The 144,179-nt window shown below is 37.3% G+C and overlaps 1 protein-coding gene across 2 annotated transcripts; it reads left to right on the forward strand.

Moving 5' to 3' along the window:
* The first annotated feature begins 5,130 nt into the window (after positions 1-5,130).
* FRK (fyn related Src family tyrosine kinase) lies at positions 5,131-95,390 on the forward strand. 2 transcript variants are annotated; one of them, XM_012753228.2, is made up of 8 exons: positions 5,131-6,054; positions 38,268-38,389; positions 77,352-77,515; positions 78,365-78,533; positions 83,520-83,678; positions 91,438-91,619; positions 92,693-92,858; positions 93,249-95,390. In XM_012753228.2, the coding sequence occupies exons 1-8, from the start codon at positions 5,681-5,683 to the stop codon at positions 93,431-93,433; spliced, it is 1,521 nt and encodes a 506-aa protein (XP_012608682.1). In that variant the 5' UTR covers positions 5,131-5,680; the 3' UTR covers positions 93,434-95,390. The 2 variants fall into 2 exon arrangements, with proteins under 2 accessions (XP_012608682.1, XP_012608681.1); XM_012753227.2 differs by having other exon boundaries at positions 92,690-92,858; positions 93,249-95,389.
* Positions 95,391-144,179: the final 48,789 nt, after the last annotated feature.

The following is a 144,179-nucleotide window of genomic DNA, read 5'->3' on the forward strand; positions in this document are numbered from 1 at the left end:
ATTTAGGAATTTTTGTCTTTTTATTCTCCAATTATCTTTCTTTTTTTCCTTTCCTTTCCTTTCATTTTTTTCTTTTTCTATTCTTTTCTTTTTAATGCTTGAGAGACTTGAACTTGACTATAGGCTTTTGAGGGAGTCACTTACAGAGAAAGGTGAGCTGACAGTTCATTGATGGAATCAGATCCCACAAGGGGATAATATTAAAGCATAGGCATGGGATTTAACCATTTTTTCTGTCTTTTTTTCACTTAAGTCTAGGCTTAGCTACATATAACAAAAAATCAAAATAATTATACCTTACATAGAAGATAATTTGTCTCCCATATTACAAAGAAGTATTCCTGGGCCTTAGGGGAATAAGTTACTTTTATCTTTTTATGCTTTCCATTTTTAGATCAATTTATGGTTTAAGGATGTCTGCTTGAGATTCAGCCACCTCAACTGAGTTCCAAACAGGATGAAAGAAAAGAAGGAAGGGAAAAATAGTAGATCTCCCAGTTAAGTCAGCCTCCTTTAGGGTACTTTCCTGAAACCCCACCCACTGACTTCTGCTTATTTTTCATTAGCCACTCCAAGCTTTAAGGAGGGCTGGGAAATATAGTATTTTGCTTTTTTCTTCTATTAAAGTAAATTTCTATTAGAAAGGAAGAAGAAAAAAATGAACATTAGGTAGAAAGTAGAAGTTTTTCTCCCAGGAGGAAAGCAAATATATTTGCAAATGTAGATTCACTTTTTGATGCAAGAGAAGGAAATTGAATTAGTTAATGTCAAATAGATTTGGAATTTTTGTGAATTTATATGACAAAGTCATCAGAAAAAGGGGATAAGCTCAGAGACCCTGAGAAGAATGATAGATGATTTGGGATAGTGTTATGGGAAATTGAAGAGACTGACCAGACTGGCACATAAAAGAGTGTGGAGTGGTGCTGAGGGCCTAGCAGGAGTTGGAGATCATTAAAACTGAATAGCTGTGGGATTTTCTGTAGCAGTATTCAGCACACCAGATACAGGAGCATGGTTCATTCATTCACTGTTGTGTGTATTGGGGATGGGGATTGTGGGACATAGAAAGATTTAAGGAAGAGAGAAATTATTTTTTTGCAGGCAACAGTCTGCTGGGAGGAGAAGGAATATTAAGCAAAAGAATGGTAAAGGAGACAGGATGAGATATGGGAACAGATGAGGCATATTGGGAGATCCAATAAACCAATTTGGCTGAGTGGGAGAGCTAATGTAAGGCTATAATGGAGAGGGGTGTTGAAAGGGTACATCTGATAAAGATTGGATAAAGTTCAAATTCCTTAGCTTTGAATTCTAAGCCATGCCTTTCAGGCAATGAAAATCTGTTGAAGGTTATTGTGCAGGAGATTTTGATTAAGAAGATTAATGTAGTGGCAATGCTCTGAGGATGAGAGGGAAAGTAACTGTAGGCAGGAAAACTGGTTTAGGAGGCTGGCAAAGGAATCCAACATTCAGGGGACAAGATAGAAAGTCACTCTCTCTGTGCTCCTGGCTCTTTTCACACTATGGAACTTTCACTCCCAGTTGTGAATATTTGCATACATTTTATTCACCCAATGGTTTCTTTCTCCTTCCCTCCTCCCTCTCTCTCTTTTCTTCTTCCCTGCAACTCTTTCTGTTTTAATTAATTCAAAAAATACTGAGTATTTACGACTAACATATCAGACATTATAAGGGGCACTGAAGATTCAGAGAAGGGAATCTCTTCTCCTAGGAAAACAAACAAATAAAGGAACCAAGAGGAGCTTGACAAGCAACCAAGGAGAAGTATGTGCCAGGTTTTAGGGGTGCACAGAGTAGGGGTCTCTAATCTATTAGGGCAAAGAAGATGATGCTTGAACCTAACCTAGAAGAATGACCATGAAGTCATGAGGGGAGCAGGTCGAGGAGGATGCAGACATGTGGCGGGGAATAGGGCCTCAGCAGCTGCTGGTGGTTGATGAGTTATGTCACAGGAAGCTTGGGCAGGAGCGAGGGACCATAAGGCTAGAGGCATTAGCATGGCTTTGTGTGTCTTGCTAAGGAGCTAAGGTTTATTCTAAACATGTGGGAGGTTCTTGAAGGATTTTACATAGAAGAATCATATCAGATTCTTTTTTTTTTAAGAGTCAGTGACACTGAGCATTTGTATCTCAGTCTCTGGAGTCAGCTTGAGACTAGGGTGTCACTCATGGTTCAGCCACATGGTGGTGGCTGTGTGACCTTGGGCAAGTAACCTAACCTAAGCCTCAGTTTCTTCTCTAAAATAATCAAGACATTTTTATTTTGTGAGAATTAAATGCTGTATCATTTGTAACATTCTTGTGTTATTTTTGTTAGATATTAACAGTTCATAATTGTACATATTTATTGGGTCAAAGTAATACCATGATATATGCACATAATGTGGATGTGATTGACATTATTGCTCATTAACATAACCATAACCTTAAATATTTATTTTTCCTCTCCCATGGAAACATTGTACCCCTTGACCAGCATCTCCCCATTTCCCCCACCCCTCAGCCTCTGGTAACCATCATTCTGCTGTCTGCTTCTATGTGTTTGATTTTTTTTTTTAGCTTTCACATATAAGTGAGAACATGCAGTATTTGTCTGTGTGCCTGGTTTATTTTACTTAGCATAATATAATATCCTCCAGGTTCATTCATATGGTCATAAATTACAAGATTTTCTTCTTTTTTGAGGCTGAATAGGATCCCCTTATGTTTATATGCCACATTTTCTTTATTCATTCATTGGCTGATGAACACTAAGGTTGATTCCATAAGGTGGTTATTGTGAATGGTGCTACAATGAACACACAAGTGCAGATATCTCTCATACGTCCTGATTTCAAATCCTTTGCATCTATACCCAGGAGTGGGATTGCCAGATCTCATTTCTAACATTCTTAGCACAGTGCCTGACATGTAGAAAATCTCCCAAAAGAGATAATTACTTTTACTAGTATTCATATAGCTTCAGTCACTGTTACTATTGTAAAAATTGCTCTATAAACTATTATAAACACCACTCATCTTGGTGTGCAAAATAAGCCAAAGATGGGAATAAAACAGAGGAAGGGAGACTGGGTAGAAGTCTTCTGGAATAATCTAGAAAATAATTTTCTATTTTTTGTCAAGTGCCCACCTGTCACTAAGAAGAGAGAAAAAAAAAATTGTGGAATAAATTAAAAGGAAGACTGAGCAGAATTTAGTGATTGATTAGCTAAAGGAAATCAGATAGTGAGTAAAGGATGCATGCATGGGTTCAAGCCTGAGTGCCTGGAGAATTCTGGTACAACCGGCACAAGAAAACCCTTTCTTCTCCCACCCCCTGGCTCTGCTGTCTCAGGCCATTGCTCACCTGACATGTTGGGATGGTTGGCCGCTTTCTGAATTTCATTCACTTGCTCAGTGACTGTGCTGTGCAGGTCTGCTGCTTTGTCTTTTTCCAGAATGCCTTGTCATAACCATAGCAAAGGCATATGTGAATGTGTAGCTTTCAATTTTTTTGGAGTCTCAAACCCCACTTACAGATTGAGTATGAATACGTCTCTCTGGTTGCTTCCAAATCTTTTTTCTTTTCCGGATCATGCAGCTGTCTCAGGAAAGACTTTAGCATCTGTGGCTCTGTTAATGGGCACTGATAGAATCCTACACTTTTATGGTACATATTGTGTTTGGAACAAAATATTCTTTTTGGTCTCTTGATGTTACATATTTTCTCTTTTGTGTATAACATGGAGTTATATATACGTTCTTGTGTTAGATTCCATATCATTATAAAATAAACAACAACAACAAGAACCTGGCTCAGCAATCGGCTTTTCCGTTCTTGCTGAATTGTTACGTTTACTCTGACTTTAAAGAAAATGGAAGAAACCGGGAGCGTGACACAAGATCATTTAACCAAATGATCTGTCCACTTGCTAGGGCCTGATTTTAGTGCAAGGTAATCCCAGGTGGGGCTGAAGCCATGGTTCTCTGGCTTTCTTTTTTTTCCTTTTTCTTGAATTTGATTGTTCCGATTACTAAAAATGCCTTGCATTTAGAAAAAGAACAGTTTTGAAATTGTACTGGGGTTAGATTAGCCAGGTTCAAGACTCTGACAAAATCATTTGAAAGATTGTTTTTAAGAGAGAAACTTTTAAATAAATATCTTATACAAAAACAAGTGACACATCATAAAAAATTTTGCAATGCTCTTCATTATTAGTAGCATAAATTGCCCAAACTCATTGCTCAGCTACTCCTGTGATCCAGGGCACATACTTGTGAGACAGCTGCCCTGAACTGGGGGAAGCCGAGCAAAACCCACTGCCTGCCTGGGGATGGCTGTGCTGGTCTCGGTCTCGGTAGTTCCTGGGCCCCTGCCAACAGGGTTAGTAAGAACTAGTATAGACCTGAGGTGAAAGTTTAACAGAAAGAGCCTCCATAGCAGCACAGGAAGAGCCCTTCTTCTACTCTTTGTTTCTCTACTGGCCACCTAGTTTGTGTGTGTGTGTGTGTGTGTGTGTGTGTGTGTGTGTGTGTGTGTGTGAGAGAGAGAGATTGAGAGAGAGAGAGAGAAAGAGAGAGAGAGAGTCTTGTGTTTTTCAGAAATACCACTTGAAGGATGGAATATTAAATGTCTGCGGGAAAAAGCAGTGTTTCAGGTTCTCAGTGTTTTAGTCAGCTGCTTTCTTACTTGTCCAGATTGTGAATATACTTTGAGGCTATTAAATTCTATTCCTGGTAATGAAAAAAGGGAGGGACTTGTTTGTTCTTTCCCAGTTGCTCTCGTGTCAGCAATAAATACCTTTGTCCTAAACACTTTAATTTGCCTTTTTTATTTATGCCAGTGGTGACAAAACAATTCTACTCATATTTATGAAGGAAAATAAGTCTCTGCCCTGAACTTTTGTGTTGAGAACATAGCAAGAAAAAAAGCTACCTGGGCTAGCCTTACATTTCATAGAATGAAATGTAAGAAACCTGGATTTTGGCGGCTGCTTTAACAGTTTGGCTCCCTGATAAGGGGCTGGTCTACCTTGGGTGTGGGAGAAGGGAGTGGTAAAGAGGACAGGAATCCTATTTAGATCATAGACAAAAAGAAACCAGGAAGTAAGGAGAAATTATTACAGTCTGCACGTAGCTCAGGATGTTAAAGGCAATAGCCTCGGCTGGTTGGTTATTCATTAGCAAAAAGGAAAGAGCCATCGGGACTGTTCTAACGACAGGAACAGACTTGAAGCAGGGAGACAGGTGCTGGCAAAGGCAAGGTGTGGAGATTGTACCTGGAGTTAGTATCTTTTTCTTCTTAACTTTTTCTTGGGACAAAAGGCAAGATGGCATCTTTTTGTTCTCCAATGTCTATCTAAATAAAATCCTCTTAGTTTTATATTTGTTGTGGGATTCTTCAGCAGACAAGAAGAAAAGACATCTTCCCATTGAGCAGCTGCCAAGCTCCCATTTGATTTTGCTCTGGGGCAGCAGCTGGGGACACAGAAAGCAAACCAGCGAGTCTCTCCAGGTAGGGCTTGCTTGACTTTTCTGAAACAGGACTTTGCACACTCTGGAAAGTATGGCGAGTTGGTGCTGATTTCTGCGTTGAGTGGTGGAGGAAGAAAAAGTGGATTTGCAGAGACTCAGGGGAGAGGGAGAAGCCTCCTGCCTCTTCTCCCCAACAAGACACCATGGGCAACGTCTGGGCAAGGATCCGGGCTTACTTGGAGCCCTGTCTCCCCTGCTTGTCCCAGGGGGCAGACAAGCCAGTGGTGATTGCCAATCCAGGGGCCCGTTGCTCCCCTGTCACTCCTCCTCGGTCCCAGAGGCAGGAGCCTGAGAGAAGCTCCAGCCACTACTTTGTGGCTCTATATGATTACCAGGCTCGGACAGCAGAGGACCTAAGCTTCCGTGCTGGCGACAAACTGCAAGTCCTAGACACTTCCCACAAGGGCTGGTGGTTTGCCAGGCACTTGGAAAAGAGGGAAGATGGCTACAACCAGCAACTACAGGGCTATATTCCTTCTAACTATGTGGCTGAGGACAGGAGCCTACAGGCAGAGCCGTGAGTAGTACAAACCCACACTTCATTTCTCAACTCTCTGGGGGCTGGGTAATGAGTTTTCCTTCCTACCTCACCACAACGCCCTAATTTCCAAAAATCTGCCCAGGAAGTATGAGGAAGTATTGGCAAGAATCCACTAATTGAAACATACCTCCCCCGCTATGTGAGAGTGAAACTGGCAGGTGATCGTTGCCAAAATGACTTCAGTGACAGTATTATAATGCTGGTTGCCCTTTTTGCCCTAGCCTGGGATATGCTTAAGTACACAAGATATAGGCTCAGATGATCTGGATTTGAATCTGGCTCTGTCATAACTTAGCTGTGTGACCTTTAGCAAATTATTTGACTTCTCTGCCTCAGTTTCTCATCTGTAAAACAGGAATAATAATGACACCTATCTCATAGGACTGTTATGCGTGACATAAATGAGACTCTGCAGAAAATGTGCACTGTAGAGAATATGACACATAGTAGGGTTAATAAATATGATGTTTTATTTAGTTGGCAGCTCTTCTTTTACTTCTGTCTAAATGAATCATACTTTGTATATTCTCACTGTAGTAGTCTGAGCTCACAATATTCTTTCCCTATATCAGTTGTGCTGCATGCTGAGCATTTTTCAGTCTTTAATAGTGCAATAATCATTTTCACCTGTGGGTTGGTCTTCAGATGGGCTGTTCTCTCTGCCTGCAACCCTCTCCTTTCTCTTCTCTTCTTGACCAGCTCTAACTCATCCTTCAGGTCTCACCTTATTTGTTCCTTCCTCCAAGACTTTTCTGACATTCTCCAGAAGTCCTCAAACTTTTTAAACAGGGGGCCGGTTCACTGTCCCTCAGACCATTGGAGGGCCGTACTATATAGTTTAAAAAAAACTATGAACAAATTCCTATGCACATTGCACATATCTTATTTTGAAGTAAAAAAAACAAACGGGCAAAAACACCTGCACGTGGCCTGCGCGGGCCGTAGTTTGTGGACGCCTGTTCTAGACTACATTCAGTGTTTCTGCTTAGAGCCATTAGCATCCTTTGTCACTATTGCTAATTTATTTTCTGCAAGAGTATAAACTGTGGATCAGGAGTGTGGCAAGAGGAGCCATTGCTACTCTGGAGCTTAGGGCGATGCCTATGTATAATAAGCACTGGTTGGGTAAAGGAATGATTGCTTATCTACAGATCTGGGGTCTTTTAAAGAGCAGCTGACAGCTCCCTCTTTTCAACTGTTCTTCTCTGAGTTGCTTTTTTACGTATCAGGAAAATCTACATTAAAGGCATAAGCCATTTTGTATTTTTTTCTCAATGAATTGTCATGCCTTAATTTTTGGTTTGACTCACAGTCATTAAAACATAATTTCCAGGCTTCCAGAAATTAGTTCCTCTAATCCACATCTTGGGAGAAAATACTTAGGGGCATAGACTGATTCAAATATTCTTTGTAATGTAGAATGAATATCAAGCTAGGAACAGATTGTAAATCTTCTTGAAATGACATAAAAAAATCACATATACACATATTAAATTATGCCATGGCTATATTCAAAGTAGAGAAATTACTAGATAGAGCTTTTAAATGGACAGCAAACCAAAACCTAATTTACAAAATTAATGTTGTGGGGCCAGACTTGTAATTTCAGCTTTTATGTTCAATGTACATAATTTCTAATTATATGTATATGAAATATTTTTTAGCATATGTGTGCTGAAAGTTTGACTCTTTACTGAATATTAATAGCCTTTCACTGTTACATTCTAAAATATTATCAAATATAATTATATCTTCTTTTTACTAGTTTTCTTGCTAATTAACTATTAATTTCTTTGCAGCGTTCTCTGCAATCTCTAATGTGAATTCTTAGCACTTCTTAGCACTGAAAGGATTAGGCCAGTTTCTTGAGAGAAGGTAGTTATGCAGATTAATAGCAACTTTAATGGTATTTCAGGGCTCCTTATAGCTATTTTCCCAAAGCCTGCAACTTTAGTATTAGTTTATGTGGCTGTTTCCTTGAAGATTAATGTAACAGAAGAATTTTGCTAAAATGCACAGATGCAAATGTAGATTATGTGATCTCTATTACCCACCTTATTGCTTATTTGGCTAAATTCAGATACTATAATAGACTATCCCTTGTGTAATATCTGTCTGTCACAATGTAATTTTTTTTCTACAAAGATTTTTAGTTAAATGTTTTTCTATTTAAAAATTGAATGTCAATTTATATGTCAGATTCTTTAATGTTTTTATTTATGACTTCTTTTTTTACCTGCCATATTTTATAGTGCCTTTAAATTAAGACTAAATTATAAATTAGAGATTTTAAAAAATGATTTCTGTGCTTTTTTAAGGGTAAAATGAAAATGTAATTCAAGAAATGCAATTAATAGGAACCTTTGAACTTTATGCTAGGTATCTAGTTTGAAAGGCCTTTAGAATAATATATCAACAATAAGTATTTTCATTAACAAAATTGTTGCATACCACATTGGCATCATGGTTTGGATGAATCAGAAAAATCCCACAAGTTTCCTCTGAAAGGCCAGTATTGTTGATATATTTAAGGCTACGGTGATGCTAGCCTAATCCCACATATGCATTTTTGCCATTTCTGAATATTAATTAATAATGACATTCCAAGACACCATCCCGTGAGCCCCAGAATTGTGCTGCCTGCAAAGTCACTACCAGAGAATCATTTCTGGAGAGCGCCAGTTGCACTTTTGTGAAGCAGTCTTCACACTTTCTCCAATGTCTTTTCACCATTTCTTGTCATTGAGGAAAATAGTTTCTATGGGAGTCAGATATCCATTCAACAAACTTTTGTATATATTTACTCTATTAAAGGTACTTTTAAAATTTTTTATTTATTTTTTTTTATCTCTGGAGAGATTCCTTCCTTCTGCTTTTCCCATAGTACCATAGAGGCTGAGAGAACAAGAATAGAAAAAGGCCGGCGACTGATTGGTACCACTTCCCAGCCTGGCTTCACTCCTCCAGACCCAGCCCGCCACTCTCGCGAGATCCCTTTCTTCCGCCCTTCCCGTGTACATCCCAGGCTGTTAAAGTGCGCATGCCTTAGCCATAGCAGCCATTTTTTAAATGGAGGCACTATTTGCATATAGTAAACATATCTTGAGGGTATAGATGGATGAATTTTTACATGTGTGGCCCACGTCACCTGGGTACTTTTTTTATATAGTGGGAGATACAAAAATTAATAAGGTAGTGATCTTCTCCAGAGAATTTAATAATCTCAGGAGACAAGAGTAATAATCAGAAATGTTATGATGATGCCCTTCAGCACAAGTGCACCAGGAACGTATCTGTAGTGGTTTATTACTCATTGCAGGGAAGGAGACCACGGATATGGGTACAGAATCTCAGTAATAGGGTGTTAGAAAGGCCTCATTATTAGATTTTTGGGGTGTGTTTTGGGGGAAAGTTTAAGAAAGGAGAGCATTGCTCTGGATGGGATGTTTTCTGGATGTGGAGTATTTTATGTTTAATTGAGTATTTTAATAAATCTTACAGAGAAAGAGGGAAGAATAAAGCTATATATAATTGGTCAAGAAACATCAGTCACTCAGGTGAGCCAAGATGGGTGAATGTTTGATCATTTTTGAGGTTGGACAACATTCCTGCTTTTGTGGGCATTTAGACATGATTATGGAGTGATCATGTTTTTGTCTTGATCCATCGTGGTCACAGAGTGGCTTTGTCTGATGTTGATGTTCGGTGAGATTGTTTATGTTCAACAGAGGACACCAAGGCTTAGCCATAAACGCCAGGCCAGGTCCTGGATGTCAGCACTGATTTTCACTTTCTCAGTTGGCATAGACAGATGCTGATAAATGCCGTAAGATAGGGCTGGGGAAACTTTTCATGTTAAAAGGCCCCATTAATGTAGCTGTAATCAAATAAGGCTGCATTCAAGAAACTTCAATTAGATGTACTTAAAAATGTACATTATTTTATAAAACTCTAACTACTATGTACTTAATAATTTCAAAAAATGAAAACTATTTGTTAATTTTAAAGTTAACCTTTTAACGAATTCGTTGTGTCTGCTTTTTGTTGGAAAACATTTGAATATTTGGTTGCAGCATGGAGGTCTGGAGTCTTAGTTGATCTTCTAGATGGATATCAGTCCTTTGTAACTGTAAGGGCATCTTGATTTACATTAGGTACGGGAATGTTGATTCATGGCAATAAGTGGTTGAAAAGCAAGAAAGCATTTTCAGGCATGTTGCTGAAGGTGTGGGTATTCTACTGCATTTTTCCATATTTCCAGTGGATCTTCCTTAGCAGCAACCAATGACTTTAAGATGTCATGTACTGAGAGCTCAATCAATTCCATCTGTAGTTCTTTAGGTGCTTTGGTGATATCAACTAGGTGAGGCTGAAATGCTAATTTGAGTGTGATGTCATGATTGTCAAAGTCAGTGAATGTTTCATTATATTTTCTAATTAATAGGTCTATAACAGCTGTGTATTCTTCAAATGATTAGCATATATCATCCTGCTCATCAATGACCTTTGTTAACTGGGGAAAATGTTCATCTGAAATTTCCTTTTGAAGAAGAACTCTTTTTGAAAAAAGATAGCTTTTCAAAATGCTTGGGTTTTTCACCACATGTCATATACAGACTTAGTTTTACTTTGCAAAGAAATATTCAGGTCATTTTGATTTGATATGATATCACACAGAAATGCTGCATTCCTATAGAAATCTTCTTTCAATAATTCACATTTCTGATTCTGTTCTTCATAAAATTTAACTATCTGTTCTTGCAGAGATAAAATTTTGGCTTAAACAGAAACACAATGCACTGTTGTCAAAATTTGATAACATACTAGTGTATTCGACCACCATAAACTCTCATCAACCAGCTTCGTGTGATAGTGGTTCCAGTCAGGCAGGGCAAGTTAGAACTAAATTGTGAGTGAAGCAGCCATCAATTTAGCCCTTTCAGCTTATTAATGTTCTAATTGTGCTGGTCAATCTGGGAGGATTATTTCATTGAAACTTATTTTATTCTTTGGTATTTTAAATGCATTCACTTTAAAAATAAAAATATAAAAGAGAAACAAAAATGTATTAATAAAAATGAAAGGATCTGTTGTATAAAATTTGGATTCAGTCAAAAGACTGCATTTAAGGACCTAGAGAGCCACATGTGGCCTTAAGGCCACAGGTTGCCCACTATACTATAAGAGTAGAACAAACTGTCTGTCATGTAGTGTGCACTCAAAACATAATAATTGTTTAATGCATGAATGAATACATAAAATCATAGACAAATTGATGCAGAGGTAGAAGAGATCAGTCCTGATTTGGGAGAAATCATACCTTCCTTTCAGGGTTTAGATCATATGACTCTCTTTTTAGAAGCTTTTTCTAACATCCTTAGAAAGAATTCATAATTTGTTCTTCCTGTGATTTTGTATTTATTGTTAGTAGAGCAGGAGTCAGTAATAACTGACATTTATTGAGAGCTTACTGGTGTGTTATCTGCCACACAACTAACTTCATTTGCATTGTTTTATGTTTTAAGACAAGTCTATGAGGTGGATGCTGTTATTATACTCATTTGCAGATGAAGAGCCTAAAGATGAAAGACTTTAAGTAAACTGCTCAGGGCTACACACCTAAGAAATGATAGAACTGAGATTTGTCTGCCTGAAGCCTGCTTTCAGGGCCTGTACTCTTATCATATAATGGCTAGCTATGAAACTTCTGTCTTTTCTGTGAGATTGCATAGTCTTTGAGTGCCTGGAAAACCATGTAAGACTTTTTCTGCTCAAGAGAATTTATAATCTCAGACAGTGAGACTATATATTTCCTCCCAAGAGTAAAAATTTCTTAGACCAGAAACACTCTCCTTTTCAGTTTTATTGAATGCTTACTGAGTTGAATTTCTAAAGGACCAAAGAGATGGGTCAATTCAGTACAAATTGTTGAATAATATGAAAAGAAGAAAGCAAAAGTATATTTGGGGAATAGCAAATTGTGTAGTTTATTTGAAACATTCATGAAAAGGAGCAATGGGAAATAAATCTGGAAAGATAAGTTGGAACAAGTTTTTGGAAAAGACCATTTATGCCAGGTTAAATAAAGGGTTTGGGCTTTATCTAATGGGAGATAGATAAAAAGCAGAGTTTTGAAAAGACCATGATGATGTGGGAAAGGATTAGAGTAGAGGTCTGTACATGACCAAGCCCAGCTAAAATCAGTGGAGTCCATCCCATGCTGATCTTTAGATGTGAGAGCTAACTAAATAGTTGTTATGAAGCAAAACCTAGCTAATACATAGAGGAAGAACCACTGAAGGAAATAATGAAGAAGAATTCATGAAATTAGGAGAAAAACAAAGAGCAACTTTTTCAAAGCAAGAAGACAGAATGTCAAGAAGGAGGTTTTGGGTCAAAGTCTACAGAAAGGTGACGATAATGAGGACGAAGGGAAGACCATTAGGTTTTCTGGAGGATTATTGGTGACACTAAAAAGCAGTTTCATGAAGTAATGATGGGTGATGGCATGCAGTAGAGAGAGAGAGAATCATAAAGAGGAATTGGCTGCTCTGGCTGGGACTGTGCTCTGGGAGGTTTAGGCTGGATTGAACCATAGAAAAGGATTGTATGGTTAAGGATTTGGATTCACACATGGGACTTAGTCCATCCTGAGAATCAGAGCTGAGGGAAAACAAAAGCAAGAAGCAGTGGAACCCAGATGTCTCCATTTCCAAGCAGAGTCTGCAGGGTTCTAAAGGACTTTGTCTGTCTGGTTGGGATTTATAAAAGGTTTCACCCTTTCAATGGCATCTAAGTTGGTATGTATTCAGTATCCTCTGGTGCGTTGGATATTTGGCATTTGGAATAAGTTGAGGGTTCATCTTTGGCTCCATCAATTTGGTCTTCTCAAAATTATAAAAAAATTCATCAGAGTTTTTTTCTTGGGTGTTATACTCCCACATTTTGGGGTCATGTTGTGGGAAGATAAGTTTAGTCCTAGGTCTCAAAGTAGAGGCAGCAAATACATGTGACTTTTAAAGAAGTGTGGACCAGGCATGACGGTTCACGCTTATAATCCTAGCACTCGAGGTAGGAGGATTGCTTGAGCTCAGGAGTTTGAGACTAACCTGAGCAAGAGTGAGACCTATCTCTATTAAAAATAGAAAAAAAAAATTAGCTGGGCATTGTGGCACACACCTGTAGTCCCAGCTACTCAAGAGGCTGAGGCAGGAGGATCGATTGAGCCCAGGAGGTTGAGGTTGCTGTGAGCTAAGCTGAAGCCACGGCACTTGCCCAGGCAACAGAGCGAGACTCAGTTTCAAAAAAATAAATACATAAAAAATAAAGAAGTGTGTCTGTAAAGGAAATTTCATAGTATTTATATAAGATAGTAGATTAAGAAGGTATCAGGGTCAGACCTTTTTGGAAATACTGAATCAGGTTAACAGTCCTTTAAAAATACTTTGATACTTAATTATACACCTTGTATCTACATTTTAAATATGTTATTTCTATGGTATACTAGTAGTACTATTTTATAAACTAAAAAGAATGCACTCAGATCCACCTGTTCAAAGAATCTTCTGTATACATAAGCAGTACATGGTCCTCTTTGTACTTTCCTAGGAGACAGATGGGGAGTGGGTTAGGTAAGCCCTGGTTTTCTTCTCTTTTATGCAATGGTTGTAGAGTATTCCTCTTTTTAGCCTCAGGCTATTATGATACAGGGATTACAGTGATGTTTCAGATAAAAACAATATAAAAATAACTTAATAACTTATATTTGTGTTATGCAATAGTTTATGATAAAACAAGCAGATACTGGTTTTCATGCTGAGTCACTTTGAACTCTGTACTATTTCTTATCAAAAGTCTAACTTAGGAAATCAGTAATTTAGGGAAATGAAAAGTCATGCTATCTATTCAGTAGGTCCTAATTAAGTGATAGAAAGCAAAATACTTACATGACAATTAGTGAGAGATGGAGGAATACCAACAGATTATTTTTCCCTTTTGAAAATATTGATGCTTAACAAAATTTCTACTATCTTTTAAAGCATGGATGTTCATTTTCCAAAATTTTAGTTATGCAAAATTTTCTAGTTTATCAGTTTTTAAAACCTTTTATCTTTTAAAAATATCTTTGATAAATACAAAAGAATATGTGTAACTGTCAGGTAAGTTTTAAAGCATAATGATCATGAACATCCATTTAACCAGGTAGCCCAAGACTTAGCCTATTACTAATTATGGGCTTATGAATTCCTCCCTTGTCTCCATCTCCAGAGTAAAACCTTTTTTCCCAGAAAATGTTGATAGCCACTAAATTTCTAATAGCAAAACACTAGACTCAATCCAAATTTCCATTAATGTGAGAGGGATCATTTATGGTTTATTTATTCTATGAAATATTATATAATAGTAAAAATAATGAGTTGAGTGATATGCAACAACATAGATAAAATTTGGAAGCATGATGTTGCATGGAAAAAAAGTTTCAAGAGACAACATATAATATGATTCCATTTTTATAAAGTCCACAAATAAAGAAAACCAAATAATATATTGTTTGGTCATATATGTTAGTAAAATATAAAAAAAGGTAAGATATACTTTAATAAACTTAAAATAATAAATGGATTGCTATTTGATTTACTCATCTGAGTATTGTAGTTTCTATACTTCTGTAGACCATTTAAAATATTATTAGAAGACACTTATGCCATAAAAAATAAAGTATAGCAAGTATGCTGGCCATGAGGTCAAATATAGATCTTGTGATTGAGTGTATTCATGACTCTACCTCCCTCAAAAATTATTTTTGATAAATTATCTTTTAATATTGTTCTCCTAACACAAATAAGAAAGACAAAAATAGATGGATTTTGCAATTTCTGTTGTCATTCTCTACTAGGACTTTTAAGACCTTCTCCACCTCCATTCCAGTGACAAAAGTCCTTAATCTGTAGATCCTGAACTCCCTAGAGGTTCCAAAGATAGGCTTATGACAGTTCACGAATCCTCTGAAAATGTATATGAAATTTGTATGATGTTTTTAGGATAAGAGGTTATAGTTTTTATAATGCTCTAAAAGGAATCATGTTAAAAAAGTATAAGAACTTTCTAAAATTAGTTCTAAAATTAATATGGGCAAAAGTTTAAGGTTTATTTCTCTTGAGAAAAATTGATTTGTTTCCTTATAACAGATACTAAGAATTTGTTACACATCACAGTTTTCTTTATTCTTAGCTACTAGGAAGCTTAGAGTTCAGTTAAATGCTTATTCATAATAACTCTATTTGACTTTAAGTCTGTCTTATTTTCTTCCTTCTTTCTTTTTTAAAATCCTTTAAAAATACTATTCTATAGAACATATGTTGACTTTTGTAGGGGTCTTATTTTAACCTACTTTAATACATAAATAATGATCAGATAATTAAAATAATTATCATTATTTTATAAACTTAAATATAAAGAAAAAAGGATTTATGTCTTAATCTATATACTGATTAAAGAATATATTATTTTAATTGTCTTTCTGAGCTTGGTTGGGAAACAAATTCTAAGTAAATCACAACAGTTTGTTTGATAGAATCACAATTAATGAATGTTGGACAGAAACCTACTGTCACCACCCTCTCACCTGGCTCCCACTTTGCTTTCATGGCTCACATTCTTTTTCAGTTTCAACTGGGCACATCTTTGTCTCCTGGGGAAGATGATGCAAGCTCCCTGACCTTTCTGCTCATTCGTGTGTTTGTGCACATGTGTAGGATGCATTCCTGTCATCTCCTGATCTGTAGAACAAGGCAGGAAAATGCCCTCACTAGGGCCTTCAACCCTGAGTGGGATGCAGGTACATTAAAGGAGAAACACAAAATGGGGATAAAATAATAGAGACAAAAGGAAAAAGGGGAAAAAATAGCTTAAAATGTGGGTTAAAAAGGTGGATGGGTTTTTAATAAATATCTGAAAAGGAGATATAAGGAATAAACAGATGACCCCATAAGCAAAACTAAAAAGGATAAGCTAATGTTTAAGGAAACCAAATGAAGTGAGAGTGTGTGAGAAACTAGAAAGAATAAGAAAGGGGATTGATGAGCAGACCGACAATAGCATGAATTAGTTGAGGAAAGACTAGGTAAGGATACTGCGCTAAGTATGGAAATAAGTCAGACAAATGTCACAGAGAAAGTTCATGATTCTATTCTTACGTTATTTTAACTACATCTAAACACATATCCCCAGAGCTTTTGCATTGGTGCTATGTAAGTATTTATACTAACGAGACTATCACCAGATGCAACTTTTCAACTCATTCTTTCCTGTTGGGTTGATAGGGAAGAACATAAAATGCTAATCATTGACACTGAAAGTGAATTAAGCCCATTTCTTCCCTCATTCTATCTTCATTATATCATCTAAATTATCTATTACATTTTGGTGTTGCCTATCTTTCACAATGTATAAATAAACAACCTGCAAAAATACACATACCTATTGTATATAGACAGTGGAACCAAGTAAGAGACTTAAGGGACCTAAAATGAATTGGGTTAAAGCAAGTTAATAGTGATATAAAAAATATTCTACATTTGCTAATAGAAAATTGGCTGGATAGGCAAGGTGGTGAAACAAAAGGCTTCTGTGGGAATTAGAGTAAGTTAATAGCTTTACTTGGCTCCGAGTGATTCAGAAAGTCTCACAAAGAAAGCACTAATACATTTGGGTATGCCTGACAGTCTCCATTAGGGCAAACCTGAAATATACGTTATGTGTTGATTTAATAGTCAAAGAAATAGTATGTTAATAATATTAATAATAAAATCAACTTTTATTCTGCTGGCATGTTCACATGTAGAATATGAAATTGCTTTTTGAGGAGTTAAAGGAACAAATAGTTGAACATAGATTGGAGACTTTTATAAGCTTCTGCACAGTTACAATGTTGACTTCTAGGACAGAGCTCACTTAATTCGCCTAACCTCACTGCACATTTTCAGTTAAGTGGACAATATTTATGTTGTAAAGTTATTTTTTTCACTTATTCAATGAAAAAAACACTATTTCTTCTTTTCAAAGAAATATTATCAACTTGTTTGACTTTGAAAGTAACTTCACAGAGGCTTTCCTCAAACACAAAAGAAGACCATCTCCCAGGAATCTTTGCTCAATAGCTCTGGGAAGAGAAAATATTTCAAAAAGTATTTTGTATTAACATTTCTGACTGCATTGTTGCATATTGACAGATCATTAAGCACACTGAGTGATTTAATGTTTTGTACAGGGGGTATCATGGGAAAAATGACCCTAACTTATTTTTTAAATCTGTATTTTTAGTTATCCATTTGACATATTTTAGCTGCTTTGAGTTGCTATAATTTTGTAGCACTCTAAGGAAATCAGAGTATAAATAATGAATGTTTTAGTTTGATCCAGCAGAAAGTAAGTATATTTGCTGAGGGCAACCCAAGTAATCGGCTCACTGCATTCCTTGAGTTTACCTTATCTAATGGATCTCAGCCCTTTATCTAATGGATCTCAGCCACTGATAAAAGAGGGGAGCAAACTATCTTTATTACTGAAGGATTCGTCATGGAAAGAGGCTTTGTCTAAGCAAAGAAGAAAACTTTGTTGTTTCCTCTTAAGTTGCTGATCTATTTTCAGGAACAAAGTATTTGCTTAAACTTAGATATAAAAGAGCAGACAGCTCTCCCAATACCTTTTCTTTTTCTTTCCAGACACTTATCCTGGAATGGAAAACTGAAATTAAGTAATTTTCATTGGAGCCTAGAGGTAATGGTGATTCTATGAGAAAGAAAGTCAGAAGAAGAAGAAAGAAAATAGAATTAGGACAAGATGGAGGAGAATAAGGATAAGGATAAGGGAGAAGAAGGAAATAATTTCTATTATAAAGGAAAGTAGCAAGTGTCAAACAATCTCTGTGAATGCTATTCTCTACTGTAAATAGAAACCATAGAAACAGACATTCACCTGCTCACTATTTATTTGTGGGTAGTTGTTGCAACACAAAAACTCTGTACTTGTTAGCGTTGCCACCAATCACCAATGTTGGAAAAAAAAATCAGTACAGTGGGAATTAAGGAAAACATTTAATAATGACTCTACTAAGAGGCCAATGAGTTGAAAATTTGATTTTAAGGACTAGCTACAATAATTATAAGACAATTTTCCTTACTTCTTCATTTTTTGATTCAGGCATTTGTTAACATTTAATGCAAATTTACTAGTTGTCATGCACTAGTATTTTGCTAGTCAATTATATTAGCAGATTATAAGTTTGAAACAGAATTTTCAATCAATGTTATTAGGTAAAGTGTTTCTGAAAGTATGTTTTTGATGGATGAGAAAGAGTGAGTAATGGTTGTAGTTATATTGGAAAAGAATAAGAATGTTAGCAAGTTTATCATGTGCATGGTACTTAAGTATTCTGCAGGTTCAACTGAAATTGGATATATGGGTATTGATTTCTTATAAAAATTCTTGACCTCTCTTAAGTTCACCACTATAATTTAAATTCTGGTTAGTAAAGAATTAAATTATTTTTAAGAACTAATTTCTTCTTGGAAGGCCAAGCAAGAGGAAACAAATAAAATCAATATTCTTAACTCTCAAAAATAAGTCTTGACTCCACTCCTCTAATTATTGTACACGAATCTCCTCTGCTATACGGCAAAACTCTTTGAAAAAGTTGCCTGTACTCAGGGTCCTATTTCTTTCTTCTCTCTTCCTCTCAATTTTTTTATTATGGGAAATTTCAAATATTTATAAAAATATAAAAAACAAGTACCCCCAGTTACCCTCACCCAACTCCAAGATATATCAATACATGTCAATGTTGTCTCATCCTTACTTTCTTTTCCCAAGCCCTACCCCCACCAACCACTACATTATTTTGAAGCAAATCCTAGACATCATATAATTCTATCTGTAAATTCTTTTATATGCATCTCTAAAACACATGAAATACTCTTAATAAACAACCACAATTACCACATGATAATCACTCCTAAAAAATAAAATAACCCTAACATCACCAAGTATCTGGTCAGTGTGAAACTTCCCGTGATTATTATGGTTTGTTTTTTATGACTTGTTTATTTGAATCCAAATTTTTGCTAATTTATTTTGTGGTTGGTTTGTTAATCCAAATAAAATTTATTCATTATAATTGGTTGATTTGTCTTTTAAAATCTCTTTTAAAATGGATGCTCCTTCTATGTTAGTTTCCTTGCAATTTATTTCCTTTGCCTATAGAGTTTCTCATAATCTGTATTTTGCTGATTTAATTCTCTCTTGAACTCACTGGAATTAGACTTGTAAAGGAAAATGAAAATCTTTGGACCACCCTCCCCCCACATCCTCAATTCCTTATGCAAAATGTAAGGTCAAGCTCAAGGCTTGACCCCTTTTGTAAAACTCCTTTCCCTTAACTAGATCTCCTAGGAAAGGTAAAGGCCCTCAGGTATCTAGGAAGGACTGCCCCCACAGTTCATTTATAAGGAAATTCTTTGCTGGCCTCCCATAAGCAAGGACATACGAGTTGTAGCTTTAGGTCTGTAGTCTAAGTCTAGCTCCTAAACCTAAAGTAGGTTCAATTCCACATTGTTAATGTTGATTCCAAGCTTACCTTCCCAGGTACAGAACAGAGACTAAAGGAGATCAATCATTCCTCCACCTACCCAGAGCCATCTTCATAATAGATTCTTCCTTTAATCCATTTTCTCAAATGTTTCTTCAAATACTCATTTTATGTAAAATGTAGATTTCCAGTGCCTCACAAGAATGTAACCATGTGCCTCTCTATCCACCCCCCTCCTCCTTTTTCTTTCTGTATGCCCTCTCCCCTTAAATACTGAGTTCCTAAATCCCTGTTTGGAAAAAACAGTCATAGAAGTGTTTACAGCATGTGTTTTTCCTGGGTACCTCTTCAAACTTTGGCTTAATAAACCTCCATTGATTGAGATCTTTGCCTCAGTCACTTATTTTAGATTGTCAGACTTTTGCTCCTAATATTCCAGGAAGCTGCTCTTATCAAAGGTCACCAAGAAAACACCACATTTCCAAATTGCAAACCTATTGGTCAGTTCTTGTCATCATCAACATTATTTTTTTTTTTTTTTTTTTTTGAGACAGAGTCTCGCTTTCTTGCCCAGGCTAGAGTGAGTGCTGTGGCATCAGCCTCGCTCACAGCAACCTCAGACTCCTGGGCTCAAGCGATCCTCCTGCCTCAGCCTCCCGAGTAGCTGGGACTACAGGCACGAGCCACCATGCCCGGCTGATTTTTATATTATATATATTAGTTGGCCAATTAATTTCTTTCTATTTTTATGGTAGAGACGGGGTCTCGCTCAGGCTGGTTTTGAACTCCTGACCTTGAGCAATCCGCCCGCCTCGGCCTCCCAGAGTGCTAGGATTACAGGCGTGAGCCACCCCGCCCGGCCAACATTATTTTTTTATTGATATATAATAATTGTACATATTTATGAGGTACATGTGATATTTTGATACAATGTATACAATACATAATGATCAAATCAGGGTAATTAAGATACCTGATATCTCAAACATTTATCATTTATGTGTGTTGGTAACATTCCAAATCCCCACTTCTAGCTATTTCGAAATACACAATAAATCAGTGTTAACTACAGTTACCAGACTGTACTACTGAACGTTAGACTTTATTCCTTGTAACTCTTATGTTTGTACCCATTAACCAACATTTCTTCATCCCTTGCCCTTCCCAGCCTCAAGTAACTGTTATCCATACTATCTAACACACTTAACTACTCCATCATCATTAATATACTTTCTTTAATCGATCTCCAGGACAGTCACTTCCTTGGTTTCCTCCTAGGCCACTGGCTGAGACATTTTTTATTGTTCCTTCTCTTCTTTCTGACTACTATGTCAGAGTGCCCCAGAGCTCTAACTTGGTCCTCTTTTCTATCTGCTCTCACTCTCTTGGTCATCTTGTTCAATTTGAGACTTCTATACATAATGATCTACTTGACATCATCATATTCAAATGGAAGTTTCCAAATTCCAGACATTTCTAATAACTCCAAAACTGAGCTCCTATATTCCTCCCTGACCCTGTCCTACAAAGGCTTCCCCAGCTCTGTCAATAGCAAGCATCCCTCCATATGCACAGGCCAAATATCTTGGAATCATTTTGACTCCCATTTTCCTTTTATACTTCACTTCCAGTCAATCAGCACATTGTTTTGCCTCTTCCTTCAGCGTATATCTACAAGTCAACCATTTCTCAGAGCCTGTGCTCCCGTCTGGTCCAACCTGCCTTGATCTTTCAATGTGGCTTAGTGTGACAGTCTCCTAACAGGCCTCCCTGATGCAGCTCTTGCCCTAAATGCAGTCTGTGTTCAATACAGCAGGCAGAGTGGCCCCGTTAAAATGTCAAAAAATTAAAATTACTTCTCTGTTCACAATTCCCCAGCATCTTCTATCTCACTTAGAATTAACTACTGAGTCTCCTTGTAGTGACCTACAAGGCTCTAGTAATCTCCCATTTCTACCATTACCTCTCTGATTTCATTCCTCATTTCTCTCTCCTTAGCTTCCTTTTTTAGGGGAGAAAAGTAGAGGCCTACTTGAAAATTCATTTTATAAAATTTTGTTTAGAGCCCAGAATTTTGTTTAGAGCCTTTGAATTTTATTGCTCAATAAATTTGTAAGAAATAGGGGAAAAAACTGGCTCAAATAGAATTTAAAAGCTGAAGAACTTTGTAGACAGTCTCATAGATGTAATACCTTGCTTTATCCTGAACCACTGATTTACAGGGTTAGGCCAAATTATCTCTAAAGAATTTATTTTGATATTCAAGGAAAAATATCTTTTTTGGTCCATGTATGTATGTACATTCATCCTAAGAATATTGGTTAACATAGCCAGTTTTAAAGTCTATTGATATTGTGGGAATGACCATTATTCTCACTTATACTTTTGAATTGAAATGTGGCCTTTTAATTAGCTTGTGCTGATATTTCATCTCTGTCTGGCATTTCAAACTGAATCTTATTAATAAGTGACTGACTATGTTCCATTGTGCAGTCTTGAGAATACAGTCTTTCTTGCTCAAGGATGCTGAGTACAAGATAGGAAAATCTGAGCATTGAAGAAAATAGTCTCTAGTTTTTCTAACAACAACAACTAAAGGCTGTGTTGTTAATAAATAGGTATCTAGATTTCAGTCCTAGGCATTTCAAATCCTTGATTGCATTTGTTTTTCTCTTATCTTTAGAGAATTTTTTTCAATGAATTTAATGAAATAGATACATGCCTAAAAAGAGCTCTACACGTAAAAAATAATGTGAATCAATTCTGTGGTATCACCACATAAAATTACCCTCAGAATCTCAAAGATATTTCACCCTCCCCCAAGAAACTAAACACAGCCATGAAATATAAATGAATATGTGTTTGCCGTAATGCTACTTGACATTTTAATTGTAATTAACAGAACTTCTAATATTAACCAACATTAATTAATATTGTAAAGTGTTTAAACATGGAGTATAATAAGAATGCCCTGTGGATTATGTACATTCATCAATACACCTCATGTTTACTAAAGATTTCTCTTTGAATGCTGATTATTAAACAAGTTAATTAAGCCTACCATATAAATCTTGATTTTTCTGCTATATTCATTCTGTAGTTATTACTTCTTCCTTAGACTATTGTGATGTTGGAGGCAGGCTTGATGGTCTGAGTTGGCAGGACTGAGAGATGTGCCACTTCATGGCGAGAGGTTGATTCGATGTGTGTTTCTGGGAGAAGCGAAGTTGCCTTCTGTTTTGTATTTTGGTTATGTTATATTTATGTATGTGTTATATATTTTTGGCACTTAATCATATGATAATATTTTTGAATATTACTATTAATAAAAACATTTGCCTAGTGACATATATAAATAACAAATATATTATGCAAATACAAAAATATCTTAGTTTTAGTATGCATATATCTTCTACATGAAAGTAATCAGTGTACATATTCTGCCTTTTTACTTCTATGCATTTTAAGTTTCTACCCAATCTTTATATTATTTTTCTAATTTCCATAATACTCCTATCAGTAAATGTATCATAACTTATTTAACTCTTCTTTTAATAGTTAGCATTTAGGTTTGTTCCACTTTTTTTGTTACAGTGTTCTAAGTAGCATAGCAACAAATTTATTTCCACATAAAGTTTTTTTATGTTTTGTATGATTTTTTAGGGTAGATTTCCAGAATCTGATTTACTAAGTCAAAAAGATGAAGAGCTTAAGGCTTTTAATGCCTATTGTCAAACTTCTTTCAGAGGATTCCACTGATAAGGTATAGGGTGGCTTTATTTTCAAAAACGCTTGTCAATATTCATTATCATAATTTTTTCTAATAATGGGAAATAGTAATTGTTTTTAAAATTGTTTTCTATACTAACAAATTTGAATTTTCTCCATATGTTCATCTATTAATTATATTTTTCTCAAATAAATTTTCAGTCTTTTGACCATTTAAAAATTGGATGTTATTATTTTTTCTTAACATGTGCAGATTCTGTCAAAAGAAAATATTAATTCAGTGTATTCGTCTGCTAGGGCTGTTGTAATGAAGTACTACAAACGGGGTGACTTGATAGAAATTTATTGACCTGCAGCTCTCAAAGCTAGAAGTCTGAGGTTAGTGTGTTGGCAGGTTGATTCCATCTGGGATCTATAAGACAGAATCTGTTCCAGGGCTCTTTCTAGCTTCTGGTGGTTTTGCTAGAAGTCTTAGGTGTCCCTTGGCTTGTAGATGCATCATCTGATCTCTGCCTTTATGTTTGTGTGGCATTCCTCCCCGTGTGCATGTCTATGTATCCAAATTGCCCCTTTTTGTGAATACACCAGTCATGTCGGATTAGGGGCCCAACCTACTCCAGGATGATCTCATTCTAACTGATGAGCTCTCCCATGGCTTTACTCCAAATTAGGTTTTATTCTGAGATACAAGCCATTAGGACTTCAGCATATGAAGCTGGATGGGGGGGGCATGCTTCAACTCATAACATTCAGTAATCCACTTATGAATATATTTAGACAGAGATCATTTATGTAGTTATTCCTGCAATGTTAAATCTTATGCTAATCAATGGAAGGAGAGGTGAAGTCCAGGTGCTGTCCTCAGGGAGCAGAGGTTGGGATGTGGGACCTGCTACTCTGTTTTGCTCACTCTATTCCTGCCACACCCAGCTTGTCCATAGTCCTTAAAACAGTCAATACGTTCCTTCCTCAGAGACTTTGCACCTTCTCTCTCCTTGGCACAAATGCTCTTCACTAGATCCTGTGGGCTTGCTCCTACCCCTCTTTCAATCTCTACTTCAATGTCACCTCCTCTGTGAGTCCTTCCCTGACTGTCCCATTTAAAATGGTAACACCACTCATCTCACACTGCTCAGTTCTCTTTCCTGAATTAATTTTCTTAAAATTTCTTCTCAACAACTCATACAGTCTATATCTTCTTTATTTTGCTTATTGTCTGCCCTCCACTAGAATACAAGCTACTTGAGGATATGGATTTTTGTCTGTTTTGTTCATTGCTGTATCCACAGGGCCTAAAACTGTGCTCATAGATATGTAATAAATGAATGCAAAGACAATTTTGATCCAGTGGAAGTGCTGTGAGATACTACAGTGTTAAGGTTAGGTTCAATATTCTGTTATTTATTTTATAAATATTTATTGAGCACCTATTTAGGTACTGCATGTATAGTAGTGACTCATACCGCATTCATTTTTATTTTTAATGTTTATTATTTATTTATTTGCAACAGAGCCTTGCTCTGTTGCCCAGGCTGGAGTGCAGTGACACAATTATAGCTCAAGTAGTTAAGCCACCTGGTGTGTAACTGCAGACTTTGTCTCCATCAAGGTACCTAACTGTTGTTCTGTTTTTGGTTCACCACCAAGTGTGTTTGTCTTAGCCTGTTTTGCATTTCTGTAAAGGAATATCTGAGGCTGGGTAATTTGTAAAGAAAAGAGGTTTATTTAGCTCGCAGTTCTGCAGGCTGTACAAGAAGCATGGCACCAGCATCTGCTTCTGCTAAGGGATTCAGGGAGCTTCCAGTCAAGGCAGAAGACAAAGAAAGAGCAGACGTGTCACATGGTGAGAGAAGGAGCAAAAGAGAGATGGACGAAGTGCCACACTCTTTAAATAACCACCTCTCACTTGAACTAACAGAGCAAGAACCCACTCATTACCACGGGGAGGGCATGAAGACATTCATGAGGGATCTTCTGGACCAAAACACCTCCAAGCACTCAGCCCCACCTCCAACTTTTGGGAGCAAATTTCAACATGAGATTTGAAGGGGACAAACACCCAATTTGGTTTTACTTTTGAAATGTTTGATCAAACTGTTTTGTTGTTGATAAGAGTTTCTTTAACCTTTGTTATTCATTATGTAATATCACCCACAATTTTAGGATTGTTTCATTTATTTAAGTATTTAATTGAATGTCATTTTGCTTTCTATTTTCAAATTTTGATCCTTATGCAACCAGCCTCCCTCTAAAAAGCAATAGGTAGTTAGTGTTTAATGTCATAAAAGTGTATTCTGCAGGAACATTTTAGAACTGAAGTTTGGCTTTCAATAAGTCATAAATAACTGTTTGTTATTTCTGATACATTCTGTAGAGTGAGTTATATTATTATCTGAAGACAAATCCATATATAAAAATCCATAAAATAGAAGAAATTTCTATTTTCTTCATAATTTTAGAGAATTCACATGTAACTGCTTTGTACTACTGCCAACACACAGGACCGGCTTATTATCTGCATAACAAATCATGCAATTTCTCTCCTAGTTCCCTCCTCCACAAAAATGGGGATTTTGAAGCACCTGTTCTGACTACCCTAAGATATGCCATGAGAACGAGTGCCCCATACCTTAGGTGATGGCACTGTGTATTACAAAGTGGAATCCAGTGCTATCATTTTTGTGATTGTTATTATTGTCATCTTCCTCATAGGTTTGTGATCATCTGATTGGCTATGCGGTTACTCATAATTAGTAAAATCTGGCTTGTGCTTTTGCTCTCTGCACAAAACCAAACCTCTGGATGGGTCTCTCTGTATTCTTGTCCTACTTTTTGAAAGTATTTGGTTGACTTTAACTTTTAACTGTAAGACTCATATTCCCAAATAATTATTTGTTCATTCATTCATGTATTCATTCTACAGTATGAAGTTTATTTAATACCAGGTGTTGTGCTAGGCTCTGGGAATTGCAACAATAAGCTAAAAGAGTTTCTGCTCTCTTGAGCTTACAAGTATGGTGGGGAGGTAGAAATTAATCAAATAATACCAAAAACAAAGTAAACCAAGGAAAGGGTCATGAACTTAGTCTCTCTTATTCTGGAAAGGAAGGGTTTCCTACCACACACCCTCTGTGTTGCAAACCAATGAATGGGTAGGGGAGTAAGTGGGAAGAAGTATAATGCATCTACTATCACTTGCCTTTTCAGAAGTCTGCTTTTCAGGCCTACGTGGGGGCCCAATCCTAAGGCTTTTCGGTGTACTTTTCCTGTGCTCTTATTCCAACAACAGGTCTTTCTAAGTCTATAAAATTTTAAAATCCTTTCCTGGGTCACAACTGACAGGTCAGAGTTTATTATATTCTGTGTATTTCATTGAAGTTTTTTTTTTTTTTTCTTCTTCAATTAACACCAGGTAAAGAGCATGGTATTTTCGTAACTGGAAAAAAGTCTTTGTTGTGCTAAAATTGTGGAATGAAACCTTATTTAATTGCAATTTGCTAATTAGTAAGGTAGCCAGCCATTGAAGCAGGGCATATATGTATGTAAATAGTTACTATTTACAAATAATATTTACATTGTATGTCATTAGAGCATATCCTTTTAACGAAGACACTTTGTAAGAGAGTAAACATTTTAGCATAGTTCAAGAAATTCATACTTTTAATAAACCGCATTATTTGAAACATAAATATAACAGGAAGGAACTCTACCCTTCATCCTTCTCCAGGACATGGACTTGTTCCGGACAGGGAGAGGATGCATAATTCTGTTGCTACCCTCTGCTATGAATAATGGTGTGAGAGGTGCTCTGCCTAAGGATTTGATTGTGCTAAAGAATATTCTCTTTTCAAAGCTCTGGCTGTTTGTGCTGCTGAGAATCAAGACCTGGAGCAGATGGGCCTTTATTGAGCAGAACAACTTAATGAGTGTTGGAGCATATACAGAGGGAGACCAGAATCTAGTTTGGAGTGAGGGATGGGTGGAAAACCAAGCTACTTTGCATACAAAAACAAGGAGGGGTTTTGTTATAAAAGCCTGGTAAGGAGGAGAGAGGTGAGGAGAGGGGCCTTAGCAACCTGGCAATAGGCCCTGGACATAGAGAAAATGTTTTGGGAAATTCCCCTTCAGGATAAAGGGCATTAAATTTCTATGATCAGGGATTTGAATTTGTATGTGTTTGAATTTGTACTTAAAGCTTTGTTCATCACAAACTTTGCACAACATTAACTTTGTAATGTTCTGGATGAGCTGAAAATAAGGGAGTGGGGTCCGGTGTGAGGCAGTATGGGGCAGATTGGACCAGACAGAACAAAGGGTGACTCAGGACTCAGGAGGAGAGGAGGAAGTTCCTCCCTTCCAAAACAGGCTTGTGCTTTTCAAAATGCACTACCTGGGTTACCTGCCTCAGAATTTCCTGCTGCCCTTGGGAAGCCACAGCAACTGCAGCGCTATCTCAGAGTATTTGCCTTGTACCACTCTTCCTGGGACTTTTTTGGGAAGCTGGAGTTAGGAACTGAGGCCCTAGAGGAAGTTGATTCTTAGGTAGCACTGGTGTGTTGGGAGGTGGGGAGGTAGGGCTACTTTTCTCTCCATAACAGTTCCAAGGAGTGAGGTTGTAATAAATCGGTACAACTGTGTTTTCCTCTAACATTAAGCAAAAACAAACAGGAAACTAATTTTCAGATTTCAGAAAAATCCAACACTGCTGGCAGAGTCTTCATTTTGTTTCCTGACAAATAGCTTGTTGACACTGAAAATAAAAGGTGTGTTTTCTGGCACTGTTCCTGGCTTTCCTTTTGAGGAGAACAAGCTGCCCTGTGGATGGGTTTGGCTTCTACTATTTCAAAGTCCAGTGCGTGGCATTTACATGGGTTATAAACAACCTTCAGTTATTAATGTTGCTGCTATTATTGGTAATTATTAATCATAGCAATGCTTAGTGAGTATCTGGGTGCGCCAGGCCAAATTATTTAAAAAAAGGAAAAAGGGAAAGAAAAAAGAATGTATGTGCCTGTTCTGACCTTTAGCAGACTCTATGTCTCATAGCTTTGCTGTCTTGGGGCAGTTGGTTCAATTTAACCCCCAAAGAGCAGTAAAACTAGTATACATCTGTACATCTATAATGTAGCTGCAACTAAATACACATACATACATCCACTCATTCATATGTACGTGTCTCTGTGCTGTATATAGATTAAGATTAGACAGTAGAGTTTTTAATTATTTTTTATTTATACATAATAAATGTACATATTTTCAGGGTACATGTAATAATTTGATACATTCATATAATGTATAAAGATCAAATCAGGACAATTGAGATATCCATCACCTTAAATATTTATCTTTTCTTTATGCTAGGAACTTTTGAATTATTCTCTTCTAGCTCTTTTGAAATGTTCAACAGATTAATGTTAACTATAGTCATCCTACTAGACAGAAGAGATTTTACTCTGCTTTGTATGTTTGCCAAACATTTTGATTTTTATATGAACTTAAGATATATCTATGAAACAATCGTACCTTAAACATTTCATTATAATTAAAAATATTATTTCTATTTTATGTACAATTATTTTCATAAAACATTACTCTTCCTGTTAAGTAGATTCTTCCTTTTTCTTTGGCTAAAGAGTCATAGCCCCCACGTGTCCTTAGAGGACACTTGTACCTTCTGGTGTTTTGTATTTCCATACATATCAGTGATAGAAACACATGAAGCTGATGGGCACTGATTATTTCTTAATTAGAAACAAATGCTAATAGAACTTGGCCAAGTTGCTGCTGAGAAATCTAGATATCCTAGAGCAGAGTACGATTCTCACTCATCTCCTTCTCTTGAAGATTATACCCAATTTTTCTTCATAGCTCTTTTTATTCTGCTGATTACTTTGACTTTAGGAACACAGAAGAAAACCCTCTGGAATTCCACCTGCCTCACACTGCTCCTTACTGTGAATAATTAAAAAAAATGCACGCTTTCTCCTCTTTACTTTCCTTCATTTTTTCTCCTTTCGCTTATCACATTTGAACATACAGTAGAATTTACTCATTTATTTTGTTCATTATTTGTCTTTCTCCATTAGCATGTGAGCACCACAAAGGGACGACTTTTTGTTTGTTTCATTTACTTTGCTGCTTTTTTTCCATGAACTGAATGGTGCCTGGAACATAGTAGGTGCTCAGTAAGTAACTGTTGAATGAGAAATGAATGAGGAATAATTGCATGGTGGTAAGTTGTGGTTTTGGCTTTGTCACCAGCTCTTGGTGTGAATCTAGAAAGAATACTTAGCCTTACTGAAAGAGATGTTTCTATCAGAGGCATCTTCTAAAGTTCTGATCAATTCCCCTTTTTGTTTCTCCCCATAGAATAATTCTTCCTTGCTTCTACCCTCCACACCTCCACCTCTTAAGTTTTTTCATTAAATCATTTTTTAAGGAACAAGTCACATTTTTCTCTTATTCTGCTGGTGAGCTCAAGACTTAAAATTCCCTACTATGTTAAATATTAAATGGAATAGCTTAACATGTTCCTGATGTACTTTTCAAATTTTGCCAAAGATCTACTTCTTCCACGGAGTTAGTTTCCACGTGGAATTACCTATAAACATCAAAGAACTATATTTCCTGCTTCTTCCTGAACACCATTGCCCATTAAACCAATCTGCTCACAAGCACCTTGTTGGTTTCTTCAACTGTGCACATGCCTTTGTCCTTCATTTCTTTGGATTTCTCATCTCTTTCAAATCCTTTTCAAAGTCTATTTTCTTTAAGAAGCCTTCTATCTTTCATATAGCTAACAGTTAATTTCTCTGACTACATACCGTTGACAATTAAATGCTCTTTTTTTGATCATTTTCTTTTTGATTTATTACTTAAAGTGGTCTTTTATGTCTTCCTTGATATTCTAAGATTCTCAAAGGAAAAGTAATATACCCTTATTTTGCTTTTTCATCTTTTCTTCATATAGTTAGTGTAAAAAAAAACTTTAGACAAATCAAATTTAACAGAGTTTAATTGAGTAAAAAATGATTCTCAAATTGGGCAGCCCTCTGGACCAGAATAGGTACAGAGAGGCTCTGGTACTGCCACATGGTCAGAGAGAATTTATGGACAGAAAAAGGAAAATAATGCATGGAAAACAGAGGAGAGGTACAGAAACAGCCAGATTGATTAGGGCTTGGTGTTTGCCTTATTTAAACACGGCTTGAATCACAGCTGCCTGTGATTGCCCAAAACTTGGTGATTGGTACAAGAGTAGATTGCAATCTGTTTACACCTCCAGTTAGGTTACAGTTCACTATGTATGAAGAAACCTTTAGCCCAAACTTAAAACATGTAAGGAGGCAGCTTGAAGCTAAACAATGTAACATTAGTATGAAATGAATGTGACTAATATATTTCAGCATGTAAAGAACATAGAAGGCTATATAATTGTTATCTTGTAGGTAATAAGAAGATTAAGATACCTCAAGATGTTTACAATATTTTATTTGGGATAAAAGAATTAATAAAGCTAAGTGATGACATAGTACATCACTTAGTGTTAAAATAATGAGTACCATGGCTGAAACTTAGACATAAGCCCCTGGTTTTGCTGGTATCTATTCTCATGGTGGGTACATGTGCTGGCTCAACAATAAATATTTTGAATATTACCTCTAGTATAGGAAAAAAGCAGACAGATGTGGCACCTTTATTATTTTTGTAAAAAAAAAAACACCTGGATCCAGGAAATGCAAAATGGGCTGTAAAGTCCAAAATGTGACATTTGGGCCCTTCTTGAGTGGGTATACACAGTGACAACTAGCTGACTCAACTCAACATTTGGTTTTGTTTTTTCCATGAGGGTATATCTCAAGGAACAATATATTTTGTACATCTTTAAAAAATACTTGGTGCTTCAAATAAAGTAGGATGATATAATATCATTCATGACTCTGGGAATTAAAATTCTTTATAATTAAGTGAATTAAAACATTTCTTTTGTTTTTCCTTCTTTGGATGAGAAAGGAAATGGTTCATGAGAGGAGATAACTAATTTTTCTGGCAGGGGTGGGGTGGTGTAGGAAACTAACTGAGGCTGTCGCTTTATAGCGCTCTGTATAATCCTTAAGAAGTATACAACTGCTCAAAAGCTTGTCCATATAAAAAATAGAAATGAACATTTGTGGTGTTTTGTGAAGTAATGTATTTTCTCGGATATCATAAGGATGTGACAAAGATAGAAACTAATGATTAATTCTTTAAACTCTAACCCATATTCTTTTAGTTTCACGAGAAAATATTATCACAAATATTGTATAAAAGCAAAGCAGATGGGTTAAAATTTGCATTTGTATTTCAGGCTTGATGATTGGAAATGTCATGATATGTGTATATATTTTGTTTTTATTTTAAAAGAGAAATCAACAATAGCTTCCATTTTATTAATATTTTATACAAATTGGGGATGGTCATGAAACAGAAAATGTCTTGTGATTGAATGTTTATCTGAAATTAGTGGTATTCTTTGTAAACTTTTTATGAGGAACTGCATACTTTTTATGAGGAACTGCATACTTTTGGTTACTAGACTCAGGGAAGTGGGTTCAAATTATAACCAGATTCTTTCCCAGTCACCTCCCCCAGTGAAGAGAGTAGAAATTAGTCTACTTTACTTCCTCTCTAAAGAAGTTCCTTCAAAATTCCCCTTTTATGATGACTAAAGGTGAATAATACAAACAAAAAAGCTTTATCAAATGACTAAGGCATTTGATAATGCCTGAACCAGAACTCCTGGTTTTTATGTGACTCAAGTCCAAACCTCTGATACTGAATGTGACATTGTCACTTTTTCACACATTCTTTATATGTGTGCAGCCCAGACGTACTTTTGAAGGACAGAAAAGTCAGTTTCATTTTTGATCTTTACATTCATATGCAAGTATTGTCTTTGGGAGAAAAAAGAGATGTCAGATTGGAATTTGCTCAGGTCAATTAACCTTAGAAATTGTGCTGCGACTGGCTCATGGCAGATAAGGCTTTTCCCTTAAGCACTGTACACGTAAACAAATAAAAGATTACGTGAAAACATAGCCATTATCTAAAGTTCAATGTTCAATATAAACCTAAAGACTATATAATACACTCACATGAAGGTACAATGTATTGATTGTTTCATCAACAAGTGTTTAACAGCTTCACAGGTCAAATGGGTGGGTACTTTGTGCCAGAAATATGTGGAGTTATCTTAGACTCAGTCCTGGTGTAGGGGAGGTCTACAGTCTCAAGGGAACACAAGGAATAATCTAAAAAAAATAAAAATAAAATAAGCGTGCTAACTTTTATATGCTCCATGCCAAACCAGAGGGCCTAGTCACTGAGTACTGCAGCAACTCTGAGCAGGCAAGTGGAAGTAATGCCACCGTGAATAGTGGTAGGAGGGTGTGTTTTGTTGGAGCAGAGAGTTGATTCAGGGCAGATAAAGTTTAAGAAATGACTAGTGTGCAGATGGTGGAGGGCCTGAATTTCCAGGTTAATAGGGATCTTGTTCCATAAGCAAATCCCCCTTTATTTATGTATACATATTGATGAGAGGATGATCTAGTGGTCACGTGTGAGCAAGGAGGAGAGACTGAGATAATGCCCGTAAAACTTGTAGGAACAGTGCCTGGCTCCTTGGATGTGATCTATAAATATAAGCTATTCTTGTTAAACAGAACAGGCAGTAAAATATTGCCATAATCTAAGTGGTAATGTTGAGTTGGACAAAGGTTATTATAGGGAAAATGTAAAGGAAAGAGTGAATAACAAAATACTTATGAGCATTATTTTTTTTTTCTTTGTCCTTATCATGCCACATGAGTGAGAAAGAGTGGCAGGGCTAGATTACTGGGAGCCAAAGGGGATGCTGAGCCTAAGAGATTTTGTAGAAGGGTAGGGAACTGATCAGCTGGACAGGAAGGACTCTCATAGAGGCTTCCTGGCAACGGTGCTGAAACACAGATTGATGCAGGAGAGTCATATAGAACCACAATAGCTCAAGGGGGGCATGAGTCCAAGCCTTTTGTTTAGATAAGATAAATGACTAAATGTGATTATGACTGTGCCTGCAAACTGTAGGTGTTTTGCAAATGTTAGTGCCATTGATGAGTACCTCCCAAGCCACATTGGTGAGGACGATAGGTGGTTTGATCCATTATAACATGGATGTTATAACGTGTAACTTTGATGTCAATATTAAAGACACACATCCTTGACCCTGAGCTTCCACAGGGGTCATTGAAGTTACTTTCCCCATGGCTGGTTATGCCAAGTTGATCTGCCTACATTCCTTTCTATATTTCTAGAAGGATACAGTCTTTTTCTGGGACTGGTTTTAAGAGCCTGTTTTTTCAGGTTCTGTCTAAAGTACTTGAAGGCCAGTTGCCTTGGTTTTTAGGGAGATAGTAGAAAAAGAAAGTACATGTTAACTTTTGTAAACCTTAGCCAGCAGTTGCCGGGCATGAGATTTCTCTTTAAAAAGCATAAGAGGAAATTATCTCCATCTGATTGGAATTATGAGTGACCTAGGTACCTGTGCAAGTGACCTAATGACTTGTGCATGTCACTGAGGCAGAATAAGACTCTTCGATGAAATGACAAAATGTTAATGGAGGTACCACATCTATTTACATGCTGATTTCCCTAAACTTTGATTGATATCTATATTATTTAAATGTTCACATTTAGTAACATTGCACACATTCTGTTTTTTTCCAAAAGCCTCATTTTGTCTTTTTTGTAAAATAAAGAACCTCTAGTTAATCATACAACAGCTTTCCTTAGCCTTTTTGAATTAGTAGAATGGTCTACTACCACCTGGTGGCAGCATGCTGTAGTCAAGTATGGCAGGCAGGACAGAAGAGTCACTTGGGATGAAACTGTCATTACAAATAGAGAAGTAAGGGCATGTTCACACGTTCACTTACGTTTCATTATGATGTCAAATCCAACATGGCTAAAAACAAATTTATACTTTCTCACTTCAAGTAGTTCTCTTAAAATAGGTGCTATTTATTGAGCATGAATGTACCCAGATATCAATCACTTTACATGCATTATTTTTCCTAATCTCAAAACAAGGCTACAAAGTAATTATTATTATTTCCCTTACAAATGAGGAAATCAAGGCACAGAAAAGTTAAATAACTTTCCCAATAAGATGCTGCAGCTCTTAATTGTTATACTCTGCCTTGTGAAGTGTTGCAGGGCATATCCATCATCCTTTAGTCTTTCAAATTTGAAAGCCTGGTGTCACACTGGATCTTCCATCTGTTTCACTGCTCATCTATAACCACTTGTTTCATATTCCTTTGGGGTTTTTCCTGTATCTATTAATACTGCCAAAGTTTCTAGTCCAGAACTTTACAACATGTAGATTTTTGTAGCATATTTCTGATTGACCTCTTTTAACTTTTCATATTTCAATAAATTTTAAAGTGATCTGCAATATCTTATTGTAAACATCCAAATTATACAGAAGAATGCAGAATAAAAAGTGAAAGTCCTCTGTCATCACTTTCATCACCTCTCACTAATATATAGAGAAGATTAAGCACATATAATTTTTGGTTTGTGGTTTTTAAAGTATAAATAGGCCTATAAAGTTCCTATTACTTTGCAATTTATATTTTTTATCCAGTAATGTCTTAAAAATCTCTTTATGTCAGTGCTACAGAATTTACTCATAGCAGAAAATTGATAAATATTTGAAAATAAATTTTAGATTTCAATCACATACTCTTTTTATCTAAAGCAGGCATTATATTTTTTGTTCTTTTTTCATCTAATTGAAGCATTTCATTCTCCCAGGATATAGATTATCATGGGTCTCCTCTCTTTCTTCATTATTATTAATCAAGATTTTTTTCATGACATGGTATGATATGGCAATAAAGATTATTTCCATTAAGTATCAATAAAATGTGTGTGTGTGCTATCATTTTATCAGATAATTTTCCACCTGTAAGTGCCAAACTCTGTTTCGTAACTGCCTTGTATGAATTTTTAATTTGTTTAATATTTCTGTATGTCAGTAGTTCTCAAACTTTAGGAGAATTTATTACATTGAGGCATTTGTTGGGGAATTTATTAAATTTCAGATTGCTGGGCCCTGCCCCCACAGTTTCTGATTCAGTAGGTATGGAGTGAGATGTGAGAATTTCTGTGTCTAACAAGTTTTCATGTGATGCTGATGCTCTGAGCTAGGGACCACACTTTGGGGGTCACTGATTTAAATGACTCCCCTGTGATGGTTTATACCTCCTTGGATATCTTGCTTCCTTCTCAGCACTCACTGTGAACTGCACACAAGAACTGTAGCTTAAAGAGAGGGTGAAATTGGCTGTGAAGGACAACCAGGTGTGGCGTGCACGTGTCTTTCCAGAACGCCACAGGGCCGCAGGGGCTCCAATGGCAGAGCTGATGAGAACGACAGTCCTGCCAATGGTTCAGACCTCACATTAAGGACCACTTTTCACATGTGCAAAGGGTGGAACAAGCTGTTGTTGGCCCATTAGTCTCTGCAGCAGCACATGCTCAAGAGATTGCAATCTACCGCAATTGCGTCGTCTTTGAGTATGAAGGATGGCATTCTAATGCCACTGCATACAGAGAACAATTTTTTACTTATATTCGTCATTTCCTGATCAGAGCTCAGCCAATAAAATTCCAGGTATTAAGTGAGCTGATGCATCTAGTCAAATATTTATATCCATTTCATTGTTACTATGGATTCGATACTGGTATGATTTGCTTTGTAAAGTGATTGTACCAATCTGTTATATAAAAGTCCAAAATTGTTAAGACAGAAAAGGATTTTTTAAAAAATTTACTGTAGGGTTCCTCTCCAAATGTAGGAAAATTACTCTATCTTTAATCATTTGATTTACAAAAACTGATTTATACATATGTTGGGCACAGGAAACACATCACTTTAGGACTTGATTATGCAATGAGATATTGGAGATATAATCATAATTCTGAATTTTTCAGATAAATTACAATTCTTGTAAAGGTTTACATATTTGTATTTTTATTAAATATTTTAATGTTGATGCATAATCAATGCACTTTTTTTTTTTTTTTTGAGACAGAGTCTTACTCTGTTGTCTGGGCTAGAGTGCCTGGGCTAGAGTGCCCGTGGAGTCAGCCTAGCTCACAGCAACCTCAAACTCCTTGGCTCAAGCAATCCTGCCTCAGCCTCCCAAGTAGCTGGGACTACAGGCATGTGCCACCATGCCTGGCTAATTTTTTTCTATATATTTTTAGTTGGCCAATTAATTTCTTTCCATTTTTAGTAGAGACAGGGTCTCGCGCTTGCTCAGACTAGTTTTGAACTCCTGACTGTGAGCAATCCTCCCGCTTTGGCCTCCCAGAATGCTAGGATTACAGGCATAAGCCACCATACCTGGCCTCACTATAGTTTTTATATGCAATATTCTTAATATTCCTAATTGCCAGCGCACAGAGAGGCTGTGTTTCTTTTCTTATTTTTATTATTTGGGTTTTCCTTTTCTCTGAACTGTCCGGTTATAGTCTATGCCACTTTTCTACTGTGTTGTCTTTTTCTTACTGATCATGTTTCTTAATATAATGTGAATACTCTGTTTTTGGTTATATATCTTGCAAATATTTTCTCCAGGTTTGTGGCTTGTATTTTAGTTTTATTTCATGTTCCAGATGACCTTTCATAGACATGAAGCTGAGTAAATAATAACTCTCTCTTGTCTTAAACCACTAAGATATTTGGAATTGTTCATTACTCCAAGATGATCTGTCATATCCTGATAGATATAATATGGTATAATTTATAATTTGATAATTGGAAGAATGATAACCAAACATCCTGCATTTGTTAGAAGATAATATTTATATGTTAATGTCTCTCTTTCTTTTTAATTCCTTCCCCTCGACCTCCTTCTAATTGCATCATTCTTGGTGCACTCATATTTTCCAATACTCATGACTTGTCATTCAATTTTGAGTTAACTTTTAATAGCCTGCATTTCATCTCCCAGCCTGTATTTTTTCCCTCAAACCTGCTTTTCCTCTCATGTCTATTAAAGGTCACGTAGGACTTTGCTGTTTGTCTCACTCAGGGAGTTTCTATCTCCATGTTTCCATGATTGCTGTGCCATGATTAGAGAATATGGTAAAAAACAGGCTCATTCCTAGAGCTTCTATTTAAAGCTTCTACTCAGGCATGAACCCATCGGCAAATAAGGCGCATGGTCATGCCTGAACACACAGATTAGATAGCATAATTCCACCATTTCCCAGAAGGCTGGAAACATTGGGTAGACTACACTGATGACTGCTACAGTGACTCAATATCATCTTTAACATTATCAAAGATGATACCTGAAAAGATAAATGTTTTACCTAAATAATTATGATCATCTTTATGGTTGCATTCACGAACTTGTGTATTTGGTGTCTGATTTCTGGAATGACAAGGTTAAGAGAGAAAAGACGAGGGGTAGAAGTGGTACTAAGAAAATATTAAAACTGAGCTGGGATGCAGCAGGCTTATGTGGCAGGCCTACACTAGTGCTTTGGCTTTATAGAGGGAAGGCACAAGACCTCTCAAACGGAATGCAGGTGTGAGAAGGGACTTAGCAGTTGGCATTGGTCAAATTCCTGCTTTGTAATTTTCTTTTATGAATTCTGATGTGGATTACAGACATCCTGAAAAGTCATCTCAAATGTCAGAAGCTACCATTATACTTGTGATAGTTTCACTAAAGAATATCAAACATTTCTGATGTCATAATACTATCTTGCTAAGCTTCTTGCTCCTAAAAAATGAATGTTGATTGGTTAATTAAAGTTTACATATCTCTCTTTTTAGGTGGTTCTTTGGAGCTATCAAAAGAGCAGATGCAGAAAACCAACTATCATATTCAGAAAATCAGACGGGTGCCTTTCTAATCAGAGAAAGTGAAAGCCAGAAAGGGGATTTCTCTCTTTCAGGTAAGGACATTGTTTCGTGTGATTCGAGTATGGATTTGAGAGTATGCAATCATGAACTCGTGAACATGAACATGATAATTTTGAATTTGCCTTATTTCTTATCTTCACAATATTAAATCTATTGAACTACTCAAGAGTAATGCAAAACCAGTAGAAAAAATGTTATCTATGGCTAGAAGTCTCTATAAACAGTTTCAAATAAATGCCCTCTGAATGTGAAATGGAAAACATATGGATCTGCCTACATTTTCTCACTTTTGAATTATCTAGGGTCCTTTTAGAGAAATAAGCAACAAGCAAAAACTATACTATTATCAAAATTGGTCTTGTCACAATATAATTTTTTTTCTTATTGCATTTCACGTGTCTTTGCCTAGTAAATAGAAAGTGAATTGAAATGCTTAATGCAAATGCATTTAATTAACCCCATAACATGTACAATTTTGTCAAATGTAATTTTTCACCTAAGGGTTAAGTACATGTTTACACTGCCCAAGCAGCACAGGGGACCTGAGAAATATCTTTTAAGAGGCATAGATACCTATATGTATGTCTTTGCTTTAAAAAAATCTGTGTTTTTAGGTGTATATTACCATGCTGCAGAATGTCTTTTCTTAAAGACTCTACACTAGTTCATCTCTAAATGTGAGACTTTCTCTCTTATTGCCAAGTTCTGATGTCTGTATTGTCTAGGCTTGTCATTTGTATTATCATCCCCTTTAAGTAAGTATTGTTTCCCTAACTAGATATAAACCTTACGGGGGAAGAGACTTTGTTCTCTTAATTCATGTTGCCCTGAAATAAATGCTTATTAAACATGATGCCCCTGTACCTCATGGTGTCTGTCTGGCTCACTGGGCTGGAAGTCAGGGCAGCCTTCAAGGTGCCATGTTGAAGGAGGCTGTGAGCCCACGTGTACTGGGAACTTTGACCTGACCTGAACTCTGGCCAGGCTGTGTGCACGTGGTACTTATTACCCTTCCACACATCTGGTGAGCCCAAATACCAGGGCAGATGGGTTGGAGTTGGAGAGAATCAAGGGCAGTGGTGTTGAGGGGCTGTACTTCAGTTCCTGCCTATTCTGGCACTGAGTCAATGTCATATTCCAGAATTGTGTGGATTCAACTTCAATGCTCTGCTACCTGGATCATGCATAAGAGGTTAGAAAATGTGTCTAAGTATGATGTGTCACTGACCTTTTACGTGTTGCTTATACCCAAAGTGATAATCAAAATATTTAGTGACTGATATGCGATAAGTATTAGCCACTCAGAACAGATGCCTCACTGCTCTGGGACTTCACACCACTGAATAGCTGTATATACTTCTAACACTCAGGTGACAGAAGTGAACATTTTATATAATAACTTTTTTTCTGATTATGAAGAAATATAAAAATTTTTATATGAACAGAACAGCTTAAAGAATAATCATCTATCCTCGGGGACAGTGCCTATTAAAAAAAAGAATAATCATCTGAAATATCACTTTCTGAAGATACATTTTAAATATTAGAATATCTTTCCTGTCAGACTTTTTAAAAATTCTTGACCTATAAGTGTGTTAATTTATACACATATAATATACACTCACATCCCCACACACAGAAAACAAAATTGAGATCATCTTGTAAATAATGAACTATATGTGCGTACACACATACACATATTTGGGTATATGTGCATATGTGTGTGTGATATGGATCCAGGCTCCATTTTTCTTATTTCTGTCTTGCAGTATCATGTGAAGATTCTTGTGTGTCCTCTAATATTCTTCTCCACTATTATTTTTAGAAGTCATGTAACTGCATACTATGAGTATATCATCATTTATTTGACCTATTTCATTATTTTGCACATTTTCATTATTTCACTATCATAAAACAGGAGACAGTAGACATCCTTGTAGATAAATATTTGAATATTTGAAGATTTCCATGAGAATATTATATTCAGAGTGAAAAATTGAATCTTTTTGAAATCTCTATGCTTAAAAAGAAGAGCTTTAAGAGAATTCCTTGTTTAAATTCATCCATGTTTGTTTATTTGCCTTTGCCAATATTTATATATCAAATGAAGTGGCAGTTATTTAGCCAAAAGCTGGATTAAATGTTTTGATTAGCATTAAAAATATAGAAGTGTGATATTTCCATGAAGAAAATAAACTAGAAGTAGAATTACTCAAGTCATATCTTTGAATAATGCTCAGGCTACAGTGACTGCTTGGAATACTCTCTAAATAGGATATTATGGAACAAAACAGCTTTGCAGGCTTAGAACAAAATTACAAGGATATTGGCTGATATGTACTGTGAATACTCTAGAGCTTGCTGTGGATTTAGGGAGCTTTGTAGGCCTTGCATAGAGACCAGCACACCATTACAGATTCTTTTTCAATGGAGTCAAACAATTTAGAGTCTTTCAAACAAATTATCTGATTGCAGTGTATTCACATGGGGACAAAGTCAATGCTTACCATTATATTACACTGAAAGGAAAATTTTCTTATTAGCCAGAGGTAAGGCTGGCTATACAGGAGAAAAATGGAAAGAAAAAGGTCTTTGGTATATCCATAAACAGACAAACAAACAAACAACCCAATTGCTGACTGTTGATTATCACTAAGCATCCTCAGATATACCTCTCATGGATTTATTTCGTAGTGCAATTGTCTCCTTAATCAGTCAAGATTGATGGTCTTCTATTTTGCTGACTGCTGTGCTGCTAAAGGAAGGCAAATAATATCCCCATTCCATCTCTGTCTTTCCCATATGAGTTTTCCTTAGAAGTATTGTCTTTATTCCTTGGGCAGCAATGGCTTGCAGCTGTCAGAGAAGAGCTTCGTGAGGGAGCATGATTTATTGACGCTGGGGTGGGCTCCAAGGAATGGCAGCCCAAGCTTAGGGTGGGTGCTAATTGGGTTGCTGTGATCCTTGCATGGCTGTCTGCTTTTGTGAGGTCTGAGTAGCTATGAAAAGAGAGTTAGGGCCATGACACCTCTCATAATGGCAAGACACTAATTAGCTGTGAATTACAGCAGCGCTTTTGTATATTACATATTATATGTGGTAGCCAGAGAATCTGTCTTCATTAGATGCATGACAGGTAGTTTTAGTGTCCCTACTGTTATTTGTCACTGATAGTGAATTGTTTTTCTGATGAAAAATATCAAATTCTGACTGCATGTCAACCGATTTGACTATTTCTTGACTTCAATCAATTACTTTAAAGGAAATTATTGTTGCTATTGCCATTAATATTCATTTGATGTTTGGTGCCCCATAAACATTTGTATTATTGTTTAAAGTATACTTTAAGGAAAATGCACTTTGGGGGCTAAAATTGATCTGCAGACGAGTTTTTCAGAACAGTCTATATCGAACATTGTGATGCTATTTCAGGCAACTCTGCATATATAAAATACCTGCAGAGCAGTAGAGCTTCTGCATTAATTTTCAGTGAAATCCTTTCAAGAGCAAATAATAACAAATTGAAGATAGTTGCAAAATGACTACACTGAGGACATAAGGCAAAAGAGCTCATCAATAATACTCAGGGTGATGCATCTAGGAGCTGACATTATTTATTTATACATTTGTATATTTCTTCAACAAACATCTAGAGTACCTACTGTGTGCCAGGCCCTCTGCTGGTCGAAGGGTAGCCAGGACCAGCAAGGCACAGTCCCTGAACTCAGGCTAGGGAAGAATCGTAATGCAGTTGTTTTGTTATGAGACAAGAGAGGGCAGGGGCCGAGTCTCTGAGGGGGAGTCAGGGAAGGTTTCACTGACAGGGGAGCATTTGGGTTCTGTATCAATTTGTGTTACAAGGTGGCCGAGGGGAATGATTATGTCTGGCAAATACAAGTGTGCAAAGTTGTGAGTACATCCGGCGCTTTGTGGAGTGGTGGGAAGGATGGAGGACAGTGCAGCTGTGTGTGTGTGTGTGTGTGTGTGTGTGTGTGTGTGTGTGTGTGTGTGTGTGTGTAGGGAGTGATTGGAAAGGGGAAGAATGGTGGAGATGACAGTGAAAAGAAAAAATTTGAGCCAGACTGTGCAGGGCCTTTTATATCACGCTGAGGAATTCAGACCTTGTTCTACAGAGGAAAGTACTGCGCAGAAAGTGATGGGTCTGACTGTATGTTACATAGTTACCTTTGTTGTGGAGAATGGATGAGAGAGTAATAGACAGTAGTCTGGGGGAGAAGTGAGAGAGGCAAACAGCATCGCTGGCTGCTGTCTGAAACCACAGGTTCCAGATGAGCAGAGTCCAGCCTTCTGCAGAGAGGTGTGGCCACACTTAAACTCAGCTGGTGGCGCTGTCTTCACCCCAGCACAGGTGTCCCCAGGAGCTGGAGGGCTCCTCTGTTGCTCTCCTTTTCTTATGGGGCACATGTGGGAGAGGCCCTAGGACCAGGGATAAAAAGACTGCTTTGGTGCTAAGCAGTCTGAATTCAGGTAGCAACTCTTTGCAGGGTTTTCCAGACAGCCCAGCGCCTGAGAGATTCAGGCCTATAGGAAGTTGCAGCTTCTTGTGCTCAGAAAAGAAAATCACAGGGCCTATGGGAAGCTGAGTTCAGGCTCAGCCTCTGATCTAGGAGTGATGGGTGAGTGCAGTGGGCCCTTTGCCATGCAATGCAGAAAGAGCCCCCAGCAGTCTTTCCTACATAGCCCTCTTATCTCCACAGACATTGGCCTGAACCAGGACAGAGCTACAGGAAATGGAGAGAAGGGAATAGAAGTGAGAAATATCTAGAAGACAGAACTGACAGGAATTGGTGGCTAATCAGGAATGGGGTAAAATAAAGGGAAATGAGAATCTAGGATGGATGTCAGATCTCTGACCTGAGTAACTGGGGGATAGTAGTGGCTTTAGCCAAATGAGGTAGATAGGAGGAGATGATTACAGCGAGAAGGGGAGGGAACCAAGGGAAATAACCTCAGAGGTGTCGGAGGCCTCGTGGGTGGACATACAAGTAGCCTTTTTTTTTTTTTCTTGTCTTTTACTTGTTTCTACTGATTTTGAGCAGAGTACCTTCTATGATAAAATTTCATTCCAGTGAACATTTAGGTTCATGGAATATGAAGGTCTTTTATAATAATAGTTTGTAATTGCTGTAAAGTTCCTTCTTGAGAATATAAGATAGGCCTCTCTAGTGACATAATTTAATTTCAAAATAAATACACTGGAATTTTTCAGAACCAAGTAAATGTTTTGCCCTTCAAAGAAATTGATTTTCATTGCTCAAAGTATTGCACAAATGGTAGAACTGTCTTTACAGAAAGAATATTATGTGTTCATTAAGGGCAGCTTTGATACTTGGGAGTGAGCAGAGTTATCTGAAGCAACTTTATAAATAATATGGATGATTTAACCTGAGTGATACCATGAACTTATAACTTTGTAAATATTTCTGCATCCCTTATAAGTCAATTCTGAAGGCAATTCAAAAGGAAATGAGAACAACAGCAGCTTCCTTAGGAAAAGCGTGTCTCCTCTCATGTTGACCTTGTATGTATCCTTCCTGTTGAACTGACATATTCAAAGATTCATTTATATTTATGAGTGACTCTTTCACTGTAGGTAAAAATGTGCTTCTCAAACTACATTTTAAACTCCTGGAGCAGAAGAAAATGTTTCATTGTTTTTGTTTCATGCTTCTCTGTCTCCATAATTTCCTGCATAGTTTTGTAAAAACAGTAGATGCTCGAACACTCTTGACTCTGTCGTCTACCGGGAGCAGATAAGCAAGGCCATTGTCCCTGTCTTAAACCTCTGGTCTGGGCTGTGTAAGATCACAAATAATCCTCCTATCTGCTGTGTTTCAGACTTACTTTAGAAAGACAATTTCACACCTTGACAGGTCAGGGTTTTTTTTTAAAGGTAATAAGACTTTTGTAGAGGAGACAAAATTGGAAAAATATATCACTTGTTAGTGTGACCCTCTATGTCTCTCTCTGCCAGGCACAGAGTTCAGACCCAAACTCATTCTACACATATCATTCAGCCTCTATCATTGCTTCCAAACTTTTGAGATATGCTGACTCATTCTAATCTAATTCTGTCCCACAGGCAAAAGACTCTAAGTTTCATTATCCATCCCTTGAGCTATCTATTCATTCTTCATTTAAAATTCATGTGGACATTGTGGCCACTAGAACTTGTCAGTAATGCTATTACTATTAACCGTGAATGAAAATACAATTGTATATCCCAAGTAGGGGCAAGTATAATGACAGGAAAAAAATTGCTTCTTGAATTTATTATGCAATGAAACTTCCATGGATTCTGGGAGCATTTTGATATTGGTTAAAGATGTTGTGCTTCTTAAAAAGTGCACATTCTGCAGAAAGAAAATGTTATGTTAATAACTCCAGCATCTCATATAAAATGTATTAAATTTTAAACATGTTGGTGCCATCTTAGAAAATGCCTTTTAATTAAAGTCATAATTTAGTTGTGTTCAGCTTAATTGCAAATATCATTGCCTATAATAGCAAGTGACTTTTTTTCTGAGTTATGGTATATGCTGCCTTTTCTTAATATTACTGCTGGTAAGTTATATTTTAAATGTTTTCAATACTCTATAAAGTTAAATTAACATTTTATTATGTGGTACATATATCTGTGTTTATATTTGTATGCACACATATACACATAGGCAAAGATACATAGAAGAACCTTTTTTCTAGGGTACTGGCTCATGAAGAAATATTATATCTTGTTGAAAATCCATGCCTAGCATTTCTGGAAGTATCTTTATGAGGCTTGTATTTTGTTTTCTCCTTCTTTTACTTATCTGTGAACCCCTCATAATGACTTACCTAAGTCTTCTTTTCTTATTTCGCTAACCTTGTTTTGTTTATTTAAAAATGCTTTCTGTATTGGTGTTTTGAATCATTTGAAGGAAAGTGGAAAAAGGAATGATGCATACTATTGCTGTTGGAATGCAACTTTATAATAATCAATTTCAGATATTAAATCAATAAGTAAGAAGTTGATATGTCATGTGGAGTCAGTGAAATTGCTATCTTTTTGTAATTCATTACATATTCCACTCCCTTGTTTTTTTTCATTTTTTTAGCTACCAAATTAAATTGATCCTTTATTTGCATTTTGTCTCACTTGGTACTTCCAGATTAAGATAGTGGTGGAGTTAGCACCCTGTTTTCTATTCAACTATTCAAAAACATACCTAAGAGATGTGGAATCCTAGTAGCCCTATAAACTAAGTCTATCAATCAATGATTTCTTAGAATCTGGGCATTCTCTCAGCTTCAGTGGGAATGTAGATTGAGATGTTGTAAGTGGCTGGAGCAGAGTTTGACCTTGGCATCAGATCAGTGCTAGTCAAAAGTGGGAGGGTGCTGTGACCCATGCTCAGTGTGTGCCCGTGTCCTAGAGAGGGAGGACGTGCAGTTACCAGGAAACCAGGCAGCCCCTGCCCTCGCATGTGGAGCTGACTCGGTGATCTGGGTGATCTAGGTATCCATGCTCAGCCCACCTTCTCTGTATCCAAGTGGGACGACAGCTTCCAGTACAGCAAATGTGACAGGGTGGAAGATGACAGACAGGGAGTTGCACACTGGCACGCGAAGTTGACCTTACAGAAAGGAGGAAATAAGAGCGCTGCTGTCTTGTGATGGTATTTTCACACATTCTTCTGATTAAACAAATACTAACCACTCAACATTACTGCCTTAGCCAATTGAGGCTGTTATAACAAAATATCATAGACTGGGTGGTTTAAAAGAACAAACATTTATTTCTATTGGTCTGGAGGCTGGAGAGTCCAAGATCAAGGTGCCAGCAGATTTGGTGTCTGGTGAGGCCCTTTTCCTGTTTGCGGATGGCTGCCTTCTATATTCTCACATGCCAGAGAGAAAGAGGGCTCTGGTCTCTTTCTTATAAAACACTAATTCCATTATGGGGCTCCACCCTTGTGACCTCATTTATACTAATTACTTCCTGAAGGCGCCACCTCCAAATACTATCACATTGGCGATTAGGGCTTCAATATATGGGTTTTGGGAAGAGAGCGCGAATACTCAGGCCAGAGCAATCGCAAAGTGTTGAATTATGTTTCCTGTTGTCAGTTAGCAAGCCAGGAAAGTAGGAGAAGATCTACCCTTCCTTTGGCACAGCCACAGGGGTTGGATATTTGCTAGACATCGGCAGTGTTTAAAGACGTGATGTGTTAGAAGCCCTGTTGTGTGTAAGCTAACAGAGGGAAACGTACACGCATCCCAAATGAATAGAGAGGAAGACAGGTGTGCATTTTTTCCTAAAGACTACATTTCTTTTCATTCAAGGATGACTATAATGAAGAAACAGTCATGAGAATGTGGATACTCAATAACAAAATTTCATGACTTATGTTCTAGAGCATGAATTCTTTGATAAGCCAAAAGTATTTCATAGAAAAGAGAGTTCAGCAGTTGGGTGCATTTGAAGAGCACCCCGTATTACATTCCCACTGTCTTGACTCGACAAAATATACTAAAGTCTCTGGGAGTTCTTATGGCAAAGAAATAAAACTTTTTCAACCCAGCATATCCCAAACTACTTTGTCATAGAACCATTTCTTTCTTTTTTTTTTTTTTAATAAAACATGGTTTGGGAAAAATAATAGTATAAGAGATGATAGACAATAACTTGAAGATGTAGAGAAAATTCATAATTTGAGACATACTCACTAAAAGGAAGAGAAGAAAAATTTTGAAGGAATTTGATTTGAAATCATAAAATACAAGAAAGCATAAATTCTATGTAATGAGACATAAAAAAGCAGCATGAAAACACGGTAGATGAAAGAGATTTAGTTATATACAGAGCATACTTGAGATGCTTTCTGGAGAGAATAAAAATAGATGAAAGTTTGTGAGGACAGATGATGCATAAAGAGCAAACATTTCTTCGAAATTTATTAGAATGGTTAAGTCCAACAATTAAATATGTAGCAGAAGAAAAAAATTCCTGAGCTTTTTAAAAAAAATCTGTGTTTGCAGATTGAAAGGACCCACAGTATTCCAAGCAAAATAAATGAAAAGATCTATACCTAGGGTATCTTTTCAACATACTTTAATATCAAGGATAAAAGAAAAAATTGTGTGAATATCCCGGGGAAAAACAATCATAAACGTATGAAAATTGAGTTGGCCTCAGATTTCTTCTTCACACCATTAAATGCCAAAACTCAATATAAACATAGTGTTTCTTCTTTTTTTCCTAACTTATTGATAAAGTTGACAGGTATACTTTTTTGCCTAACATTGTTGATAAAGTTGATGATTACATACTTTCACCTAAGTTCACCAAATGTTGATCCTTTGTGACATTTATTTTCTCTCTCTCCATCATTCATGTTTCTATATACATCTATGTATAAGTGGCAGATATCATGTCACTTTGACGCTGAAATTTTTGGTTTTAGTGTATATGTCCTATGAATAAGTATGCATGTCCTATAATAACACTCTCTTATGTTATCATATCATTTTAAGCCTAGGATAAAATAATATTTCACACTGATATAATAATATTATCCATTATAGAGTGTATACTCAAATCTTTCCAAATATTCTTTCTTGCTCTTTACTTGTTTGCTTTTTTATACAGGATTATGCATTGCATTTAGTTATTCTATCTTATGCTTCTCTTTTATTTAGAAGAGTTGAAAGCCTTCAATAGCTCTTCTCTATCAACCAATAAATTCCTGTTTACACATTTCAGCCTTTCACAGCCTTGCTGAAAGCCATTTCTTGCCTAATCTTTTGTGTTACTTTAAGTCAAACCATACTTCCTGCAAGATGAACTCAAGCTATTGCATAATTAAGCAAGCCTTGCACTTCCTGTCTTCTTAACCTTTGTTTTTACTTTCTTTGAGCAAGGTACTTACAACTTAGCACAGTGTCCTATGGGTTGAAGTTTTTTTGATAAATGTTTGCTTATGAAGGTTGTATGATTTTAATAGGATTTACTTACTCTTTTCTTGCCTCACTTTTTTTTTTAGCGTATTATGGGGGTACAAGTGTTAAGGTTACATATATTGCCCATGCCCCTCCTCCCCCCTTGAGTAAGAGCTTTAAGCGTGTCTCACTTTGTCTTTATATACAAAATAAAATTTCAAAAATATTAGGAGGAACATTTTGAACTATTTTTAACCATTCTTTTATTCATTGATTCGTCCATTCACTTATTCTTCATAGAACTTTCATTTATGTTTACAATTATGTGGCATAATTGTGTAAACAACTAAATAGCTCACACGATGACATGCATAATAATTGGGTTATATGCAAAGTGCTTTAAGAACCCAGAAAAGAGAACAATTAATTTTCTGGAAGGGATTAATAAAGGAGGGTATTACAGGGGAGGTGAGACATCAATCAACACTATACCTGTGGTGACTAAAAACACATGGAAAATAGTGGCACAAAATTTATTTTTCTGTTCATATAATGTCCATTCTTAAGAATCCTTCTTACTTTGAAAAATCACATGATGGTCCTTTGATTAAGAATGGGAAACTATTTTCTGTGATACACTTTTTTTTTTTTGAGACAGACTCTCACTTTGTTGCCTAGGCTAGAGTGAATGCCATGACATCAGCCTAGCTCACAGCAACCTCAAACTCCTGGGCTCAAGCGATCCTCCTGCCTCAGCCTCCCAAGTAGCTGGGACTACAGGCATGCGCCACCATGCCTGGCCAATTTTTTCTATATATATTAGTTGGCCAATTAATTTCTTTCTATTTATAGTAGAGACAGGGTCTCACTCTTGCTCAGGCTGGTTTCGAACTCCTGATCTCAAGCAATCTGCCTGCCTCCGCCTCCCAGAGAGCTAGGATTATAGGCGTGAGCCACGTGCCCGGCCTGTGATGCACTTTTAAACCCTTTAATAAATAAAATGGAGATCTGTAAATTATTTATCCATTACACCAACATGCTTGAATAACTAACAAAGGTACTGGATTGCATATATAAGTATAATCTTGATATATTCAATATGGGTTATATTTTTGAATAGCTAGATGGTACCAGGACTGAGATTGATGGGTCTCTCTGGTTCTTGGGCCCAGATAACACATAGACTTAAACATTGCAAACTGCATAAAAGGGAAAGGATTAAAAGAGTTGAGCAGTGGAAGACAGAGGGAGGGAAAGAGAAGGAAGATCATTTGAGAAGGCCTAATGCTGAGTTTTGGATTGAACACAATTTTAAGACTTCTTGGATCTGGAAATGAAACACATGACTCACAAGGCTTCCAGTTCCTTCTTCTTTCCACTTGGCCTGAGCAGTTCAATCTAGTTTATACTCAGGTATATAACAACTAAATAAATGTTTGCATCTTAAGGCTGCCTGATTCAAATAAGGTATGTAAGAAATTTTTCTCTTCCTCCAAGGGGCCAAAACGTATTACTGAAAAAATACTGTGAGATTAAGCCCAACTGGTGTATTTCATATAAGGTTGGTACAAACAGGAACATTGTCTGCAATGTTGAATGCTGTATGTGTAGCCTTTGTTTTGAAACCAGAACACCATGCCAGCTTCTACTTTTTGCTCCCTGCTCTTTACAACAGAGGGCCATCGCTGAGCTTTCAATCAAACATGTGCTCCCTCGTGTGGCATATCAGGAAATAACATGCCATTATGCAAACAAAATACAGGAGGTTTTTGCTTTGTTTTCAGTTTTCATGACCCATTAATTTATAAAAAGGGAAAGAATGTCTGATTTTAGTTGAAAACAAGTTTACAGTTTTAGTATATTTCTAGCAATTTGTGCTGTAAATTAAAATGCACCCAAATGGTAGCAGTTTTACTTCATTAATGTCAAAAACATTGACCAAGGTTTAAATTTTCTTAATAATTTAGGCATCTAGTTTCTACATGGTGCGAGTTATACAAAATGTGTTCATTATATAAAGAGTGAATGAGATAAATACAATCCAATTTAATAAGTTAGTATTCCTAATTTTAAACTATACATTTAAAGTGATATATGCACATTAGCTACTTTATAACTATCAGCATCCTGTCAATCACAAAGTCATTTCTAATGCATTTTAGAAACGTGCTTTGCATTAAGTTATAAGAAACATTGGCATAGGAATTGCAATTTGAGAAAGTATTCTGTTGTCTTAAAAGCCTACACATAGCAGGAAATTTATTTTCCTATTTGTTTCAGTAGGGCAGCAACTTTCTTTCAATCTTCTCTCTCTGCAGAGCTAACTCCTTACCACCTGCAGATGTTTGTAAAAAGGTTTTGTGAACAGCAAAATATAGAGGAGGAAAAAGCATAAAAGAAGGAAAAAGAGCAAAAAATTATAGTCCTATTTTTATGTAATTATGGTAAACAACATTTTCTATATATCTATTATATGTATAATCCTGAAAAAAGATGATCCAAGCCTTAGAGAACTTGTGATTCATTCATTCCTCAAATATTTACTTAATGTCTACTGAGTGCCAGTAACTATTCGGAGGGTTGAGCTACGATGGCAAACAAGGCAGTCCTTGCTTCATGAGGCTTATGTTCTAGTTGGTAGTAGAGGATAGATGCCAACTAAACAGAAATGACACACTCAATGGGAAAAGTATCTATTTATTTACTATGTTAGTCTTGTTTTTACACGAATAAGCAAATGGTCAAAATCAAGGAAAACACTTTTTATGTATGTAATAACAATGACTTGGAGAAGAAATGAGGATTGCTTTCTTACTTGGGAATTTGTAAGAAGTCTGAAAGCAGAATTTTATACTAAGATTATTGTGGCTGGAAAGATAAAGTCATCAGAGCTTCAATTGGATTCTTCCGGTAACAGCATTGCAGTTTATGATAATAACCTCTGCAGTCAGGGTGCTTGGGTTTGGGCTTGTCCTCTTACTAGCAATGTGGCTTTGGGCAAGTCACTTAGCCTCTTCATGCCTTAATTTCCTTTTCAGTAAAATGGAGATTAAAATCCTACCTACCTCTTGGCGGTGATGTTTGGCTTAAATGAGTTAATACATGAAAGATGCTTAGATCATAGTCTGGCATAAAGATGCTTAGATCACAGTCTGGCATAAAGTGAGCAACATCCATATTTGCTATTGTTGTTAGCTCTCAAACCTCAGCAGTAGTGAGCTTTTACAGACCTTGCCCCATGATTCTAGCTGGGTATCCCTGGCATAACAAAGGGATTAGGAAGTTATGATAATTGCTTGTGGGATAGAAGGAAGACAATATTGGGTTCGTTCTTTTCTCTATGAAATTTTTGGTATGTATTTGTCCTGTATTAATCGATTTTGCTCATAAATCTCGGTGGTTTACTCAAGCTACATGAGGGCTGCTGGTTGGCTGTGACTTGGCTGGGCTCTGTCGGGGTAGCAGGCCTAGGCTCATCTCCATGTGTCCTTCATTCTGGGCTCAGGCCAGAGGAGCTGTTACTGTCTAGGGCATGGCTTTCTCATGGTGGAGAGCAGAAGATTAAGGGGGACAGAAAAACCATTCAAACCATTTAAAGCTTCTTCTAGGACATGCCATTTGTCATATTTGCCCCACTCCTGTTTGCTAAGTCAAGCGGCCACATCCTAAGTCAGTGGTGTTGGGAGGGATGTTCTACCTACTGGGAAGTCACGGCAAAGGCCGGAAGAGAATGAATAATTGACCTCGTGTCTCATATAAGCAGTCCCAGACGTAAACACCTACAGATATTATTGATGTAAAAGTAGCTTCAAATAACTGTTACCCCTACAAAAATACACTATACAGTATATTGAAAATTTAACTACTACAAAATATCTGCATGTTATAATAAGCATTTAATATTCTAATAATAATGATTTTGTTGCTTGCTGGGAGATAGTAGATACTTTCCTCTTTATCTCAATAATTTCACTCTAGATTCCACAGCTCTGGGCTTCCACTGTGCAAGCCTCAGTTTTGTCATCTATAAAATACTTACAGCATCTGTCTATATTATTAGCTGGTGAGAATAATAATGAAATCTACAGGGTGCTAACTATGTGCTAGGCACAGTCATGAACCTCTTTACATGTGTTTAGGTATTGAATTTGCACAACTCTGTGAAGTAGGTTCTTTATTACCACTGACTTACAGAGCAAGAAAATGAGACATAGAGAGATTAAAGTACCTTGTTCAAGGTCCCATGGCTAGAAAAGTAATGAATCCGAGATTTACAGCCAAGTTGTCTGGCTCAGAGCTTATGTGGACATCCATTCTATCATACAATAAAAAAGAGTATGGGAAAATGCTTTGCAAGCTTTTATAAAGAAATATAAGATAAAGATCTCATTCATCATTCTTTTTAAAAATAAACATAAATATTTAAAAGCATTACTAAAAATCTTAGAAGAAGTGTTTTGCCACCACTCCTATCTCAATCATTAACTAATTTCCTAGTCCTGACAGGGAGAAAAACCATTGAGGAGACCCCATGAAAGGGACAGGATTAGTTGTGTCATCTGTGTGGGGTTTTGGAAGCAAGTAACAGTAGCTACCATGCATGGGACACCAGCCTTAAGATTTAGGCATATTTGTTCTAATCTTCACAATTATCCTGCAGGCAGTGTTATTTTCCACTTTACAGATGAGGAAACTGAGGCTTAGAGAGGATGAGTAGGTTCTTTTCAAGTAAGCAGCTGAACTCATTTTTAGCCCAGCTCCCTCCGAGACCAGTTGAGGCTCTTCCCCACCACTGTGGGCCTTTCCAGGAAAAGGTGAACTCATTATCAAATAGCGTTCCATCCACGAGTGCTTAAGGATGTGTTTATTGAAGCTTTCTTGAGCTTGACAGAGAAATGCTTTGTGAGCAGTGAAGATCTCTAAATTATCACTGAATCAGCACACGAAAAGAAATTTGTTTCAATAAGTAGATTAGATACATTTATTGGGCTTCAGTAAGTTCACAATAGGAATAGATGTTGGTCATGTGATCTGAAGTCCAATTCAGCAGCTATTGGAGATTTATTATCCCCCTTTGATTTTGTTTGAGTGGGAGCAGGGAAACAAATATGAGATCTTGCAGCTGGGATTACAAGGGAAAACAAGAGGAATAAACACCAAAACCCATGTAATGGGCCATGTTCTGCTTGTGACTTACTTTTGTAGATTCATTATTCATGTGTTTATTCATTTGTGCATCTACCTATTCATCAGGTGTGCTGAGATAATTTATTGGGCCAATATGTTGCAAAGCTTAAGACATCAAACTATCTGGGTTTCAGTCTCAGCTCTGTCACTGAGTGACCTTGAACAAATTATTTAAGCCATCTTAGCTTCATTTTCCCACATTAGGGCTGATAGAGAATTAGGGCTCAGTGAGAATTCACTGAGATAACACATGTAAAGCTATTGGCACCATGTTTAACATATAATAAGAGCTCAATAAATAGTCAAGATAATGATATGACAATTTGTGCTAAATAAAAAAATGATGAGTGGATAAAAATATGAGATACACACACACACACACATATACCTTGTGGAATACTACTTGGCCATAAAAAGGAATGAAATAATATCTTTTGCAGCAACTTGGATGGAACTGGAGACCATTATCCTAAGTAAAGTATCTCAGGAATGGAAAAACAAACACCACATGTTTTCACTTATAAGTGGGAGCTAAGCAAGGGATATATATGGTCATAAAGTGCTGTAATGTTATTAAAAACTGAGAAAGGGGAGGGTAGGAGGGAGGTGAGGGATAAAAATCTACCTATGAGGTACAATGTACACTATTCTGGTGATGAGTACACTGAAAGCCTGACTTTAGCATTATATAATTCATCCATGCAACAAAAAACACTTGTACCTCCTAAATCTATTGGGGAAAAAAAAAAAGAAATTATATCATGTTCTCCAAGATTGAAGGGCTCAAAGTCCATTAGGAAAGGTACAGTGTGAATATATAGGACCAATACCGTGAAGTGAATTCAATAATAGAAGGAGACTTAAACAGTGGGATGCTATGGGCCAAGCAAGCTGCTCTGCTTGCTGAGGCTGGAGGCTTAATAAGGGAGGAGATGCCTGAGCTGGGCGTTGAAAAGTGAAATAGTTTGTAATATGTAAATAGAATGGTATTCTACTTTGAGTTAACAGTTTGTACAAATGCGCAGAGACAGAAAACAGCAAGCATAGTGCATTTAGGGAGCTACAAACAAATGTTTAAACCTTGAGGATAGCGTGCAGCAGAGAATTCTGTGACAGGAGCTGAAACTTAGGCAATGGGGGAACACTTGATGAGCTTGAAGGGGGGAGAATGAGAGGTTCAGATTTATATTTTAGAAAGACTGTGCTGGTGGAGCTACTGAAACACTCCAGGACAGAGAAACTGAGGGGCACTCAGCAAGCTGGTGGCAGTGGGGAGGACAGATTGATAGAGCATAATGCCCAGTCAGAGGTACGAGGGCAGGAAGAGAGAGGAATCAGGGGTGATCTCAAGATCTTCAGCTTTAGTGTCAGGGTTTCAGGATGGCAGTGCCATTCAGTGGGAGAGAGGATTCAAGCTGAGGAGGAAACTTGGAGAATGAAATATTGTGAATTAAATGTTTGAGTTGTGTCATCTGAGGTGCCTGCAGGGCTCTAGAAGATGAGAGTGAGGGTGGCATTTCAGAGAGAAGCTGGTGAGTCATCACACACTCCCTACAGGATGGGAAGCTGAATGTCTGTAATAACATCACAGTATATTGTATCAAATTATATCATGTCCCAGGTCAGAACCAATGCTGGAGGAGTAGATGGAGTGGCAGAAGCCTGAGAGGCAGTAAGACGAAGGAAAGTGGACCCATGGTCTTAGATGGAGTGAAGTGGTTCATGGAGGGAACATTCAACCTATTTCCCTTTAAGAGGTGTCAGCTGCAGAACAGACCATAGCCACATCATTATCTTCATCTTGTTATTAAATGTTTGCTCTGAGTTTACTTGCTTTAGGAGCTGTGAGCAGTGCCCTGTGACAGCTGACTAAACATTCTTGCTGGTTGACAATAGAGGGAGACGGAGTAGTGGGTGTCGACGTCTCACTGCCTGGTTTTGAACCATAGCACTAACATTTCCCTGCTTTGTATCCTGGGGAAAATTACTTAAGCTCTCCATAAACTTTAGTTTCCTCCTCGGTAAAATGGTGAAAATAATATTCACATTCCATAGGTTTGTTATAAGGATTAAATAAAATATTACAGAAAAAAAAAGCATTTAGCTCAGTGCTTGCTTATGGCAAGTGCTCAAAATCCAATAGCTTTTATTATTATGCATAAAGAACACAATCTTTTGCACGGAAGGATGGAGCTGTTGGTCCACCTTTCATTGGAATGTATACTTTGAACTGTTTTTCTGGGAGCAGTGATGGCTCATGCTGAGTGATTCACAGTTGTTCACCTAGTTCACCCCTGAATGAGTAGAAGTCATTAGGAAGATGGTTGGCCAGCCTTCTAAGTGCAGGCTGTGACTAGGGATGGTTTGTCTTTATGTGAAGTGTTTGCCTGAACATAGCCTGAACTATGTTTGCACCGAGCTATGACAAATAAAAGTAATCTAAACAGGGTCTGCCCTGTGTAACTGAATTAGTCAGGGTTCTCCTGAGAAACAGAAAACCAGTAAAGTGTGTGTATTTACACAAACACATACACATACACACACAAACACACATATATATGTGCATATATGTGTGTGTATATATATATATACATATATATATATACACTCACATATATATAAAGATTTATTATGGGAATTGGCTCACACAGTTATGAAAATCCCATGATGTACCATCTGCAAAGCGGAGAACCCAGGAAAGCCAGTGGTCATAATTATTCAGTCTGAGTCCAAAGGCCTGAGAACTGGGAGAGCCAATGGTGTGAGTCCCAGAATCCAGAGGTCCAGGAATCAGGATCTCTGATGTCCCAGCTCAAGGAGAGTGAATTCACTCATCCTTTGCCTTTTTTGTTCTATTCAGGCCCTCTATGGACTGTATGATACTGGCCCATATTGGTGAGAGCAGATCTTCTTCACTAGTTCAAATGCTAATCTCTTCTGGAAATACCCTCACAGACACATCCAGAGATAACGTTTTACCAGCTATCTGGGCATCCCTTAGCCCACTCAAGTTGGCCCATAAAATTAACCATGGCAGCAACCTTTGTTTAATGCTTGTCTGAAATGAAAAGCAAGAATATCTTAAATTATGGGTCCTCATTCAGTATAATGAAATTTCCAAGAATGAGACCTATCTGCTTGTAGAAATGAGATTAATAGTTAGCAAATGACCGGTAGTTGTCTTGCATATGTAAAAACAAGGTGAAAAAATTGGAGGGAGACAATAATCTCTTATGAGAATAAATTAACTAATATGTAGAAATATTCCTTTGTATTTTAAAAAGAGATAAAAATTGACTTCAGGATATTTTAATTACCATTCATGGCCCTTCTCCATGACTTTCATGTTTGCTGTGTTTAATATGCCTGCTGTTTACTGAAACTGGATGAGGGAAAGGAGAAGAGGAATTCAGGCCCGAGTTCTCTTTTACTGTGAAGAAGGTTTTCTGAGAATTTTGGGAGAGTTATGAGAGGGAGGCGAAAGATGGCATTCGGAAAACTTTGGAACATATAACATCCTACAAACAAATGAATAAATTATTACCTTTTTTTTTCTTCAATCAGGAAACAGGAAATCAGTGGTTCAGGTTTCTGCTGTTCGTACTGTCATTCATGTGGCTAGACTGGGATTTCAGCCCTGCAAACAACTAACAGTGTACTCCAGACCTCTAGGCATTGTTTTTCTCATTACTAAAAGAAAAAAAATTTAATCATCTTCAAAATTTCTGATAGTTTACATATCATATTCTCTTTTCTCCATGTCTTTTCATTAATAGAACAATAGAATTTATAAAAAACGTCTAGGCTAGTGCTATATTGTCTTTTGTGAGGACTCTCTCATAATTTGAAGCTTCAAACCTTCCATGAACAGAAATCCCAGAGAATCAGCCTATTCTATTGCTAGGTAGTTCACTTCATTAAAAATTCTGTCTTATGTTTAGTACATGTGCCATGTCTTTGATTAGTTATCTTTTCATTTGTGCATGTGTTTACCTATATCTAGAAAAGGTTTTAAGTTGGCTTATAATGCTGAAACAGTATAAAATATAGCTAAGCATAAAAAAGACAAAATCAATGAAAAAGAACAGAGAACTAGATCATGCTGAGCCTCTAATGGGAGATAATTATCACAGTTTAGAAATCACTTTAGCCAGGGGTTCTCTGGCAGATAAGGGAAAAAGGGAAACATATTGTGCTTCTCACTGGCTTTAAGTAATATGAGGCACATTATAATTTTAAGCACTAAGTTCAAAGAAAAATGAATTCATGGGGTTTTTATATAAAGAATATCAAGTATCAGACAGTGTCTTCAGCAAAATATGTAGATATTGTTTTTAGGTGGTTAATTCTTACATTGTTTTTCTGAAAAAGCTGGAAGCATTATTTGTATATTCTCATTTTAAAGGTAGTACACCTTCCTTACAGTTGATTTGGAAAGCAGAAGGAGTAAAGCACCCACAAATCTGCCAGTCTAGCATAGTTATTTTCACGTTGGCAAATTTAATCATCTTTGCTCATGTGTAATTATGGTTTCCATGAGGAACCTCAGCTGGATTGCTTTAGCAGGAAAGGACTCAGGACATGTGAGCTGCCAGATGTGTCCTCATGATTGCGATATGATAGTCTCTTTATTTTCTATCCCGCTTATTTCACTTAATACATTATATATATTTTTCTTACTGCTAGGTAATTTTTACAGTTATACAATTTTTATAATTAACTCCCAATGTTTAGATTTACTACACTTTAAGAGTCATTTAATCCTATAAAATCCTGCAGTAAACATCCTTATGAATATTGCTTTTCCTCTTTTGAGTGATGAGCTATGTTGTTTGTTTCCCATACAAATGCTTTTACTGAATTTCATGTTGGAAATTGGCCCACATTCATGGGTATTTTAAGAACCAGGTCTTTGCAATGTATCCGTGTATTTACTGCTAAGAATGTTAATGATGATATTGCTCATTACATTTTGTGTGTTTTCTTTACAAAGACATATGTGAGAAATTTCTCTCTCATTTTATTATGAGAAATACAGTCATGCATCAGTTAACAACAAGGACATATTCTAAGAATGTAATTAGGCAGTTTCATCATTGTGTGGACATCACAGAGTGCACTTACCCAAACAGACCCTATAAACTACTACACACCTAGACTACGTGGTGTGGACTATTGTTTGTAGGCTACAGACCTGCACATGTTACTATACTGAATACTATAGGCGGCTGTAAGTATTTGTGTATCTAAACATATCTGAACACAGAAAAGATATAATAAAAACACAGTATAAAAGATTAAAAAATGGTACACCCATATTGGGCACTTACCATGAAGGGAGAATTCAGGACTGGAAGTGGCTCTGGGTGAGTGAGTGAATATGAAGGCCTAGGACACTACTGTACACTACTGTCGACTTTATAAACACTGAATACTTAAACGACCATAAATTTATTAAAAAAATTTTTTTCTCCAATAATAAATTAACCTGAGCATACTGTACCTTATTTACATTATAAACCCTTACATTTTTTAAAACACTTTTTGGCTCTTTTGTAATAACACTTAGCTTAAAATGTAAACACATTGTACAGCTTTACAAAAATATTTTTTCTATCGTTAACTATAAGCTTTTCTCTATTTAAAATTAGTTTTTACTTTTTAAACTTTTTTGTTAAAAACTAAGACACAGACGCATGTATTAGCCCAGGCCCACACGGGGTCGGGATCATCAATATCACTGTCTTCCATTCCCTCATCTTGTCCCACTGGAGGGCCGTCAGGAGCAGCAACACACACGGAGCTGTCACCTTCTATGGTAACAAGGCCTGCTTCTGGAATGACTCCTGAAGGACCTGCCTGAGGCCGCTTTACAGTTGACTTTAAAAAAAAATAAGTATGAGCACACTCTGAAATAATGATAACAAGCGTAGCATAGTAAATACGTAAACCAACCTCATAGTCATTAATTATCAAGTATTATGTACTGTACATAATTGTGTGTGCTATACTTTTACCTGACTGGCAGTGCAGTAGGTTACACCAGTACTACCACAAACATGTCAGTAATGCCTTGTACCACAACTTTGGATGGTTACAGGGTCACTAAGTGATAGGAATTTTTCAGCTCTTTTATTATCTTGTGGAACCACAGTCACATGTGCGGTTTGCTGTTGACCAAAACATCGTTATTTGGTAGGTGACTTACAATGTGTGTGTGTGTGTTTTGAGTAATGGTTTGTTAAGATTTCCTTCGTGGAATCAGGTAACTGAATGTGTTTCCCTCTTTTGTGAGAGCTGCTGGAAAGGCACAGAGCCAAACCTTTGGCCCACATCTTGGGAACACAGACCGGCATCTGAAGAGACCTATGTAAAGCATACCAGCCTTGTTCCTACAGTCGTCGTCCTTCCCTTTACCTGTTGTCTCATTTCCTTCCTCCACTTACTTTAAATTTTGTTTTATTTTGAGGCATTTTGTAATTTATGCAAGCCTTTCAACCTTTCTGGAACAAGGTAGGGATATAACTAAATAAATGCATATAAATATTTGGCTTATTTCCTTAGGGTAAGTTTTGAAAGTAGACACACTAGGTCTCATGCCACTTTATATGTTAACACAGGGAAAGATTTTCTGTTGGAAACTGAGATAATATAATCCGAGTATATTAATTCCTGGTGATTTATTGCAGACATAATACCAAGTGAGGAGTTAGAGTCCTGAGAGGAATAGAGTCAAGTTATTACTTAGAGTGTTTCTCTGTAATGTCAGATGCTGCAAATGCTATTTTCATGTGAAATTGTACAGACAGTTTTCAATTAAATTAGCTGAAAAAATTATTGAATATTACAATCATGTATGTTAATTAAAGAGGTACTTATCTGCTTTGGATACCAAATATATACACAATAGAATTGACATTCTGTTCTGAACATTTAGGAGCCACCTTTATGGGGGGTTGGCTTATTTCCTTAAGGGGTTGGGCTATAGGGGTCTTGAGAATAAGAACAATATTTTTCTCAAAAGTGTGATAAGAATTTCAACAGATATATGGTTCAGGCTCATGATTTCTGCACTATGTAAAATGGAAGATATAGTCAATTTTTGCCTATAAAAGTTACTGATTATGTTGCCATGGACTATGAAGGAACCTCAGCTTGAGCTTTTAGACCAATAATAATTCTGAAAGATCCCAGGACATGGGAGCTATCACATGTATCCTCAAATAGCCTTTTTAGTAAGCTTTTTAGAATCAACTAATGTCGACATTTTCTTAATGGATCTTCACCGAACTGAGTCCACCAGTAAAACTTACTGGCCAATGTCCACAACACACTTGGGAGCCAGGTGTCATTTGGGACCCACTAGTGGAGTTATATGCATAACGTGAGTCAGTTCTGTTTGTTTACTTTGGTCTTAGTGATTTTCTTTCTTTTCGAAGAAAAGGAGAGAACAACTTTTCAACATGATGACACTTTAATATTTAATAAAATATTAATATTTGATATTAATATTTTAAGACGGATGCACGTTTTCCTCTCAAAACTACTCTGGAATCTTATTCTATTTGCTTATTCTATTTACTATACTGGAATCTTATTCTATTTGCTGCTGAATAGAATTCAGTGTAAAATGAGTGTGTGTCTTGAATTCTGTTTTAATGGGGGATACAACATTTTAACTCATTTAAATGTTATTTACTTGTTGGTGTAGAACTATCTTAGCATGATTTCAGAGGCAATGGTATAGGGAGAGTCAGCATGGCTGTCTTAGTAATCGTTTTGAAAAGTACAAACAAGTCTTCCAGAAACAAACCAAATAAACAGGATTTGCAAGTGCAGAAGTTCTCTCACACAGAATTAATAGCAATTTCTTTGCTTAATATGTTTGTTAGCCACAATGTTATGTAGCTATTATTGTGGGAAAAGTGGAAAGTGTTACTTTGGAAGTTCCTCTCTTTTGTTGACAATGCTATTTGACAATACTGATATTGTAATATAGTACTCACACATTGCATATAGAAATATCTATCATTCTTTGTGAACAATGACACTCAAACTATCCCTGTAGGAGTATATAGATAAGATCATTATTCTCATTTTCTAGATAAGGAAACTGAAATGAAATTCCTTGCCTAAGGTCAAAGAACAAATCACTGGCAGAATAAGATTAGGGCAAGTGAGTTCTTGATTTTCAATCCTTTGCTCAATCAACGAAGTCATATTGTTTTACTCAGTATGGCAAGAGATTATTATCAGTCAGTAGAAATAAGGCTATGCCCAGATGATGTCAGAAGACCAGCTGAAAAATGAAAATCTGCACAATCAACCATTTATTTATCTATAAAATACCAAACTGCTTATTATACTGATATTTTTCAGAGAGCTGACTAGATGTCGTGTCTTGCAGATGCAACCTCTGACTTTATATTTATATTGTATCCCTAAATTAGTTAGAGGTTCTGTCTTTTAGAAATCTAATTTTGGAATATCTTGAATTTCATAATTCTTTAATATGTTCTGAATAATATGCTACTGGTATGGTAGAGTTGGGGCAGAGTTTTTTGAGAGAACTTTGTGATAAAATCTCACAGCACTGCTTTAAGTAGTGGCAAACAAACCCTATTCTACCATCAAGAGCCCCAAGGTGAGAATTACTTAAGTCTTATGAAAGGACTTCAAAATAAGACCTTGCCATTAGTAGAAAGCTGGGCTTCTATATCTGTCACCGACTACATATAAATGCATTTGGACCTGGTACATAGGATTGAAATCATCAGATCCCATCTAGATCACATGGATCCCCCTGAATCAGTTACTCTGGGTGTGAAAGTGGCCAAATAATCAGGTGACCTGGGGTATAGTCCATATAGAAGTTAATGTGCAGAATAGCTGAATTCTTCCAACATGAAGCACATCTTTATTATACTCCTCATGGATGCTTACCTACATCTCTGCAATGTATCCTAATTCTTGGATGTTTTCTGGTACATTAATCAATTGACAGGTAAAACGTTTCTGCCTAGGTCAAACAGCATAAATGAGGGTAAAGATGTAAACTCAGGGTCCCTGGTCTTTTAGCTCAATTCAATCATGATGTCAGGGACTTTACTGATAGAATAATTCCATTTTATTTTATGGTTAACCTTGCATTTTTTCCGTTGAACTACTTAAATGCTAAACCAATCTGAACTTATAGTATTTCACAATAAGAATGGCACATGCATTATCAATTGCTTATAGTCTGTAGGGATTTGGAATAGGTTTGGTTCAATAATAAAGATCATGACAAACTAGAAAAGAGATGGAAAATGCATTTCTCCCTAGTTCTGAGAACCCCGAGTTCAATCTTCATTAGGAATGACAATTTGAAAGTGTGTGGATTCACCACTAACAAATTAAAATCACTTTTAAAAATAGTTATACATTTTGTACTTGGTTATTCATGATTATTTGCAATATTAAAAGTGCCTTCATTCTGACTACAATGTATTGAGTCTACCTGATGTAGCTTTTGTGGTCTAATTTTTAAATAACATATATGTCTTGTTCAGATTGAAAACCTGAATGAACTATATAAAATGCCCATAATGCTAGAGATGGAAAAATCATTTCTGGATTTTTTCGGAAAATGACGGATTAGGGTTGACCTCTTGACTCTCGGCTCTCGGGGTGAGGGGTGAAGAGGACAGATGACCACACACGGACCATCTGCACCTACTCTGGAGCAGACTCGAAGGACTGCAAAGAGACACTGGGATATGGAAATCATGGACAACAATTAAAGGTGAACCGGAAATTCTTTCACAAAACCCAGGGAGTCTGAAGTATAGTGGGGAGGGAGCCCGCCTGTGCACCAGCCACCCCACGGGCTGGCCGGAGGAGGCAGCCCTTCTCCCCCACACAGGGAGACGATCCCTTCCCCACTGGTCCCTATGCCCACGCAGGCAGGTTGATGGGAGGTGGCAGCCTCGACAGATGAACGGTTTGGAGAGGAGTCTGAAACAGGCAACATTTAGAATTCTACACAGCGCCCCGCCGAAGCAGTGGGGAGTGCAGGAAGGGTCTGAACCCAGCACCTGCTCCTTAGCCCCTGCTGCCCAGCCCCTGTGGCTTGGAGACTCTGTGAGGAGCTGCGCAGGAGATGTTCTCTGTGCTTTCCCGCTGCCCCAAACCAGCTGAATTTTTCCTCCTTCGGGAGAGGGCAGCCTGCCGAGCCCACAGAGCCGCTGAAGGGTAGTGGGTGGGGAGAAGGCCCAGCTCTGTGCCCGCTCCCCTGCTCCGCTGCTCCCCGCTCCACCGCTCCACTGCCCACGAGGAGCCCAGTCTCCTGGCTTCCTGGGGCCCAAGGCCAGCTGAACTGTTTCTGCTTCAGGGGATGGCAGCCTGTTGAGCCCACAGCCCCGTTGAAGAGGTAGTGGGTGGGGAGAAGGGCCCAGCTCTGTGCCCGCTCCCCCAACCCGCTGCCTAGCCCCTGCGGCTTGGAGACTCCGCGCGAAGGCGTGCGGGAGGCGTTCTCCTGGCCTCCTCAGGGCCCCAAACCAGCTGAACTGTTCCTGCTTCAGGAGAGGACAGCCTGTCGAGCCCACAGCGCCATTGAGGTGGTAGTAGGTAGAGAGAAGGGCCCAGCTCTGTGCCCGCTCCCCTGCCCAGCCGCCGTGGCTTGGAGTCGCCACGCACATCAGCTCAGGAGGCATTTTCTGGGCTTCCCCAGGGCCCCAAACCAGGTGATCTGTTCCTGCTTCAGGAGAGGGCAGCCTATCAAGCCCACAGCACCTCTGAAGCGGTAGTGGGTAGGGAGAAGGGCCCAGCTCTGGGCCCGCTCCCCCGCCCCGCTACTCTACCACTACGGCTTGGAGAAGTTATGGAGGACTGCGCTGGAGAAGTTTGCCAGGCATCCCTATTACCCTAAATCAGACAAACTCTTGCAGTGGCTGGAGAAGGCACCTCTCTTAACCACCAGAACCCCACTGAACCAGTAGCAGGAGAAGAAAGGGTCCAAACCCTGCAGCCACTTCCTAGCACTGCCACACTGCCCTGAAGCTTGGAGAAGCTGTGGTGGGCAGCGCTCAAGCATTTCCCTGGCAACTCTTCTACCCTAAACTGGCTGATCTGTTCGGGCCTCCGGAGAAGGCAACTTGTTGAGCTCCCAGTGCTCTGCTGAAGCAGAAGCAAGTGGGAGAGGGTCCGAACCCAACAGCTGCTTCCCTGCTGCACCGAGCCGCTCCTTAGCATGAAAACACTGCAGAGGGTGGCCCTAGTAGTAAACTCAGTCTTCCCTCCTGCCCTAACCAGGCAGGTGGCCTTGAAAGCTGAATTTATAAGGGTGGAAAGTTGAGAGTGGTGCTTTGTTCGGCAGCCTTCTCACAAGTTTGAACCTGAGGGGTATCTTGCTGTACTCAATGGTTGGCGTTCTGTGCCCAGAGAGTAGAGCCTGTCATAGCAAGGCAGATAAGTGAAGGAGGTTGCTAGTCCTGAGGACTTGAAGAACCCTTGGAAAGGTGATACATGACCAGGACACATCCTCCCCAGGTCTTCCAAGGATCATTCCTTTGGAACCCAAGTACACAGCTTATAATTGACTTCCAGCACCTCTGGTCCTCAACAAAGTATCCAGATGAGGAAGAACCAGTGAAAAACATCAGGAACCATGAAATATCAGAGAGAAAAGTCATCTCTAAAAGAAAATAATCATTCTCCACCAACGGACACCAACTTACATGATATGATTAAACTAACAGAGGAAGAATTCCTAATATGGATTGTTGGAAAGCTCAACAGAATCGAAGAGAAAATAGAATCCCAACATAGAGAAACCACAAGAACAATCCAGGAAATGAATGAAAAATTCTCCAAAGATATAGAAGTAATTCAGAGAAACCAAGCAGAAAATCTAGCAATGAAGGAAACATTCAAGGAACTCCACAACACAGTGGAAAGCCTCAAAAACAGGATAGATCATGCTGAGGAAAGAATCTCAGAGCTTGAAGATTATACCTACACGCTAAACAAATCAGAGGAAGAAAGGGTGCACAGAAACAAGAGACAAGATCAAAGCTTATAGGAAATATGGGATTATGTAAAAAAGTCAAACATCAGAATGATTGGCATTCCAGAAGGGGGAAGAGGAACATTCACAAGCATTGGAAAACTTATTCTACGGCATACTGGAGGAAAATATGCTGGGCCTAGCTAGAAATCTGGATATCCAAATTCAAGAAGCGCACAGAATTCCTGGGAGACACAATGCAAATAGGCAATCACCTCGTCATGTGGTTATTAAGTTGACCAAAGTAAATGTGAAAGAACCAATCCTCTGTACAGCAAGGTGTAAACAACAAATAACCTACAAAGGAAAGCCTATCAGACTAACTGCAGACTTCTCATCTGAAACCTTACAAGCGAGGAGGGAGTGGGTGCCTATCCTTAATCTTCTAAAACAGAACAAAGCCCAACCTAGAATACTTTATCTGGCAAAATTAAGTTTCATCTATGAGGGTGAAATAAAATTCTTCTCAGACAAGCGATCACTGAAGGAATATGCAAAGACCAGACCAGCACTACAGGAAATTCTCAGACCTGCCTTCCACAGTGAACAGGGCAATAGACACTCCTCTAAATTAAATCCACAAAGAATTAAAGTCTAGATCTCAAACTTCATGATGACTCAATCTCTAAGTCAAAACAATAGGACTTCACCCATCAATATGAATGGAAATCTTCCTCCAATTTCAATCCTCTCAATAAATGTAAATGGTTTAAACTGTTCTCTTCAGAGACATAGGCTGGCAGAGTGGATAAAATTCCACAAGCCTAGTATTTGCTGTCTGCAGGAAACACACCTAAACCATAAAGATGCTTCCCAGCTGAAGATCAAGGGATGGAAAACTATCATCCAAGCAAACGGAAGTCAAAAAAAAGCAGGGGTTGCTATATTATTTGCAGACAACATTAGTTTTAAATTAACAAAAGTTAAAAAGAATAAAGGAGGCCACTTCATAATGGTGAAAGGGAAGATCCAACAAGAAGTCCTAACAATTATTAATATTTATGCTCCCAATGCAGGAGCACCCAGTTACATAAAGCAAATCTTGTCGGAGCTAAGTACCACCCTAAACAATACTGCCATAGTAGCAGAGGACTTCAATACACCACTAAATGAACTGGATAGATCCTCCAAACAGAAATTAAGTAAAGCAAGAAGGGACTTAAACAAAGATATTGAACAAAAAGTTCTGACAGATCTATACAGAACATTTCACCCAAATAAAGTTGAATTTACACTCTTCTCAGCAGCCCATGGATCCTTCTCAAAAATTGATCACATACTAGGCTGCAAAGCAGATCTCAAAAAATTAAAGAAAATACAAATAATACCTGTGTCTTCTCTGACCATAGTGGTATAAAATTAGAGTTCAACTCTAACAGAAATACACACCACATCACTAAGTCATGGAAACTAAACAACCTACTGTTGAATGACTATTGGGTCAAGGAAGAAATTCAGAGGGAAGTCAAGAATTTCTTTGAACAAAATGACAACAGAGCCACATCTTACCCAAACCTTTGGGATACAGCAAAAGCATATCTGAGAGGAAAACTAATAGCAATAAATGCTCACATCCAAAAACCAGAAAGATTAGACACCGACTACCTAATGAATAGACTCAAGGAATTGGATAAAGAAGAGCAAACCAATTCCAATCCTGGCAGAAGAAAAGAAATATCTAAGATCAAAGCTCAACTAAATGAAATGGAGAATAAGAGAACTATATGGAAGATCAACAAAACCAGAAGCTGGTTTTTCAAAAAGATCAACAAAATTAACAGCCCTCTGGCTAGGCTGACAAGAACTTAAAGGCAAAGGACTCTAATAACCTCAATAAGAAATAAAAAAGGAGAGATCACAACAGATTCTACAGAAATACAAAACATTATGTTTGACTACTATAGAAATCTATATGCCCAAAAACTACAGAATGAAGACGAAATGGACAGATTCCTGGAATCACACAACCTCCCTAAATTCACCCAGGAGGAAAATGAGTTCCTGAACAGACCAATCTTAAGCTCAGAAATTGAAGCAGTAATTAAAAACCTCCCCAAATGGAAAAGTCCCGGGCCAGATGGCTACACCCCAGAGTTCTACCAAACATTCAAGGATATACTCATACCTATACTACAAAAACTATTCCACACCATTGAGAAGGATGGTACCCTTCCTAACTCATTCTACGAAGCCAATATCACCTTGATACCAAAGCCAGGAAAGGATGCAACAAAAAAAGAAAATTATAGACCAATATCCCTTATGAATATAGATGCAAAAATCCTAAACAAAATCTTAGCAAGTGGAATTCAGCAGCACATCAAAAAAATAATTCACCATGACCAAGTGGGATTTATTCCTGGCATGCAAGGCTGGTCTTGCATACGCAAGTCTATAAATGCAATCCACTTTATAAATAAAGCCAAGAACAAAGACCATATGATTCTGTCAATAGATGCAGAAAAAGCATTTGATAAAGTCCAACATACCTTTATGATAAAAACCTTTAAAAATAGGCATAGACGGCCTATACCTTAAATTTATCAAATCCATCTATGACAAACCAACAGCTAACATCATTCTAAATGGGGAAAAATTGAAATCATTCCTGCTTCGAACCGGAACTAGACAAGGATGCCACTATTCAACATAGTCCTCGAAGTCTTAGCTATAACAATCAGGCATGAGAGGGTTATCAAGGGCATCCAGGTTGGGTCAGAAGAGATCAAACTTTCACTCTTTGTCGATGATATGATATTATATCTAGAAAACCCCATGGACTCATCCAAGAGACTCCTAGATCTGATAAATGAATTTGGTAAAGTTTCAGGGTATAAAATCAATATACACAAATCAGAAGCATTCATATATGCCAAAAACCATCAAGCAGAAACTCAAATCAAAAACACCATACCCTTTACTATAGCTCCAAAGAAAATTAAATATTAGGAGTATATCTAACGAGAGATACGAAAGATTTATATAAGGAGAACTATGAAACACTAAAAAAAGAAACTGCAGATGATTTAAACAGATGGAAAAATCTACCATGCTCATGGCTAGGAAGAATCAATATTGTTAAAATGTCAATATTACCTAAGGTGATCTACAGAATCAATGCAATTCCCATCAAAATACCACTAGCATTCTTTACAGATCTAGAAAAAATAATCTTTCACTTTGTATGGAACCAGAGAAAACCACGCATAGCCAAAGCAATCTTAAGTAAGAAGAACAAACTGGGAGGGATCAGTCTTCCTGACTTTAAGCTGTACTATAAGGCAATAATAGTAAACTCTGCCTAGTACTCGCACAAGAACAGAAACATCAATATCTGGAATAGATCTGAGATTCCAGAGATCAAACCATCTGTATACAGTAACCTAATCTTTGATAAAGCATACAAAATTATACTATGGGGAAAAGATTCTCTCTTCAATAAATGGTGCTGGGAAAACTGGTTAGCAATATGCAGAAGAGCAAACCAGGACCCCAACCTCTCACCCCTCACAAAAATTCACTCAAGATGGATAACAGACCTAAACCTAAGACATGAAACTTTAAGAATTCTAGAAGAAGATGTTGGGAAAACCCAGATATTGGTCTAGGCAAAGAATTTATGAGGAAGACCCACAGGCAATCACCACCACAGCTAAAATAAACAAATGGGATCTGATCGAATTAAAAAGTTTCTGCACTGCCAAGGAAACGATCATTAGAGCAAATAGACAACCCACAGAATGGGAAAAAATATTTGCTCTCTACACTTCCGATAAAGATATAATAACAAGAATCTATCTAGAACTTAAAAGAATAAACAAGAAAAAAATCAAACAACCCCATCAAGAAATGGGCAATGGAAATGAACAGAAACTTCTCCAAAGAAGACAGAATAATGGCCTGCAAACATATAAAAAAATGTTCAGCATCTCTAATCATTAGAGAAATGCCAATCAAAACCACACTGAGATACCACCTAACCCCAGTGAAAATGGCCTGTATCAAGAAATCCCAAAACAACAAATGCTGGCGAGGATGCGGAGAGACAGGAACGCTCTTACACTGCTGGTGAGACTGCAAATTAGTGCAACCTTTGTGGAAAAGAATTTGGAGATGCCTCAAACAACTAGAAATAGAAATACCATTTGACCCAGCAATAGCATTGTTGGCCATCTATCCAAAAGAACATAAGTCACTCTATTATAAAGACATCTGCACCCGAATGTTTATAGCAGCACAATTCACTATTGCACGGTCATGGAAACTACCCAAGTGCCCGTCAATTCACAAATGGATAACTAAAATGTGGTATATATTCACAATGGAATATTACTCAATCCTAAGAAAAGATAGTGAACCGTTTATGCTATCTTAGATTAAGCTTAAACCTGTAATATAAAGCGAGACGACACAAGACCTGGAAAATGGGCTACACATCTACTCGCCATCAAATTGGTACTGACAGCCTAAAACTATGGTGTTCAAATAATTGTAGCGTTCAACAGGGATCTGGGGGGGAGATCCCCATCTTAAGGATGTGATGAGCATTGTAGGGGGAGAAAGGATTACCTCTATCCCTTTTTAGGGAGAGGCAAAGAAACATACTGTAACCAAAATGTCAAAAAAAAAAAAACAAAAAAACAACGCCAAAACTTTGTTAATGGGAGGTGAACAGGTGGAAGGGGGGAGAAGGGGAAGTGTACACACTTTCATGGTGGGTGCAGGGTGCACCACTTGAAGACTGGACAGGCTTGAAGCTCTGGCAGAGCAGGGTTGGGAGGGGTGGCAGGGGCAAGATATGTAACCCTAACAATATTTGTACCCACAGAATTTGAGAAAAAAATAAATAAAATTTTTTAAAAAAAGAAAAATCATTTCTGCATTACATTTTAAAAATCAAGAAATTAGATATTGGCTTGAATGACTATCCTCTAGTAGTGTTTGTAATCTGAGGTCAGGTTTATTTTTTTTTCCCCCTTTTAAAATAAGATTCCAGGAAAGTCTTGTTAAGTCTGGAAAGTATTTGTATAATTACAAATTTAGACACTTATATTTCACTTTATATCCAAGAGTTAATACTTCATTCATTCATTCAGTAGATGTTCATGTCAGTTGTTACTCTGTGCCAAGGTCTGACTTCTTATTGGATCAAGACAGCAGAACCCCTGCCCTCACAGAAGTACTTCTACTTCACAATTAAGCAGGTTTGTATGATAGAAAGGAGTAGCGGGGGTGGATAGGAAAGGCTGGCTCTGAGGATTGAAATTGAGATAGGAAGGAAGGGGCCAGCTTCTAGAAGATTCATAGAAAAAACATTCAAGTGAGTGTCAAAAGCTCCAAGGATAGAATTACTTACATTTTATGAAAGGACTACCAAAAGAGATTAGAATTCAGGGAGAGAAAGCAATGGTTATCAGAAATGTTTGAACACTAAGGTGGAAGCATTTGGAAATTTGCATATTTTTTAAAAGCTTACTTTTTAAAAAATTTTAATGATGAAAAACCAAGGCCCAGTGAAAGTGATATTTTTTGGTCATATACTAGTCAAATTGTAACTTAATTCTCCCATTTCCCAGTTTATTCCTTTTTCTATTAAACAAAATTGCTCTTATTGTGCTTGTAAACTTAGGATATATTGCCAAGTAGTGGTTTTTACAGTTGAGTATTTAAACCTGTATCCACAGAGATCTGGCAAACATTTATTTAGGCTTTCTTTATTATCAATAGCAACTGCCAAAGCCATATCAATCATTGTGATTTGCATCCTTTATTAAGAAAATCACAAGGAGTGCTTTAACCCCGCTGTCATCTATTTACTTTAGTTTCTAGCCTGGAAACCATTAGATCCTTTATGGTGCACTAAGAAGGAACTTGTAAGTTTAATTTCCATGTAGCCCATTTCAATTTGGAACCAGAAGATGGTCCATCTCATTTAAAAAAGAGGAATTCTTTTTATCGCTTCTAATCATTTCCAGTTATAGACCTGTTGGCTTGCTAGACATACAGCTATAATTTATGAACTTTTTTTTTTTTTGATAGATGGCAAGGCTTAAATTTGCAGGCCAATAATTTATATAAATTGCAGGTTTCCTTTAGATTTAGCTATCCTGCTTTTATTACTTTGTGGAGAAATGAATTGGCACTAACATGATATTGTTTACAGCCCTCTTCAACTTCTTGTTAGCCTTATAATCCATATGCAGAAATCTATTATGGGCTAAGGTCCATATCCTAATAAAGCCAACTATTCGATGATGATTATCCAGTAATTAACCCTGCCCCAGGGGTCAAGCAGTGGCAATGGTAACGTGACAGATCAAGGTAAAAGGATGAGTCCCAGATACTTAAAAAATTGTGATTTCACAAACTGATATTGTTTTGGAGGAGCTAAATGTACTCTTGCCTCTGTATTTTAGTGTAAAAATCTGAAAGTAAAGCATTTTCCTGTATGCAGAGGACATAATTTTATTATAATGAACTGCAGGTGTCTTATTAGACAACTGGATCTACTCTCTGAAATTCACTGGCCATAAAGAATCTTAGAGTCACAGGCCCCATGTTTGACTCCTGGCAGTGGCACCTACCCACTTTTATGAATAATAAAATCGACCTAATAATAACTACCTTATATGACTGTTATGAAGATACAAGGAGGTAATGTAATAGTGCTTAGCATAGTGCTTGGCTCAACAAATGTGAATATAACAGAACATTAAAATGGAATTTTTGACTGAGGTTATCGAGACACAATAGAATTAAATTCCAAAGACAGATCCCTGTACCCAGAGTTGACAAAGGAATTGGTCAAAGACAGGTCTTGCTGTCCTTGGATCTCTCAGCTTATTAATGATTTAAAAAGGATACGAGGAATGGAAAGGAGGAAGGGTTTGGTGAGGGCACTTTGCTTTTAGAGAAAGCTATTGGCACACTATGAGAACCTCCTTTCTTCCTGGGCTGATGAGGGGGACTCCAAACCTAGTGAGAGGGAGCTTCAGGAAGGCCACTCTGAGAGCTTGCTTTCTGCTTTCTGCCATTGGGTCGATAGAATACAGGTGCCTGACTCAGCCTGCGAAGCCTAAAGCAGCTGTGGTAGTAGGATAGAGGTGTCTCAGGGCAACAACTTCCCCTCTGTATAATTGATTGTCAGGGCCAGGGATGTGTGAGTGTTATTTCAGGACCACAGTGTGTCTCCTATGTTAGCAAAAGTGCCAGAGGACTATAGATTGATGGGCTGGAGGTTTGGGTTCTGCCCAGGACATCTTCTGCCAGAGGATGAGGGAGAGTGTGATGGGTGAATTGCCCAAGAAACAGGAGCTGAGAAGGTGATTGGGTGTAGGTAGCTTGAGAAACACCTGCATCTTAGCAATGGCAGTGAGGGATCCTGAAGAGATGGGGAAGCTCCAAAGAGCCTGCATGAGTGTCAACAAAGAAGAATCAGCTTGAGGGTCTGCCAGCAGGCTCAGAGTATGAAGCTGCTGACATTGGTGCCAATCTAAGGACACTCTTTCCATCCTTTACCCACTCCTTGCTCTGCCCTTACCCTGGATACTCAGAAGCCACCTGGCAAGGGGAAGGGAAAGGAGCAGCTCTAGGTAGAGAAACAGAGAGGAAGTTGCACATACCACCTTTTCTACTGCTGCCTATCAGCCTGAAGCAGGCCTGAGCAATGAAAGGGGAGAAGATTTGATATTCAAACATAGTAGAGTGTTTTGGTTAATATATTGGACTGGGCATTCTAAGCTTGAATTGAGACTGTGTTCATGATTTCAAGTAAAAGTAGGACTGTTTGATACATAAAAATGAGTAGAAAAGCTTTGTTGCAACTTTCATCTAGGGGCAGTGGAGTGTTACTATCACTGAATACAAATTAAAGAGCAGTGGAAGGAAAATGAGAGGTGTATGATTAAATTATTAGTTGTGCTTGTCTGCTGTATTGGTTTCATTATTGTTGTTGGTGCTATGTTAGAAAGGCTACTTTCAAATCCAGTGTTGTACACCTAGAGACTTGATTTTTGTTTGATGTTGCCCTGCATTTTCTGACTTACACCAAATACTCCTATACTACAAGTCAACTAAGTTATTTAGGAGGTCATTTTGTAACACATTTCTCACAGTCCTTATGAGAAAATTTATTTGCTTAAAATTAATATCCCATCAGTACTTTACTGAGAATTTTTATATCCAAGATGAAAATTTGGTAGCAATTGCTATGATAACCTTCCAGGGTGAAATAATTCAGCATGTACCATGATGTAGAAGTTTGGACTTGATCTTCCATTTGTCCATGAATAGGAACAAATAATCATCTTTTAGTGTTCTTTTAAATTGATGTATAATGTACATAATGAAAGTGCACAAGAGTTTAGTTTGATGAATACAAAGTGAATACACCCCAGAAAAGAGCCCAAATAGCCAAAATAACCTTAAGGAAAAGGAACAAATCTGGACGCATCACTTTACTGGACTTTAAGCTATACTGTAATGCTATAGTCACCAAAACAGCATGGCATTGGCACAAAAGAGAGACATAGACCAGCAGAACACAACAGAGAACCCAGATATAAAACCATCCACATGTTGGCATCTGATTTTTGACAAAGTAGACAGCAATGTACACTGGGGAAAAGAATCCCTATTCAATAAATGGTGATGGGAAAATTGGATAGCCACATGTAGAAGATTGAAACAGGATCTAACCTCTCACTACTTACAAAAATTAATTCAAGATGGATAACAGTTTAAATCTAAGATATCAAACCATAAAAAGAAAATGTTGGAAAAACTCTTCTAGATATCAGCTTAGGCAAAGAATTTATGAAGAAGATCCCAAGGGCAATCACAGCAAAACAACAAAAATAAATAGATGGGACTTAATTAAATTAAAAAGCTTGTGTGTAGCCAAGGAAATAATCAAGAGAGCAAATAGACAATCTACAGAATGTGAGAAAATATCCACAGACTATGCATCCAATAAAAGGCTAATAACTAGAATTTACAAAGAATTCAAGAAAATCAGCAAGGAAAAAAATCAAACAACTCCATTAAAAAGTGTGCAAGAGACATAAACAGAAGCATTTCAAAAGAAGATAGACTAATGGCCAATAAACATATGAAAAAATACTCAACATCACTAATCATCAGAGAAATGCAAATCAAAGCCACAATGAGATATCACTTAATCCAAGTGAGAATGGCTTTTATTACAACGTCCTAAAATGATAGATGCTGGCATGGGTGCAGATAGAAAGGAACACTTACACACTGTTGGTGGGACTGCAAACTAGTTCAACCTCTATGGAAAATAGAATGGAGATACCTCAAAGAACTAAAAGTAGACCTACTATTTGATCCAATAATCTCACTACTGGATATTTATTCAAAATAAAAAGTGATTTTATCAAAAGACACTTGCACTTGAATGTTTATTGCAGCACAATTCACAAAGATGCAAAGATGTGGAATCAACCCAAGTGCCCATCAATTCATGAGTGGATTAATAAAATGTGGTTTATGTACACCATGGAGTATATTCAGCCATAAAAAATGAATTAATCATTTTGCATCAATCTGGATGGAATTGGAGACTATCCTCCTAAGTGAAGTATCACAAGAATGGAAAAACAAACACCACATGTACTCACTATTAAATTGGAACTAATTGATCAGCACTCATGCACACAGATGGAAGTAAAACTCAACGGAAATCATTCAGGTGGGAGGGGGAGGAAGAGATGGGTGAAATCATATCTAATGAGTACAATGTACACTATCTGGGTGATGAGCACACTCATAACTTTGACATAAACAGTACAAAAGCAATCTATGTAACCAAAACATTTGTACCCCTGTAATATTCTGAAGGAAAAAAATCCCAAAGTGAATACACCCGTAAAACCAGCACACAGTCAAGAAATAGAATAAGACCAACACCTCAGTCATGGACTCCTCATATCAATAGTTTTGCTCGTTTTTAAGCTTTTAAAGAATGGAACCATATTTTCATGCTTGTACGATTCACTCATGTTGTATGTAGTTGTAGTTTGTTTATTTACAAATCTGTATAGTGTTCCATTGGACAAATATATAAACATTTTTAGTTAATTCTATTATTTATTAGTTGATAGACATTTGGATTACTTCTAGGTTTAGACTCTTACAAATCATGCCACCAAAAGCATTTTTATGAGTGTGTTTTGATGAATATATTGTGCCTTTTTGTTGATTTTATGCTTAGGAGTGGAATTACTGTATTATAATTATGACTATGGTGAGCTTTAGTAGATAATGCCAAACAGTGATTTACACAGTGGTGATAAAAATTACATTCATCAACTGGGTATGAGAAGTTACTCTACTTCCTTGCCAACACTTGATATATTTTTTTCAGTTTAGCTCTTCTGAAGTGTGCAAATTATTTTTTGAGAAAAATGTCCTAGCCATTGGCATGCCCCCAGTAAACTTCCATGTGGGGCTTAGGGTGTCTTTTTTCCTTTCATGAGAGCATCTCTCCAGCTTGACTGATTATTGAAGGTTCTATATTTAGCAAGGAACTCAGAATAGTTGTATTTGTGCTGCTCAATACTTATCAATAACTTTACTAAGTGGAAGAATGGGTAGAAAGTGCATTAGTCAATATTTCAAATGTAAGTACGGAAAACCCGATTCAAACTAGCTTAAGCAAAAAGGTAATTAATTGACTCCTGTAGCTGAACATGCCAGGCGTGGCTGGCTCCTGGGACCAAGCTTCACTTTCCATATCAAGACTGCTTTCCACTGGGCTGCTTCTCTTCTCAGGCAAGATTGCTCCCTGCCTGGAGCCCAGGATTCTGCCAATAGCTCCCAACTCCCAGTGGTAAAACCAAAACCAAAACCACACCACTCTTTCTGTCTTCCTGAAGCTTCCTAATGCAAGTCCTGTAATTGAAGGGGTTTTTTGGCTACAATTGCTCTGATCGTGCCTTCCTCAGCTCCATGTGGCTACCAGATCCCTCTGGGCCACAGCTCTTAGAGAAGCAATGAATTCTCTGAGGAAAATCGGGGTGCTGTTAACAGAAGAAGGGAAAATGGTTGGTGGCAGACAAAAGTAACAAAATGTCCACTACAAGTTGGACTACCTAAAAAGAATGCAGTCTATTTATTCCTATAAATGCTACAAGACTTACTTTCGGATCAAACAATACTGCTGGAAAGTTACATATATGGACTGCATCATTTTAGGCCCTGTGGAATTGCTTTTGTTGAACTGTGCTAGGATGTTCTGTTATCAGCCTGCATTGAAGGCAGTGTAATGAACGGCCCTGCAGAATTCCTTATGTTATTGTGAGATAGTATTGAGGATGCTATTCATTCTATTTCAGTCTTCATGGTACAGAATTTCATGGGAGAAATTTCTCCCTGGTCTTTGTACCAGGAAGAGGTGAACTGTTTCTGAACACCTTTTGTGATTTTATCTTATGGACACCGTGATTCTCAAAACTGATAAGGTTTCCTTCCTTGCTTTGCTGGAATGATAGAGTCAATTTTATGGCTTGTTTTAATCAAATATACTAGGCTTCACAGCATGGATTTTTTTAGTGCTCATCTCACGTCTTTATTTTTATCTTGTTTCTTTCACTATTATTTCCTAATTCTCATTCTCTCTCTCTCTCGCTCGCTCACTTTATATTTTATAAAGTTCCTGAAGTCTTTTCTGAAACAAAGTTGAGAAGTACATAGAATTTTGTGAAAATTTCATTTCATGCATTGAAAATATCACCGCAAAATAAATAAATCTGCTTGGCTTTAGCAAAAAGTTTATTAACAGGACTTATTTTGGGTTCCAGTTTTATATCAAGGAGTTGTAAAACACTACAGAATCAGAAGACTCGATGAAGGGGGCTTTTTTCTTACCCGGAGAAAAACCTTTTCAACACTGAATGAGTTTGTGAGCTACTACACCACGAGAAGCGATGGCTTGTGTGTCAAGCTGGAAAAACCGTGCTTAAAGGTGAAATGCTTTCAAACTGTGTTCATTTAACTTGAAATTAATTTTTCCCTTCAGATAGTTGAGTATCTGTCAGTTCAGAAAAAAAAAAATTGTCATTTGATTACCTAAGGCAGGCAGGGATAGGCAAACCATGACCTTTGAGCAAATACTGTTCCTGCTTGTTTTTGTGAATAAATTTTATTGAAACAGACACTCATTTACTAATTGTCTTTGGCTTCTTTCATGCCATAACAGCAAAGTTTAGTATTAATATTTGCAACAGAGACTGTGTGACAGATGGAAAACTAGACTATGAGCTCTAGGAGGGCAGGGGTCCTGTCCGTTTTGTTTGCAAAAGGCACCTAATAGGTGCTTTAAAAAGTTTATTTACTAAGTGAATGAGTAAATGAATGAATAAAGAATGAAATTAAAGATGAGTTTGGAAAAAGATTAAAAATGTAATTATGCAAAACTATATGATACATGTAATAAAGACTGTGGCCAGACAGTTGGGAAGGGTTTGTGGGCGAGGTGGAACTTCAACCAGGCCTTGAAATTGGGAGGACTCAGCTAGGCAAAGAGGCAAGAGAGAAGTCATTCCAGAGGTGTGTGAGGATGGCTTTAGGTGCGGGAAGGGACAGATTCACAACGAGCTACCTGACTTAGCAAGATTTGGGAGAAGGTCAGCTTGAAGAGTTAGCAGTGCAGATTCTCCCACTATTGTTTCCTGTTTTGAAGTAATTAGAATATAATTTATAATAGTTAACAACGTTTCATTTAAAAAGTATCTAGACTATTATTTTCAGCAACAACAAAAAAGTTAAGTCTACCCATTTTTCTTACAAGTCTTCTCATTATTTTGTGAAACAGATACAGGTCCCAATGACTTTTGATTTGTCATATAAAACCGCGGACCAGTGGGAGATAGACCGCAACTCTATACAACTTCTGAAGCGATTGGGATCCGGTCAGTTTGGCGAAGTATGGGAAGGCCTATGGAACAACACTACTCCTGTAGCAGTCAAAACATTAAAACCAGGTATGAGAACATCAAAGGCTAAACAACATATTTGATTTTTATGAGCTCAGTTTGCCACTGTAAATGTCCAGAAGGTCATGGGATGGCCGATGCTATCAGCAAGCAGATGTGGTGATCATTCTCTCTAGCCCAGGTGACCACAGCCTATAGATAAGGCTTTAAAATATAAAGACAAGAGCGTGCTCTCTGGATCAGCTAAGTCTTAAAACATCTCCAATTCAAGATTCCAACAACATTTTTCTTCTCTAGAATTAGGATTCAGTCTTTCAGTGTCCTTTCCCCCTTTTTCCTTAGCCTTAGTTAAAAAATACTGGCTTAACTGAAAATATTTAAAAAAAAAAATCAGATGGAACCTTGCTGCTGTCCAGGAAAGAACTATTTTATTAAATTCTAATTGTGTATGGTTAATGGTAGAATGGTCCATCTAAAAGACCTCATATTTGAAAATGCAGGAACTATTTTTACTTTCATCTTCCTCTTCCCTTTGGTGGCAAGTAAAAGTACACTAAAATCAATATTTATTCAGCCAGGCTTTATTCCCTCTATTTTAAAGGTGGAGTAAGGAAGAGATTAAGTAACATTTCAAAGATTTACCAATCATATGTGATTTCTGTTTTGTCATTTGTAAAATAGAAATAATAATAAGGCCAATCTAATAGAGTTATAATAAAGATTAAAATAGATCATTAGTGGAAATGCTTTGTATATGCCTGGTTCATAGTAAATGACCAGTTATTATTATTATTATTATTACAAAGTCAGGAAATGTCAGAGCTGATATTTGAGCCCCTATCTGTCACTACTGCATCATACTCATGGAAGTGACAGTTTATAAAAGTGCAACATTACTGTGGTAGCCTCACTGCTACTTCTAGTAACATAAGTAAGAATAATAACCACAGGCTAGATTGTAGTCCTCTGGGGATCTCCATTATTTACCTTGCCCAGAATCCTTAAAAGTTTGGGAAGCCTCCTTTGTGCAGAACTTGAGCACGTGGGTTTTGCTGGCTAGCAGTATAGTGTAACACCATGGTTTCAAACTGTGTGTCAAGGGGCATTGGGGCACCACAGTGAATTCACAGGCATGCTGTGGGATATTTAAAAATTTTGAAGTAAATATCTTGCATACTGCACAAATTGCTACCTTGAGGTAGTTTGCAGATTCAATGTTATATCACGTTACATTCCTTTTGCTGACATCATATCTTTGTGAAGCTGGGTTTTTGATTATTGTTGTAATAAAAATGTAAGATCCACACAAAAATCAATGTGGACCAGGAAATGAGGGTAGCAGTGTTCATTCTGATTCCAAGACTTTAGTTATGCATGTATCACTTTAGTAAGCAATCGTGGTTAAGAATGAAATAAAAAAGGTTTTTTTTCCCCTTTCAATTTATCTGTATTACTTTTTCAGATGGCTATTAAATTGTTAGGGCAAATAGTTATTAAGTTGGTTGGATCTAACCAAGGAACTGTTAGATATTCCTTTTGGGTTAGGGACATAGTGAAAAAAGTGACTGAGACACTAAGGTGCCATGAACTGAAAACGTAGGGACCCTCCAGTCTAATAGTTAAGAGCATCAAGTATTTTATAAGATAAACCTGAGATCAAACTTGGCTCTGCCCTCTGTGACTTTAGACAACTTATTAACCTTTCTGAATCTCCTCATCTGGAAATAGGAATTATAATAGTTCCTACTTTATAGGGTTTTATGAGCACAACCCCTATAAAGTATGCCAATGTACATAAAGTATACACAATGAATTCTTAATAAATGTTAGCTTTCATGGGGTTGCTGACAAATGTGTTCACTGAAGTGCAAATTCACTAGTCCAGGAATGAATTTTTTTTATTAACATATCTGCCAGACGAAACTAACAGAGAGGCACTTTTAAGTGGCAAGATGCCATATGAATACTCCAGGTGAGGACATGCTGTTCCAGCACCTGAGATTTTCACAATCACTGTGTGCATATGCTTTTAAATACCAATCTTATTGATAATTGAGACTAAACATTATTATCCAATCTGATCATTCTTTTCCAAAAAGAGGCAGCTAGCTATCCTTCCTAAAATTGCTTTCTAAGGAAGGTCTCTGGGGGAAGGGTCAAAAGAGAACAACAACAAAAAGAAAGTCAGATTTCTTATATTTTAAAAAAAGCCATGATAGTTTTCTCTCCAACAGGAATAATTATTATTGATTTACAGTGTAATAGCTGTAAACAGCTTTGGTGATTGGTTAAATGTCTTCACTTCACTGGGGCCATTAATCAATCTTAGCAGCTATTTATTGCTTAGCAGACTACCACGCAATAAAGATGAGCCTGAAATCAACTCCCACAGTGGCTTTGACAGTCAAAAATTAATATTTAATGTTGCACTACTAGCTGAGTGGAGATTGGGTTTCCTTTACTATGCAGCCAGTTAGCTGTGACTGGCATACCCAGGAAGGGGTGCTCTGAACAGCCTCCACCTGCAGAAGCTGTTCCTGAGGTACCATAATTTTGGTTCTTGTGGATAGTCTGATTTGGGATGATTTGAGTGTCCTGCACTCTATGAACCTGATAGCCACACAAAGCATTCACTATATATTATAATATATTGAAATCTACTTCAATGTATATATACAGCATATGTTGTATATATACATTGTCTGAATAATGATCATAATTGTTGCTATCACTGGAAGCTTCATGAATCAGATTTTTCTTTTTTAATGGTGGGCAGGACGTCCTCACTATATAGATATTTGAATATAGGCTAAACTAGTAACAGACAAAAACAAAGTTATTTATTATGGTTTAGGTGCCTCTTTTATTCTCAGCTCCATTTTCCTACTATGATTCCAAATTTTAATCCTATTTGATCATGTGGAATAAATCAATGGTAAAGATGGAATTAAGGAAGCTCAGAAACACATGATGGAAAGAGAATAAGCCATGTTCTCCTATTCTTCCTCTCTAAGTCCTTGTGCCTTCCCCTCCTCAGCCTATGTAAAAAAAAATCAGTCTGTTTGGTTTTCCCAAGAGTATGCATATAAATGATAATACAAATAATGGTCAACAGTCATTGGATGCAAGTGTGCCAGGCATTGCTATTATCCTAATAATGAGCTTTAATAATGTCAGTAAAGTCATTAGCCACATTTTCAGATGAAGGAACTGAGGTTCAGAGAGGCTTTATATCTTGCTCAAGATCACACAGGGAGCTAGAAGCAGATGTGTTGCTGCCCAAACAGGTTCGTTTGCCCGTTGCCCAAGGGGAAGCCGATATGCTGAGTCAGCAGGGTTTATGGCAGATAGTTTATTCCACGTAATGCTATGCGGGGAGATGGGAGAAATTTCTCAAATCTGTCTCCCTGAGAATTTGGGAGACAGGGTTTTTAAAGACAGTTTGTCAGGCAAGGGATTAGGCAATTATGTTTGTTAATTGGGGCAAAATTATATGGGGGTAGAAATCATGTGTTGCTTCAGTCCCTGGAGTCACAATTCCAGTTGAGTCAGTTTTTTGGTATGGGCCGCTGGTCCCTTGGTTGGATCAACCAATCCACTGGAATGCAGGGCTTGGAAGATGTCTTAAAAACTACCTTTAGGTTTCAAAACAGTGATGTTATCTACAGAGAAAGTTAAGAATCTTTATGAGCACCAGCTGCATGGCTCCAGGGTGGCAATTATAGAGAAGCAAACAAGAAGACAGTGACTAATTATTATCGTTATTTTTAGTGAGGCCTGTGCCTTATTTTTACTAGGCCCTTATCATAATTCTTGCCTTGTACCCCTCTTTATTAATTTGTGCCCCTTTTTATTAATTTGTAAGGGCGGTTACAGATCTGGGATTTGTGCTGAATCCAGACTTTGATCAGACCTGGGTTCTGAATTTCTAGACTCTCGAAGAGTAGACTGCCTAAATGCTTTATGTGAAATGAGCTGCAGGTCACATGTAACTCTTCTAAACTTTATATTAATAAACAAGTAACAGTGTTACCTTAGAATGTCAAAGCTTTTCCATACCTGTGTTTGAACACCAGTTGTAAAGTATCTAACATGGAAAGGGCGATGAATGTAGTGTTCTTCTTGGGTATCACTGGAAATGATATTTGCAGTCTCCATAGTGAATACTAAGATGTGTAATGAAGTGTTCCTTCGATTACAGTAATGCCTCTGAAACATCATATCCTAAAAGAAATAACAGATTTTAAAATTACTGATGAATGTAAAACTCCAGGTATCCTTCCTCCTCTTAGGAGGTAACTACTTGACACCTTGCATGGTGAGTTGAGAGTTGAACTATTTAAATGCAATTTAATTGTAGATGAGTCTTCAAAATAGGCCCCCATTCTGCCTCATTGATTTGGTCAAGCTATTAAGGCTTTGACTGTGAAAACAGATAGTACAGAAGAAAATGTTGAATTTTCCAAGTTGAAAGTCTAATTGGCCTATGCCCTATATTCCCTCAAAATGAAGGACAAAATATATGGCAGAATGTCATTGTTTTAGGATTTACACCCCCCCCCCCGCCACCCCCTCCAGCTCTTCCCATGGTGAGAACTACGGACAGGGTAGCTATCAGTATTCTCTGGATGGCAGAACAAAAAGCTCTGGCTGCAGTAATTAAACATTCAGCATCCTCCAGTATTCATGTTAGTAGAATGTCTTCTATTTGTGTTAAGATGCCTGCCTTGTTTTTATCAATTAGACTGTCAGTCTCTCCTCTTTCTTTCATTTTTCATATAGACCTGAATCAACCTTTCTTCACCTCCAGGTCGTAACACGTAAACTGCACACCCCTGTTGCACCAACACATCCAGTTATTAGGCTGCCCCGGCTGAACTGATTCTCTTCTTTGATAAGTCTGAAGATTTGTGCTACTGCTGTTCTGACGTTACTGAGAGGCAGGGGAGGCAATCTTGGTGATTCCCACCAGACTGGTGTGAGGATAGGAATGCCTCAATAACACAAAGTGATTTCCCCCTCTTCTTGTTTCAGGTTCAATGAATCCAAATGACTTCCTGAGGGAGGCACAGATGATGAAGGGCCTAAGACATCCCAAGCTTATCCAGCTGTATGCTGTCTGTACTCTAGAAGATCCAATTTATATTATTACAGAGTTGATGAGACACGGAAGTCTGCAAGAATATCTCCAAAGTAAGCTAAAGACAATAAAAGGGGGAGAAAAGAGGAATTTAGTTTAGCTGGTCCTATAAACATCAATTTAGTAAGCCTTCTGTAACCCAAAGAATATTTACTATGTGTATATCTGTGAGAACAAATGTCTTAACATTGAATGGCTCAACTACTATTTAATAGGATGTACACTGTGTACTCAAAGGGAGGAAAATGTTTATGTAGTGGAAGAGCAAATTGTTCACAACAGACATATTAGAGTACTTAAATGTAATATGGGAAATTAAAGAATGGATGTTTTTCATGATGCTTTATTTCTTACACTAATTGAACATTTTCAGTCATGGACAAATATTTTCTATGGTGTAGAATTTGGGGACATGGAATACTTTTGGGAAAGGAAGAGAGATGTATCCTATCTTTTCCTTCTTTGCCAGTTTTGATAACATTGTACTTGTTGGTATTTAAAATACTTCCACTGCCAGGCAACATTGGAATTTTCAGACTAAAAAGCAGAAATATACTATTGCTTTATTTCTACATGTGTTTCCTATAGTCATAGAACACTGAAGGGCATTGTGAAATTTTGATGGTTATTACAAATGAATAATTTAACAAATAACAACACAGTATAATAAGCATTAAAATGAGATGCTCAAAGAAGTTGAGATCAAGTACTGAGAGAATAATTCATGCTTTAAAAATAGACTTTTTTTCTATAATTTCTCAAAATGTCAAGGTAGGATTAATAGGATGTATAGAGGTAAAGGGAGGTGAGAATGATGGAACAAAGATTTCAGAAAGAAAAGAGTATTCTCTGATTTTAGGGTGACTTGTGAAGCCAGTAATATTAAATTACAAACAACATAAGAAGAGCAAAGAACATTCTGTTAAAGACAAAAATATGCATAGCTCCCTTGCACAAAGATATCAAATTTAATAGTATCAGCATGTGTTACCCACCATAGAAAGACTAACTTTGGCTACTGAGCCCTTCTGTTTTCTTTCCATGACAAAGTGCAAATGTGACCTTGCATAATATCTAATAAAAAAGCTTTATAAAGTGGTCACTTATAGTATACACATTATTAAATCTAATAGACAATTCCCATTCTTCAGACCTATCAGCATCATTTAACTCAATGGACATTCTATCCTCCTGGAAACACTTCCTTCATTTGGCTTCTAGGAGACTTCACTCAATAGCATTTCCTCCTTCCTTTCTTGCTGTTTCTTTTCAATCTATGTTATTTCTCTCATCTCCCAGACTTCTCAATATCTTGGAATTCTCCAGAACAATTTGTAACATCATCAGTTCTTTTGTTAATCTCATCCAATCTCATTGTTAAATTGTTTGTCTTGACAGTTCCCTAAATTTTATTCTTTCCTTACTTCAGAATTATATATCCCATTGTCTTAATTAATTTCTCCACTTGGGAGCAGTCTTCTTCAGAATAATAGTCTATGTAGGTATGCTGGCGAAACAAAAAGTCTCCAAAGCTCAGTCAGTTTAACAGAACGACGGTGTATTTCTTGCTCACGCTACGTGTGCAAAATAGATTGGCTGGTGGCTCAGCTCTTTGGATCACCCTGTCAGGAGAAGGGGATGAGAATAATCTCACTCTGGTTCTTAAGCTTCTGACCAGAAGTGACCGTTCCCTTTCCCTTTGGACAAATCGAGTCAAAGGATAGGGAAGTAGAATCCTCTGAAGTACTTGAATGTAGAAAAAAATTAAATCTTTGGGAGCAGCCCTAATTTCTGCTACATATGTTTTATTAGTGATGCGGAAAATGTCGGACTCCGGGAAGCAGCCGCTTGCCGCCTCCCCGTAGCTCCGCATCTCCGTGGCCCAGCGCTGCTCCTGGCCAGTTGGAGGGCACGCTGCTGGGGCCGCCCCCGAGTGACGGAATGCCCCAGGCCCACGTGCCACTGCCGCTTCTGGTCATGCTGCTTGCGTGATCATGATTGCGTAATTTTTGAATCCCACTGTTTTTGATTGGATGTTAAAGCTTGTTGGTGATTGGATGTTAAAGCTTGATGTTGATTAGATGTTAAAGCTTGTAGTTGATTGGATGCTTCTTGAGCCCTACCAAGGGTATAAAAGCAGGAGCAGAAGGGCAGAAAGGGGAGAACAGCGGAAGACACAAAGAGAGCTGTAATACCAGGTGTGCTGAGTCTGCTGTACAAGAAAAAAGGCTGTTCTCTGACTCTTCGTGTGCCGCTTGGTTCTTTCCCCGGTCAAATCAATAAGAGCTGTAACAAAAGCTGTGTCGCTAGCTGTACACACTGCCGCAACATTAGAAATCTCAAAATGACATGCCCCGAACTGCTCTTGTACTCTTTCCCAGTAATCTGCTATTCTTGCCATCTTTCTTTCTTTGATCATGTCAGCATTTAGGCATGATACCTTGGAGACATCTCTACTTCTTCTCTTATACCATTTCTAACCAAACAGCAAAATCCCATTGGCTTGCCTTCCAAATATTTTCAAGATTTTGCCTCTTCTCAATGCTCCTACTCTGATCCAGGCCATTATAGCCTCTCTCCTGGATTCTGCAGTAGCTCCTGACTGGTCTCCCTCTTTTGGTTCTTGTCTTGTTCAGTCTCTTCTCAATACAACAACTAGAGAGATCCAGTTAAAATGTAAATTAGAGTATGTCCATCCTCAGCTAAAAACTTGCCATGACTCCCACTGGTTCTTAACTGTGTAACTCACTAAACCCTATGTCACCTGGCCCTCCATTCCCTCTTGGGTTTCATCCCCTAAAACTTACCCTTGGTCACTCTGTGTCAGCCACACTGGCTCTCTTTGCCATTCCTCCTACCCTCCAGGCATGCTTTTGCCTCAAGCCCTTTGTACTTGCTGTTTCCTCTGCCTGATTTCTTTCATTTTTAATGACACCTATCCACATGTTTACTTCTTGTTTCCCCACAAATCTTTACTCAGATGCGTCTATCTTGAATCTTTCACTGGTCACCCTCTAAATACTAAAATTTAATCTCCTTCTACTGACTCTTAGTATTCCTTTTCCCTGCTTTTTGTTTTCTCTTCTTAGCTGTTAATCATCGTATACTATATGATTTATTTATTTAGCTTATTTTTAGTTTCTTTTAAATACAATTCCATGAAGACAGATTTTTCTTTGTTTTAGTGCTAGAACAATGTCTGGCATGTAGAAGGTGTGAACGTAATTATGTGTTTACTGACCTAATACATAGGTTAAGTTGGAACCATCCTCAACCTAATAAGATTGGGTCGGAGTCAAGGTTGTTTTGAGACTCTTGATATCAGCTTGAAAAGATCCAAATAGTATGTGGAAAACTTCTGGGGCATTGAGGATTTCTTGTTGATGTGGTTTACTCAGGGCTAAGTACAAACCCTGTCATTTTCTGGGTTAGGCCATCAGGGTCAAGTTTATTAAGGCCTTTCTTTGTGAGGATACTTAGCAGCCAGGAAGAATAATGAAGATATGCTCACTAAAGAAAATTCCTTCCCAATCAAGAGGTTGTAAATTCAACAAAGTGACCCTAAAATGAACCTACCACCCTTCAGCAATCAATCAGGATAACTATTATTAAGCAGAATGATTCTTGAGTAATGAATGTAATTGAAAATATTTTCTTGCTGTAGATGTAAATTGTCACAGGTTTGTGAACATTTGTATCAGTTTTGATATGTGGTGGTTGTAGTAGAACTGTGCTCTGAGGTTTACTTAGGCAGTTCCTAGGCTACTGTACCCTTCAGGATAGGAAATGTATATTACTCAATTTCCTCCAATATTGTGCCTGCCAGCGAAAACCTCTTTCTCTCCACTGTAATAGGATTAGATGTTGTATTTGATAGTTGAAATAACACACATATTTTTCTATATAACTGTCTTTGTAGTCCCTAAGCATGGCTGAATTTTTTTATAATAAATTTCTCCAAAATGGGAGAAGCCTGTCAAAAAACTTTAGCATTGAGGGTAATTGATGACAGGTATTTCTTGCTGAAATTTAAGAAGGATAAATATCTGCAAGTGTGTTTTTTAGTTTAGTTGGGCTTCCCCACCCCAATAAATGTTATAAAGCATCTAATATATGTCAGGCATTTAGGTACTCTTTAAAGAGCAGCAAACATTTTCTATTTTTATAAATCTAGTCCTAAAATGTTGTTCATCATTCTCATGGACAGTTCATTTAAGTGGACTGAAGTAGACAGGAATATTTTCATTGATATATCTTTTAACTGGATGTAACTGTGTAACTATTTGCTGTATGAATAGAAGTCTCTCCATTATCTGTGATTAGGAATCCAGAAGCAGTGTGGCTGAGTGGTCTAGTTCAGGGCCTCTTCTAAGGCCACAGTCAGGGTGGCAGCAGGTGCCCCAGTCACCTGAGGGCTCTAGTGGAGATGGATCTACTTCCAACTCACTCGTATGAGTGTTTCCTCCTATACTGTTGGATTGAGGAAATCAGTTCCTTGCTGGCTATTGGCTGCAGGATGCCGTGTATTCCCTGATACATGGACTTTCCATAGGGCAGCTTGCAACATAGCAGCTTGCTTCATTAGACTAAGCAAGCAAGCGAACAACAGGGTAGAGTGTGTCAGTAAGATGATGTCAGAAGCTTTTATAACTTGATCTTGGAAGTGATACTCCATCGCGTTTGCCATGTTCTGTTTCTTCAATCTGAATCACTAGGTCCAGAACACACTCAGTGGAAGGGGCTTTTGCAAGGGCACGCATATCAGGAGGCAGGGATTGCTGGGAGGCACTTGAGTTGCTGTCTTCCACATAGTTTATGGTTAGTCACCAGCTTGTCTTAATTTCATACATTTATTTTCCTATGGAGTGAATTTGATATCAAAAGGCATAGCTATTTTGGTCACGATAGCAGCAATGCTTTGCTATTATGCTATACGCTGAATTATATTTTATTTTCATGCATACATCTTGTTTTAGACTGAATAATTAATGTCAACTACTATAACATACAATTCAAACTCTCTAAGAATTAACACAGAAAATAGACATTTTTAATATGAGTCAGCCTGCTCTTTTAGGTGGCTTTTTTAAAATGGGTGACAGAGGGATTTAGACACATGTGGGCCTACTATTTTACAGTTCATCCCTTTAGCCACAAATATGTGGGAGGTTTTAAGGTCAGGCCTGTAACTGATGTATATAATTTCTGCACACATTGCGTTGTCCGGAACTAGTGATGTGGTCCAACTTGACTGCAAAGGAAGATGGAAAATTAGTTTTCTATATGTGCCCATGGAGAAAAGAAAGGACAAAAGGATTGAAGAGCAGTTAGTTTTGCCCCACATCTTGTTGAAATATACTGCTTGCCTTAAAAACAGATATATAGGCCAGGCGCGGTGGCTCACGCCTGTAATCCTAGTACTCTGGGAGGCCGAGGCGAGTGGATTGCTCGAGGTCAGGAGTTCGAAACCAGCCTGAGCAAGAGTGAGACCCTGTCTCTACTATAAATAGAAAGAAATTAATTGGCCTACTAACATATATAGAATTATGTATTAGCCAGGCATGGTGGCACATGCTTGTAGTCCCAGCTACTCGGGAGGCTGAGGCAGGATTGCTCGAGCCCAGCAGTTTGAGGTTGCTGTGAGCTGGGCTGATGCCATGGCACTCACTTTAGCCTGGGAAACAAAGCGAGACTCTGTCTCAAAAAAAACCCCAAAAACCAAAAAACAGATATATATGTACACATAGATATACATACGGTACTTAAGTCTTTCCTATTTAAAAATTCCTTTGACTCTATTTTATTTTTTATTGGAAAACTAGCATATATGTCAAAAGCACATAAATCATACTGTGCAGTTTAATATGCAATTATAAAGTGAACAAGTAAACGACTGGGCAGCCACTGCCCAGATCAAGAGTTAGAACATGGCCAGCACCCCAGAAACCCTTTGAATACTCCATCAATCACAATCCCTCACTATCTTGAATTTTATGATAATTGCTTTTTCTTGACTTTACATTTACCTCTAGTGCATCCTTCTTGTCTTCTGTTCTTGGCTAGGGTTTTGGAATTTGCTATCTCCTCTTGCTGTCCTCACATCTTGAACTTCCATTCAGCCCTCAACTCCTTATGCTCTATGTCCTACTCTTCCTGTCACTGAGATCACCAATGACTCCCTAAGTTTTAGATTTAACAAGTATCTTTTAGTTGTTATCTTACTGCACTTATTTGTGGTATTAGACTATGATGGTGACTTTCTTTTTCTCAAACCATTTGACCTGTTACAATGTTCTCTACCTTCCCCCTGCCTTTTATTCTTCTGGCTGATTTTTCTCAGTTTTCTTGCAGGTTTATCTTCTTCTGCCACATCCTGTATATTGGTGTTTTTCATGATTCTGTAATATTTTAGCAATCTCATCCACTTTTAATGTTTTAACTCCCACTCATAAACTATACCTGTTAAATCTCTATCTCTAGCTGCATATTCTCCCCTGACCTCCAAGACCCATGTGTTTGTCTTCTCTCAGGCATTTCCACATGAGTAATCCATATGTATCTTAACATGTATCTTAACAAGTCCCATATGGTTTCATTTCAATTAGGGAGGAACAATGATAACAATAGCTAGGATGAATGGGTTCTCTCTAGGTACCAGGTTTTGAGTGCTTTACATGTCTTAACTAATTTTAATGCTCATTTTAACAACCAATAAAATGAGTACTGTTCTCATTCTACAGATGAGGAGACTGAGACGTGATAGTGTTAAGCTTCTTGCCCAAGGTAACAAACAAATATGAGATATGGCTTGATCTAGAGTCTGGCACTCTTGCTTCAACTACGAGTCTTCCTGGTGCCTGTACTACAGCTGCCTCTCAGATCAGGACTTGGGTCTAAGACTCCTGACCGTGAATCCAATGGACTTTACATAATAGTACTTGGCTTATTCAGGCAGGGACAATAATAGTTTGGATTTATGTGAGATTTTAATTCTCCAGAAATCTGAAGACATCTACCAATAGTATGGCAGCTAAATGCTACCCAAGAATGGCTTCAAAAAGCCACTACAAAATAACAATGGCCCCCTCTATTAATGATTAAACTGAACCTACTACATAAATGCCCTGTATTTAGTCATAGAGAATGAGCCATAGGAGAAATTCTGCCTATTAAAGGTATGTCCATGGCCAGAGATGAGCAACCTATTTTAAGAATAACAGATTAAGAAATGGAAATTTAAAAAAAGTATCAAGCTTAGTGGTACAAATGTTAAATACATTTTATAACTACTGACAGACCCTATATTTTTTTTAATGAGCAAGTTTTTAAGACCAATAAGATGGAAGAATGAGAACTTTTCACTGGCTCAGCCATGCACATTGGTACTGTTTTATAGGCTCAATGACTAAAACAAACCACATAATGTTCAAAAGAAATTCAGGAGCAACTAAGTAATAATTTCCATGAACAGCTGACTCAGTGACATGTGATATTGAAAAATGGCAGTAACCAGATTCTTTCAGATAATTGTAGCCATGTTTGGATCATGTGATGCCTTTGTTCCTTTCTCTGTGTAACAGTCATTCAGGGAAGAGAGAGGGCTGTAGCCTTGGAATGTGTTTAGACTATGAAAAATTTTACCTTATTAACCCATTATGGCAAATGAAATTGTATCCATTACATTTTTTGCTCAACAGATCAGTGCCATTGGACTTAATTTCACTGGTAGCTCATTCATCAACAGTCTCAGAATTCACTTTAATAGTTCAAATGTTCTTCAAAGTAAATATCTTATTTTCTCTCATTGCTTAGATGATGCTGGGTCAAAAATCCATCTAACTCAGCAGGTAGACATGGCTGCACAGGTTGCCTCTGGAATGGCCTATCTGGAGTCCCAGAACTATATCCACAGAGATCTGGCTGCCAGAAATGTCCTCGTTGGTGAACATAATATCTACAAAGTAGCAGATTTTGGACTTGCAAGAGTTTTTAAGGTGGATTTGGTTTTGTTTTAATTCATTTTTGTAATAAGTCAAAAACTTAACAGACTAGTAGACCAATAGATTTGCTGTTATTCTGTAAAACAATGTTTTTCCAAGTTCTGTGGTCTATAGACCACCTCAGTGGCCCAAGACCTTATGGACAAACTGCCTGTCCATTCCTATTTCTTCACTAAGGGAAAATAAGCAGAGAAAACAATGACTAACCAGATTGAAAAGTATGTAATTAAGTTTGTAGTTGAACGAATGAGTTGTTTCTCAGTATCAGTAGCCTTTCTTTGTTTGCTTCTATTTCCTTTACAAAAAAAAAAGTACACTTTGTACAGTGTTATCCTACCCACCACTGCTCCCTTTATGCCAGAATAATCTGCATGCTGCCACAGTTCTTTGGCAGTCATTGGATTTTCCATTTTTCCTCCCATTTTGTGACTCAGTCCAAAAGACATTGATATAGGAGATATAGGATTAGGTGTTTTTCTCTGAATTTAATTTTAAATTTCCGCATTGTACCTTAAAAATTTGGATGTTGGGACATGAAGCACAATAAATAATGATTATCTTGATCCTCATGAATTCATCATTTTCTCTTTTTGTAAATTAATTAGAATCAAAGTGAGTTGATATATTAATGTAAATCATGTGGATCCTACTTTTCAGGTATTAGCAAGTGGTTACATGGTAATTATCAAAGTCAGTGGCTCTTCAATACCAGCAGTAAATCAAAAAACAGACAGGTTTTGCTTCCATTTTTTAATTCATTCAAGACCAGATGTGAAGTCTGAATCATCATGTATGAATTCTCCCATATGTAGTAGAATGTGCCTTCCAGTACTATTCTTAGCACATATTAAGCCTTCAAATAATATTTTGTTAATGACTTCCCATAGATTTTTAAGTCTTGTATGCCAGATTCAGAATTTGCTACTGTAATTATCAATTGAACTAAGCTCATTTTGTATCTTTTCCCTCTAAATTTTAATGTGAAGCAGGTTATAAATGAATGAGTGCAGTAGCAAAAAAAAAAAAAAATCCCTTTAACTTGGCTTGATTCCTTAATGCATTAGCAGGTAGATAATGAAGACATTTATGAATCTAAACACGAAATAAAGCTGCCGGTGAAGTGGACTGCACCTGAAGCCATTCTTGCTAAACAATTCAGCATTAAGTCCGATGTGTGGTCATTTGGAATTCTTCTTTATGAAATCATTACTTATGGCAAAATGCCTTATAGTGGTGAGTAATTAATTCTAAAGTGGGCCTTTTTGCTGCAGGTCACTTACTTAGGTGTGACTTTAACTGCTTTGCCCAGACTTAGAGGGCAGAGTTATGAGGCTGACCACACCATGTACCCATGGGAGCTTGATAGATAAAATTTGATGGTGATAATTTGCATTAATGAGGTGGTTTATTGCTTCTCTCTTCTTTGCTATTGAATTGCAGTCTTATAGACATTACTTGCCATAGGATTTAGTTTTATCTCCGCAACCTGGAAAGGGGATAGTAGACCTCATAGCTTTGCCAAGGAAATTGATTTGCTTTGTAACCTAGAGTGTAAGTGTCTTTGAATTTAAGACTCTGGTCTTTAATTTTTTGTTGTTGTTGTATTTATTCTATATTTTTTAGGTATGACAGGTGCTCAGGTGCTCCAGCTGTTGGGTCAAAACTATAGACTCCCACAACCATCTAACTGTCCACAGCAATTCTACAACATCATGTTGGAGTGCTGGAAAGCAGAGCCTGAGGAACGACCAACATTTGAGATACTGCAATGGAAACTTGAGGACTATTTTGAAACAGACTATTCATAATCAGATGCAAATAACTTCATAAGATGAACACAAAGGAAAAATATTAAATAATGAAGTAGCAAAAAAAATTGAATAATCAGTCCAGAAACACAATCTTATTGATCAACTATGAAATCAGTTTATCTTGACATATGAAAGTGATAGGGTAAATTTGGCCAGGTGTTATAAAAATGATCTGTGCATTTTATTGACTGGGAAACACTATAGGACAGTCTAAGATGATATATCATTTTCTCACTGCCTGGTAAAATTAAGCACACTAAACAAAGTTATTTTTCTTTTTAAGAGATGCTCACATTTCTATTTATTGTTTGAAATGCCGATCAAGAGAATCAACAGATGATAGTCAGTTTTTACTCAGTGACTGTTGTAGCATTTTCCTGTTTACTGATTACAGTGGTTATTCATTATTCCTCGGATTGCTGAATCCCATCAGGCTATTATTATGAAGGAATTTGATTGCTTTGGTGCACAGCAGGACCTGTGCTTTGAGATTTCTTTTCTCTTTTAAAATATCCTGTAACTACAATGATGGCAAAGCCATGTTAAATGACTTGATTGTACTTGGAGTAATTGCACATATTTTTTTCCTATGCATAAAAAAATGAAACAGCTGTTGAGAAAACGAATTAAAATCTTTCTCATTTTGTAGAAGGAAATGATGGAATTTTTTCTATACCTCAGTATGTGTCATCTGAGAATCATCTACATTAGTGTTAATCCCTTAATGTTGAGAATCAGGTTGCAAAGCTGATGAGTTATCACCTATGGAAATATGTGGAAAACATCTAATAGCCTACAAAGCCTGATAAATAGGTATCAAATAGTTTAGAAAAATGAGAGGAGGGCAATAGAATTGCTATGGCCTAGGGCTTCTGAACAATTAAAAAAAAAAAGTACCTTTAGACATATAGGCCAGAGTTTTAAATGAACCATAAAAACGGTCAAGCTCTATTTCAGAACTTTCAGAACTAGAGGCTAGGAATAATGTCTGAACTTGGTTATGAAACTATATTTTTTGTCTGGTAGGGTAGAGGTTTTTACTCATCTTAAATTTGCATTAACCTTTGTAACAACATTACTATCTTCTGAAGCAATGGGTGTATAAAATTCTCTGCCTCATTAGATGACTAGGGGGACTTCTCCAAGGTGGTTTCAAAATCAAATATATATTCAAAGATCTTCTGATATAAAGCATTCTGAATGAAAGCCATGAGAAAACAGGATATTTTGAATATATTCTTTTATCTGTCTTTAAAAGAGAAGAACCTATCTAAATAGTTACAGAAACCCAAACTCAAAGTGGATTAAGTAACAAATAAATCTGCAAACTCTTTTAACTGGGAGGTTGGGAGGGCTCCAGGCACAATACCATCAGCAGTTCAATGATGTCAATAAAGGCCCAAGTCCTTTCCAACTTTGGCCTCTGCCATCAGCATTGCCCTCATTTCCAGGGTAACAGATGGCTGTCATTTGCAAAACTGGGGCTCCTTGTTCTAGCAGGAGAAAATGGGAAACCTCTTTCCCAAACTTGGATAAAAATTATTTTTATTTTCATGTTCAGGCAAACTTGGGTCATCATATGCCAGCCCTGGACCAATAATAGACTTAATGTGAATGCTATGTGCTAATTGGCTTAGAATAAGTTCTGAGACTGAAGCTGAGACTATGATTACCTTCCTCAGAAACAGGTTAAGAGGCTGGCTTTTCTGAATAAAATTAGAGAATATTAGATGCTGCATAGGTGTCCAGTGAGGAGAAAAATCCTTTGAGATGAATTAACTGTTAGATTTTATCAATCTATGTACCTGTTTATTCATCTATTTGATATTTATCAGTCTATCCATCCATCCATCCGTCATCATCATCTCAATCCCCTCTTCTCTCTCTCTTGCTTTTTCTTTCTCTGTCTCTCTATATATGTTTATATATATACATATATATATACACACACACACACATATATGTATATGTGGCAGGTAGGTGTGTGCATGTACACTTTTCTGAATACCTTGCACTAATATAGGTCATGTAGAGCTAAAGATTATGAAACCACTCGATTCCTTTATTAGCAGAAAATATTTGTAAGATAAGATCAACACTGAACTTCTTAATCAGTTGACTGTGAATAATACAACTTTAATTATTTATTTAAAGTCATCTAGTCTAATGTAAGCAAGGAGCAAATTATAAATAACCAATTAGTAAAAATTAAAAGAAAATAGTTTATTTTTTAAAGTTCATTTCTTTGTGTTCAATTCTGCTTGGGCATATATAGGAATGAATGGAAATTTTCCCATTTCCATTGTGCATATTCAACTACTATATAATTTGTCTCTTTGTAGTAGCTAATAACAATAAATTTTTTAGTAAGATCAGATTTTAAAATATAAAAGGAAGGTTATCCTTTCCTGTTTTAATGCTACATGAAACCCGTTTAACTTACTGTGTTTGATTCTTAGGGACATTTATGTTCAAGGTTCTGTCAAAGCAATCCATTATTCTTGTTTTTACCTGATGGATCATGGAGAAAAATAATGGATTCGGTTATGAGAAGCAGTAATAGATTTTTTTTAAGCTGACATAAATTTCTCTCCCTGTGTAAAATAAAAGGATCAGGAGAAGATAAGTTGAATTTTCCTACATTGAGCCAGCTCTTGTTAAATTTACCTCCCATAAATTGTAGCAAAGCACTTTTTATGTAATGTTTTATTTATGTAATTCAGTTATTTGGAGATGGTGGTGAGGGATGTGAGTACATCATTTCATGTTGTATTTCAAATCTCTTTTGACAAAAACCATAAGAATTTTTGCAATAGAAAAAATTCAAAGTTCCATTAAGACTCCTTTAAGAAGGTAAGAAAGGAAATAGGTTTAAATTACATAAGGTCAAAAGAGGCACTGGGTGGATGCCTAAGTTGTGGAACCTGAATATTTTACCTTCAAAAACAAAGTAAAAGTCAAGTGACCAGCAATCTGCAAACTGGGCTGTGAGAATGGGTATATGTAGAAGACAAAAAAGAACAAGCCTGTGGGGAAATATCAGGCTGGGGTCACTCTCAACTTCTGCTCTCAGTGTGCATCTGCGTGCATCTGCATGGGTCAAGTGAACCATGAGGACCCGGACTCTTCTGACTCTCTGGTGGCCTAAAGGGAACCATTGCCCTTGGAAGAATGCCAAACCACCACCCAGCGGGAGCTTCCTGGAGGAAGTGGGGCCCAGCTGGTGTTCCACGGCTTGTCAAGCATATGCCATGCCTGCAATCACGTTTTTCATGGTCTAGTTGAGCATATGATTTCTGGACCAAACAGCCTTCCTTGCAGTGTGTCAGTGGTAACTTATTAGGACCCTTTTCAAAGACACATTATGTGAACTAGAGTGGCGATGATTTGAGTACCTTATTCAGATTGCATCATTGTGTTCTCTCATTGAGAAAGGCCACTCTTAAAAAAAAAAGTAAATGAGATTCATACACATAAGTATTGGAATTGTCAATGGGCTGACATGCCAATATTTGATTCTTGTATTTCCTGGCATTATTATGGAGAAGGCTTGGTTTATAATCTTCAACATGATGACAAAAGTTCAGTGTCATAGGATCGAAAAAAAATCTGGCAAATTTGGTAGAGAATACCTAAAAATCTTTTAAATCCATGATCTCAGCAATATTTTTTAATTTGCACAGTGGCACCCCTTTACTGCCTACATTGCCCCATTAAATTCTTTCAGATTTATCTCATTATTTATTAACAAAATGACATTAGTACATCTTTCATATTTATTACATTATAATCTTTCTTATTTATTACATTTAAAAGTAAACTGGAGAATAAAAATAGTATGTAAATCTTGAATCTCAGAGACTTTAGCAAGTTTAACATCAATCTGTATTCAGATGACACTATCTACATAGGGGCTATAAGATTAGGTTATAAGCAAAGAGATGCCCAATTATTTCTATTTACTCTTCTTGCCTGGGCAGTTAATTTATCTATTAGCCATCTGAAACAACAGACTTCAGTGTAATGTCCTTTTCATTCTCATGGAAAACAATCAGCTCTTCCAGAAAAGACTAACCAATATCAAACACACCTCAAGTGTCCATGTGGGTATATTACCTTGCAGGGGATTCAAGTAACCATGAAATCATGGATTAGGGAAAAATCGTTAAAAGCAACTAAAACTGCTCATTTGGAAGATGTTAAATATTGCCTTGTATTAATTTCCTGAGATTTTTGAATAGAGGCTTTGATTGTTCTATCTGTGAAAGATAAATCTGCTTGGTATTAACCAAATTATAGTTAATTATTATGGTATACAAAATTTCAGGGTCAAAAATCTATCATAGCTTTTAATAAATTTTCAAAATTTATTTTTAATTATAGATTTAGAAAGTGATAAATAAAACCCATTAGCCAAATTAGTCTACTTTAAATCTACCACAGTGATATTTTTATCTCTTAAAAACATGCATATTTCTATATTCTACCCTTTAATATTTATATTATACAATTGCATGTGAATGTATTACTGTATTATACATGATTATATATGTAGCAAAAGAATTAAAAATATTTCTTTATTTTATTTCATTATTATTATTTTATAGACAGGATTTCACTCTGTAGACCAGACTACAGTGCAATGGTATGATCATAACTCATTGTAACCTTGAACTTCTGGGTTTGAGGAATCCTCCTGCCTCAGTCTTCCAGGTAGCTAGAACTACAGGGGTGCACCACCATGCCCAGCTAAATTTTTTACTTTTTGCAGAAACATGGTCTTGCTATGCTGCCCAGGCTTGTCTCAAACTCCTGGCCTCAAGCCATCTCCCTGCCTCAGCCTCCCAAAGTGCTGGGATTATAGGTGTGAGCCACCACACTTGGCAAAAAAAAAAGATCTCTTTAATTGTACAACTTGTTATAGTGCTGTTCTTCACCTTGATTCACATGCAACTATTTAAAAGGTTTAAAAATTTCTATTTTTGAATTCTGTAAAATTTTAAAGCAAAGATTTTTCTTGACAACATAGTTTATCCCAAGTGTTTTATCTTCATTCACACAGTATTTATTATGGTCATTATATCAAACTGGTTATTTTTAACTTGACCTTTAAAAGCTGACCTGACTGTATCAGAAATCAAATTGGTTGTGGGTCTACAACGTAAATTTAACTTATTTCATAGAAAGTGAAATGTCTCCTCAGTTGATTATGTTAAAAGAATTTGCATTTGCATAATGAGGAAAGTAAGTCTGTGTCACTTTTCTCAGAGCTCCAGGCTGATGGAGAAACCTCAAGCTCTTACGTTGCTGGTTGCTGCGGCAGTGGGAACGAGAGCGCCAGTGGATCTCATGTTGGCAGTTACATCCTTGGGCCCAGAAGATATACATCACTTTTCCTCACACTCTTTGGCCACAATCATTCGGCTTCACCCAGACACTGGGGGTGCTAATTATATAATCCTACCATGGACCCAGACATAGAGCTCCAGAAATACTCAGTAAACAGCACTATAGACTGGCACGCTACATTAAACATCAAGTAAATTTTAGGTGATGCTGAGTGATAGAAGGCCATCTATACTCATTTATCCATTCCTTTTTCATTAATTACTGTATTCATTCTTTCAACAAATATTTATTGATTGCCTACTGAATAGCAGACATTGGGCTAGGAGTTTGGATGAACTTGTGAACAACAGAGGAATGGACCCTGTTTTCTCTAAGCTTACTCTATTAGAGGAGACAAAACGGGGCGTATGAATCTCAGCTCACAAACCTAAATGTGCAATTTTACCTTGTTTTTCCCCTAGGAAATTATTGTCTGTAAGCTGCTATCCAATATCCAGTCTCCCTTTTCTCCTTAATAGCAGAAACAGCTATAGGATCACATTGTCCTGATTTGTTGCAGCTAGAGGTTGCCAAAGAGATGTAAGGGACAGTTGTTGGCAGGGTGTCTAGGAAGATTTCATAAGAGGTGACAGAGAGCTGGCACAAGCCCTTCTTTGTCTCTTTCTCCTTTGTGATGTTTTAGGCCTCAAATTCTGCATCCATCTTAGGCCATGAATTAAACTTAGAGATCGGGGTTACTTCTAAGTAGAGCCTAGGTCCTTGATGAAAGGGAAGCTGCCATGCCATCCTTGACTGCTGACCTCAGAAATTCCGGTATACGAAGGCAGAAATGCTATGCTGTTTGAGCAACTCTTATGCCCAGTCTCTATTTCTAGAGATTAGAATACCCAACTTCTGAATGGCATATTGTCCATTTAAAACCATCATTCCACCAGGTATTGGAAAACAAATCTCAGTTATTTCTAGGATGCTTCCTAAGTGCTGGGTGCTTATAGCATGTTAAGGCTTTGGGGCAGGAGGAATTGTCTGGTGCTGACATTGGGTCATTACTTGCCCACGTGGCCATCTGCAGAGATATCTTCTCTCCCACTTGAAATGATCTTGGTCTCAGCTCAGCATGATATAGTTGAAGAACCAAAGCAAATCCAGTTTGACAGGAGTATGGGAGTAATAGGGACATGACACAATTTAGGGCTAGCCAGGCATGTCCTATCCCAATCATGGAAGGCTGTATAGCTCAGGTTAATAATCATAATCTTAATCCTGCTGGGAAGACACCAAAAACTTTGAAATCAGTAACATGACCTAATTTGAATTTTCAAAATATCAATTTCGTGAACGTATTGCTTAGATGAGGACGAGAATAGAAACAGAGAGATAATTTAGGAAAGTGGATGGTCTGGGTGACAGATAATAATGGAGCAGATCAGTAGATGGCAGAAGATATAGAAAACAATGAATACACATGCGACATTTAGAGGTGGAACTAGCAGAACTTGACAACTGTTTGGCCATGTGGTCCAGGAATAATTAGGCAACAAGGATGACCCCATGTGTCCTCCGAGAGCAACTGAAATATGGAACGGCAGAAGATGAGCAGGTGAGTAGATGTGATCATAGGAGCTTGCTGGCCAATCAGTTTAAGATGTCATGAAACATCCAATTTGAGGTGTTAATCAAGAACTTGAATATTTGTGCCCGGAACTCAGAAGTGAGTACAAAATCAACTGAAAATTAGGAGACATTGGCTTGTAGGAGTTGTTTAAATTCTCATAAGGGGAGGGCGCCCCGGAGGTAGAAAGTGTAGAATGAGAAAGAGAAAGCGCAGTATCAGTCCTGAGGAAATGGACATTTACATTTGTGTGGAAAAGAAGAAACCAGAGAAGTGGGTGGGAAATCATGAGAATGTTATCACGGAAGACAACAATTAAAGAGTAGCCGATTGTACCAAATGTCAGTGAGAAGTCGAGAGTTGGAAAGTTTTTCATTAGGTTTTGATGAGGTGGAAGACCTTCAGAAGAGACTTTTGACCTGAAAAGTCAGGCTGCAGTGGTCTGAGGCACAAATGAAAGATAAAAGGTTGGGGACAACATTTATTGGACTGGTGGCTTTTCCTCATGTGGGGCTGTAAGGGCGAGAGGAGACATAGACCGCAACTAACTGTGAATGCAGAATTCAGAGGGGTGTGTGTTATGTGCGTGTCAGTGTTTCTGAAAATGGGAGCGGCTAGGTCTTGTTTGAATGCTTTAAGAATGGTTGCCAGAGGTAATTTCAGCTGAAATAGAGTACATAATGTAGTGTAGGAACATTTTGTGGCTCAACTTTGAAAGAATAACCAACTGCTATCTTGTTCATTGAATTTATATGGATTGTGTAATATAGGCCTTCTTTGTTAAACAAAATATCTTTGCCTTAGGGCAATTTAAATCCAGAATGTAGTAAAAACATATTTTGAACTGATACATCTCTTACTCTGGGACTTACCATTTACTTTGTTTAATGAAATTTTTCACAGTGAAAATTTCTTACCTATTTCCCCAACACTGATTTAGTTTGTTACTATTCTGAGAGTAGGTAGGTTGCTTTTCCTTAGAAATATGTTTTATCTAGATTAGAGAAAGAGGGAAAAAAAGAAAAATTTCAAGTAATTTCAAATAAAATATCTTTTCATTTTCCTTGAATATAGACATCAGGCCTACTTGTTCAAAATGAAACAATATGGCTCATTGAAGATGAAATATGAAATCCATTTAAGAGTACATTAAAATAGTGTCAAGGAGGTGATAAGAAGCTCAAGTTTTAATATCTCAGGGGGAAGACATTCAAACCACCACAAAGAATATAATTATAAGAAAGAACAAAAGGGGAAAAGAAAGGAAAATGAAAACAGAGAAAGCATGGTTATTTTAAGAAAATATATCATCAAAGTCTTTGGAGAAATGTTTTGTCCTTTATCTGGTTAATTGGCTTATGAATAATGCAAAAATGTTCTTATTTGGCTTTAAAATCCTTAGTTCAAACCCTAAGTTTTAGGACCCGAGTCAGATACAAGTGATTTTGCAATAAAGTCTTTCTTGGGCATTATTTTCATCAATCTATTTTCATAGAACTGCAAAATTTTAGATTGATAGGAACCTTGTAGATAACCATGCTGTCAGGCTATCAGGAGTTCTTCCCTCTTATAGAATGAAACTCATAAACAAATAAAATAAAAACCAAGGGATATTTAGTCATTTGTGAGATATTTTCCTTTAAATGAAACTACTTTATAGAACTCTTTAAATCCTTGCAGAATTATTTGCAAATCTTCAAAAAAAAAAAAAAAACATGGCATAAATAAGGTTGTCTTAGTTGTCATTTCTCTGTATTTTAGAGAAACTTATGCTTAATTTAGGGCATAGCCAAGATAAAATTCAAGATGTGATTTTGTGGCTGCACATTAAAAATATTATTGTAAAGCATGTAAGATGTGTAATGTAGTGCAAACAGAAATGCATGCTCACATCACGTAATAGCAAAAATTAAAGCAACAGATAAATTAACTTCATGAGTTCTCAGGCTGACCAGCAGATGGGGGCCCAGATTGCTACCAAAGAGCTTATGATCAGGAGAAAAAAGAAAAGAACCTTAAAAATAATCTAAAATTTTCATATAATATTCAGTTTGTGAACAAAAAAACACTGGAAGTATGCTCACTTGATCTTAAGTACCTATGCTCAGACCTGCAATAAAGATATTGATTATAGATTGCAATACACCGTGCTCCACAGTTTGGAGAAATGCAAAATTACATAGTTCATGACTTGCCAAACTCTAATTATCAAAATAACTTTGAGTACTCCTCACTAAAATATAGTTAATAGCACTTAGCCCTCAAGAATGTTCTTCTTTGATATATAGATCCTAATATTTCAGCTCTTATTTTTATGATGCACATTGCATATCTTCTCAAGTGCCCAATTATATTTCAAATGCATCGAAATGATCTTTATACATCTTTGCTCTCTTTCTTTGCTTATTCAATTTTTTAACAAAGAAGTATGAATAGACTTCTATGAAATTAATTTTTAAAAATTACAGGTATTTGGATTGTTATTAATACAAAAAGTAAAACATTTTCAATCCTAACTCACAAACTGATAACTAATCATAGTTCATTTTTTCAATCATAGGAGAGTTAAATTATTATACCAGTAAAAAATTGCACAATTTTTTCCCCACTGTGCTTTAGAACTTTTAGGTCAAGAAACAGTGAAAATGATATTTTGTTTGTGGCATTAACTCTACTTAATTTTGAACCTTAGAATAATTTTATTTTCTACCATTAAATCCTTAATGCATTTCAGCATAAATTTAAATATATTAATGTGTCAAATATTGATTTTGTGTTAACACTTTAAGGCTATCTAAATTACATTGATACTTTGTGGTTGATCTGAAAACCAGTTGATCTGTACTTTATTATTTGTTCAATATTATGATTATAAATCAATCTGTCAAATAAAGAAGAATTATGTCCTTCAGGTTCATTCTATCCCGGATAAAACATTTCCAATAAAATGAAGACAGAAAGATTCATGTACTTTTTCTACATAAATGATACGATTATATTATTTCTCTTTCATTTCTGATGTTACTTTGTTAAATTCTGGCAGTCTCGTGTGCATGTGGCCTCATAGTGAGAAGATTTTAAGAAAGAAAAATACTGCTTGGTTAATGCTGGGAAAGTGTCAATAGAAGGTTGACTATATGTCTTGTTGGACTTACTGTTTCTGGGGGAAAAATGGATGAGAATATATGGAATGTTAGAATCTCAATATGCTTCTGCTGGGCTGCCAGGCTAAGAAAATTTAGCTTTTTGGGCCCATTTAGAAGAACACTTTATTTACCTACAGAGCAAGGTTTCAGTACACTTTTATAACTACAATTAAGTCATTTCAGGGAAAGGTGAGGGTAGCAGAAAGGGACACGGTGGATGTTCTTAGAGGAATTTAGGAATTTCCCCTCCCACGGGGTTGTCCCGTTTTCCCTACTTCATACTTCTTATATTTGGCACAGGGTGGGGATGAGATCATATGGAAAAAGAGAAGAAAGGGAACCTGGAAGAAGAAAAAAATGTAGTAAAGCAGAGAGATGGTGAGGTAGTAGGAGAAAAATAGTTTATTCTTCTTGAGATTACATAGTTAGATTTATAGTATCTATTTTAGTCTTTGCCAGAGATTTACTGACAGCTCTTTGCCAAATCGAATCACTTAATTTTATAAGCTTTTTTTTCTTCTTGGTAAAATATTATTGTTAGTATTTATGAATTGCAATGAGGGTTTCATGAACATAAAGCTATGAATATTTCATGATCTTGAGACATTTGGATCTAAGTATGTGTTATCAAATATAGCCAACTCTCAAATACCACTTAGTGGATTATGTTTGGAGAACTTAGTTCTGCACTGATATCCCCTTGCCACATAACATATTTTTGAGCTGTCTGCTTTCATAACTTAGTCAGGGTGTAGTTAAGAAAAGCAATCTAATTTAATTTTAGCTTGGGCAGTAAATCTTCTGGTGTGAAGGTTGAGTTATAAGGAGGTGGGTGAGTGCTGGTGGGAGAACTGCTTTGGGCTTTCATTCAATCTTCAATCCAACATTTATTGAGCATCTGCTCTGTGCTAGGGACTGGGTCATGACTTGGGAATAAAAATATGAATAATAGAGGAATCCCAGTGTGTTTAAGTGGTAAGGCTTTGGACCTAGACTTACTAGATTTGACTTCTATGTTTGAATTACTGGTTGTTAGCATTGGGCATATTACTTAGCCCCCTTTACCTGTTTTCTTATTTGTAAGATGGGGATATTACCTGGGCCACAGACTTGTTTTGAGACTTAAGTGAGAAAAGCACATTGAATAGTGTCTGGCACGGGGTTATGCATTCAATACATATTAGCTCTAAAGATCCATCTCTGTCCTCCAAGACTGTCATCTATGGGAAAGACGAATGAGTAATCAATGACTGTAATATAGTGTGGTAAGTGCTATTTCTCACACATGCATGTTGAGGTCTCAGGATGTACCCTGATATCAGACTGAATGGTTGGTCTGAGTTAGAAGAGGAAGTCAACTGGTCTTAACTTCATGCTAAGTTATTTGAAGTCATTTGACTTACTTCATACTAAGTCAACTTAGCATGAAGGGAGTTTCATGCTAAGCCAAGGATGTGAATACTAGCCTGAAAAAATGTTGGCACACACATATAGGCTTCCAGTAGAATTTCAAGCTCCAGACTTGTTCAAGAAACCTTATTAGGGTTTCCAACCTGCTACCAATCTTTTAAGGATGTGAAAGAACTTAGTGTTGCATCTTTAGCTTTTGACCCTTTTAGTGCATCAGAGCTTGGTTTAGTTCTTAGGGATACTTTTATCATACCAAAATTTAAAAAGTTAGTTTGATGTTTTGTCCATTTTTATCTGTCTTCATTTGCCATATTTCTTGAATTACTATATTCTTTGCATTTTATTCCTATTTAAAAAACTTAGTCTCTTTCTTTAGAAAACTTTGGAATTACCTGGTCCTCAAAATATGTTTATTTGCCTTACATTTTCCTTCTAGTCGGGCATGTATTATGGAAGAGAAAACAACATTGTAGGGGAGCTGGTTCCAAGCTAACAAATGAAGCACATAAAAGTGAGGTTTGGTAGAGAGAACTCAGTGTGTGAAGAAGGAGGCTTATTCCCTAACTTTCTTGAGTTGACTAATTAATCACTCTCAATCTCATTTTGAAAATTTTCTGAAATATGGATAACACATGGAATAATGAATATGAAAATTCCCAGCACACAGAAGGTTCTTAACAATCTAAGTTGAATCTAGTTTATTCAGCAGCCGCTTGGCTAACATGAATGTTGCATCTAACTATGAGAAATATATTTAAGGAAATTAAATTCATTGATTTAGTATATATTTATTGAGTTATTATGTGAAAATTCTGTTCAGGATCCACGGAGAATGGAAGAATATGATATGCTTTTTTCCTAAAGGAGCTTAGAGTCCTCCAGAGCTCAAAATGAAGCTGATATAAGTTTACCTGGGAGGTTACTGGTGAATAGTATAAGGAGCTATCACAGGAACACAGGCACCTAAGTAGATAGAAACCACTCATTAGTTTGGACAGTACTTGGATTTCACCGCTTTTGTAATGGAGTTTGAATTTCTTTCCCTTTAGCCCAAAGCTGCTCTCTGGCTCAGTGCTTAATCTTCACTTACGCTGCTTGGCATTAAGAAACAGCCAATAGTTGTCTGAAATTAAGGATTGAGAAATCAATGTTTTAAAAAAGTGCATAGTAACCAATCTCCTGGGGGTATTTACTCACTTTCAGAATCACTTCTATTTAAATCAATGCAAAAGCTCTACGATTTATTGTTCTGCCTCAAGATCCAGCCCCCTTTCCCCAACATTACATGTTCTTGTGTCTGCATAATTCAGTCTAGAATAATGCCCTAGGAGTTCCAGTAAGAACTGTGATGGCTTTTGCCTCTCTTTGCATCTTAGGGTAATCAGAGGATAGGGATAAAAGATCTTGGTATTTCAAATCCTTTGGAACTCTTTAAGGTGGCCATGTGCATTCTGATTTCAGTTGTCTTTGAAGTTCACCCCATTATGTAAGTCGTGTGTATGTCTCCTAGTTTTTCTCATTGTTTAAGATAATAACCACAGGGACACACACACATTCACATGCACGCACACCCCTCCCAAAGACGAACGTGAGCTCTCATAGGCAATTCAGCTTAAAGCAGGGGATCTCAATGTGTGCAGAGGCCAGCCAGGAAAACCCAGTGAGTGCAGGGCACTGTAATATCAAAAGAGGTGGGGACCGTGGCAACCGCTACCATCTCCATCTTTTTGTTACTACATGGTCATATCATTTGAATCATGTCAAAAGGCAATAGAAATTCACATTTTAAAAATGAAAATAAGTACATTTTAAATGATGTAATGATTAATTTTATGTGTCGACGGGGCCACAAGGTACTCAGATATTTGGTCAAACATTATTCTGGCTATACTTTTGAGGGTGTTTTTGGATGAGATTAACCTTTAAATTAATAGATTGAGTAAAGCCGATAGTCCTCCCTGATGTGGGTGGGCCTCATGCAATCAACTGAGGACTTGAATGGAACAAATAGGCTGAGTACGAAAAAACTCCTCCTGCCTGACTGCTTGAGATAGAACATTAATCTTTCCTGCCTTTGGAAAAAAAAAAGAAAATCAGATCTTCCTGGCTCTTGAGCCTGCTGGTTTTCAGACTGGAACTTATGCCATCAGCTATCCCGATTCTCAGGCCTTCAGACTTCTACTGGAACTACACCCTGGGTTCTCCCGGGTCTCCAGCTTGCTGACTGCAGATCTTGAGACTTAGCCTCCATAATTAAGCAGGCCAATTCTTTGTAATAAAATAAACCTTTCTCCGTTTCTCTCTCTCTCTCTCTCTCTCTCCACACACACACACGATATTCTCCTATTGGTTCTGTTTCTCTGCGAAACTCTAATACAAACGTTCACAGCTAACTGAAAACTAAAACAAACAAATAAAAATCCCAGCCTGAAGTCTAGTGCCATCATTTAATACTTTATATTAAGTCCGTAAGAGGACAAACACTTTCCTAGCTTCTCCATTCTTTTCAAAGTTGCTTGTCTCACAATGACAGTATGACTTCAAGCAAATATACAGAGCAATGTTAGTGACTTTTCTTCATTCCCTTCTCTCCTTTAGTGATCTTTCTAGATATTTCTAGGGCTTTCGGAGAATAGAATCATTCCATTACTGGGCCATATACTTGCTAGAGACTGCTCCCTTAGCAACATGAAAAATACATTAAGGCTGAAGTAGTAAATTCTTAGGCTAGGGGCCTCTTCCTCCCCAGCCCCCACTAAAGGTGGTATTGGGGAAGCTGGGGGTGTTACTTCCATTATTCCAGTTAGGTAAGTAAAGACACTTTATTTTTAAACCAACCAAACTATGTACATTTAGAGGGATGTTGACCCTCAAGGCAGTCTCCTTAAAAAAGAAAAAGAAAAACCCTAAACTTATTTTAATCATTATTCAAATAATATTTTTAATTTATTTTTTCAAAATTGCCTTCTAAAACAGTTTCACAAGGAAATTAATCTACAAGGTAAATTACTGTGTTTTTTTAACTAAAAACATGATTAGCCAAATTAAACATTCACGTTTTCAAAAAACCTTTGGTTAAAATGAATTTTAATGAAATGAATTTAAATATACTCTTTAGGAAAAAAATATTTGCTACTACTAGGATTACACTGAAGGATGCACCATAGGCAGATTGTTAGAGTATATTGAGCAGTGGCCATGTTGTTGGAATGCATTTATATTATGCAAAGATGAATGTTTTGAAGGGGTCATATGGAGATGGTTTTGGTTTATTTGTTTAGAATTCAGTCTTGTTCCCTTAAAGTAGGGTTCAAAAACTCAAAGGCACTCACTGAATGCATTGGTTTGGGAGTAAAACAAAAGGAAATGTGGGGAGTTTAAGAAGAAGGCTCTGTCAAGAGCAGGCATCTGCTACTCAACAACAGCCAGATGTCAGGGAGGCATCTGGGCCCTGTATTGCCAAATTATGATATTTCAACATCTGTAGAGAATGCAAGGAGACTCGTGAGTTGAGTGTCATAGGTGGCGGTCATGTGGTGGCCAGAACAGGAGGGGAGCAAATAGGGACCCTGAGAATAGACCATGCATTGGAGAAATTTACCAGTGAAAGGAAGAAAATGAAGTAGGCTTTTAGCAGGATCCAGTGGAGTTTCTCTAAGGTGGATATAGAAAGGAAGGGAAGGATTCTGAGGGCAATGAATGAGTCATATGACTGACTGGAGAGGGGACTGTGCAGGTGTGGTGGAAAGCAGGACTCATGGAGGGAACATAGCACCAGGGACCTTTCAAGGGGTGAAGTCAAGGGCCCAGGAAGAAGGGTACTTTGTGGGAATGAGTAAGGAGATCTCATCCTCAAAGAAAGAGACTTATTCTGGTAGAGCAAGAATATCAATTATTTGGATAAAAATAGAAAACATACTCATCAAATTTGTGAGGAGTAGCTGTGAGGAGTAGCTAATATGATTGACAAGAGTGTAGATTCAAGAAGTCATGTTGGATTGTGAGAATGATGAATTGAAACAAGCAAAATGAAGTTTAGTGGTGATAAATTCAAAATTTCCCCTCTATATTAAAATAAATCATTTAAAGTGCAGAATGGAGGTGAGATGACTCATTACTATTTCATGTGGAAAAGAATAGCATTTTACTTATAAAAGCTTGCATGTTAATGACACCAGCAGGTAGCATGATAACATTAAAGCTAATGCAGCCCTAGGTTTAATGAATTGAGAGAGTATAGGATCCAGCTCAGGACAGTCCATAATTTGATATGTGGAATGTCTAAAATTGGGCTGGGGCAACAGTCTGTAATTGATGTGCTAATTAAATAAACTGTGAAACATTCTCATAAAGGAATGCTCTGTAGTTATAAAAAAAAGAATGAAGAAACTGTCTATGTACTAACTGGGAAAGATTTTAAAGATTCATTATTAAGCAAAAAAATGTGCACCATAGTATATGTAGCATGTTATATTGTATATATGTAAAATGGAAGAAATAAGAAAACATAATTATATTTGTTTTATTTGTGTAGAGAAATTCCAAAATAATACAATAGAATTTAAAAAATGTGGTTACTCACAGCAGGCTGAGTGGGAATGGGGTAGACAGGACCAGGGGTACAAAACAACGTTGAACTCAGTGTCAGGAAGATGTTGCTAGCAGTCTGCCTCAGCTGAAGAGGGAGTGGTGTTTCGTGGAGGTCTGCGTGTTCATGCCCAGGCAGGCTACAGGATCCCTTGTTAGTGCAGTAGAAAAGAGACCATAGATTCAGAATTTCAAACACAATGTGTCTCTTGTAAGAACTACACTGCAGAAAAAAAGGAGGACAAGACCCTCACACCTGAGTTTCCTGACACATGAAAATTGCACATTTTCTTTCCTCCTGAAGATCACCTCCCCCATTGCCTGGTGGTTGGCAGGGGAAGAGAGGTACCATGACACTCAGGGGAAAGAGAGGAGACCTCATGGCATTAAGCAGTAGGAGGAGGCGGTAAAGTGAACACGCTTGAAAAAGACTATTTGAAAAGGGTACCGATAACATACATTTGAAAAGGGCTTTGTAACCAGTAATGCATTAAGCAGTTATTTTGTTGAAGCTTGAAGTTTCTCTAAGGACTGTCATATTGAGCCATCTTATTATAGAAGGGGCTGATTTTTTTTTTCTTCAGTAAGGACAGTAAAGAGAAGGAATCTCAACAGTGTACAGGGTTGGACCAGATGGTCATTTATGATACTTTCTAGTTTCAAGTTTAGTAATCATGGAAGATTGCTGTTAAAACCTACTTTAGGATTGTGTAATCTCATATCACCCCTATAGAAAGACTCTGAGAGGAAGAAAGGTTTTTTGTTTATCTTTTCTCACTAGGAATGAATGCAGAGGCTTGCTACCTAGTAGGGATATTAAATAAGTTCTTTATGAATCAATGTGGTTGTTGAGAACTAATATTAATAGTTCTCTGATGTCCTTTTATCTTCATACAAATAGTTAACAGTTCTATGTGTTAAGTAGCATCTATGAATGTTTCAATGCACACACACACACACACACACACACACACACACACACACACACCTTTTTTACAGCTGCAAAAGCAGAGGAACAGCAAGGTTAGGTAACTTGCTTGAGATCACAGAGCTAGTCAATGATGAAACACAAATGTCTTTTTAACCAACAAGCTCATGGTCTTAGACTACTATATTGCAAGATTTGTTTGGCTTATTTTATTATCTGTTTTCTTTCTATGTATTTTAAATTTAAAACTTTTAAAAGCCACCCAAAGAAAACAGGGTAAGATTTCCATTCCCACCCACCCCCCTTCCCTTAAATTTAGCCACATAGTCATCGTGCTTGTTAAGAAGAAATCTCAGGGTAGCAGCCTGTATATCCCATGGGAAGCCCATGTCTGCTTCAGAGATTTGTCCTTTAATTTGGAGAACCGGTAGAAGCTGACAGTGTAGTGAGAAGGGTACAATCAGCTTCCTGACACAGGAAGAAAGCCCGTGAAGAGGTCAACCCCCTGGAGACCTTAGGAGCCAACTATAGCATGGCGCTAACAACTTCCAGGGGGACTTGGGGCCAGCCTTTCCTCTCCAGATGGTTCATTGCAGGATGGAAGGCCCCACCGTGGGGGGTTGTGGAAGGGGCTGTCCTGGAGGCAGAAACAAGCAGAAACAGTAAGAAACCCTTCTGATACCAACTGGGGTACACTACCCCTGCAAAAGAGGGATCCAAACTACTGTCGCCTCACAGTGGGATGCTGCCTCTCACGCTGCTCAGCTGGACTCACCCTGGCACTTCCTTTGATGTGAATAATTATGAATAGGCTAGATACAATCTAGCATATGCTCCATTCCTTGGCAAAAGCCATTGCACTAATTGCCAGCATTTTGAGGGTGTGTCATTATAGTAAAACACTTGAGGTGAATACTTTTTACCTCATAAGAGAAGCTGCAGCACCCTATGCCTATCGTACTGTATTAATGAGTTACCAAGAAAATAATTTAACAATTTTGCCTATTTTACTCTTATATAGGCTATTTTCTCCCTGCTTATCTGAGTGTTTATACTTGCAAAGTCTGCAGCAAATGTAACCCTTACCCATGATTTCTTGAACTTCTCTCTCAAACGAGAAGCAAATGTACATAATAAGACCCACAAACTTGGTTTTCCATCACATAGCTAGGATTTTGTTTTTTTTTTTAGAATTAAATTTATTTATTTATTTTCTGGGGTACATGAGACAATTTAATACATTCATATAATTTGTAGAGATCAAATCAGTGTAATCAGGATATCCATCACCTTAAATATCTGTCTTTTCTTTATGCTAGAAACATTTGAATTATTCTCTTCTAGCTATTTTGAAACATACAGTAGATTATTGTAAACTATAGTCAGCCTACTGGTCTATCAAATGCTAGGTCTTATTTTTTCTGTCAAACTGTATATTTATACTCATTAATTAACCACACTTTATGATTTTCTGTTACCTATCTTCCTTCTACAAATAAAATGTAAGAGAAACACATTACTTTTCAAGAATGTTTGTTTTTTCTAAGATTGTGATTATGATAGCATTCAATTTTGCCTTTTCTTGTATCACTAACCTCATAGGCCTTATACAATTGCTAAGGCATTAAATTTAACCACATTTGGAAACCACTATTTGATGCATTATTTCATTATTGCTAATTTTCTAAATTGCTATAACATTGCATACTTTTAAAAGAGCTTTTAGCACATAAGTTATTTGTTCATCAAAATAATTAGTCCCATTTTATAGCTAAAATCTTTACTCCGGGAGGTTAAGTGATTTGCAGGTTGACAGGTGGTAGATGGAGGACTACCAGGTCTCCATTTTTTTTTTTTTTTTTTTTAGTCTAGGGCTTTGATCATTGTGTAATCTTGTCTCTCTGAGGGAAAAGTGTATCTCAGTTGCTAGGAATCCGACACAGGCCACTCTCCTCTCTATTTAAAGTAGGGGGGGGAGGCCATGCTGGTGGCTCACGCCTGTAATCCTAGCACTCTGGGAGGCTGAGGTAGGAGGACTGCTTGAGGTCAGGAGTTCTAGACAAGCCTGGGCAACAGGACTCATTGCCCTAACCAGCATGTGGGTGCTAATGCCAAATCTGAGAAGGGCAGGACTGATACCTTCTTTCAGATAGGACAGAGGTTAGGGTAGGGTCCAGCAGGGTATCCAGGGTAAAATTAGAGATGGGTAAGTTTAACATAACTCCAAAGAGCTACTAGTGGAGAGGATACAGAAGAATTATGAGAGCTAGGATTGAAAAACAAGATTACAATGCCAGGACAGAACTGGGAGGTGGTGAAGGAGAGGAATGGGGCAATAGGGAGGCTAGTACGTGATGCTGGGAGGCCTGTCCCAGGACCTGGGGCATACAACAGGGACTTACTGTTACTGGAATACTATATAAGAAAAACAGAGGGGATTAGATGTGGATTCAAATATTGGTTTCACAGGTGATCATATTATTCCTGCCTTGGAGTCCAATTATTCTTAGGGCTTGGACAAGGCAGAATATATAGGTCTGTAGTATATGGCTCCAATTCTTGTTCTCAGAGTGCCATTGTAGCAGGAAACCAAATCCTGGAAATGATGTAGAAAACATAATCCAGAATAAAAAACATGGCCTATCTTCATCTATAATTCTGCTTATTTATGCTTATCAAAGAGATGAGAAAACAAATAACTCTATGTAAAGTCTAAATAAGTCATTTTTAATTCATAATAAGTATTTTAAGGAAGGTTTTTGGAGTATAACAATGACATTTTTAGAGTTGATTTCTGTGGAACAATCACATAGCCCATGAACCTATCTTGATGTCACTCTCAGAAAAATGTACTAACATGGAGGAACTATGAATGTAATTTAGTTTGTTAATTTTATGCTTTTAATTACATGAGCTTCTACAAACTTACAAAAAAAATTCCCTGTGGATGTAAGCATTCGGTATCATAACCATTACTAACCTGTTTATTTGTCATTTCCTCCTTTGGCTTACTTTTTATATTTGTATAGGGAGAATTTGAGGAATTGCATTGCCCTGCTGTCCGTTTTTACGCCAACTTGCCAAAACATTTGTCTACAAAACCACTCACCACAAGTCTGTTTCAACAAATGCCCCAATTTTGCAATTTTATAGGCAATATTCTAGAGAAAGATATTTTGGAGTTAATAAAACGTTTCTTTGAGAAAGTATAACATGGTTGGATTTGTATGTATACGTATAGATTGTCTATGTAGAAAAGGGCCTAGGTAACACAGAATTCACACTTAGGGTATTGTGGTATGTTTACTGCAACAGATATGCTCTCATTAAAGATGAGAACTTTCTGGAACCTCCGTGCCTACATCCAAAGATGTGATTCTGGTTTCTAGGGGCAATTATTTGGTGGAGGACATATTCTGAGGCGGGTGGTCTTTTGCCAATATCACAGGTTCTGCCTATAAACCAATACTGGGAAAAATCATTATTAGAAAAAGGAGTGATCCTTTTGCTAGCTGAGGAAGCTAGCACTTTTTATCCTTTATCTCCTCTCGTTATGATGGATAAACATATTAATTCATCATGTACAAAGGACATGCAGCTCAATTATTCACTAGAGGCATAAATTAAATGCCGAGCATCATTCAGGAGGCAGGACATCTTTCTTGAAAGAGTAAAGGAGGAGAGAAAAGCTTTGGATGCTTCTAATCCTGCCTGTTCATATCATAGTGAACAAATCAAGTTTAATCCAATTCAGTGTTGGGCTTTAAATTTTCATGTTTTCTTCCTGTTTTTCAGTGGAAGCTGGCATGCAGACCAGCCACAGTGCTTGTTTGTTTTTATCTGAACAAATGTCTCCATTCCCACCAAAGGGCTTGTGTATTCTTTACCCTTTCTCTTCCAAACGACCTGTCAAAACTCAGAAATGTCATGTTAATGTTTTATGGACCGACTATCCCAGCTGCTTCAGGAAATGGCTGCATCACTTCAATAATTTACATTGTGTTTCTGCTCTACTTTTCTGGTGTCTGTAAAGTTTCAGCAGTGAACATCCAAACAGCAATAGGGTTTCCGTGGTGGTGTTTTTCTCTCCAGAGCTTTGTCCACTTCTAATCCTGTTCTCCCTACCTCTTAAATGAAAAAGCCAAGCAATTTCCATTTTCCAGTGCTAGTGGGAACCATCCATCTGTTCTCACATGAGGGCTCTGTTTCAAGTTCATTTTGTTGTTCAGCTTTCATATTTGTGTTTACCTAATGTACTTATTGGCTGTACTTCATAATTAGCAATTTATTTGATATTTACTTATTCACTAAGAATTCCATTTATAAATATTTTGGCTTCTTACCTCAATAAAAATATCCTAGCTTAGAAGAGAATGAATGCATACTTGTTTTGTGCCAGTTTGATAAAATCGCATAAAATCTGGCATGTATTTGACTCTTAACTTCTTGTCAAGTTTTAAAAATGTTATAATGAACAAAATTTGCCTTTTGTTCATTATGAAAAGAAGAGGTAAAAAGAAGAAAGGCTTGGTCGCCAGGAGGCCTAAAATTGAGTCCCAGTTTTCTCCTGGTATTTTCTTGGAATCCCAGTCAAGGAGTTCTGTTTTTTTTCATCTGTGAGGCAGGAATTCTAATACTTGTCTGACATCTCACAAGACCAGTGTGAGGATAAAATGAAATGATGTATGTAGATGGTTCATAAATAGATGATCTTTAACCTGATCCTCTCAGTCTGTAAATGACTCTAACACGTTTTGTTTGAGTTCTAACACATTTTGCCTCTTTATCAAGCTTTTGAGGTCTTTGTGCTCTGAATCAGCAAAAGTCCAAGTGGCAGTGCCTGCTAGAAGCAACACAACCTCGTGTCTTCTGGAAGTATTAAAACACCTCTTAAACAAGGGAGTTCAAGCAGGGCAAGTACCGTTTGGTGCAATCCTGTGGCGGAGAGTGTGAAAGGGGTTATGTAAGAGGAAAGGATTCTGCTGGTTCCTTTTTAATAAAACAAATACCCTAAACTAAGGCCTGGTCTTTTTATAAACTCTCATTCTGAGGCAGTAAAAGGCCCATCATTTTTTGAAGAATCCTAAACGTACAGGTCTTTCGGTGAAGATTCTTTAAATAAAAGAGCATACACTTTTCTTTAGGAATCAATTTCTAAGGCGAGTTCACTTTATGCATAATCTAAGGCCCTGGAATTTATAAAACAAAAAATCCATCATCTACCAAGAGGAGCATATTTTTCATTTTTAAAATGGATATTTAGAATTTTACTTTAAGTACTGATTATTTTTAGAAATGGCACTACACATCTATCATGGAAACTATTGATGAACTTGAATATAATATGTTATCTTATGGTATGCTTACTTGATCTGAATTTAATTGGTTTGGATATAGTAGAGTTTCAGAGATTTCCCAATTTTATATCTCATATTCTATTGTCTCCTTTACCAAGTGGGTTATTGTCTTGATGTAAAAATGCAAAGCAGTGAGTTTTAACTTACATACCTCTTGGGTTTATAGTCTGCCTTATATTATGGTTGTTTCCAGGCTTACCTTATCTCTCCTTTGATGCAAGGCACTCAATCATGTTTTCATAAGCCACATAATTACTTGAAAGTATTAGTTGCTAAATAGATGCTAGTAGAAGGAATGAATGACTATATATTAATACTGTCTTGCAGAATGATTGTTCCCAAATGATTTTCATAATGCTTTACTTTCAGCTGTTGACTACAACATAACTTAGAACAATCCAAACTCTGGCCTGTTCAGTGTGACTTCATGAGGCAAGTGATTTCATGTCTGGATGTATCATTGTCTTCATCTGTGGATAATGAAGATGCTGACACAGGCAATTCCTAAGTTATCATAAGCTGATCTCTTTGTCTTTCTCATCGTTCGACTCAATCCCAGCTCCCTGATTTATATTGTTTTACTCCTGCCTGGAATCTCTCATGTACATTAGCATGCACACACAATCATGTGGAATTAATGACATTTTCATTCTGTGTCTAATTTCCCCAGAATTTCCTTGTATGCTTGAAGCAGAAATTAATGGAAGCAAAAGTAAGTGCATGCGTGTGTGTGTGTGTGTGTGTGTGTGTGTGTGTAGAAATGGAAAAACATTTGTAAAAATAGACATTCTTTATCTGTAGGTGGACTGACTTTTTTCTTATCTAACTGAAGAAAAGGAAATCAGTTTATTTAACAAGCAAAGGATGGATTTGCAGAGCTCAAGAGAACTCTCCTACTATCTGCAAATTAGGATGTTGGGAGAGGGGAGACTCACTGCATCTTGAAGAAGGTAGGTGCAGAGAATAGGGAAGCTACCCACAATTCTATGGAGAGGATAGTCTTAGACACCACATTTTCTATTCCAAGGAAATGATTTTTATAGGCTTAACCTAAATAATGTTAGTAAGTTAGAAAGTGTAATAACTTGAGTTTTAATATTTTTTATCATGGAAGCTATAATTATAAATGGAGTTCATTATTTTTCACTGATGGCTACTTTTTGCTCATATAGTCCATGGTAGTGTCTTATATCACCATCCTCATTCACACATTATGGTGGAGAGGGAAGCATCCCTGGCAGTCATCCAAGGATGTTTACCCTGCAGTATGTGGGTGCCAAGGCTCTCGTGCTGCAGAGTTCCAACTGTTCACTCTCAATTTTGATCTTGGCCTAAAGAAGGACCACCCTCTGTCTCCTACTTGCAGACAAAAATGAACCACTTACCACTGCTGTAAGTCACCAGTCAGCAGATGTTACTGCTGTCTTTAACAGGGTAATGGGTGTGCACCACAAATATAATTTAATGTACCAACTATCATTGGAGAATAACCTATTGTTTGATTTTCTATGTTATGATTTATTAAAGAAACAAACAGAAGACTTTTTTTTTCCAGAGGGAAAAAAATTCAGTTACCAAATTGAATATCTGTTATAGTAAAAAAAAAAAAAAGTTAAACCTAAAAGAGTAATATTAATGGTCATGTTTGCATAAAATTGGGCATAAATATTAAGTATCGAGGGCATCTTGAATGCTAAAACACGTAGTGTGACAGCTTTCTTTTGAAGGAAGCCGGGCACTAAGAAATGTGTTATGTTTTTGGCAGAGAGTCGCTGGCTCTGTCACTGAGTGCTTCTTCAGTCCCAGCTGCAGGTTGATTGATGGCATCTCATCGGAGAACACTCTTGGGGGAGCTGTTTATCCCCATCTTCCATCTGGAGCGGCTGGGATATAGTTCACTGTGATGATGGCTACTGAATGAGCTGCACTGGCAGGACCTCTGTGACGAGGAAGGATGGCGGCTGGGGAGCGGGTCCAGAGTCAAAGGATGTCAAAGAAATGGATGGAGCTAAGCACAAAACAGCCAACTCTCCTCAAATGTGACGGGGAGGCAGTTCAAGAAGAAAGACGGCACACAGCTTTGAAACCACAAAACCAGAAAATACTATGTTCATTCGTTTTTTCACTTAGAGAAGTTTCTTTATAGATTTCTATTTCAGATCAAGGGAACATATTACTTATGACTGAAATATAATGACTCTGTTGACAGCTACCTACAGTTCAAAATACATTTGACCATATTAGATTGTAGGCTTTTTTCAGGGAAGGCCTCCAATACTTATCCGGACACATCAACAACCAGTACAAGAGATGCATTCTTGACCCACAGGTCCTCTAGGAATTTTTAATTATTACATATTTGGAAAATGGCAAAAGGCAAAAGTCTCTCTTTTTTTTGTCTGTCTTACACGTATACACATGCACCCCCATTTAATGGGAGATAGTACAGAGAAGTCCATAGAAATAGTACAGAAAATCACCTGCAAGGGATGCACATATGTAAGCCCACATTCCCCCAAGCACAGATGTAGCTGGATAGCTGGAGTACATGCTGAGTGTTGCAGGGGTGGGAGGCTGTACAGAAGTGAGAGCATGTCTGGGAATAAAGCCAGTGGGAGAGTGTCTACAAAACCTCTGTGGAAGAGACTTATAAGCAGAGCTTGAAGGGAAAAATGTAATTTTTCTGGGTATTTTTTTCTTTGAGGTTTTTAATCTACTGCTTGTGGTGATGTATTATCACCTTGGCAGTCTAGTTTTGCACAATGTTATGGTAATGCTTTTATTTTTTTATAGTAAGATCCATTTCCTAAACTATGCTGATAGTTATAGAGCACAGCATGTACAATATTCCAGCGATAAAAATGTAAGACTTTCAAGTGGGGTGACTACTTAGGCTAGAGCATGCATTGGGTTAGAATTGGGGCAGTTCTGGCTGGTGGAATAAAATTTGTGAGCATTACTAGTAATTTGATAGAAAAACTAACTGCAGTGATGAGATCAAATGATCATTGAAGAAAGTGGAGTTTGCTGTTTTCAGTTCCTTAGGATTGTTTTAGGGAAGGAGGTTTGAAGGAGGGGAAGGTAAAATAGAACACGATGAGGCATATCCACACCTTGTTTCTAATGTAAGCAAGGAAAGAACCAGCCTGAGAGAATACATTTGTCAGTGTTATTCTTTCATGAAATCTTGTGTATTTTGATATATGGAAAATACATATATCAATCATGGATTGATTCTGTGGTTTCAGAAATGAGAGTCACACTCCTGGTTATGGTTCTTTGCTTTCACTTTGCTACTCTGTTTTGCACAAAGTTAATGTAATGCTTCTGTATTTTGCAATAAAATTCATTTCTTTAACTATGGTGATTAGATAAAAGAAGGTGCTTTGTGGAAGCAAAACTGCATTGTGTATTCTTTTGCTTTATAGGCAATATTTTTTTCTGTCCTGAACTGACATACACTAAAATTCTCATTAACTGAGGCAAGTACAAACAGGCTTGGAATGATTAACTTGGAAATCAGTATACGGTACTAACTAGGCACCTAATTTGTGCCCATTGCTTTGCATTTGCTTGCACTTTAATACTCCCACAACAATAGGAATTAAAATGATATAGGGATATAGGATTCTTATTTAAAGTGGATTAAATAACTTGCTTTAGGTTATATAGGTTATATTCATGAAAGGATGAACATAGATTTGAACTCAGTTCTTTCTGAGTAGAAGCCCAGTATTTTAGTCTGTTTGGTGTTGCTATAACGGAATACCTGAAGCTGGGTAATTTATAAAGAAAGGAGGTTTATTTGGCTTATGGTTCTGCAGACTGAACAAGAAGCAGGGTGCTGACAGCTCCTTGGCTTTTGGTGAGGGCTTCAGGTGGCTTCCATTCGTCAGAGGAAGCAAAAAGGAGAAAATGTGTGCAGAGATCACATGGTGGGAAAGGAAGCAAGAGAAATAGGAGAGGTACCAGCCTCTTTTTAACAACCAGAGAGAACTAATAGCACAAGGGCACTTCACTCTCTCCCTCTTCCCGGGGAGGGCATTAATCTATTCATGAGGGATTCACCCCTATGACCCAAACACCTCCCACTGGCTCCCAACTCCAACACTGGGGATTAAATTTCAACATGAGCTTTGGAGAGGACAACTATCCAAACTATGTCACTTGTTTTTCTTTTTTTTCATTTCTTATTTTTGTTCTTTTTTCTATTTTAGGATATATGGGGGTACAAACATTTTGGTTACATGTTATGACTGTCACACACAAGCCATGATTTGAGGCATGCCCTTTCACCCCCAAAATGCTCACCGTGTCCATTAGTTGTGAGTTTACCTACCCCCAAACCCCCAATCCTTAAAGAATATTACTACCATGTGAGCACCTTAATCTTGATCAGTTAGTGCCAATTTGATGGCAAGTACAGGTGGTGCCTATTCTTCCATTCTTGTGATACCTCACTTCAGAGGATGGGCTCAAGCTCTATCCAGGAAAATATAAGAGGTGCTACATCACTGTCATTTTTTATACTTGAGTAGTATTCCATTGTATACATATATCATATTTTATTAATCCACTCATGGATTGATGGGCACTTGGTTTGTTTCCAGATCCTTGCAGTAGTGAATTGTGCTGCCAAAGGTGGAAAGGGGATCCACTTTCCACCTTCTGCATGTAGTTATCCAATTTTCCTGGCACCACTTATTGAAAAGAGATTCTTTTTCCCAGTGCATATTTTTGTTTGTTTTGTGAAAGATTAGATGACCATGTGTGGATGGTTGCATCTCTGGATTCTCAGAGATGTAAGACAGACGTGTTTCAAAGGTCTGTATCTCTGTTATTGTGCCAGTACCATGCTGTTTTAGTTGTTATAGCCTTGTAGTACAGTTTGAAGTCTGGCAGACTGATACCTCCCAGTTTGTTCTTTTTGCTTAAGATTGCTTTGGCTATATGACGTTTTCTCTGGTTCCATACAAAGTGTAGGATTATTTTTTTCTAGATCTGTAAAGAATGATGATGGTAGTTTGATAGGGATTGCAGTAATTCTATAGGTCACTTTAGGTAGTATGGACATTTTAACAATGTTGATTCTGCCAATCCATGAGCAAGGTAGATTTTTCCATCTGTTTCCATATCTACAATTTATTTTCTTAGGGTTCATAGTTCTTCCTGTATATGTCTCTAACCTCTTTCATTAAATATATTCCTAGATATTTAATTTTCTTTGAGGCTATTGTAAAAGATCCTGCTTTTTTGATTTAAATTTCTGCTTGACTATTGTTGGTATATATGAATGCCTCTGATTTGTGTCTATTGCTTTTGTATCCTAAGAATTTACTGAATTCATTTATCAATTCCAGGAATCTCTTGGTAGAATCCTTGGGGTTTTCTAGATATCATATCATCAGCAAAGAGCGAGAGTGTGATCTCTTTTGCCCCCTTTTGGAAGCCCATAATTCCCCACTGTTGTCTAATCACTCTAGCAAGGACTTCCAGCACTATGTTGAATAGAACTGGAGACAGTGGGCAACATTGTCTGGTTCCAATTCTAAGTGGGAATAGTTTCAATTTTTTCCCATTCAGTATGATATTGGCTGTGGGTTTGTCATAAATGGATTTGATAATTTTAAGATAAGAACTGCCTATGCCTATTTTGTTCAGAGTTTTTATCATAAAGGTGTGTTGGACTCTGTCAAATGCTTTTTCTGCATCTATTGAGAGAATCATATGGTCTTTGTTCTTGCTTTTATTTATAAGTTGAATAGCATTTATAGATTTGTGTATGTTCAACCAGCCTTGCATCTCTGGAATAAAGCCCACCTGGTCATGGTGAATTATTTTTTAATATGCTGTTGGATTTGATTTTCTAAAATTTTGTTGAAGATTTTTGCTTCTATATTTGTGAGGGATATTGGTCTGTAGTTTTCTTTTTTAGTTGTGTCCTTTCCTGGGTTTGGTATCAAGGTGATATTGGCTTTGTAGAATGAGTTAGGGAGGATACCATATTTCTAAATGTTGTAGAATAATTTCTATAGTATAGGTATGAGTTATTCCTTGTATGGTAAAACTTAGAAGTATAGCCATCTAGTCCATGGCTTTTCCTTTTTGGAAGGTTGTTAATTGCTGCTCCAATTTCTGTGCTTGATATTGGTGTGTTCAAGAATTCTATTTTCTCCTGGGTGAACTTAGGGGGTTGTATGTTTCCAGGAATTTATCCATTTCCTCGATATGATGTAGTTTTGGGGCATATAGGTTTTTATAGTATTCAATGCAAATCAAAACCACAATGAGATATCACTTAACCCCAGTGAGAATGGCCTTTATCAAAAAATCTCCAAACAATAAATGCTGGCGTGGTTGCGGAGAGAGAGGAGCACTCCTACACTGCTGGTGGGACTGCAAACTAGTTCAACCTCTGTGGAAAGCAATATGGAGATACCTTAAAGCAATACAAGTGATTCTACCATTTGATCCAGCAATCCCATTGCTGGGCATCTACCCAAATGATCCAATGACACTCTACAAAAAAGACACCTGCACTTGAATGTTTATAGCAGCACAATTCATAATTGCAAGGCTGTGGAAACAGCCCAAGTGCCCATCAATCCAAGAATGGATTAATAAAATGTGGTATATGTATACCATGGAGTACTATTCAGCTCTAAGAAACAATGGTGACATAGCACATCTTATATTTTCCTGGTTAGAGCTGGAACCCATACTATTAAGTGAAGTTTCCCAAGAATGGAAAAAACAAGCACCACATATACTCACCAGCAAATGGTATTAACTGAACAGCACCTAAGTGGTCACATAGGTACTACAGTAATAGGGTATTGGGCAGGTGGGAGGGGGGAGGGGGGCGGGTATATACATACATAATGAGTGAGATGTGCACCATCTGGGGGATGGTCATGATGGAGACTCAGACTTTTGGGGGGAGGGGAGGAAATGGGAATTTATTGAAACCTTAAAATCTGTACCCCCATAATATGCCGAAATAAAAAAAAAATAATGTTTTAAATTTTTGCGGTGCCTGTTGTGATCTCTCCTTTTTTATTTCTAGTTGAGTTTATTAGAGTCCTTTCCCTTAGAGTTCTTGTCAATCTAGCAAGAGGGCCATCAATTTTGTTTATCTTTTCGGAATACCAACTTTTGGTTTTATTGATCTTCTGTATAGTTCTTTTGTTCTCAATTTCATTTAGTTCTGCTTTGATCTTAGTTATTTATTTTCTTCTTCTAGGTTTGTAATTAATTTGATCTTCATTTTTCAATTCCTTGAGAGTGTTTTTAGTTTGCTGATTTTTGAGCTTTCTGTTTTTTGGATGTGAGCCTGTAATGCTATTAGTTTTCCTCTCAGGAGTGCTTTTACTGTATCCCACAGATTTTGAAAACTTGTGTCCCCATTGTCATTTAGTTCAAAGAAACTTTTGATTTTCCTCTATATTTTCTCCTTGACCCAATGGTTATTCAACAACAGATTGTTTAATTTCCATGACTTTGAGAAGTGGTATTTCTGTTGGAATTGAACTCTAATTTTATACCACTATAATCTGAGAAGATACATGGTATAATTTCCATTTTTTTGAATTTGTTGGGGTCTGATTTGTGGCTTAGTATGTTATCAGTTTTGAAGATAGTTCCATGAGCTAATGAGAAGAATGTATTTTCAGCTTTATTTGGGTGGAATGTTCTGTAGAATTCTGTCAGATCCTTTTGTTCTAAAGTTCTGTTTAAGTCCATTATGTCTTTGCATATTTTCTGTTTGGAAGATCTGTCCAGTTCATTTGGTGGGGTGTTGGAGTCCCTGGATACTATGGCATTATTGTTTATAATGCTATTTAGATCAGACAGGGTTTGCTTTATGTATCTGGGTGTTTCTGAGTTGGGTGTATAAATATTAAGAATTGTTAATTCTTCTTGTTGGATCTTCCCTTTCACCATTATATAGTGGCCATCTTTGTCCTTTCTTACTTTGCTATTTTTAAGCTTATGTTATCTGAAATAAATATAGCTACCCCTGCTTTCTTTAGACTTCCATTTGCCTGAAGGATTGTTTTCCATCCCTTGACCTTGAGCCTGAAAGCATATTTGTGGCTTAGATGCATTTCCTGGAGACAGTAGACACTAGGCTTATGAATTTTTATCCACTCTGCCAGTCTCTGTCTTTTCAGAGGACAATTTAAGCCATTTACACTTATTGAGAGGATTGATATTTGGAGTAGATTTCTGTTCATTTTGTTGGATGAATTCCTATTGTATTGTTTTACTCCTTGAGCCATTGTGGAGTCCAGGTTCTAGACTTTAACTCTTTAGTGATTTTACATTGGAGAGTGTCTATTGCACTGTTTACTGTGTAATGCAGGTCTGAGTACTTCCTGTAGGGCTGGTCTGGTCTTTGCATATTCTATCAGTGATTTCTTGTCTGGTAAGGTCTTTATTTCTCCATAATAGTTGAAACTTAATTTTGCCAGGTAGAGAATTCTAGGATGGCCATTATTTTGTTTTAGAAGATTAAGGATAAGCACCCAGTCCCTTCTGGCTTGTAAAGTTTCAGTTGAGAAATCTGCAGTTAGTGTGATAGGTTTTCCTTTGTAGGTTATCTTCTATTTTTGCCTCACTGCTTAAAGGATTGTTTCTTTTGTGTTTACTTTGGTCAGCCTAATAACTACATGACATGGTGATTGCCTTTTCCCATTTATTCGCCTAGGGGTTCTGTGTGCTTCTCGTATCTGGATATCTAGATTTCTTGCCAGGCCAGGCCTCCAGTATTCCATGAAATAAATTTTCCAGTCCTTGTATATTTTCTTCTTCTCTCTTGGATGTCAATGATTCTTATATTTGGCTTCTTTACATAATCCCACATTTCTTGTATGTTTTGGTCTTGTCTTTCTTTCTGTGTTCTTTTGCTTCATCTGATTTGTTTAGCACATGGGCATTATCTTCAAGCTCTAATTTTTTCCTCTGTGTGTTCCATTCTGTTCTTGAGGTTTCCACTGTGTTTTGAAGTTCCTTGAATGCCTCCTTCATTTCCAAGATTTCTGTTTGGTTTTTCCACAGTATTTCAATTTCTTTAGAGAATTTTTCATTCATTTACTGTATTGCTCTTGTGGCTTCTTTAGTTAGGTTTTTATATTTTCTCTTCAATTCCATTGAGTTTTCTTACAACTCATATTTGGAATTCTTCCTCTGTCAGTTTAATCATATTGTGTAAGTTGGTATCTATTGATGGAGATCAAATATTTTCTTTTGGGGTGAGTTTTCTCTCTGATATTTCATGTTTCCTGTGTTCTTTTGATGATTTTTTTCTCATCAGGCTACTTTGTCAAGAACTGAGGGTGCTGGGGCTGGTTTATGGCCTTAACTCCAAGTCCTGAAAAGACGTTCCTTGACTGTGCTGGGGAGATGCACTCTGGTACTGTATTCCATTAGAAGTGTTTTAGCTTATGGGGTTATCTGTGACCTGTTCTCTTCACCTCTTTCCAAAGGAGATTAGTGAGTTTGGACCCCTTGCTTAGTCTCTCAGGGGGTGAATCACTCTTGTGTGACTCCATTGCCTTCCACTAGTTTGAGATGGAAGGCACTGTGTTGGTCTATGGGGTTACCCTCTCTTTTGTTGCTTGTAGTTTGTGTGGAGGAGTTCATTATAAAGATATTCTAATACCTTTGTATTGGGCTTTAAACCCCCAATTGTGGTATACAATTGCCCCAGTCTTTGGGAAATGTTTGCCACTCCCAAAGGTTATTTGAGCTCTGTTGCCACTTTAGGTGGAGTGAGAAGAGCAACAGGTACCTGTGAGCCTAAGAGCATAGATATCTGTGGTGGCTTGCTCTGCTGCTAGGGGAGAGCTGCTAATAAATTGTTCAGGTCTCTTTCGCCACATTTGCGAGGCACCTCCAGGTAGGGGGTGTCAATTGGTACAATTGCTGAGGATTCTGGCCAGGATTTTCCTTCCTAGTCCACAAGCCCCAAAGCTGGCAGTGGCCTGGATGCCAAGGGTCAGCCTTAGTGTTATGTTCTTATCAGATGATCAAAACCAACCCGCTGTACCAAGTCAACAGTCTGTCCCCTTTTGCTTAGTTCCAAGGTCCCACAGATTCAAGCCAGTCACAGAGGGAAAGCGACTTTTCTCCTTTCTCCCTGCCTCCAAGGGCAGAGTCTGCTCTGCCAGGCTGAGGAGGGGTGTTGCTTGAGACTGTTGCATGTCCCAGCCCAGAAAATGTCTTCTCCCATTACTCTGTCCCTCCAAGGGTGGGGTTTGTCTAGTTGGCATGAAGTACAAGCAGCAGGGCCTCAGGAGAAGCACTGCCCAAGAACACTGTAGGACTCAGCCCTGAAAGCGGCCTGCCTCACTACTTCTTGCTCTCCTGGCCTTGGAAGGATGGTGTCTGTCCCTTCTGCACAAAACACAAGTGGCTGGGCCTGGATGGAGGGCTGCCGAGACTGCCGGGTGACTCAACCCAGAAAGTGGCTTCTCTGGTTACCCCACCCCTTCAAAGGTGGGGTTTGACCTGCCAGCATGGAAAGGCAAGCAGCTGGGTTTGGGAAGGAATGTTCAGAAAGTGGCTTCTCTTGTTACTCCCCTCCACCAAGGGTGGGACCTGCTCTGCTGGGCAGGGGCAGTGGCCTGGCCTGAGTCCATTGATTGGGTTTACCATACTAGGTTGGAGAAGGGACGGTGCCCAGAGCAGCAACACGCCATACAGGTTTTAGTCTATGGACTCTCCAAATGGTGACTGCCCACCCACAGAGAGCCAGCACTGGAGGCGACTGGTGGGTGCTAGGTTTGGCAGGCTGTCTCAACCACCCACCAGCTGTCCCCACTGCTTCCCTAGCACACCGTCTCACATCAGTCCAGTAGGGGGGTTCTGTACTCTCTGTCCCACACTGCGTCAGCCAAATCTTCAGCATTTTCCAAGGGCAGAGCCTCTCCTTTGGTGTTCACCTCCCTTGTTCTGGTTCTCTGGCAGTTGCCTGTCTCCTAACTCCATCCTGTGGAATGGGGAAGTGTCCACTCAGACCAATCCTTCCGCCACACAGTGCAGACCTAGCACAGAGCACCGGAGAGTTCAAAATGTTTCCTGCTTTTGTCTCTTCTCTACATAGCCTATCATCCCGTGCCCCAGCTTCACACTGACTTCAGGCACTTCCCTGCCTGAGTGGATGTGGAGGTCGGTGGAGGAAGAGTCGCCCTCCTGTGGGTCAGATCACACTGCCCCAGCCAGCTGATGGGTGTGGCCGTCCCACGCTCTATTCCCTATCCTATATCTCACACTCTCCAGACTTTGTGGTTAAGTCTCCAACTTACCTTTTCTTTTTCCAGCACTGCTTGTCCTGTGCTGCTTCTGTGTAGATTCACAATGCTGTTGTTTTGGGACAGTGAACCACTCTTGTGTAGCTGTCCTTGTTCTTCACCTCCTACTCTGGGAGCAGAGAGCCAGGGGGTCATCAGTAATCTGCTATTTTCCCAGCTCCTCATCTCTTAATTTTGCTTGGATTTTACTGTGATTGATTATCTAGAACTTGAGTTGCTCAAATTTTTGACATCCTACCAGCTTCATGTAAAAAACCTGTCCCAGGGAAAATGAAAATGGAATATAAAATTGATGTCCTAGGCCCTGGTACTTCCTCATGGCTTTATTTGGAAATAGGGTTTTTGTACACATAATCAAATTAAGATGAGATCACACTGGATTAGTGTGGGCCCTAATATAATGACGGTTGTACTTATAGGAAAGAGAAATTTGGACACAGATACAGAGATACACAAAGGGAGAATGCCATGTGAAGATGGAGGCAGAGATTAGAGTGATATGTCTATAAGCCAAGGAACACCAAGGATTGTCAGCAACTACCAGAAGCTTCTCCTAGAGAGAAGCAAGAGAAGCATAGGCTCTTCCTTACAGCCTCCAGTGGAAACCAACCCTGTTGACAACAACATTTCAGTCTTTTAGCCTCAGAAGAGACAATAAATTATTGTTTCTTTTTCTGCCACCCAATGTATGGTAGTTTGTTCTGGCAGCCATAGAAAATGAATAAAGATATAAAAAAATCAACAACAAAAGCATATCTTTCTCTTCTAGGAGGTATTTTCTTTTTCCGGGTTACAATTTTTCCATATGGATATTGACAGAGTCCTAACAGATAGCAATCAAGCAATATACATATATTTCTTTTAAACATTTCTAAAGGGAAAACATTTCCAAGTATGTAGTTGTATCCAATCTCATAGTTCTGAAGTTCATCTGGAATACATTTTTAGGAATGGCAAAGGAAGATTTCCTGGTTCAAGATAAAAGGATTTGAACAATTTAGATGGATTTTTGAGCTTCAAATAATATCTACATGACAATATGTAGCAGATGTGCTTCTGTTATGAACCACCCTGTCATCCTAACTGAGAAAACAGGAATGTGCTGGGAGACGGGATGATGGAAAAGGACTAGCGAGGAGATGCATTCATTTGGAAATGTTTCTGAATGCCTGCACTAAGCCAGCTTTACTCCATTTTACCACTAGGAAAAAAGATTGTTCACTTTAATATGCCTACAAAAGAAAACTCACGATATCTATTAAAGGGGAGAAACTCATAAGGATCATCTAGATAACAAAGCAAGTGAAGTACTGTATACTTGGTACTGCTGCGTATGTGATCTTGTAAATCCTTTGGCAACATTGTGAAATATAAAGGTCATGGACTCTATTTCCCCTATTCTTTCAGTCACAGAAACAGCATCAGGGAGGTTTATTGACTCCATCAAGGCTGTACAGCTTGTCATTTGCAGATTTAGGATTCAAACCTCTAATCCAAGCCTTCCGACTCAGGAGTAACCTTGCTTCTCATGCTAAACTGCATTGAGATGACCTCTGTGCACTAATCTGGAATATAAAATGTACAAGGAAACACTTCCGGATGAAAATAAAACTCAGTGAAAGAGATGCAAAAGTGGTTTCTCCCCTGCTTTTTTCTGGGGACCAGAAACTTGACTCTGAATAGTCAGATCAGGTTTTTGTTATTCAGACATCTATTGGCATTAACTTAACCAATTTACAAAAGAATCTTTTTTTAATGTCTGAACTTACATTCACTTAGGAAAGTAGAAATAATCAACAGACACATAAAATAAATAAGCAGTGTGTTCTGGTATCAATCTTCAGTTTTCACCGAGGAAGGGGCTACTGATAATGCTTCACTTGAGGCTGAGGGGTTTGTGTGCTGCTGGTCCTGTGGGCTCCTGCACAGTGTGCCCCAGGGAAGACCGGTTCTGGGAGCACGGTCTGCACTGCCCAGGACACTTTGCTAGGTATGTGTGTTGACTTTGCAAGGGACCCAATTACAGACAATTGAGTTCTGGGTCTTAACCAGTTGACTCTTACAGTGGTGGCATGATATTGCATTTACTCTCTATTGTGCCACAAATTGTGCAGGTTCATGTTCACAAATGCCCTTCAACTCTCTATCCAAGATGGAACGATTTACAGGTCCTTATTTCTTCTTAGCTTGTCTGTGTATTCTCTGCTCTAACCAAAGAAAGCTCACATGGGGTTTCTGCTCTAGCAAAAATGTGTTGACATAGAAAGATGACTTCCTTTCATCTTTCTCTTTCTCATGTAGTCTTTTTGATTTAGTTGTGCTTGTAACAGATTTTTCCTTGCTTTTACTTTGAATATGTTTTTGGAGGAGAGTACTTGTGGTCATCGCAGTCACAATGTATTGCAAGAGCCATCTCTGGAAGACATGATTGCATTATTACAGCTGAGGAAGAGCCTCCTTTTGCCAGTCTGAGGTCACTTTGCTTTTATATATTTTATACAATTCTAAGTTCATCTTAGAAACTCAATTTCTGTTTTTTAATTAAATATTCCATTGAGAACACGTTTTCCATTTTATAGCTTTTTTTTCTTATGAAATATGCAAAATCTCAAAATGCCATATATTATAATTAAGGATGAAATGGAAACTAAGAACACCCTTTTTTTTCCTTCCTCAAAATTATAGCACTGAGACTAGCCACTAGAGGGTGACATTGAGCTGTTATGGTATGAAGTGACCTGCTCCCACAGAGGGTTTCTTTCCTGGCAATTGTGCATTTTGAGCAGATAATGTGGATTGTCTAGTGGGTAAAGAAGGAAGCAGTCATGCTTCTTGGATTTCTAAGGTTCTATGTGTCCACTTGGGAAAAAAAGAGTTTTTTTTGTGTATATTTCCAAATTTGATGAACAAACTCACCAAATAGACCATTGTTTCAAACAAACGAGCACACGTGTGTGCACGCACACACACACACACACACACACACACACACACACACACACACACACACACACATCCCCCTACAATGATCTAAAAAACTCCACAATGAACTAAAGATAACTGGTTTTAGAGTTCTTTTCTCCAGAGTTCAATGGGTTGAAGACCTGTAGTACTGTTTTTGTTCACGCAAATTAATATATTTTTTAATAGGAAGATTCATGGGACAAAATGCTTCCTTAAGCTTTACTGGGTTTTACTTCCCATTACTCCTGATTACTAGGTTTGACTGTAAAACTTTGAATCTATATGAGCCACAGTGTAAAATCAGACCAACACTCACAGGGCACCAAGATACCATTCAAGTGTTACCATTTTCTCTTTAAATGTTCACATGTAAGATACTGGTTTGTTATTCTCCTTTTGATCTTTGAAGGCTGTAGGTTTTATAATGCTTCAGTGGCAATACAGTTTTGTAGTCACTAGCCTGAATCTTTTAAAATATTCAAGGCTGCTTCCTTTCATTAGGTTTTCAAATAAAATGAAATCAGTGATGTCCTTTTTAATGTTGAAAGGGTATCATGAAAGCATGATCCAGGTTGTTTTACCTTTGCTTATAGTGGTTATTTTCAAATTCTTTATCAGTTAGATTTTCCAATGTTTCGTCTCCAATTGTCAATTTCTTGGTTTGAGTTGTCATAGCAACTAAGTCAATTAATACCATAGTGTTTCTTATTGGTTATTGACAATTTTATTGAAAAAAAAATCTCAAAAGTGTTGAACTGGCCTGGAATGTGGCCATTTTCATCAAGCTATTCAGGTGCATGTCTTTGCTTGTTCTTATTTTGACCATGTCAAAATACCTATTAAACACCAAGTTTAACCTTATAGAAAAGAATGAAATTGTTCCTCAATTATCTCATCAGTTGGTTTTAGGTGTTTAGAATTCATATATCTACTCCTTAATTTTAAGGAACTATTTTTACAATTCCCTTGCCTTAAATCCTCTTAACTATTACCACTCAGAAGTAATAGTTTTAATTATTTTTTTATTGAATATTACTTAAAATAATGTTCTATCTTGTCTATGGCTTCAGTTACCATGTGGGTACACTGATTAGTCTTATATATACTAGCTCAGTTTTTCTTAAACATTTTGTTCTCAGTAATTGTCTATACTCTTGAAAGTTATTGAGAACCCTAAAAGCTTGTAATTATGTGGTCATATCTATTGATATTTATTGAATTAAATATAGAAATTAAAACAGTTCTAGAACATTTATTAATTTATTTAAGAGAACATTATTAAGTCTATTACTTATTAACATAAGTTATAAGTATCAACATTACTTGTTACCATAAGTAATATATTTTTAATGAAAAGTAACTATTTTCCAAAACTAAAAAATTTAGTGAGAAGAATGACATTGCTTTGCACTTTTGCAAGTCTCTTATGTATGGCTTAATGGAAGACATGAATTCTTAGCTGCCTCTGCACTCAATCTGTTGTGATATTGTTTTGGTTGAAGTATATAAAGATAATTCAGCCCCACACAGATATATAATTGGGAAAAAGAGATGTGTTTAATAATCTTTTTATATAATTATAGATTTTTTTATATACTATACCAAGTCTTAATAAGAGGTAATTTCAAAAAAATTAGTTGCAAGGTAGGATCTCAAACTATAGCAAATAACTTCTTATATTTTATTGCATTAAAATCTGTTGGTCTATGTTGCACTTTGAATGGATCTTTTACCCAGGCATGATATTATATCATACATTGGTTATTTGGAAAACATTATTCCCCGAGTTTTGCACTTATTCAAAATGTTGACACATTTTATTATATAATATCAAAACCAAAAAACAAACCAAGTGAATTTGATAATATTACCTCTATCTCATCAGAAAAGTCTTCAAATGTTTAAAAGCTGCCAGGCTCCTAGTAGTAGATGCCATTGTTTTTGCCTCATCAGTACAAATACCAACACAATGAAAAAAGGCAAACATGTTTATGTCTTACTGACATTATTTATATAATTTAACCTTATGAATTTTCCAAAAGTGTATTGGTGAACACTCAGGGTCTGTGGACCACATTTTCAGAAGGCCTATACTAATTCAAAACACTTTCTTGAACCATGGACGAATATATTCAGTGGTCTACTAGGTCTACTATAGGCACTGTCAACTCAAGAATCTTAAGTGTATACTGGTCACTTTTCCTTCAAGCTGCTTATTTTTCATATTCCATCTCAGATGCCTTCATTCTCCAAGTCACTCAAGTCAGAAGCCTAGGAGTCACTCTTGATTTTTATTTACCCTTAACCTCCTTTGGCTAATTAGTCACTAAATTCAATCTCTCAAATATTGTTCTTTCTGCCTAATCCTATCAAGATTAAGTTAAAGCCTTCAGCAACTCAGGCAATTGCCTGTAAATAGTCCTCCTCAACACCACCCCCTGCCCAAGTCTTCCTCTTTTATTCACACTCCACATGCATTCTAGAGTTAGCTTTTAAAGAACAAATCTAGATAATGCAAAAGTTAGAATCAGAGTATGTCACACAGCTGTGGCCTCATTTCCTTCCTCTGTCACTTCAACAGCTGAGTGACCTTGGACAATTGCTCAGGCTCTCTATGCTGGAGTGTTGCCATTGTAAAACAGTTTTTAAATAAAAAAAATTCACTGCATTTGGCTACAGAGATAGATGGATCACGTAGCTTGGCAAAAAGCAAGTTCTTAGTACATGTTTATTTTATTTTTTTGGTCAATTTCCTCTCTCCTAAAACTCTCACCATTTTATTCCAAGTATTAGCTGAAATGTTAGAATTGTTATAGTTTTTAACTTATTCATCTTATTCCCAGGGCATAGCACAATGTCTGAAACTGTTAAAGCTTAATAATTATGAGTAGAATGAAGAAAAGTTTGATGTGAATTATCTGTAAAGGCTGACTTTCTTAGTTTTATTACTATTCACATTTTTTCCAGTCATGTGTCTTGAAGAGTCTACTAATTATCACATAAAAATATACTATAATAGTTTAACATATAGAACTTAAACTATATATTAGTCTACGAACATATTGCCCTCAAGTTGGTAAAATCCTTAAGTCCATTTTTTTTTTTTTGAGACAGAGTCTCACTCTGTTGACCAAGCTAGAGTGCTGTGGCGTCAGCCTAGCTCACAGCAACCTCAAACTCCTGGGCTCAAGCGATCCTTCTGCCTCAGCCTCCAGAGTAGCTGGGACTACAGGCTTGTGCCACCACGCCCAGCTAATTTTTTTCTATATTTTGAGTTGTTCAGCTACTTTCTTTCTATTTTTAGTAGAGATGGGGTCTTGCTCTTGCTCAGGCTGATCTCAAACTCCTGAGCTCAAATGATCTGCCCGCCTTGGCCTCCCAGAGTGCCAGTATACAGGCGTGAGCCATAGCGCCTGGCCCTTAAGTCCATTTTTAAAAATACATTTCTTCTAAAGTCGTAAAAGAGCAATAGTTTTAATTTGCCTATGGATGGATTTGATGAGCAGTGTGGAAAGTCCCCCAAACTCCTGAAATTATTCATGATATTTAATGAATGTCACCTGTGCATAATTTTTTTTTTTTCTTATTGATGCTAGGGTTAGGGGAGAGGATTCATTTCTTTCATCAGATTCTCAAAAGAGATCTGTGTCCTCAGCAAGCAATAACCACTGTTATAGAAGATGTCAAAGAACATGGTACCAGAGATTGCCAGGTTACATGACGGGCTTAGTGGGATGTATTTTTTAGCAGGGAAAAGTTTTGGAACATGTCAAATACATAATGAAGGCAATTGTCCTATACTTAGGATGAACCTTGAAAATAAATTATCTGAAGTCCATGACCTTGAACCCAAGTACCTAACCTTTGAACAAGAGCCAATAAATAAAATCATTAACTCACAGTGCCGATTATACTCATGTTTCTTCAGAGCGTCCCTTGGGTTTGTTGCCAACACTGCTGGGGCTTAGAAAGAGCCTGTGATGATCACAGCCTTGGGCTTAGTTTCTTTGGTGTAAATCTCCTGAATTTTTCCTTCATTCTTTACACATTCTCAATGTGGTGCCTTTTATTTTTAGAAAAAAAAATCAGAATAGATCTAAAAACAGAACATTGTAGCTTCCCCTTTATAAAAAGCCTGAGCAGAGAAAAAAGCTGTTCTTTGACCTTATGACATCTTTTGAAAACATGTTTGTTACTAGAATTTTTTATCATGCTCCTTTTGAACTTCAAATTGACTATGTGGATAGTTTAACTAAAACTCAGTAAAATATTGGAAGATTCACTTGGATAAAATGTAGTGTCTAAATGTAAGATCACAGCCAGACAGAATAGGAATGGATAAAGAAAGAAAGTGAAGAGAATGCCAACACTATCCAGAGTGGAAGTTTTAACTATTAATAGCTCCTTTGATCTGGAATTCTGTATGTCATGTTTGTGAATATTAGACTAGATTAGGATAGAGGATCCAGTTCCTTCCCCATAGGGTGACCATGTGTTCCCAGTTGTCCAGGGAAATCTCATTTCACACATGTTGCCCAGGAATCTTGTTGGTTACTCTTTGACTCACACAAGTATCTTAATTTGCAAAACAAGTTACATGGACCTGCTCTTTGCCATGAACAATGTTACATATGAGTCCACTAAAGCCTCTAGAATTGGGTAAAATACAGTAGTGATTAAGACCAAAGAAACAAAGTGAGATGGCCTGGCTATGCTCTTTTTGTCAAAGCATAAACTTTATAGCCTAGGGAAAAAGTCCACAGATTTTGTTGCCTTAAAGGTTCAGTGTTATTTTGGTGACATGAAGCATGATTGCATAGAATAACCCAACCTTATCATTCAGTGTATTCTTGGTGGACAGCCCTTAGTTCAGTGGTCTGTGCAAAAGGATTATAATGAAGATCTTGTCAAAAGAAAATGGAGAAATGCCTCAATGGGTACCATGGTCAGCATTTTTTTCTTGTGTTATTTTTCATTACTGCCTGTGTACACATTTGCTGAATTAACCTACAAGAACTGAATCTGTGATAAAGATGTGAAACCACAGGTGACACTTGGTGCTCAGGCCATCTGATTGATAAAGAACATGTTTTAATCTAAATTATTGACTATTTTTGCCCAGTTTTAGTTTTTTTAAAATAAAAAGCAGAACTCTTTATTACAATGTATCAAAATTAAAGTATTGCCCAACATTTAAAAAATAATGCATCTTTCAATAATGCCTTGAAATAGATTAATGAGAACAGCAGCATTTGTATAGTTTGGTACCTTTCTTTCTGGCCCTTTATTTTTGAGATTCCTGGTTCTTTCCTTCTCCATTTATGGCTTTATGTAGGCTTTTCTGTCTCTCAATTGCTCACTTATTAAAATCTTCAGCTCCAGATTTGCGAATGTCCTCGGTTCCACGTCTCATTCTGATTACACTCATTTCTCAGCCACACGAGTCAGACATGTGGGTAAGAAAGATGTGGCTCTTCCTTTGCTGGTACTTTTTCTTAGACTCAATTTTTTTTTTCTGTGTAACTAGAAACAAAATTGATTCTTCATTTCAGTCTACCTCTCAGAAGTTTCACTGCACGTTTTCTTTCTTCCTTCTTGTTTTGAAGAAATAGTCCCCTATTCTTAATTTCTTTTTTACTGTCATTAGAGTTCATGTACATTGAAATTTAAGTTATTTTCAATAAATCTGAGTCACTGACTCTTTTCAGAAACAAACAAGTTTTTGATACAGACCTTCTGGTTATAGGAATGGGATTTTAAAAATAAACAGCTTTAAAAATTGCTTGGTGCAAATAGGGTTTTAAACAGCTGTAATGCTGTTTTTATGATAGCTACTTTGTCTTCTTGATATTCTCTCCATACTTCACATCTACAAATAGCCATAAATATGTTCCTTTTATTTCTGCTGCTTCTTTTCTACTTACTCATCTTAGTCAATAGGTAGTGGCTATAAAACCTGTGACTTAGCATTTTCCATGTATGCAAACGTGTTTCAGGAATAGAAGGTATAGAAGAAAAGAATAAATAAATGCGGGAAATATTCAATGATACTAATTTCAGTGTGTTACTTTAATGAAGGGCTTTAATGAAGGGCTCTAACACACAGTAGAGAATTCTAAGAGGTCAGGAATAGTGCACAAGTATTCCCTAGTATATTTATTCACAGAAATCTTGTTCATGAAACATATTTTTGCCTTTGAATATCTGATGGCAGCAGTGGCCCATGGAAGAGGTTTTGGAAAATGCTGTGCTTGTGCTATTGAATGAAGACAGATGTAGGTGCACATGTGTGAATACCTGTGTGTATCAATATGTGGTTGTGTGTCCAAGCATGCGTGTGTCTATCTACCATCAATGTCTGGCTACAGGAGGAACTATTCTATCAGCACCCTATCTGCATGTGTGGATTGATGCCTGCATGGGGGATGTGTCACTCCATGGGTGAGGGTGCAGGTGGCTAGAGATGAATATACTTTATGTCAGTAGTTCCTGTGTAAGACAAGGTGAGAATCAGTTTTCAGCATGATTGGTTTCAGGCCAGCATAAGATGGTGACTGGCTCTAAGCCAAGATGACTATTTCCTTACCAAATTACATATACTGATCTGCTGGTATAAAGGACTTAGATTGTATAAATTGCAAGAAACTTAACTGTGAGCTTAGAGTAGAAGTTGGAGCAGTTTTGTTGAAGGGACCATGTGTAAGTGAGATTCCAGGGACTACAGTATCATGGGTGATTGTAGTTTCATTGCTTTTTGCATGTGAAATTCGTGTAAACTAGGACAGAATTATTCCTATTTATGTATACTCTTTTGCATATACTGGGCGATGGCACATCAGTTATCATCGTACCAATCACTTAGTGCTCCAATTACATTTACTCCAAAGTGTATGCTTTTGATTTCAGTGCCTAAGGTCAAAGGATAACTTGGAAAATTATGTCCAGCTAATGGTTAAGAGCTTCCCCTCTTTCTCTGGATAGCATTGCTGACCTCACTGTATGCTTCTGTGTATGAGTAAAAATACAGAATTTCGTCTAAGGGGAAGCAAATACGTTATTTGACATAAGGGCTTCCAATGCCTTATCCCTGGTGAAATTGCAGTGTCTGCCCATATTTATAACTCCTTTGGGTCTGTGACAGATTATATAATCACAACTGAATCCCAAGAGGATTGCTTCTTAGATTATCACCGTTTTAAAAGCAGATCCATGTCACAAAGGAGGCAGAGTTAAAGTGACCTGAGTGGAAGCTGACAGGTTGTGAAGGTGAATTAGTCGCTCTTGTGTCAGTGGGTGCAAATCACCGCAGGGGGTGGTGACCGTGGCAGGAAAGGTCTCTTCTGGGTTAGCTACTGGGCCAATTAGGTATTAACGGCAGAGAGAACGATGCTTTTGGTGGCATAAGAGGCCCGCTGAGATCACTGCCTGTAGGACTGCAAAGCTGAGCATTTTGTCATGATAGGGAAACAATAGGTACTTTTTAACCTTCTCCTTATATTAATACAACATGCTACAAAAGCACACAGAAGCCAGCCCCTTGATGAAAATTTTATTTTCCTAAGGACTTTTGCCTTCTTTAAAAACAAAATATTTCACCTTTTCATTGTTGTATCTTTATGTGTTTTCTTTCCTTTACCATCATCCTATTCTGTAGTGTGCAATTCAGATATGCCCTTCAAAGACTGGCTTTATAGTTAGATTCTGGTTTTGAGCTCTATTTTCTCACTGATCCACTCTTGGAAGACTGGATATGCATTCCTCTAGAAAATAGTGTCTGTTCTAATTGTAAAGAAGTAACAAAATGTGATTCACATGTAACCAATCTATTTAAAAATCACACATCATAACCATCAATTATTTTATTTTAGTAAGTTAATGTCTTATGGCATTATTCAAATTAAATAATTATTATAGTAAGGACTAATTTCACAACAAAACACTATGTTTAACTTAAAATTCTTGGTATTCCCCATACCGTATTATTCTGTAACATCAGTTAGGAATCCTCAGAGGCTTGCTTCTAAGGACAGCCTTGGGCAAGAGAGTAAACATTCTTGCCTCTGATTTCTATTGAGTATTTTTTGTTTTTGTACCATCTTGTCACTAAGTATCCTTTAAAAGGAATCTGACAAGGACATTAATGTGACAAGGAGTAAGTAATTAAATGGATGAAACAGATTAATCTGAGTGTTAAAGAGGACCAAAAAAGAGGACAATGCTTAGGCCAGAAGAACGAATCCCTCTGCCCCACCCACCACACACATATTATACACTGAAGCAGGGAGGGGGTGGTGAAGTAGCCCTTCCTGCTACCTTTTATCAGTTCCATGAGTATACAGCCTATTCTATGTTCTCACTCAATGCACATTTTTGTCATATTTAAAAAATAATATAATTCCTTCATCTTATAAGATCATAAAATATTGGGTAAATATATTCAATCCTTTTAGTAGTTCGGGTATACATTGTTTAAAAAACATCTTTAAGGCCGGGCGCTGTGGCTCACGCCTGTAATCCTAGCTCTTGGGAGGCCGAGGCGGGCGGATTGCTCAAGGTCAGGAGTTCGAAACCAGCCTGAGCAAGAGCGAGACCCCGTCTCTACTATAAATAGAAAGAAATTAATTGGCCAACTGATATATATATAAAAAAAAAATTAGCCGGGCATGGTGGCGCATGCCTGTAGTCCCAGCTACCCGGGAGGCTGAGGCAGAAGGATCACTCGAGCCCAGGAGTTTGAGGTTGCTGTGAGCTAGGCTGACGCCACGGCACTCACTCTAGCCTGGGCAACAAAGCGAGACTCTGTCTCAAAAAAAAAAAAAAAAAAAAAAAAAAAAAAAAAAAAAAAAAAAACATCTTTAAGTCTTTGAAAATCACTATAAATCAACATATGCAGTCTCTTCTAATACAACTCAATTGCGGTATTCCAAGGAAAACTCAAGTTGTTAAAAATTGCATTATAAAAAATAATTATTTCAATGAGAAACAGAGGGAAAAGGCTAAATGCTTTAACTCTATAATACAAAGTTACTGTTTTCTTTCAGAAATTTCAATAATGAGGGTCTTTAAATAGTTATGAGTACAAAGCTCTGAGAGCTAAACATGAAGGAGCAAATCCATTTCTGCTTAAGAGTAACAGAGAATTTCTATTTATTTTTAGTGCCTGTATCACTCGTTGTGAGAAACAAGTCGGCTTGTGTGACACAAGTCAGCTCAAATTTGGCAGTCCTATTGCAGCAGAATAACTTTTTTCCTTCCCCTGTCCCTAGCAGAACTGCATTCTAATCTGTCGTGGTTAGTACAATATAAGCCATCCTAATTAATCTCTTCTGTTATTTCTACTTCTTGTTAAGAAAACTTAATCTAATGGAGAGATGTCAGTTTTGTTTTAATGGAGAAGCATTCATTATAGACAACAGGAGGTAAGTTGGGTCATTCCAGGAGGTTCCACAACCAGGACTTGGCAAAGACCATCAAAAGGATTTCTAGTCTGGACTAAGGAAACTGATAATTTATGTGTCTTGAAAGTGGAGTAGTGATTTGTGTAACCTGCACTTCCTTTCACCTAGAAGTAGGAGAGGGAATAATAAGCCCCCTTTTGTGTCTTTTACAAATATTCCCAGCTTTGTTGTGTTTCTTCTTTACTTTGTGTCTTGTGAACTTATTTATTTCTGCTCTGCTTTTGTCTTTACCTTTGGGAGCAGGGTATGTGGCCTTATCTGTAGCTTGGTAAGGACTGAGCATCCAGAGACCACGAAGAGGAAAATGAGGCATTGAGAAGAGAAATAGAGATGAATGCAGGTCTGAAAGGAAAAAAAAACAAACACCAACCAAGTCGTCATTTCCTTTGTATATTGTGATGAATAAAGTGGAGAACTCTTGCATTCCATTTATTACTTGCTATCTTTAAATGCCTATTCCTTTTATGTGTGTTTGACAATTTCATCTTGATCTTTCTGACTTCGTCGATGCTGGAGACTGCCCAGTGCCCCTGTGCTGGTCAGCACACAGCCTGCTGCTGCTGTCACTTGCTTGTCATCTTCACACGTGGTGCTAGAGTATTCACATCTTGTCAGTTATGTCACTACAGTGTATCTATCAGCGTTACAGGTGTCACCTTCATGATAGATGTGTTTGCAAATTGGTTAACATTTTACTTTTGTGTTAAAACAAATAAAACCATCCCCTTTGGACCAGGTAGAAAAAAATAGTTAATAGGTTAGGGAACAGGAAAAATGCAAATGGCTAGAAATAAAATTTTGCCATTATGTGCTGAGCTTGAAGAATTGTTGAAATCAAACTGGATAGTTGAAAAGTGGCCTCACTATAATAGAGTTAAGTCTCTGAGCAGTATTTAAATACCTTTCCATAAAAATTATCATCTTCTGAGGCAAAGATATACAATGTAACCAAAATGTCAAAAAAAACCCCAAATTTTATCAAGTGGAGGGCAAGTAGGAGGGGGGAGGAGGGGATGGGGATATTCTTATATAATGGGTGTGGTGTGCACCAACTGGGGGTTGGACACGCTTGAAGCTCTGGCACAGAGGGGGGGAGGCGTTGCAGGGGCAATATATATAACCTCAACAATATTTATACTCTCATAATATAATGAAATAAAAGGAGGAAAAAAAATAAAAAAATAAAATTGTTCCTGATTTCCTACTGTATGAGCATTACAGAGTACTAATCTATGATATAAAAAAATACTTATATGAAATTTATTAAAAACAAAATTGATGAAGAGGCATATATACAGTCTATTATTAATGTCACATGCTTGTCATCTTTGTTTGCAGTCCCATGGATATTCACGTCTGGTCAACCATTTCACTATTCCTAGCTTTTGACTGGGGTGGAGGGTAAAAATATGGCAGAAATAAACTGTTTTGTAAATGGCCAGAATCCATTGTTTTATCAAAGATGGTGCAATCATCCATCTCTGTTATATTTATAGAAGACTATCAATTTTACAACTTGCTATTCTTCAGACAGTGATCTCTTTCAGGTGAATAATTGTTTTATTTATTTTTATTTTCAAGACCCTGAGTATCTAAGATACATAGAAAAAAAAAGTTGTTAAATAATTGAATGAATGAATTTAAGGCACTTAAATCACAGTGCTTTTTAATTGTACTTTAAAGCACTTTTTAATTACAGTATAGGATTTTGGCAGTCTGGGGTACTTTTACAGAAATAATCTATACTCTCAAATTAATGGGATTCACAGATTCTGTAATATTACCACAGAATTTATTACCACTTGGATATTATATATTTAGCTTATGTATTTGTTGTTTGCCTTTTTCTCTCCCACCCACACTAGAAATCAGGTTCCAAGAAGGCAAGGACATTGTCTATGTGCCAATTCTGTAGCACCTATGCCTAAAATGGCACCTCACTCTTAGGAGGTACTCAATAAATATTTGTTAAATGAATGAATACAATATTTTTTATAAAATGATGAATATAATGAAAGTTTACAGAAAAAGTAATTAGTATATATAGTAATATATAATAAAGTCAGTAAAAATCACCTATAATTTAATTACTCATGGATTATCATTATTAAACATTTATTATAGTATATTTCCTTCCAATATTTTTTAATGCATGCAATACAAAAGCACAATTATAATATATATACAGTTATTTAATCTTATTTTCCCCCATATTTGGTATGAGAAGGATATCATCAATTATAATGTTTACTTAATATTTCACTATATTTTTTCAAAGTTTGTAGCATAAACTTTGGAATCAGCCTTTCTTTAAATTCTGGCTCTTCTATTTGCCACCTGTGTACTCTTGGGTATGTTACCAATACTTCTGTGCTTTTGAGGAAGTGTAGGAGAAGAGATGAGAAGGGAATAATAAAAACAAAGAAGAAGGGAAAAGAGACATTGTCCTAAAAGGGAGGCAGAAGGGAGGCAGGCAGGCTAGCAGGTCCCCCCACACTCAGCTCACTCAGTGCAGAATGTCTTCCTCTGCATTCAGCTGCTAAAGGCGCCAGGCCCTCCCAAGGTAGATGAGAATGTTTCATCCTCAGTCTCAAAACCTTTTCTGCCCTCAGCTCTCATAACCAATAATAAACACATCACAGATAGAATTTTAAACACAATAATCTTTCTTGATGAAGCAGTGTATTCAGAGGCTTCTAGCATTAATATCTCTCTATACTAGCTTTGTGCTGAGATTATGAGATGTCAGTATCAGCAAAGAGTGATTTAGAGTACCCTCAAATGAATGCCATTTAGTTTTATGCCAATTGCTTTTCTGCTTACTTGTTCAGATTGTTAAAGAGGCTCATAAGCTTATTATAAGTTATTTCATTTGTCAAGGGCTTACTCACTTCCCACTTATCTTCTTTTTTCCCTTTCTTTTATAACTTTTATCACTTAGGGCCACATGTGATTTTGGTCCTATTTTGGAGGGGTGATTTTTTTTTTTTTTATTAACAGTAAGCTATTCCTTAAGAAACTCATACAAACTTCCTAGTATGCATAGTTGATAGTGGTCACTTTATGATGTGATTCTACTTTTTTTTTTTTTATTTTGGCATATTATGGGGGTACAGATTTTAAGGTTTCAATAAATGTCCATTTCCCCCCTCCCCCCAATGATTGTACTTTTTTAAAGAAGCTCAACCCTTCACCCCTGCCCAATTCTCAATATACCACTTTCCTGCCCTGGCATTGTGATTTATCATCATTTCTGAATCTTCATTTTTTGGGATAAACATTACCTTAATCAAATAAACATTTAGCATCACTTACTTGGGATACATTTTAGAGTCAATACGGTGTGGATGATTCATCAGGAAACAGGTTATTAAAGTGGACACTTTACAAGAGCCTCACTGAGATTCTTTTGTAATTGGGATGTTAGCTGATGACAGCTACTCAAAGGAGTTTGTAGAGAGAAGAAATCTCATTTGTGAAAATGCTTCAGAGAGATCGAGAGTTTTTTCTCCAAGAAAATCCTGGCTCTTCCAGTAGAGGCCAAGTGCCTAGACTCTAAGAGGTCACTGTTTTATTAGGAAAAAACCATAGATCTGACCCTCAGACTTTCACAATGGAAACGTTCTATCTCAGCTACCTCACTTTGGCTTCATTCTTAGGAAGGAAAGTTTCTTCTCAAGAGATGGCCAAGTGGCAAAATGACCACCAGTAGCACCAGGTTTATATTCTACCAGTTGAGTGATCCCAGGGGAAGCAGAACTTTTACCTCTGAGCTCCTGCAATAGTTTTAGACTTGAAGCTTATTGATCCAGCCTAAATCACTTATCAATGGCATGAGTAGTGTGATAAGTACACACACACACACACACACACACACACACACACACACACACACACGAATAGTTCCCTGGTAAAAGAGAGAGCTCATGACTCAAGCTGGGCCAATGAGTTTTTTTTCCTGGAAATTAAATCTTTTGTGGAGACACACAACTCGAATTTGGGAAATGACTGGGAATGATTCATCCTCAGCAGTGACACCTGAAGAGGGCCCTTTGTCCCTGTTGCCTCTAGTAGCCTTTGGCTACCAAGTGACAGCCTTCTGCTGTCCCTGCACAATTATACTGAGGGAAAATGGAGCATTTCAAATTCAGACAGCCAGCAGCCTCCCTCCACAGCAAAAGAGTTTGGAAAAATCAAACTATAGTGTTTATTCTTTTTTAAAAAATTAATTAATTTAAATCTTTTATTTTCTTTTATATTTTGTTTTTTTTTCACCCTCTTACTCAGTTCTCAAAATGGTAGTGTTTAAAGTAAGAAAGAGAAAGAGCTTGCTAAATTCCATTAGACACGTTATCAGAATCTTCCCAAACTTGATTGCTTTTAGGACTTGGCATCTAGACACATTGCTGGTATTATTTTTCAGGGTTGGATTTAGAACATCGGTATGAAATTCAAACAATATTTATTTGATTAAGATACTATAATTATTGGAATTTGAGAGAAAAAGCCTTAGATTGATAAATTTAAAACATTTGCTCTGAAACATAATTGAACCAATTATGTCAAAATACTATGATAATGGGATGGAATATATTTCATTGCAATATATTTGTATTT

The sequence above is a fragment of the Microcebus murinus genome, chromosome 5, assembly GCF_040939455.1.
Source record: "Microcebus murinus isolate Inina chromosome 5, M.murinus_Inina_mat1.0, whole genome shotgun sequence".
NCBI lineage: Eukaryota > Metazoa > Chordata > Mammalia > Primates > Cheirogaleidae > Microcebus > Microcebus murinus.

What these genes read in the sequence shown, in the direction of transcription:
- FRK (XM_012753227.2), top strand. Translation starts at nt 5,681, where the DNA reads ATGGGCAACGTCTGGGCAAGGATCCGGGCTTACTTGGAGCCCTGTCTC. An exon ending in AGGAGCCTACAGGCAGAGCC is followed by an intron (nt 6,055 to 38,267) that starts GTGAGTAGTACA and finishes CTCTCTTTTTAG; the next exon opens with GTGGTTCTTTGGAGCTATCA. An exon ending in TGGCAAAATGCCTTATAGTG is followed by an intron (nt 92,859 to 93,248) that starts GTGAGTAATTAA and finishes TATATTTTTTAG; the next exon opens with GTATGACAGGTGCTCAGGTG.